The sequence below is a fragment of the Python bivittatus genome, unplaced genomic scaffold (assembly GCF_059951505.1).
Source record: "Python bivittatus isolate LINGU-HERP-01145 unplaced genomic scaffold, Pbiv_v1 ctg000850_np1212, whole genome shotgun sequence".
NCBI classification, from domain to species: domain Eukaryota; kingdom Metazoa; phylum Chordata; class Lepidosauria; order Squamata; family Pythonidae; genus Python; species Python bivittatus.
Genome location: NW_028277112.1, coordinates 30,953,682 through 31,085,028, shown reverse-complemented (window position 1 = coordinate 31,085,028; position 131,347 = coordinate 30,953,682). Strand labels below are relative to the sequence as shown.

At 39.4% G+C, this 131,347-nt stretch overlaps 3 protein-coding genes across 8 annotated transcripts in view; 2 read left to right on the top strand and 1 right to left on the bottom strand.

Moving 5' to 3' along the window:
* Positions 1-28,046: 28,046 nt before the first annotated feature.
* On the bottom strand, positions 28,047-50,584 carry LOC148213801 (uncharacterized). 6 transcript variants are annotated; one of them, XR_015793891.1, is made up of 5 exons: positions 50,304-50,573; positions 41,867-41,969; positions 40,928-41,014; positions 34,350-34,420; positions 28,047-30,290 (listed from the first exon to the last, which is right to left on the bottom strand). XR_015793891.1 is itself a non-coding variant. In XM_088130456.1 (5 exons), exons 2-5 carry the CDS (start codon positions 41,901-41,903, stop codon positions 30,122-30,124), a joined length of 384 nt encoding a protein of 127 aa, XP_087986582.1. In that variant the 5' UTR covers positions 41,904-41,969; positions 50,179-50,571; the 3' UTR covers positions 28,047-30,121. The 6 variants fall into 6 exon arrangements, 4 of the variants coding, with proteins under 4 accessions (XP_087986582.1, XP_087986583.1, XP_087986581.1 ...); XR_015793890.1 differs by having other exon boundaries at positions 50,379-50,569; XM_088130456.1 differs by having other exon boundaries at positions 41,847-41,969; positions 50,179-50,571.
* A 43-nt stretch (positions 50,585-50,627) lies between these two features.
* Positions 50,628-111,300, top strand: SPIN1 (spindlin 1). Its single transcript, XM_088130454.1, has 6 exons — positions 50,628-50,936; positions 85,196-85,397; positions 95,289-95,337; positions 96,498-96,751; positions 103,039-103,272; positions 107,768-111,300. Exons 2-6 carry the CDS (start codon positions 85,346-85,348, stop codon positions 107,965-107,967), a joined length of 789 nt encoding a protein of 262 aa, XP_087986580.1. The 5' UTR covers positions 50,628-50,936; positions 85,196-85,345; the 3' UTR covers positions 107,968-111,300.
* Positions 111,301-122,780: 11,480 nt separating this feature from the next.
* NXNL2 (nucleoredoxin like 2) overlaps positions 122,781-131,347 on the top strand; it is a 9,130-nt gene continuing 563 nt past the window's right edge. Inside the window, exon 1 of the mRNA XM_007436978.3 lies at positions 122,781-123,440. Coding sequence (XP_007437040.1) covers positions 123,139-123,440 — 302 coding nt within the window. The 5' untranslated portion in view covers positions 122,781-123,138. The remainder of the gene's footprint in view (positions 123,441-131,347) is intronic.

Sequence of the window (131,347 nt, the reverse complement as noted above, 5' to 3'; positions counted from 1 at the left end):
AATCACAGAAGGTTCACCCTTTATCCAGGCATTTTTTTCTCTTGGCTACAGACATTCCCAAAATGGCTGTGGAGGTCAGCAACCAGTTGTCAGAGGGGAAAGTGCCAGCAGCTCTATACAGTAGGGTTGCAGATGTTGACCAGGTCAAATTAAAGTGCAACAGAGAAACCACATAGCTGGCCTTGTTGCGGCACAGATAGGAAAGCACCACCTTTGAAGACTAAGAGGAAATCATCATTGCAGGCTACCTCACACTGGAATAGGAGTGAGCTGAGTGTGACACCATCTACTCAAGCTCTCTCAGTGCAACTGCTGAAGTGTTGCCCATCTGCAGTTAGCAGGTTGTGCAGAAGAGTCCTGAGGCTGAGTAGTGGCTGGCTGTCAGGACATACTGAATTGTTCTGGCACGCTTTCTAGTGTGCCCTTAGGCACAACAGCCAGCTGGGTGGCTCTGGGCCAGTCACTTTCTCTCAGCCCCCGAAAGAAAGTACTGGCAAACCATTTCAGAAATGTTGCCATGAAAACTGCCTGAACCTGTCCATGTAGTCACTGGGAGTTGGGATTGACTCAATGAACCTTAACAACAACTTTTGTGTCACCTCATGGACTGGAGGAAAGCACATTAAATTGGCTGCCTGGATGTACCCTTTCTTTATTGCTTTGAACTCTACTTTTTGGAATGGAAATTGTTGGCTAGCTGTTAACAGAAAATAGCTGCCATAAATAAAAGTATACATCAATATATTAATGAATTGCAGTTCATGTCTCATGCTAATAAAAACTATAGCACTAAAACACTTTTTAACTATTTTAATTTTTTATTAAAAAATTCAAATTTCAGTGAAGGTATATTGTCATAGTTAGGGATGATCATATTAAGATTACATAGTTTAAGTTCTGAATAAAGAGAAGACAACATCTCTTGACCATCAGCTATTATTAAGACTTCAGACCTTAACTGAAAGAATAACAGAATGGTTCTGAAGTCCTAGTCAGATTCAGCCAGTTATAATGGGCAGTAGCAATAACCTGAGCAACAGATGGAAGAGCTGCAACCAAGACAATGGTTGGACAAAAGAAATTTGAGTCTGAGGCAGAAATGTAATTTGAGGAAGTGTCTCAGACTTGGCCCTCCCTAGTTCCCTTGAAGATTAAGGGAAGGAGCGGGGAAGGGGGGTGGCACATTCAGATTTGCAAGATTCTGTTACAGTAACCTTATAATGAAAGTAGTTTTAGCATTCATAATTTTGTTTTCCTGGTCTGGTCTAACTCAAAGAGCTGACATCAACTGATTAAGGCTACCAGACTTGGGCTGCAAAATTTCTAACAATTGCTAGATGGCAGGAAAAAGCAAGGATTTTTTCTCCTTGTGGCCATCTATTGGTCTTCTGGATTTTTGGAGCCCAGATTTGGTAGTTCTACAGCTTACAAATGTATTATTGTTGCTGAGTTGTTCAATCACTTTTAACTCTTCATGACCCAATGAACTTTGTTTCACCAAGGTTGTAGCTGCTTCTCTGAGTTCTCACAAGCTTATGCTTCCCCATCAAGGGCAGTATCTAGCCACTTTGTTTTCTGACAAACTCTTTTTTGACTGCCTTTTGATTTTTCCAAGCATCAGGATCTTCTCCAGTAACTCTTAACTTTGAATTATGCAACAGATTTGTGAATTTACTAAACATTGCTTCAATGTTAATATTAATTGCTTCATTATAAGTATTAATTGGTTGCTCAGTAAGTTACAGCTTACAATCTATACTTTTTGTGAAACATGCTTCCATGAAATGAACTAACCTTCAAGTGCCTGTCTTTCAAGGTCTATAACTGGCTTAATCTTGAATCACATCTCTCAGAAGACAGTTCCTAGTTCAAAAGCTAAATGGTTTTATGTCAGGTTCTTCATGTTGATACCTTATGTAATATTTTCATTTGTTAATTGATAAACTTCAAGAATATGCTTGACCTTGAATAATACAGTTCTACATCTTTTGACTCTTGCATAGCTTTTTTCATCTTGTTCCAGCATTCTCTCTTTAAATAGTATCCAAGCAAGTCTGCTCATTAGTTTTTTACAACAATTGGCTGGAATTCATGAGAAGTTTCTTGTATTTTTCTGGGTCTTTCTTTGAATACAATAATGTATTTATTAGCTTCCTTCTGTATGGGGGTTCATTCACATAGAGGGTTAACAATGCTTTGCTATTATCCCGAAGTAAGGTAGAGATCATGTCAGCCTAAATTGTGCTATTCCCACAGCGTGCCCTTCACATGCATCTGGAACAGGTCTATACTATGGTGTTATCTGTATAGCTCCTCCATGAAATACTGTAAGGTCAGCAATTGGCATTTTTTCCTGGGTGAAATTCAAATGTGAGCAACCATAGGAACAGCAGCCACCAGTCATCTTACAAAATATGTGTTGGGATGGTACTGTACAGAATAAAGAGTATGGCCTTGAGGGAGAGAAGAAATGCATAAATTAAGTCCAAGACATATAGAAAATATGCACAAACATCTCAGAGAGACACCTCCCTAATTCACATAGTTATAAAAGAGAAAGGAGGGGAAGCACAGTCAGACTTATAAGATTATGTTACTATAGCCAATCTAAATAAAATTAGTGTTTGGTCTCCTGTGGAGTTAATTTCTTGTTCTGGTCTCCTTGTAGGGCTAACAGGTCTTTCTTTCTTTCTTTCTTTCTTTCTTTCTTTCTTTCTTTCTTTCTTTCTTTCTTTCTTTCTTTCTTTCTTTCTTTCTCTGTTCAATCATGTCTGATTCTCGGAGACTGCCTGGACCAGTCCCTGCAGTTTTCTTGGCAAAGTTTTCCAGAAGTGGTTTGACATTGCCTCCTTCCTAGGGCTGAGAGAGAGTGACTGGCTCAAGGTGCCTAAGGCAGGACTAGAACTCATGGTCTCTCAATTTCTAGGCTGATGCTTTAACTGCTACACCAAGCTAACAGGTACTTGTACTGGTCAATTTTTTTTCCTATTTTTTTCCCCAAAGGACTGTTCCTCTATCAATGTAACACTAGATGGCAGCAAAGGATTTGCCGCTCTTAATTTCATCGTGGTGGTCATCTGGATTTATGCTGGAGGTGTTCTTGGAGTAGAAACTTAAGAAAGGGTTTTTTATGAGAGAGGTGTTCTCTGTTAGGCACAGCAACATAATTTCTCCAAAATGATTATAGAACTGTCAACCAGTTGACTTATCAATCTATCTACCACTAGATGGCAACAAAGAGTCAGAGTTTTTCTCTTAGTTACCATCTTAAGGTGGTTTGAATTTACCCAGCTGAGATGCAGCTGATGGATACATGTTGCTGAAGAGCTGGGTGTTGAGAAATCACTTTACTTAGTCTTATGTCAAATTTCAGCCAACATGTCACTATGTTTATCCAAAAGGGTAGGAGAGGAAAAAATGTGTCTGTAAATTAAAGCTATAGTTGTGCCTTTTATAATGGAACAAACTGTTGAAAGGGCATCCAGTGAGACCTTCTCAGAACAGTGGTCAGGAGAAAGGAATTCCCATCAGCCAGGCTACAGAAGCCAATTCCAGTTACTCTTGCAATTGTATGTGCTAAGCCAGGGATGGGCTAGTCAATTTCAGAGCTGGGAACTCTCTAGGTCAGTGTTTCTCAACCTTAGTAACTTTAAGATGTGTGGACTTCAACTCCCAGAATCCCCCAGTCAGCCATGCTGGCTGGAGAATTCTGGGAGTTGAAGTCCACACATCGTAAAGTTGCCAAGGTTGAGAACACTGCTCTAGGTGTCTTGGCAACAGCGGACAGATGAGCCAAGATCTTCTTTTAGGATTCAGAGGCAATAACCTGGGAGTGCAGGCAATGCAACAAAAGTTTATCTGCTACAAGATTTAAAGTACAGAAACATAAAGGAAATGTTATCCAAATATATGCCCCTTCTGGTGCCAGAGGCTTCTTCAAGGCAACAGAAAACACCCCCAGCTAGTCCAAAGGAGCATCTCACTTTCTCAATGATCTACACCGAAGCCCACAAAGATATGAGTGTCCTCAACAGCCTTTAATATTTTAAAACTCACTTTTTTCATCAGTTTTGTCCTTGGGCCAAGTGCCAAGGACATCCTTATCTGGGTTTGTTTGGGTCTCTGCAGATGTGCTATTAGAGAGTATCCTGGTGCTAGGCAGAAAATTCATGTACATAGTTTTGTGTCAGTTTTCTACATTGGGAGAAATCCAAGAACAAACAGATAAGTGGGAAAAGACATAAACTACTTTTAACCTGTTCATGTGAGTGGAAAATCTGGCACCCCACTAAACCTCCTCACCCGATCTGCCAATATACTAGGTCAACCAGTTGACTGGTACACCAACTGGTTCAAAAAAGGTGCTCCTCCCCAAGGGAAGCAGCTGCTGAAGTTGCTGTTCCAGACTCCCTCCCAACCAAAACAGCACTGTAGAAAAGGCACCAAGGCCAGGGATCAGAAGGAAGGGAACAGTCCCATAGCAAACCTGCCAGGACAATTAGCAGGTTTTCCAATCCAAGCAAATTATTGCCCTGATCATGTCACCTCAAGCTTCCTACTCTATGTGCAGTGGATTAAGATGAGAGAACTTCCTTCATTTTCCCAAGGAGGTGGGGGGAATCTACTTTCAGAATATCTTGGACAGTGGGCTGCCTGTGAGACTAAGACTCTGTTGTGAGAACATGTCCTCAGCAAACAGTAAGTGAGGCATCTTCTTGCTGGTAAGCAGGCTGTGTGAATGAGTACCTGGTTTCTAGCAGCAAAAACTTTGAAAGAACCTTAAAAACTATCATTACATAAATTTTAATTAACCACAGTCCTTTCATCAAATGCACAGAACAAAGGAACATTATATATATATATATATATATATATATATATATATATATATATATATATAAGCTACTATTGGGACGGATGGAAGCTACAGAGGAAAGAAGTGGTGAAAGAAATGATGAAAGATACTAAGAATTGCCCACAGTGATCACAAAGAAATCATCAGGTTTGTTTCAGGCATTCTTACACTGAATTGCCAATTAATATAAGTATTATATGCGTAATCCATGGGAAATTGTATGGTATCTTATAATGAATTCTACATCTGAGTATTTTCTCAAGAATGACTACTTGTATTTTGTCATCAGTGGCAGAATGTCCAGGAAAACTGAAATGTTTCTCCCATGCTTTGGGTTATTACCAATTTAGATGTTATACTTGTGTCTTTTTATTCTTCTGGATAGATTGGCCAGGTTGTCCAATGCGAAGTATAGAGGGACATGGCTGACTGATGATGTCATACCTCACATTGGAGGATGAACAAGTGCATATTTCTTGACATTGTGGGAAAAGTTATTAGGTAGGTCAGTGTAGCTATGAGAGCAGAGTTGGCATCTTGATTTTTTTAAAATTTATTTTTATCGTCAAATAGTTAATTGCTTTTAATTAACTGTTTTCAGTTGATCTTCATCTAATATTATATTTAAAATAACTACGTTGATATGAGGGAACCCAGTTAGCAGACCAATAAAGTTAAATCAACATCTCTTTCTTAAATCATCATAATATATGATAACATAGTGGTCAACTGAGTAGTTAGTGGAAAAAGCTTCAAGTTCAGAAGCTCTTATAAAGATCTTTAAAAAAAAAATTGGAATGCCCAATTGTAACAATATTGTTATCCAATATTGTCTAAAGTATCATAAAGCTCCTGTTATTCCCCCCTTCAAATTTGCCTTCCAGCTGATACGCATTAGCTTCTTGCTTTACCAACTTGTCTCAACTTTGGGTAGTTCTAGTGGAATGCTTTGCATCACTTTGAGCTGTTCTCACTGTTCTCATGATGTCATCTGTTTTTAGAAGCTGAGCCAATATATCTCTGACTCTGCTCTAGTTTATTAGAAATTGCTGCAAAACTTTTTTCCAGTTCACTTTCCTTTTGAATTGCAAAGTTTCCAAGAAGCTCCTGCTGCGTTTCTGTTTCCCTTCTTGTTGCTTGTTTTCCAAGCAGAGAAAATTCTGGCCTCGCCCTGCCCTCTAGTTCCCAGGGCATTACACAGCGGCCCCCAAGGAAGCTTCCATTGTTCCAGTGAATTTCAGTATTCTGTTCCTGAAACTTAGGTTTTCATAGATATATGCTGTAGAACACATCCTCCTTCACTCTTGCACTAGTCACAACTATTGGAAAAGTGCCTGGCTGCAAAATCCCTGGCATACTATCATGCCACCCTCACAAGTTACAGGGATATTTTAATGTAGCAGTGAATGTAACTATGTGAGTGGGAAGCTTTGGGGAATTGTTAATGGATTAGTTAATTTTTTTTTTTAACTCTACTTTCCCCCACATAACTTCCCTCCTAGCAAGCTGTAGATATTTTGAAAATATCAGACAAATATAAGTACATGATTTTGCAATTAGGTAGAGAAAAATATGGTTTAGGCTAGGATTTCATTTCATTTTTGGTACTCCGCAGATGATGTTCTTTGCTCAGGGTTCTCTGAAAGAACTAACTTTGCAAATCTGTGTCAGTGGCAGGCTCCCACAGGGACACAGACAACAACAACCAAAAATTATATTGTATTCCAGAAAACTATAGCCATTAGGCACAATTGACAGCTTCTGCATGGCCAGGAATGGTAGTTCAGAATTTATAGCTAGTCTGATCTCATGCTGTCTTGCAGTGTTGCCCTCTTTGAAGGGGAGACTTAGAGTCCCTCTTATCTCTAGAGCTCATAGTGTCCAATGATGACAAATGCTTGTTTACATCCCCTGCATTCCTGCTCTCCCATTCAGATAAGTCCAGCAGGTTAAGCTGGAATCTTCCAGCCACTAACAGTTTTGACATTCAGCACATATCAATGTCAGCAGAGAGGTTCAAAAATGGAGAGCATCTCAGGTCATTTTCAAATGCTTTGTGAAGGATTACAAGGTAGAAATGTGGTGGTATGGAAGTGCCCTTTCTTTTGTTAATCACTCAGTGACTGGGTTCATATTGTCATATATGATCAGGAAAAAAACTGGTTGAAAATGCTGGGAATTGCCACTGATAAACTGATGTACATTAACTATTTGAACTAATAAAAATATTGTTTCAGTGAGTGGAATTCACAAAGTGTAATGGTATGTAGGAATGACCTTGGGAGACAGGAGGGAGAGCTGCAGACTAGACAACTGGCATGTAAAAGGTGTATCAGCCCACCAAAGGGAGGTGGTGTGAGAAGCATTTCAGAAGGGACCCTAGTTTTCCCGACAGTAAAAGAAAAGGAGGGGAAAAATACTTTTAGTTTTGCAAGATTCTGTTAATGTAACCTTACAATAAAGATAGTACTCATAGTTGTGCTTTTTGCCTGGATTATCTCAAAGGACTAACACAAAGAGATATAAGCTGCTTTGTGAATAATCTTGGGGAGTTATGGCAGAATCTAAGAGGGAACAGCAGAGAAATTCAGTATGTCATAGTAGCTAAGATGTGTCTTTTAGAGAACAGATCACTGGAAGGTGACAAAGAGAATTTAGAATGCAGTTGTAATAAAGGTGGAGCATCAAGGCAACATCCTTGAGGAAATATATATAAGAAAATTGATGCTGGTGAGAAGAAATGCTACAAATCGTGTCATAAATCTGGCTGTCCAACAGACAAGAGTGGAATAATGACACAGAACAGAAAGATAATGAGCTTAAATAAGCAGTTTGCAGATAAAAGCATAAGTATAGTTTTCTCTTAATGGTTAAAGGTGATATTTGGAGATCAAAATGAATAAAGCACTTTTTAAGTTTTTTTCCCTACAAATACAGCTTCAAGATAAATTACCAGGGGGAAATGATATTAATTGTGTGTTAAGAACTTTTGGCCCATTTAAAAAGGTTTTGTGGGACTGAGGTTAGCAATGAAATAATCTCTTTGAAAATGTAAACAAAAATCTAATATATCCATATCAGATCTTCTTGCTGGTTTGTTTCAGAAAAGGCAAACAAGAGAAGAGAAATCTTGGTACATTGGTGGATGGCAATTTTGAAAACCTATATAATGTTATGCTGGCCTATGAATCTAGGTACTAATATGATCTGACTGATCTTGGAATACCTTTGTCCTCAGTAAAATGTGTACAGAAACTTTCTTTTACTTCAGAGAAACATTTAAATTTATACTGTAGTTCAAATACTCCACAAGACACATGTCCCAGAGATTTATAATGAGATATTTTAAAAATAAAAAGTGTCCCATCACTGATAAATTCATGGCTTAGCTGAAACAGAACTACATTAAATCATTTTATTTATTTATTTGAATTGATATGGCCACCCATCTCACTTGCATGTGACTCAGGGCAACATACACAATTAAAACACAAACTAACAATCATAAAATTCAACCATTAAAACCAATTAAAAACAGTTAAAAATTATAATAACAAAAATACAAGGGAGAGTGAAGCCTAAACTTATATGCAGGGCAACTATTTAGTGTGCTCCACACTTCCATGGGATCCCCAAGCCTGACAGCAAAACCAAGTTTTGAGGCCAACAGGGTTGGGGTCAATCTCTATTTATCTTTAATATAGATAAATAGCTCACAATATTTTTGCTTAACCATGGTTGGTTTGACCATGGTTTACTGAATAAGCTACCAGACAAATTCACACAGAATTATAAACCAAGGTTTACAAACCACAGAGATCGTGTTCAGCCACATGCTAAAACTAAACAAACTGTATTATGGATTACCATGATGGGTTTATGTTCAACACATTTTACTAGTCAGGTGCTGGTAAGCAAAAGAAAAAAATGTAATGTCGTTCAAGTGATCAGTAGAATCCTCTGAAACTGACCAGCATCTTTTATTTAAAATTTAGCAATTCCAGCATCACATCACTGTGGTCAGATCTTATTGCATTAGGAGGAATTGTAGACTGATCATCTCCCAATTCAAGTGATTCTGCCACATTTTGTGAAGCTGCCAACAAGGCATTTCCACGGCTATCCTGGCACTAATAAACATAAACAATTGACCCATTCAGTGGATGACATGAGAAGATTGCAAGACCACAGAGAATCATGTCACGCTGCCCAAGGAAAGTTTGTATTAAGAAAACAAAAGGCCTGCAAAATTTCTAAATGTGTTGGAACAACTTTAGAGAAAGACCTTGAGATCTGGCCAGCTAATCCAGGCATGTAGGGAACTCCACAATGTACTTATGCTTAGAGGCAATATAACATTGCTATTATTTTATTCCTCCTCCTCCTCCTCCATCTGTAAACCTTTGCAATGCTTTTTCTGATATCTTTTTTTTTTCCATAAAAAAACAGACAAATAAACTTACTACACGATACCTCTGAATAGTAATGCTAGGAGACTTATGTTCAGAAGAATCCAGAATTTATCTACATCAAAATATATATTTTACTAATTAAATGGCATGCAGCTATCTACTTTTTATTTACTCAAAAATAAATATCTGGGGTCCCAATCCAGATCAGAACTACACTGAGATGGGAATTTTAAACTCTGGATACCACTGTTCAGGGTCCTTCAACCTAGGAATTAAAATTAAAAACAACAATAACAGCCTCTGATGCCAACAGAGTTGGTTGCTGTTTTTGTTTGTTTTTGATATTTAATCCCACATGAGAGAGCAAATCTCAGGAACAAAGTGACTGGGGGTGGGGGGCAAGTTTAAACTTCCCATCCTTGCTTTAGAATAAAGAGGATCATAAGGGAGAGTGGAACACAAAGTAGTTCATGTGAAGGCTGATCTTCCATTAACTCTGGAAAGCAGAGCGAGGCATATGCACTGATTTCCATCCAACTTAATCTTTCCATTTCGTTTTTAACTACAACTGAAAACTAATTGAATATGATTGAATGATAAAGGATGGCAAAGGAAATGACACACTCCAGACAGTTGAAATTAAGAGCATGTTGGTCTTTGGCTTTAAATCTCCACATTAGCTGGGCAGGGACTAGCAAAACCATGCCACTATCACGTTAATGAGTTTTCCTCTGAGAGCAATATATTCATTCCTTTCTCTCTCACTTTAAAAAAACAAAAGACAAAACAAAATTGAAGCCAAGTAAGCATATAATCCCCACCCCATCAATAAATAAATTCTTAAGTTATTAGCTACATATCTGTGCTAAAATGATTGTACAAACTGCCAGAATGCTTTCTTTGTATAATAAAAATTTAAATGCTTTTCCGTGAAAAAAAAATAAAGTGACTTACAAATATAATAATAGAAAAAACATTTCAAATGCTATTCATCTACTGCATGGAAATATGCTGACAAGTCTTCTAGACGTAGAAAAAGCCTTCAAAAATTAATAAGAGGCATGGCAAACTGAAGACGTCTCCAAAAAAGCAGAGCTGATGACCACGGCAAAGATTGAAGAACCGGTGAGCAGACCAGTTCTTCAGAACCTCTTTGGACAAGAAGACGAAAGGAGATTGCCCACATGTGCTCTGGACAGCTGCTCCTTGTAAGGAGACCACAGGACAGCAGTCTTCTGTAGGTTTGAGTGCCAAGAGAAGAAGGGACTAGCCATCTTGCTTGCAACCATGGTGGAGCCTTTTAAATGACACTAAGTTCGCAAGCCTTGCTTCTAATCATTTTTGGAAATTGCCTATTAACTATCTTAAAGCTATTAGAGATCTTCAGAATGACAAGTTTGAAAGGTTGTCGGGTGAGTTTAGCTTCAACTTTGAACAAAAGAAAAATGAATTATAAGCTTAAGAACTTAAAGAATTTGAAATAAACAGCTAAAAGCTAAATAAGATTTTAATCTAAGAAAGTTATAAATGGATTAAGGGTCCTTAACTTTTACTATAAGATTTTGGAATTAACTATAAAAAATAAATGGCTTCTCTTGAGAACCGGATTTATTTTGGCTATCTTGACTATTGTAAGTCATAAGAAAGATAAGCAACTTTATGATTTTAGAAACTGAACTCTAGAGGGAACTAAAGATTCTAAGCAGAAGGGGGAAAAAATACAAGCCTGTTCTTGATGTCAGTTAATACTGGGATTTATAAAATGACACAAAACGTCATAACACTGGAAATATTAAAGGAGGTCTGTGAAGAATGGAGCCAGAAATCAGTAGCTACAGTATCAACAGTGTCAATAATGATGTCTGACTGTATAGATAAACTATGTCCAAAAGATGTTAATGAGGGAATGACAGATGTGACACAAATTTTGTCTAACAAGACAGAGAAAATACTGAACATGGAACTACAAATGACAGGCCAAGAGAATGATTTAGAAAAGGATGCTTTATTGGATATACAAAAGAAACTGGCTGAAGTTTTAAAAATTAAAGGGGAAATACAAATGACAAATCAAGAGAATGACCTGGAAAATGTTTTTTTATTGGATCTACAAAAGAGGCTTGTTAAACCCTTGAAGAAGTCTGTGCAATGGGATAAAGAAGAATTGAAAAGAAATCAAATCCTAAGACAATATTTGATGAACTAAAGATTAAGATAGTTAGAAGTTAAAGGAAGGAATGTAAAGTTGGTTTATTTAATCAAAGTTAAAATAAGCTTTTTTTTTTCAGAGTTCTGGCAACCCTTTACAGACTTTTTGTTGACACCAGGATTGAAAAGTTGATGTTTTATGGATTTACTTATAGATAAGGATGCAATATGGGATGAAGAGATATGTGTTTGTAACCTTATATGAGGTAAAGAGTTACTAAATGTGTCTATACTTGTAATGAAGGTTGGAAGTCACTTCTTTACATATTTCTTTTTATTTTTTCTTTTCCCTTTCTTCTTTCTTTTCCTTTTTTCTTGCACTTTTTCTTCTTCCTTTTTTCTTTCTTAAAATTTAGTTTGTATTAGTTTTTACTACTGTAATCAAAATCCTTAATAAAAATTATATACACAAAATTAAATAATAATAATTCTATCTCCTAAGGCACTACTTTGATGTGGTTGTGGGGCTTGCATGCTCCGAGGAGGATGAGAGCTGTGCCAGAGGTTCAACCATACTGGACAGGTCTTATAAGAGGAGCCAGACGAAGAATGTCTCTCCCATAAACAATATGATGAGATGAAATTTAGAGAAACCTATACCAGATTGGGTGTCAGCAAGGATTGCACTAGGTGTTCTAGTTCCTGGATATCTGGTGACAAGTGGGCTACAGGACTCAGGACTGTTGGCTGAGCAACCAGGGCCAACAGCTGCAGGACCACTGGAAGAAAAGTTGTTTACCTGTCACAAATATACAAAGACTGAAAACAAAGAAATAATTATCTGATGGCTGGTGTGGGTCTTCCGGCCTGTGTGGCCATGTTCTTGAAGTTTTGTTTCCTAACATTTCACCAGCACCTGTGACTGGCATCTTCAGAGTGCAGGAGCACAGACAGGAGCAGTTCTCTCTGTGCCCAGGGTGATGTGACCCTTCTGTGGGTATTTATAGAGATCTGAGGGGAGGGGAAGGGGGGATTGGGGGTGTGTGGGGGGGGGTTGAGTTACTGAGTGGCTGCTTGTTTTGGTGTCAGCATCTGTGTGTATCTTCCTGGGGATTAGGCAGGGTTTTTTTCTTCTATTGATAATGATCTGCTATTACAAATCAAGTCCAACAAGAAGAGGATATCTGAAAAGAATGCACCAGTTCTGGAAAGAACAACATCCAGAATCAGAAATAACGGAACAGAAGCTAGCAGATCAATGTCGATTTATAATACAAAATAAAGTATTCACAGAAGTAGAACTGGCTTGGTTTGCTCAGAACATAAAGTTGAAAACAATCACAATTTTTTTTTTAAAAAGTCCAAGCTTAATTGTATAGTCAAGGACAATAGCTCCTATCATCTTCAACTAACTTACCCAACTGCCATGGTATTGGGCATTGTGGTTCAACACCTTTGAAAGGCACCAGCCTGGGAAAGATTGAGGTGCTCAGCTTGACTTTCCCAGATCTCAGACCGGAAAACCTCCTTATTATATACACAAGGATGGAGGAGTAAATTTTGAAGTGCAGGAAATCATGATATTTCCTTTGCAACGGAAAATATATCAAAAATATATTGTGAGTTTCTCCCTCTCCCCTCTGGAAAACATATATTCTCCTTTTCTACCATTTAGGAAATGACCACTTGGCTTAAGACTCTCTCATAAAACCCAGCAGCCCAATTAAAGAAGCTTGCAGAGGGGACTACAGTCATATGCATTGTTCCCTGGGAAGAAGCCCATTGAACTTTGTGGCTAGTTTCCTTCTTTCTTATCATCACATATTCTGTGAATTCAACTAAATATAACTTATTCGACAAGTCATGACTAAGTAAAGTAGGGATGGCTATGTTATGTGATACTTGCTTCTAAGTGCATAGGCTCAACTTGAAAACATTGAACATTAACCCCAAAGATCTTGAGCCTGCTAAAAAGCAGTTAGAACCTTTAGCTTATTGTTAGAAATATAAAGACTCTTGCTCAGAGTTAGAATTTATCCTGCTAGCTTGACATAACCAGAGAGATCCGTGGTACTCTACGGTAGCCAACGATCAGGAGTAGCACTTTTTCAGACTAACAAATTTTATTAAAAGTTTTGTTTTGTTTTTAATAAAATGGGTTAGTCTGGAAAGTCTGAGTTTTAACATGACATAGTAAAACTCTCCAGGCTCTATTTGGATTCACACATTGTGTAAAATCATGGTTGGTTTAATAAGCCATTGTGGCTGGGTCTATAACCTAGCTATTGTGCCCTATTCCACAGAGCATAGCTAAACCAAATCTTGGTTTATAGGGTATGAGAACACAATCTTTGACTTTGTCAAACAGGGCTACCAATTTAGGCTGCAGAAACCCCAATCTCCACTAGATGGGAGCAGAGATACAGAAAAGGCCAACTCTTTGCTATCAACTAATGGTCATCTGAATTTTTGCAGCCCAGATCTGGTGGCTCTATCTAACCAGGATCTCTTTCATGTACTAAAGAGGACCCAATGGCAAAAAACTGCCAAAAACAAAATCTAAAACTTTGGGAAAGGACAGGTAGAAGAAGGTGCTGCCTACAGTACATAAGGAATTCTTTTTTTAAAAAAAGTGATCTCATACTGAATAAGCTAACTTAAACAATGAATAACAATGAACCAATAACACACACACCATACTAAGGCAAATGTGCTTTGTCTGACTGTACTTTATTGTGTTGTATGAACCCACCAATTGTAGTTCATTCAACAATTTACAGTTAAGTAAATCATGGATTAGTATGATATAGGAACTCAGTCAAAATCTCCATGCCCTTTGAACCTTTTGCTTTCATCAGCCATGTTTTTTTCCTAGTTTGTGTTCCTTAGCTGCTGTGAACTTTCCATGCTATGCTACCCATGGTGCTGGGTATCCAAAAGTAGAAAGTGGTTTGTGACCCATGAGAGAAAACCACAGGCTGGTTAAACAAACCTGACAATTACTGTCTGGCTGTTAAGCATGCTGGGAAGCAAACAGCCTCTCCAGTGACACTGAAAGTTGCATTTTGTTTCTTTCCTTGTTTTAAAAATAAGTCTGGAGGGATTTGGAAATATAAATTGGTTTTGTTTCCACATTCTTGAGTATACCAGAAAAAGCAGTGTAAGTAGCTGATTAATCTTCTAATGTAGCATTTTAATGTTCTGGAAACAGAACATGCATTAGTGATAAATATAGTTTAAAAGGGGAGAAATTATGTGAGAGATAGAGGCTGCCATGGCAATTGAGGTGGGGGAAAGTGATTTAATTCTTGAATAGCAGGATATCATACTATAGAAATAGATTGCAACTGAATGAGTTAAAATCCTGTGCTTTCTCAGGCTACTATCTGTACATACCATCTCCATAATAATTGGAGGAAATTCAATCTGATTTTTACACTACTCCATTTCAGTGTCAGAACTTCATGATATAGATCCAGATTGAGTTCAGACATCTTTGTGTTTTCTTGAATGTACCACAATTGGCTATCTTCTCAGAACACACTGAACCATAAATCACAGTTTAGAGAATGTAGTTGCTGGATCAAATATTGAATTAACCCAAAACATTGCATGGGGCCACACAAACCATGTTGCAGCATGGTGGGCATGAACCCTCGGCTTCAAAGGTCCTGCACAAGAATTGAGGTTAGACTACAGGAGCTGACAACCTGCAGCTTGAAGCCATTTGTAGCCCTGGTCTCATTTTAGAGGACCTCAGCATAATTGAAGAAGCTCTTTGCAATTATTAATTTAGACCTCTTGCAAGAGATTCTTTCTAGTAGGCTGCAGAGCACAGAAAAAGATGAAGAGATTATAAGGGACAAAGAATATTAATAAACAAAACAACAAAACAAAACAAAACAAAACAAAATAAAATAAAATAAAATAAAATAAGATGCTCAAGAGCAAACAGGTAGCTGGGTTTTGAGAGTGTGTTAAACCATAAATCATGCTTTACAAACTGCAGTAGCTAGCTTCACTTACCCCACTAACCTCACATCAAATATCCTTACACCAGTATGTGAACAAAGCCCAAGTGTTGCAGTATTCTGGAGATAAGCAAATTGGGCTTGATCAGGTATAGAAATGGTGTGATGATGCACTAAAGCCTCTGCCTGCCCCCATCCCTGAAATCTTTGGAAAGGTGTGTGGCAGGGATGCTTGTAAACAGAGAGGTGGGGAGCTGACTAGTGAGCAACAGAGAGAAACCTGGGATTCTCCAAAGACATAGAAAATCTTCTGAAGTTTATTCTTCCCAGTCCCATGAGTATTCAGCAACAGGGGCTGAAAACAAAAACAGACTCTTTGGAGCTTCAGCAGTCCAAAGCAAGAACTCAAAATAATTTTCCAAATAAAATGCCTAACCAAGGAGGTAAACTGACTTGGAGGACAAGGAAGCACAAGTGTAGCATCTGCCTATGACTTTTCAAAGCAGCCACACCTTTTCCAGATATCATGCAGCTGTTCTCTGAATCTATCTCATTGTCACAGTGTGACCAGGTTCATTTTGAACTAGAGGTATATTTGGTTTTGAAAGGAAGACAATTGACAGAGAGAAACAAGGCAGTGGAGATCTTTATGTTTTTTTTAGTATGTACAGTGAAGCTATTTACAAAAGATATTTACAACAGGTATATACAACACAATCCCAGTGTCAGGTTTCCTCCTAAGTCTCTCTCCCAGAGATTTTTGTCCTCTAGCTCTTCTGCTACCTCTTTGCTTCTTCCCCCTTTCATTCCCACTCCCTCCCCTGTTGCTGAGCTTATCAATAGAGAGAATGAAAATAAAGGAATGTGCTGGATTTACTATCATGCTCAGCACAGCTTGACCTTCTCCTGGGTCTGCTCAGCTGAACACTTTCTGCTTCGCCACTGGGGAAGAACCTCTTTCAAGGTCTTCTGCCCAGTCCCCAGAGTCCAGGACTTCTCCACTGACAGCCAAGTTCCTCCTTCCCGTCTTGGGTGAAGATGTCACCCCTCTGAGACTTCACTTTTCTTCTTTCAAGGAAGCCACCTGTAGACCTTTCTTCTCCCTCTCTGACCAGGAACCAACAGCTACTCCGCACACTAATGTAAATCTACTCTCCAACTTTTCTCTCCAGCTACTCTATTTTGCAGTCTTTTTCTCTCCTCTCCTCTCTCTCCAATTTTGGGTCAGAACAGCCACAGGTCCCCCAGCAACTGAGGAGGTGGGTGTCCCACCAGGGCTCTAGTCCCCAACACCTATATACCAGGCTGGACCAATGGGGCTGCTACCTCTACATCTCCCCACAACAGCCCTGGCTAACAGCCAGGTCAGCTCATCAGCCTTCCTGACAGCACAGTTGCCTTTCAAGGCCAGAATTGAGCTGTTTCTCCCCTTCTCTCACTCTAGTTGCTGACTCATGAAAGCACAACTGCAGCCATACCGGGCCACCAAAAACTATATGCCACAGTCATGATTCTGGGAAAAGTCACATTTGATTCAAGGATTTGCAGATAGGTGCTGTGTGTGTACCCTAAGTGCTCCTAAACATCCTCTTGTCTTTATACCTGAAAGGTGCAGCACAGCCCTGCTGAACATACTTGCATAAAAGAAAAAGTCCATTCTGCTTTGAATCAAGTTGTTGTCTTGGGAATTTCATGAATACATCCATGCAGGGGTTTTTGGTAAGAAGATGGAAGTGGCTTGCAATTAACTCTTTCCAGGATTTTTTTTTTCAACCTTCCAGATTATCGTACACCCCTGTGATCAGTTGGACTGCATAGAAGTGCATTTTATAAAAACAAAGAAGTGCTTTCCAAGTAAATGCTGTAATTCAGTAGACTGAAAGCTCATAACTTTCACCTAGACTGGGCTGGTACACATCACACTGAACTATAAATTATGGTTTACAAACCAAAATGGTTAGGTTCACACAGCACATTAAGCCAGAATCAACACCACCGCATTATGGCTCAGCATTCTGTAAGAACTCAGCCATAATTTACTTTAGAAAAAAGATATCAAGTGAACATTTAAGTTTGTGTCTCTGAAACCATGATTTTCTAGACACTAAAACCAGTCTAGCAACAGACAGAGCACAAGTCTTTTGATAAATTCATCCACACTATCTCATCTTGATATAGACTAAGAAGCCGTTTTTTAAGGTAGACATATTCTTGTGATATTCTGATCAAAAGCTTTTGTACCAAATATAATTCTATAGTGATAAAATAATTCTACTGAGCTAGTAGAATACCAATGTCTGTGGCATATCTGAGATGATAGGCAGCAGTCATTATTTAAAAATCAAGTTGTCTTTCTCTGCATTGTCCTTTTTCAAGTGCTAAAATATGAAATGATCAAATTTTGCCTCCCATCAGACCGCGAGACTCCAAGAAGACTGGGGCAACAAACAAAGCTACTTTATTTCTAATGCACTTTAACACCATGGCAGGTGCACATTCTGTGAAAGCAGGGATGTATTTATTAAAGACACCTAGAGGCTCATTTTAACAGTACTCTGCAGTAACCAGTTCCTACATTTTGCATACCCTCTAGCATTCCAGGAAGAAGAATACAGTTGTTAAAGTGCTGATTTTAAAACGTTTCAGCATCTTCTGAAGTAGGTAGTATATTACCTTTAACTGCCTTTACCAATGCCATAATGACATCTCTCTATTTCCACTGAATTTTTGTTCACAAGACGTTGAGGAATCCCAAACCTTCTGCAAAACCTGATCAACTCTATTTCCAGTCCACTTGCTGGTATTAGATTGTGATGTGATTGCCCTGGGCTGAACATTAATTCAGGCTTAATGTTCCTTAAAGATTCAGCAGCCAAATATACTAGCCTTATCCTTTGCCGGGCAAATGTGACGCTTTGCCTGCCTATGTGACGCTTCTTTCTGAGTGTGGTGTGAAAAGACAGCCTATGCCATAACCAAACAATCCAACTATGACTGAGTTTGTGTCCAGATGCTTCTGGATGAGTAAAATGTAAAAAACTGACTTTAGCTACCATAATCCTTGGCTCTTGTCTTCACAAATCTTATATTCTGAACCAATTTTAATTAAATCCAGCTAACATAGATGGTAATACACTACACCAGCCTTACCGATATTTACTTTCATGGGCTACTTAAATGCAACCATGATATGTGTAGTCTCAGATTCGGTAAATAGATGGATCACTATTAAGAGACAGAAAGACAGATTGTCTATATTTGTTCAGCAGAATCAGTGAATAGGCTTGTAAATCTTACCAATAATCTATCAATATTTTATATATCTATCAATCTATATAGATACAATAGATGTTATATATCTATTGTATCTATATAGATTGATAGATACATAAAAACTAACATCAAAGGAGGTCTAAGTGCTATGTGTGAAGCTAGCCTCTCTTTCCTGCCTGAGATTTTCCCCTTATTCTCTTTCCATCCCACCTACTCTGAACCCTGTTTATTGCCAAAACTAATAATTAAGAATCCGTTCATCAGTTAGTTAAAAATGTCCAAAAGTGATTTATTGATTCACTAACTTTACTGAATTTTTAATCCCACTTTTCTGATCATTGGGAGAGGAGGAACAAGGAAAGGCCCTTCCCTAAACTAAGCTGACAAAATGCACAAGAAAAAGGTGTGGAAGAAAAAAGGAAGTGAGGGGATCAGTTCTTCAAGGCCAAAATAAAATGGTGAACTATAAGTTTATCCACAAGGATAAAAAGTCATGCTCTTCTCCAAATTAAAGTGGCTATTTGTCCCTGGAGAATACTGTCTCCTTCCTTCCTTCCAGAAACCAGATGCATCCAGGCATTTATTGACTTCATAGATTATATGGGTGATCTGAGAATAAATCACACAGGGATTATTTTTAACTATTACAGCTACAATTACTAGTATTATTTTGTTTCATATAATGAGGACTGACATCCCTCTGAATTCTGAATTTCTGGGTAAGAACTGTTTATGCAAGATGTTCATAAATTCTCAGTTGTTCCTCATCAGGCACAGCCTCCTTCATTCTTCACTGTTATTACTTCATTCCAATTTTCACAAACCTAAAAGGAGGAAAAAAGTAACCTAGTATTTTCCTGTGGTGATATAAGTTGCAAACATCTGAGATGTTGACTTCAAAATGTTGTAGAAGAAAATGCCAACATTATGAATCATGAAAGAACTTCTTTCAACAAGCAAATTATTTCATGGGAAGAAAATGTCTTAGTTACATAACCTTCCCTAATTTAAACTACGTTTGGAAGGATGCAATACAGACACAGGTCCTTTAAATTGTAGAACTTGTGTCTACAGGTCTACAGGTCCTTTAAATTGTAGAACTTGTGTCTGTCTATTGCATGGGGAAAGAGGAAAGCTGCAAATTTGGGACCAACTTTTTATTAAACAGATCATGTAACTAAGGCTTGAATCTAAAGAAGTTATAGTAGAAAAAATCTGCAGTGGTATGTTTCCAACTGCATCATAATAGCCTCCACAGCAATGTTCTTCTCATGTTATAAATGTCACATTTCACAGAATCATAGAATTGGAAGGAACCAGACAGGTGATTTGTGTAACCCCTTTAAGTTATGAAGGTTCTTTTAAGCCAACCTTCCCCAACTGGGGTTGTCTAGAGCCACAGGACTACATCTCCCATAATCCAGGGAATATTATCCCAAGTTGAAAATGTAGGGGGCTTTGGTCTGACATATTTGGATGGTATTAGCCTGAGGAAGGCTGCCTTACACAGATCCATCTCAATCCCAGCAGTGGGAGGAAGGGGGCTCTGTTTCTTTCTAAGATAACCATATGGCTTCTGTTGCAACAAATATGCCTGCAGGAGTCATCATCATGCCTACAAAACTATCACTGGCTGGGAATAATGGGCATTATTGGACAGCATCAGGATAGAGAAGGCAGCAATAGCTAGACAGAGCCACAATCCAATTTCCTTTGTTTGAAGCAAAAGGGATTGTTGCAATATCTTTATAGGATTGATTTTCACAAAATCCACTCTCTTTTTCTTCCTCTGCTCTGATCATTTGATGAGTTTCTCTAAATTTAGTGTTGCTTGCCTGCCAACAGCCATGTCAGATGGGAAGCTGATGAGAACTGTAGTCCAACACTTCTGAAAAGAACCAGATTGGGAAAGGCTCTGCTGCAAAGCAAAAGTGGAACCCTGTTTGTCACAATAAGGCCAGGTGTGCTCTAGACAAACAGTGGGTTATGTCTGCAATTACAGATCCCAGTGGAATCTTCCCTCTGATGCACTGCAGGGAGCTTTTGACACTGGAATTAATGCAGCGGTAATCAGTCAAGAATGAAGTCAACACAAGGTCATCTCATTTCACCTCACTCCATCTTAAAAGGCAACCACACACTCTGGCCCAAGAGAAATGCAACCATGTTGATCTTGCTTCAAATACAAAAAAAGTTTGCAAAAAACAGTTCCAAATTTTGAAAAAAAATAGGTATTTTTTCCCCAGTTCTATACAGAGTACTGGTTATATTACTACATCATAATAGCTTTATTCAGGCATTAAACTGTACATAAGTAACATATTGTAACACAAGTGAGATAAATTTAATGCTCTATTCCTACCCTTGCTCTTGCCGTCACCTTGCAGCTGTCATACCGGTTCCAAATCTTATATCTGGAAAGTGTGCATAGGTTATAATCAGATTCATTTTGGGCCCTTTTGAAAAGTTAAAAGCAGCTCTAAACTTCCAAGCTCCTGCAGTGTTTGAGAGCTGAGCTAATCTATTTTTTGCACATTTGGAACCTCAGTAAAACTAAACATTTCTTTGAAATACTACACTTTTGTGGAGCCACTGTTGTTCATTTTCAGGAACTCTTGCACTCCAGCTCCTAGTTTTCAGCTCATCTAGCAGGAAAGGTGGTTTGATGACTTCGCAGCTTCTTCATTTAGGAACTGTTTGGATTTTTCTTTTGTTTGTACAAAGAAATATACATTACAGGAAATAATGATGTGGGTGGGAAAGATGCAAGTATAGATTGGGGTGAGAAAATTTTTGTTTCTTCAGTATCTACAGCGGCTCAAGCTCAAGATGATAGTGATTCTCTGCTCCCTATCCTCAGCTGTGAGAGCTGTCTTCAAACTGCTTTTGAGGAATAGAAGGGATGAGGATAGAGTGGAAATGTCCTTGAATGTGAATTGTACCGTTGAGGTAATCTCCAATAAAGTAGGATTTCAAATGAATATGAATAGAAACGGTAGCAGATTTCTGCTTTCTACACAAGGAAGGTGGGAAGAGGTGTGAGAATGTTGGAAGTCAGCAAATAGATCTAGCTAATATTTGTTACTCTTGTTAACATATTTCAACAGTCACTAAAGTAACTGAATTAGAATTTAATCGCTAGGAGCTAATAGTTGGGACATCGCCTTTTGATAGTTGGGGTAAACTTGTCATATTCTTTAATGAGATTCCTATCAAGATGATGGTACTTCTGAAGCTCAGAAGAACAGGCCAAGGTATTTGAACCAGAATCTTACTTGTAGATTATGAAGAGAAAGAAATACAGAAAAAAAGTTGAGAGTTTTTAGGCAGAATTAGCTAAACCCAGAAAAGTATCTTGGGAGGCTGCATATCTTGTTTTTTGTAGAAATGTAAATTCTGCTTGTATATTTATAAATAATAAAATAATATAGAGATACAAGGTTCATGTTCTCATTAAAAGGGAAAATCTAGTAGAAATCCTATATACACTTATTTGGGAATAAGGCTGATGGAATTCAATAGGATTTCTTTTGAATGGATACATATAGGATTGCAGTGTAAACCAAGAAACATTGCTGCAGGAATTTCTCCCCAATTTGATAGCATGCAGCAAAACTCTTACTTTTTATCACATGTAAAAACAGGGAACTATCGAAATCAATTTGGGCTTTTTTAATTTTCTCCTTTAACCTCACTGGTTTGCTTGGCATCCTAACTCTGACAGCTACTCTCTAATTCTCCTGTCTAGTGTTATACTGAAGGGTCAGGATTGGGGGGTAATCTCCATGCAGGTTCATCTGTGGAACTGAGGCCATACCAATGCCATTTTGAAGAGGAGGTATGAGCCCAATCACCCACCGTTGGGACAGCTGGTAAGGATGGGGGGGGGGTAACATGCTGAAACACTTGCAAGAGGGCCCACAACTTAGAAAACAGGATGTGTGAAATTTAGCTATAGGCTTAAAGCAGCTTGCACCCATATAAAAAGGGGAAGAATGTAGATAGTTACGACAGGATACAGCCAGTTTAACCACAGACTGTAGCTATTTAAGAAACTACAGGAACACAGGAGCTTTCAAGATGACACGTAAGTAGAAGTCCCAAATACGGATAATTGTAAATAGGGGCAAGGGGGCTTTGGAGTAGAGTAGTGGGTGGGACATCCGGGAATTGTATTTGGCATGTCTGATAGGTTGTAAACTCCATAGTACCTGACCAATGAGGAACTGGGGAGGGAATTGGGGAAGTATAAAAATTGTAACCAAACTGTGTTCAGGGCTCTGGCCGCCTTACAGGCTGGAGTCCTTTTGTTCTGGTACCTTAATAAAAGCAACCCTTTATTCTGCACCTCGTGTTTGGATGTCTTTTGGCTTTGACACCAAGCTCAGACCCGTTTTGTGGCGCAACAATTTGGGGGCTCATCCGGGATCAGCCACTTGGATCCGCCATCGCCCGGGGTAGCCCTGAAGGGGGAGGCCTCCAAGTCAGGTGAGTGAGCGGTTGAGAGAAAGTTGGAGATGTGAGATTTGTTGGGAGAGTGCTTGAGATGTGTCAGGAGACTCTTGGGGCCTCTGGAAGCACGAGTGAGTGCAGAGTTTCGCCCTGTGGTTCCGTTTCCCCGCGAGGGGCACAGCCAGGAACAAACGAAGCAGCTGGGGTGAAAATGAGGAAAGTTGTGGTTTGAGTGAAATTGAGAGAACCACATACAGTAACTCTAAGACTTGGCCCCGGACTGCGTCTCCCCGGTTGGTGCTGGACTTAAAGGTCAAAGCCCCAAGAAAATCGAGGTGCAGATAATTTCCCTCCCCCTTGAAATTCACAGAGAAGAATATCGGAGTGGTCCAGGAGCCTTCCTCAGGTAAGGGGTCCGACCATGCAATGTTTGGCAACTCTGCCGGGGTGCTTGTTTCACAGAATCCAGGCTTTAAATGTGCAGCACCTGCTGGGAGACTGGAAGGATTCTACATAAGTCCAGTCTGAGGCTTTAAATTCTAATAGCACGGGCTGGGAGACAAGGACTGGACTGTAATCCCCAGTTAAGAGGGAAATAGAAAGACTCAGGTGGTAGGACCAAGGTAAAACTTCAAGGGAGGACAAGGAGGTCTAGTGATGGGTGTGGCTATTCAGAGGACGCTCTACAGGAGAGTGGGGGAGCGAGGTTCCATGCGGTTGGGGAAGTCCCACCGGAATAAGCCAGGCCAGATACTCTACCTGGTTGAAATAGTCTGCAAGGGGATGGGCAACAAAGCTTCCAGAAGGTCGAGACAGAAGCCCCAGGTGGACAGGACCCTGGGGTCAAGGGAGTCTGACAATTGCCCAAGGACACTCCAATAGGTTGTGTTTTGGCAAACTTTGAGGATTTGGGGGGAGCTGAAATTGGGACAAAGACAGCACTGGCCAATTATTGTATGTCGGTATGGCCTCATGAGAAATTAACCAAACCAGGTATGTTTTGGCCACCACAGAGGTCGGTGGATGTACGTGTAATCGGAGAATTACGAAACGTTTTGGAAAAAGGAAAGAGGACTACCAAGATACAATGGTTGGGATTGTTTTTGAAATTGGCCAGTAGCCCGATGTTGCTGGAGGAGTGTGACTGTGGGGTGAATGGAATTTTGTGTGTGAAAAACGTCAATGAAGTAGAAATCCTAGTGCCCCTCCATTGGTTCTTCCAGGGGATCCCGACAGTTCATCATCTCCTATTTATCCTTGGGAAGAAATGGAGAGTTAGAATGGACTGAAGGGAGCCTCTGGGGATAGGGGAGAGAGTAGAAAGACAGGAGGAGACCATCCATATGACACGGGATCTAAGGACCGAATGAAACTTGAAAAGTAACTTCCTTTAAGGGAAACCATCTAAGGATGGGAGCAGAGGACATCAGGAAAAAGCTGCAGAAACTGGATGGGGGCCCTAGGAAGTCCATTTCTGAGCTAGTGGAAATTGTATATATAAAATGTACACCAACCGAGGACAAGAGGAGGTCCGGAAAGTTAGGAGAAACACCAACTTCTTGGCCACCGCCCTAAGACAGGAGGAAGGGGGAGGCAGGGGGCATTGCACAAGAGCCGGGTGAGGAGGTGTAGTTCAAGGAATGAGTGGGGGGGGCCAGCAGGCCTGACCCAGGGAAGAGAGTGCAGCCTGATGCACAGGCCGATTGAGCTTGATCGGTGCCCCAAGTGCAGGGAGGTAGGACACTGGAAGAATGAGTGTCCCTGGGCCATCACCATGGCCCTGGAGGAAGAAGGTTGAAGGAGCCAAGGAAGGGGGAGGGATTTCTTCCCCAACCCCCGAATCCTTGGTGGAAGTTCAAATGGGGGAAAACCTTGTAAAATGTTGTTGGATACAGGAACAAGTTGGTCGGTAGTAAATAGGAAATTAGCTGATATAGGATCAGAACGTCTGGAAGTGGTGGGGGCATCCAGGGCGACTGTCCGTGTGCCTTTCCTGCGGCCCCTGGAATGTGAAGTTGGGGAAACCTACCTGACCCATTCATTTCTCTACATGCTAGACTGCCCTATTCCACTTCTGGGGTGAGACATCCTAACAAAACTGTGGGCCACCCTGACGTTTGGGGAAGGGAGGGTGGTCTTGAAGATGGTGCCGGAGGAATTGTGGCAGCTGATGGTACAGTTGGAAGTTGAGGGGGGGCATATACCGAGCCGGGCTGTAAATGCTATAAAACCGTGGGTCTGGGCAGATGAAGGCCAGGAAAGGCAGTGTTTGTGGAGCCTGTCATCGTCGCCTTGGAATCCACCAGGCAGATAGCAAACGTCAAACAGTATGAGATCAAAAGGGAGGCCAGATTGGGGTTCCAGCCGGTGGTAGAGAGATTCCTAGAATGGGGACTGATTCGGCCCATTTCTTCCCCATGGAATACTCCAGTTCTGCCAGTCAAAAAGGCGGATGGCTCTTTTGGATTTGTGCAGGATCTAAGGGGGGTGAATAAAAGTACCATCACCCTATATGCAGCCGTCCCTGACCCTTACACCTTAGTAGGCCAGATAAACCCCTTGGATGCATAGTTTATTGGTTTGGACCTGAAGGGTACTTTCTTTTGCATTACCTGGGCAGAAGGGTCTCAGCCATGTGCGACAACTCGCTGGGGTTGTGAATTCCCTTACTTGTTATATGCAGGAGAACAAACCCTTGGGCTTGGACCATCCTTTATATCCCTTCGAATCAGTAGACTGGGTGTTAGTGAAGTCATGAAGCTTGACTCCCCGCTCCAGGAGAAGTGGAAAGGCCGGTTCCAGGTCCTGCTAACCATGCACACTGCCCTGAAGGTGGAGGGCTTGTCCTTGTGGATCCATCATTCCTGAATGAAGAGGTGCCTAGCCGCAGAGGTGCTGGAGCAATGGACCGTGACTCTGGAAGCGCTGATGGACAGGACCTGGATTTGGGACTAAAGCTTCTTTTCAAGAAGAGAGCCTGAGGAGTGGATGGGAGGGGCGCTGCCCCTTATAATCCAAACCAAGTGTGTCATCGCTGAGTTTTGAGAAGACCGTTAGTATGGAGAGTGGGAGGACAGAATCCAGCCTCACCCCCTTTGAATATCGCCTGTTCTATAGAAACTGTCCTGGGAAAGAAGAAGGATTTAACTGATGAGAGAGCAAGGGCTGTGGGACCACTGGTGTTTGCCTTAGTGGGGGTGACTGGAACCATCATAGCCTGTGTATTTGGATGCCAATTTTTTGTGGGCAGCTGGTGCCGGAAAAAGAGAAGGTGGAATTGCAAACTAGAAGGAGTATGGGGGCGTAAAGGTCACCTTGGTGTTTGTTGTGTTTGCCCTACTACCATTGAGATTCCTGGGAAACTTGTTTGGGAAGGATGGGAGGATGAAAGAGAAAAATTGTGAGGTGGGCTCTCATCTTCTCGGGAATTGTTTTAGTGGTGAATGTGGGAATGCTGGGGATTTTGAGTGATATGGGGGAAAGGTGAAGATAAAGGTCCCTGGGATGTTTGGAGTCGGGCATCGGTACCTCACCACTGAGCCCATCTATCAGGATGTACCTTTGAGCCACTATGGTCCATTGATGGTGCAAGGGACTTGCAGGGGGCAAGCTGTGTACCAAGTCACTCTGAAAAATCAATGGGAATTGGAGCATGCTGGGTCCAAAATATACATACCAAGGCAACCAAATTTAAAGACCGAGGAGGGGATGCGCTTTCATGAGCGGTTTAATCAGGCCTGGGAGTTTAAGGAGTCACTGGCCAAATTCAAACCAACAGCCTGGCCCCGCTTTAAGCTTAAGCTGCCACCACGGCGAGACTTCATGCGGCAGCTAAGGGATGGGGACTACTTGACAAAAACCCTGGCAGTGACTCAGGACTTGTTGAACTAGAGCGCCCCTGAGCTGGCACAACACTGCTGGCTTTGTATGCCAATGTCCCCCTCCTCTCATCAGGCAATTCCAGTCGCCCCAGTAGCCTGGTTCGGAACCATGGCGAAGTTGGCTTCTAAGGCCAGCGATGGCTATGAGGACCAACGCGCCGACGCAAAGTTGTATAGGGACCTACATAACAAGATGAAAAGGCTGGGCTTGAGTGCCCTGCCCGTTCTTGGTCCAGTGGCTGTCAGGGTGCCCCTGCTGGGACAAGCCTCTCTGTGTGTGCGGAGAGCAAGTAGGAAAAGGAAATGGAAGTGGTCATAAATGCCTCACTGGGACATGAGGAACTTCAGGTAAACCAAGACCTTGCACCTTCTGTAGAAGAAATCATACAAGAAAAGGTTCTCTTCTCCGCCCGACCACAGGTGAACATAACGGAGGGTGCTGAAAGGGTGGTAAAGGGAACCTATGCAGGAAAACCCACAGTGACAGGACCCCGGTTTCCTCCTTGGCTAAAGTCCAATCAAAAGGTGGGAGCAGATTGTGTCCCACTCCCTAGAGGAAACGAAAGCTCAAGTTACTTCTTGGACATAGAGATCCCTATAGTTGTGGAGATAGCGCGGGTGCAGGGGAGACCACCGCTCCAGCCCTTGACCGGAATGTTCCTGGCTGGGATGTTAAGTGCCTGGTCTGGTGAATAGGGCCTGAAACATGCCTTCTCCATGGATATGGAGGTCTGCCTGGAAAAAGGAGGGGTCTTCTTTCTGTGTGGGGGAAATGCTTACCTATGCTTACCATCCAATTGGACAGGAACCTGCACATTGGTCCATCTCGTGCCCCGGATAGGGCTCATCCCAGAGGGAGAACCACTACCTGTTCCTCTCCTGGGACATGTACAAAAGAGGGTGCCCGTACTAATTCCTTTGCTGGTGGCACTCGGAATTGGAGCTGGGGTGGGAACCAGAATAGGAGAAATACCCCACTCCACAATTAAGTTCCAGGAGCTGTTATAGGAGTGTGGGATCAAAACACAGGACATAAATGCAGAATAATCAAGGCTTCCCTGCAGTGTTTATTGAGCAGTACGTTCTGGAGGGGGACCCCACCAGAAGTTAGTGGGAGGCACTCCCCTACAGGCAAAATGGATGTTCTAATATTTATACAGTTCTACAAGAAGGGGAAGGGAAAAAGAACGTATACGCATACATATTCATATGATGATGCAGGCATACTTAAACAGGCAATAGTTCTCAAGTTACTCTCTGCCCCTCTGTTATCTGTTAACTGTTAGTAAAACAATAGTGTCACAGAGAAGAAGACACAAATTAGTTCAAGGTGCCAAATGCCAGGAAGAAGCATCCTCCCTCAGGGCAGATGCCCAGGTTGCTATGGGAATGTTTGTGATAAGGAGTTTACATCCGGCCTGGTTCACATCAGCTTCAAGGATGCTTCCACGTGCCTTTATGTTTCAATCTTATTAAGGCGATCCCATTCATCTGAGGCCTCTAAAAACTCATCTTTTTCACCCAAAGATTCATTTTTCTTATAGTCTTCTCCCCCCTTTTGACCTTCAGAAAGGTCAAACTCCAGGTCAGACTGGAGAACTGGATTGAGCCTTACAGTCTTCTGGAGGCAATTGTTAAAAACCCATTAAACATTGTCCAGTACACAATAATAGGATTACTAGGGCCAGAAGAGCTAGGCATCTGAATGGTACATTTCTCAGCCACCCAGTTCCAGGCAACCAAGAGGTAAGCCAATTCTACAGATTACTGGGGGCTTGTTCAGTGATATGTTTTGCCAGATCCTTTAAATTTTGCACAGTGGCTTTCACATGCAAGGAATTGTCTGTCAGGTTAAAGCACTTGGAAATTCCTCGCACCCATAGGCCATTTTGAATAGCCCAAAGTCAATGGCCAATCTATTTTTTAAGATTGCTGTTCTTAATTGTTCCTGCTCTTCATTTAGGAGAGCTATAGCACTTGACTTGTTGATGCTTTTTATAACTAAACAGGCCAATTTTCTGAGATCCAGGTAAGCACGGGTTGCTAGACCTGGTGTTCCAATTATTGATACAGCAAGCCCATAAACATCTTTGGTATTCAACAGCCCTATGTGGTCATCACAGGTACTGTCAAGTAGGGGGCCCTCTATTTGATATCTGTGCGATCGCCTGGGCTTATGATGAGTGTAATTTTGAACAAGTGGTACTGCATGAAATGAAGTTAAATGCCCAACTGCGCAGGTGCTTCCCGAGGATTGTGCTGGGAAGTATAAAAAGGCATAGTTTCCACACAATAGATACCAGCCCTTTGATAAGTAGCAAGAAACTCTTACAGAGGTGAGGTGTATTACCCCTGAGCATTTTCCAAGAGCTGGTAGGGAAAGGCATGTCTTTTTTGTCTTCATAGCCAACTACCCACACAGAGTTGGTCCCTGGCAAATTGCCCTTGGTTTTTACCCTGTATAATGCTTGGTTGGTCCACTGGTGTTTGGTGGTTGTGGACTGATAGTACAGGAGAGTTTTCCCTATGTAATCAAGGGTAAGTGGGTTATATGTAGGGAGTGATGCAGCAATGGTATGGAGCACATTTAGAAACAGGTCAGGTACTCCTACAAAAGTTTTAAACACTCCTTCTGTTTTAAACACAGAATCCCAGTTGGTTCCCTTGAGAGCACAGAAGGGTTCACCAGGTGGGATTATTGAATAAACCAAAGTCAGATAGGAATTGATAGCAGGCAACCAATCTAGTGGGTATTGCATCTTATATCCTGGCATTTGCAGATAGGCTATAATAAACATAAAAGTAAACAGAGCCATAGTTTTGCTGTGAGGCAGAAAGTAAAGAAAGAGAAACACAGTAAACAGTAAACAATTTAAATGACTGCAGGAGCCCAAGTATTAATATTAAATTAGCAACAAGAGTCCATTTTAAAACTTATCTTCAGAGCTCTTTGGGGTTTCGTAGTCAAAACTTCACCCTTCTTCTTTCTTCTTTTAATCTGTTTGTTTCCCAGGAGCTTTGAACATAGTCCTTGGTATTGCTTGCTTCTGGGGCTGGGGCTGGAGCTGAAGCACGCCTGAGATGACTTAAGTGAACCCATGAGGTCAGACTTTGCACTGCTGTGAGCTACTAACAGCACTTGGTACAGGCCTTTCCATCTTGGAGAGAGACAGTCTTTCCTTTGATGTACTTTGCAATACACCCAGTCTCCTGCTTGCAACTGGTGAAATGGTTCAGTTTCAGGTAGCCCACTCTGATTACGATGTTGTCTGACTCGCTCTTGGGTTTGGCGCTGCTCCTGTTGAAAAGATTGTATAGCATGTAAGTAATTTGACCATAGGTTAGGGTGAACGCCTTCTGGAATGGGGATCGAGCCAAGGCCCAGAGGCATTGGTCGCCCACATACAATTTCATAGGGAAACAGTTTCAGTTCCTTTAGAAATGAGCTTTTGATGGCCAACAGTGCCATGGGGAGTACATCTACCCATCCCCAACCAATTGTTTCTACATAGTTACTGAAGGTGCATATTACAATCAATAGGTGCTTCTTCTGTTTACATGGAGGCATGTCAGCAAAGTCAATCTGTATCATCTGGAAAGGATACTGCCCTCTAGGCAGTTGGGAAGGACGTGGCCTCAGTCCTCTCCCCTTAGAATGGGCCAGGCAAACTGCACAGTTGCCAACTATCTTCTGTGCTTCTGCATTAATCCCTTCACCTCCCCAATGTTGCTTAAATCTCTGAGCTAACGCTTCTGCTCCTTCATGGCCTTGATCATGTAGCAACTTTAAAATGTGCTTAACTGCCATCCTGGGAATTATTACTTTCCCTTTTAATTTCCAGACTCCTTCTTCCTCCTTTGCTGCTTGGTTCTGTTTCCATTTCTTTTTCTCTTGGTTAGTGGCATATTCCTGCACCCAAGCTGCATCTGCAGGTACAGTGCAGGGTAACAAAAATTTCTGCTCTGGCTGTGGTTTGAGAGCGGCTTGCTTTGCTGTCCCATCAGCCAATTCATTGCCTTTAACTCTTGAATGTGTTTTAACCTTGACTATTGCTAAAGCTTTCGGGTTCTGGATGAATCTAAAATAGCACGAATTAATGGGCCATATTTAATCTCTGTCCAATGCTTGTCAGGAATCCCCCATTTTTCCACAGTTGACTGTAATCTTGAGCTATTCCCCATGCATATCTTGAATCAGTATAAATGTTAGCTGATTGTGTCCTTACATAAGACAAGGCTTGATGTAAGGCTACTAGTTCTGCTACTTGAGCTGAAACAGGGAGTCAATGCTGTCGGCTTCTATAACGGAATGTTCTGTGGTGACTGCATAGCCTGCCTTGCGCTCTCCCCCCTCTGTGATGAAACTAGTACCATCACAGTAAATTTCAAAGTCTGCTGGATTCTGGAGAGGAGCTTTAGAAACTGTTACACTTGGATTCTGCAAAAGTTGCATGCCATATGATGTGAGGCGGGATGCTGAAACAGGTAGCAGATGCCCATGGTTTAAAAGGGCCTGTACCTCATGAATCGTAGACAAGGTGGATATGCTTGGGCTACTGGATCCAACTTGTAAGACAAATAAGCTACTGGTCTTTTTGAGTCCCCATGTTGCTGAGTTAAAACGTGGGGGGATCACTTCCTGGTTTCTTTACAGGAAATATCGGCACATTACATGAGCTGGAGGTCTCTTTAAGTACCTGTTGCCTGAGCAATGAATCAATCACAGGCGCTATGCCCTGCTCTGCTTCTGGCTTTAGTGGATATTGGGGCAGACATGGCCCAGATTTCCCTGGAAGGAGCTCCAGTTTAAACAGACTGGCCCTTTTTATTAAACCACAATTCCCTTCTGCGGTTGCCCACACCCCCCTTTGCGCTGCTAGTAGATACGAAGGCGGGGCGGTGTGACAACTTTAGCAGATAAAAGCTGAAACACTGCTTCACGAACCTCTTGTACATTAACATCATCCTCCTCTGGAATTAACAATTCCAATTTACCATTAGGATGACAAGCAACCTGGCACTTCCATTTACACAAGAGGTCCCTTCCCAATAGGTTTGGGGATCCATCAGTGCCAATAAGAAAAGCATGTTCAGCAGTCAATGGGCCCAGTGAAAATAAAGCTGGCTCCGACCAAACATGTTTAACAGGAATGCCAGAAATTCCTGTGGCTACAACTCCTCTTTTTGTGTGCTGGAGTACAGTATTCCCTTAGCATCCTGGGCTCTTATCACCAACAAGTCTGCTCCAGTATCCACCAATGCCTTAATATTCTGAGACCCCAATTTAATATTCACTTCCCCATGACCAGTGGTTGTGACTCGAAGAGGAGCCACGATTGCCCTCCCGGGGCACTCCTAATCGAATAAATCCTCAGCAGGAACAGGAACAGTGAGTCCCGCAGGAGCTTGATTCTGGGGACACTCCTTTCGCTAGTAGCCTTGTGTGGAAGGAAACATCCTGAATTCCTTCCGTTATTTTGAAAACTTCCTCTTCCTCGCCTCATGCTTCCTCTCCATCCAGATCCTCTTCTCCTGTCATAGACATATTTATCTTGAGGATTTCTGGTGGGCCCTTGACCCATATGTAATTGCAAGGCAGCTATTCTGACTTTATGCTTTTCCTTTTTCTCCAGAAGTATTTGCCGACGACAGTGATGGGTGGCTTCATCCCTGATCTCACTGAGAGATCCACTTTCCCATCCTCAGAGATGGATTCTTAGAATCTGTTTCCTAGCCATGGGTCTAGCTGATTGACAAAGTGCTGACAAACAGCATTCAGCATTTCTGTTTCAGGGTCCTGAGTTCCCCCATATATCTTAAAGTCAGCTATCAGTCTCTCATAAAAATTACCAGGGCTTTCATCTGTTTTTTGTTTTACATCAGTGATTTTAGTCCAATCCATTACTGTTGGATAAATAACTGAAATAGCAACAGCAAAGGAATGTGCATTTGCAAATGATTGCTGAAAATTCTCTGCTCCATTAGCAAGTTTTGGAGCTTCTGTTGGCCAGTTGGATTCTAGGGGATTCCAAGGAACATGTACTTCTGTGACTTCCCTTATGTCACTTATGTCACTTGGTATACAATTTCATAGGATATAATTGAGTGTGAGATCTAGTGTGACTTGCCACGGGGCTGCTAATGGTGGAATCTGCTGGTCCAGGTGGGGAAAGGGGGCTGTAGCAGCTCTTTCCCCTACCCTTGCTTCAACCGCTGGTTGAGCAAATTGCCTGTCTTGCAAAGTTTCCCTTTTGTTGATTAAGAGGAGGGGCGGTTAGCATGTTTTCCAGGAGAGGGTCTTCCCATTGTAGTAAAGTTAACTCTCTCTCCTCAATTAATTTTGACAAATGGGGATAAAGTTGTGCTAAAGATTGAAATCTTTCCGTCTCTGTTGATGGTTTGCTAGCAGCTTCTTCATTTTCCCTGTTAACTTTTTCCTCTCCGTCTGCTTGTGTGTCTGACTGCAGCTTTTGAAAGATATTTTTCCAGCTGCTGGCTCTGCTTTCTGCTTTTCACCTATCAATTTCTGTATTCCAAATAGCAAATAGCTTTGATTGTTTTTGTCTTTGGGTGGGAGACTCAAAAAGTCTGTTTTTCTCCCAATTTCCCAAAGTGGCCACTGAGCACAGCTGTAACTCTTAGTACCATTATGCCATTGTTACATATATTTAATTACTTCTAAACCAAACTTTTGCTGCATAAATCTAACGGGAGCTCCTTTGGAGCTTCCTTCAAAGCATGCTTAGTATGCAAATTACCCATTTTTTTCTTTTTTCCTTCCCTTTCCTCCCAGAGACCCTTTTTAAACTTTAAATTTACTTATCTTTAATTTTCAATCTCTGCCCGCGTCCGGGATGTGGAGGTTCCTCTTTTCCCTTCCTGCGTTGATTATTCTGGTCCTTTGATTCACGTGTGCGGGCTGTTACAACCGGGGAGGATCAGCTTTTATGTGATCCTTAACACTTTCACTCAAAAACCTCTCACAGCCTGCCTGGACACCGTTAACACTTCCCTCCTTACCTATCAGCAGCTTAAAGCAACTTCATTCAAAGAGAAACAATAGGGAAAGGGAGTTTGAGGAGAGTCTCGGGGTCAGCCTCTGCTCGACACAAAAGGAATACACTCACTCTGCCAAGACCAAATTCTCCCTTGCTTTCTGGACACTCCCGGTCATCGCAATTAAGCTCGCAGGAAGCCAGGAGCGGCTAAGGATTTGGCATGGCCCGAATTTCCTGACAAACCTCCCTAGCCAAAATAGACTTTTAGACACAGACAGTTGCCTTACACACACACCTAAACGGTGCCCTTATCTGGCAGCGAGAAAGGGACATGGGATCAGGCTCACAACAACACTCACCCTGAAGGGCGCCCTGCTGTCGTCTCCTGTCGCAGCTCGAAAACTGTGAATCCCACTTCTGACACCAGTTTCTGTGGGATCAAAACACAGGACACAAATGCAGAATAATCAAGGCTTCACTGCAGTGTTTATTGAGCAGTACATACTGGAGGGGGACCCCACCAGAAGTTAGTGGGAGGCACTCCCCTACAGGCAAAATGGATGTTCTGATATTTATACAGTTCTACAAGAAGGGGAAGGGAAAAAGAACGTATACGCATACATATTCATATGATGATGCAGGCATACTTAAACAGGCAATAGTTCTCAAGTTACTCTCTGCCCCTCTGTTATCTGTTAACTGTTAGTAAAACAATAGTGTCACAGAGAAGAAGACACAAATTAGTTCAAGGTGCCAAATGCCAGGAAGAAGCATCCTCCCTCAGGGCAGATGCCCAGGTTGCTATGGGAATGTTTGTGATAAGGAGTTTACAACCGGCCTGGTTCACATCAGCTTCAAGGATGCTTCCACGTGCCTTTATGTTTCAATCTTATTAAGGCGATCCCATTCATCTGAGGCCTCTAAAAACTTGTCTTTTTCACCCAAAGATTCATTTTTCTCACAGGAGTTTCAAGAGAGCCTGGAGAAAATAGCTGATAGCCTGGTGGAAATCCAGGATCAGTTGGACTCTCTCGCAGTGGTGGTGCCCAAGAACAGGAGGGGGCTAGACCTACTAACAGCCAAAAAGGGGGGATTGTGTCTGTTCCTGGGAGAAGAGTGTTATTTTTATATGAATAAATCAGGGTTGGTTCGGGAAGCAGCCAGAGAGCTTCAAGAAAAGGCATCCCAAATAAGACAAAGGGTGACTGACTCAGATCAATGGTTCTTGTGGCTCCCAGGAATAGCATGGGTGAAACAAATGCTCTTCCTGCTGTTGTGTGGAATAGCGGGCCTGGTGTTCCTCCCTTGCATGATTCTCCTGGTAAAGCAATTGGTGGCTAAGTCGATAAAGGGAATGGGGCTAGGAAAGGAACTGATAATATTATGACTGGGTGGACCTACGGGGAGTATAACCCCCCTAGGTCCAAAGGGGGAATGAAGGGTCAGGATCGAGGGGGGTAATCTCCATGCAGGTTCATATGTGGAATTGAGGCCATACCAACGCCATTTTGAAGAGGAGGTATGAGCCCAATCACCCACCGTTGGGACAGCTGGTAAGGATGGGGGGGGGGGGGTAACATGCTGAAACGCTTGCAAGAGGGCCCACAACCTGGAAAACAGGATGTGTGGAATTTAGCTATAGGCTTAAAGCAGCTTGCACCCATATAAAGGGGGAAGAATGTAGATAGTTGCGACAGGGTACAGCCAGTTTAACCGTAGACTGTAGCTATTTAAGAAACTACAGGAACACAGGAGCTTTCAAGATGACATGTAAGTAGAAGTCCCAAATATGGATAATTGTAAATAGGGGCAAGGGGGCTTTGGAGTAGAGTAGTGGGAGATGTAAACTAAGGCGGGACATCCGGGAATTGTATTTGGCGTATCTGATAGGTTGTAAACTCCATAGTACCTGACCAATGAGGAACTGGGGAGGGAATTGGGGAAGTATAAAAATTGTAACCAAACTGTGTTCAGGGCTCTGGCCACCTTACAGGCTGGAGTCCTTTTGTTCTGGTACCTTAATAAAAGCAACCCTTTATTCTGCACCTCGTGTTTGGATGTCTTTTGGCTTTGACACCAAGCTCAGACCCGTTTTGTGGCGCAACAATACATTGTGCACTTATATCTTACTTAAAGACTCAAGAGCCAGTGTTTTTGACCCTGTCTGGATCTACATCTGTATTATATCTTATCACAAAACACACAGTAGATGCTCTGTCCTCTTGATAGTATTTTTCCTTAAAACCCGTGCTTCCCACCTGACTGCTTTCACATTGGGTGTTTTGTACAGAAGGTGTTTAAAAACTTGTGATAGTACCATTGTGGGTTGCTGTTAGGAGAAAGTGCACACTCTCTACATAAGCAGGGAAAACCAAACTAAGGAGTTTTCTATCAGTATTGTGAAATACTTTTAAAGTGGCTGGAAGTGACCGGCTTGGGCTGCTAGGATTAGCAGGTGAAATTTGCTACAGAACAAGCAGAGCTAAAGAAAAAAGTGGAAGATAGGCCATTCCCCATCTCTGCTGCTCCAAGGGCTTGGTGGATATGATTACCCATTGATTTTTTAAAAAAATACAACATACAGGAGCTATGGTTTGGTGCACATTTGTCAAACCATAAATGAATGTGGCTATAGCTGGAGCATACATAGACACCCAGGGCACATGGACTTTCCAGCACTACCTACTTCTCCTGTAGCTCTGAAGTGTTAGCCTCCAATAATGCAAGCTTTTCTGTACTGGGACATTTTGGGATTATTATTTTGTGCATGAACTCTGAGAAAAAAGTAAGTTTATCATAGTGGAGATTACAGACAAAAGATGGTTTAATAATTTAACCACTGGTCATTGTATCAACAAAGATATGGACAGCTGAGAGACCAGAGTTCATAACAATATTACAAAAAGGAGTGATTACTTAATTTTAAGTAACAGTTTTCTGGGTTGGATTTAATATGTGAAGTACAAATGCAGCTTCTTGAACAGAGATGGGGATTATCATAGTCCAAATTCTGACACACTGATGATTTCTAAGTTTGTTTTGTGAAGTCAACAATTTTGGGACAAGATGAATTACAGAGTAGTTAAGTGGTTCTGTACAGAACATGGTCTTATATTGTTTCCTTTTACAGCTCCTTCCTAGGTAGTTAGAGGGTTATTTTATAAGGTAGTTAAAAGCCTTTGGAAGTAAATCCCCATCCTTTTTGGTCCATAGAAAGATTTCAAATTTTACTGTATACTGTAAGCTTTTCTACACCTTTCTGGCATGGCGGCTTACCCATTTACAAAATGGCTGCTATTGTCAAACTTTGTACCAGGCATTGCAACAAACCTTGACACTTCAGATTCTCAACCTTGTATTCAGATAACGCAGAAGTTTCACAGACATAATATGGCTAGATAAATTTCTTTATTGCATACAAGAAAGAAGTCATATATGTGCAGAAGATCTGCCCATTGCAGAAGACAGAAATCAAACCCTATAATATGTCTAATACATCTAATATGTATTAATCCCACAATCAGGGACAGTGATCTGATGGATGCTAAGCAAAGAGTCCATATGTATTTTTGGTGCTTTAGATATTTTAGACTACAATATTTAATATTCCCAGTCAGTTTGTGAGTGATGGCCATTATAATCCAAGTGAGCTCAAGTACAGTATAAGGAAAGTATAATGATAAAATTTTGAGACAAACTTAATTTAAGGAAACTTTTAAAACTGAAACAATTTGTTCAGTAATACATTGTGATAGCTACCTTAGTTAATGCTTTTATAATGTTGAGGTTGAAAAAAATAAAATAGAAAGCAAAATTAACAGCCTTCAGCCCAGGAATCAGAACAACCTGCCTAAATTAATGGGGAAAATAAGTGATCTATGTTCTGAAATCGATAAAATTACCAAATATATGAATTTTCACAGAGAAATTTATTCTGTTCATCTGTATTAGGGAAAAATTAACCAATGTAATATATTTCATTATTTTTAATATAATTTTTACTGAAAAAAATTTAACAAGATAAAACCAACACAAATATTAGAAAAGAAACAAAGAAAATAAGGAAGAATAATGAATAAGAAAGAAAATAGGAAAAGAAAAGATTATAAAGAAGCAGCTTCTAATCTTTTTTGATAGTGGTTATAAATGCATTTATATTTACCCTCTCTCTTTAAGGTTACATCATAATTTCCTTTTTTCCATAAGCTACCCACCAATGTAATGTATTTTATGATATGGCTTATGAATTACCCTTTTTACATAGAAGCAGAAACTGAAAACATGTGGAATCTATACACACAGCTGGCTGAGGAATTCTGGGAGTTGAAGTCCACACATCTTCAAGCAGCCAAGGTTGAGAAACAGCCAAGGTTGGTCTAGAATCTTAGTTAGAGATATAATCTGTCTCTTGATTATTATCATGCTCTTTTTATTAGTAAAAAGCTAAACCTGGGATTCTCCCTATAGTTAGTGGCTTGGTTCACACATCTCATTAAAATATAGCTTGCTTAAGCTATGGGTTTATTGAAGAAAAAAGTGCTGAAGTTCTCACAACATTCTGTTCAATAACGTACAAGCTACAATGGCCAGTTCACACAGAGGCTAAGCCCAAACCATACCACATTATGCAGTTTATGAACCCAGCCAATAATTTTTAAAATTGTTGAACAATTATGTTATTCTACTTTAGAACAGGGCAATCATAGTAAAACGTTTTTGAATTAAAGACAGAAATTAACATAACTGCTGAAGAATTTTTTAGAAATCCTTCATTTAACTGTCCTTATTCTGTCAACAGGAGAGATATTCTGAGTTCATAGGTTAACTTCTTTTATTCATATGAAAACTGTTAAAATAATTAGGCCATTAAAAACTGCTTTTATAAGTGAACACTAGATGAGTCATAGATCATTGTGTCTTATCACTTCAGGGAATTTCTTTAAAAACAAAGCTAAGCCTGGTTTTGATAAATCTGTTATGGGTCAGTATGAACATTCATGCTGAAGCTTTCCTTTGAATGTGTGAATTGGCTATTGTGCTGTGATGAAAAGAACTTGACATCTAGGCTGTCCTCACACCTTCAGTGTTTACTGTGTTCTCATCATATTCAAATCCCAGTTAACAAATGTGGATGCAAGGCCATCTTACGTTCCCCACCCATCAGACACAGGACTTTAAACATGCTTATTGTGTTTTCTAAACACAATATATATTTTCACCTGAAACTTGCTTCTTTCTTCCTTCCAACCTTCATCTCTACCTTCTATTCCAGACATTTTCCTTGTCCCCTTTCCTTTGCTCCTCTGTTCAGCTTTCCAGACCTCACTCCTTTCAGTACCCAATAAGTATTTTGAAACCTTCCCTGCGGAATTGAATGCCATTTCAATTTAAACATATCTGCAGTGGAGATGAATATTGCTTAATGGGCAGAGCAGTAGAAGACCAGGAGCAAAGGGTTCCTCTCAGGCCCCTTACACCACTTTCTGAATCCTGCAGAAGATCTGAATAATTTTTTTCTCAATCTGAAGACAATGCATAAGGTAAGTATGTAATCCTTTCCAAAAGCTATCTATACTGACCTTGCAATTTACACAAGTATGTTAAGAATTTTTATTAAAGACATATTGGTTGGTTTCACTTGCAAAATATACTGCTGCTGCTGCAATAGTCCTCTTTTCTGTGTTTTACAGTCTAATACACATATATGTTCTTTTACATTAAGCCTAATTTCTCTCTCTCTTTTTTTTAAAGTAAGACCACTTAATTTTTTTTTTCCAGTATTGCCTTTGGGTTTAATCTTGTCCAGCTTTTCCAAAAGATGCAGAGAATAAAAGTAGGACACTTAGTCTAGCTTGTGTAAGTTCTAGATAAATCGTTTCATCAAGGTACTTCCAGTATTTTCTTTACACTAAAGAAAAGTTTCTACTTTACAGAGGAATGTTGGACAGTACCTGGACAATCGTCAGAGAAAATATGGAGCCTGACCAAACCTGAGAGACTGCCCATGTTTGAGCAGAAACTAATTTGCGAATATAAACAATGAGCATTTACTACATGATTAATAATCAGCTTAATGAGTCATGCTAAAATGATCCATTTGTTTGCAAACATCACTAATGAGAGGAATTATGCTGGAATGAACAGGAAGATATTCCATTCTAAATCAACGCCCTTGTATCAAAGATGGGCACAGAATGGTTGGGTGGACATAAGAAATTCAATCCAGTGATCGAAAGCTAAAACACTCATTCTGATGAGGATATTATAGAATATTGTTATCTGAAGATGACATTCCAAATATCAGAAGAAAACAATTTGTTTCAACATTTCCCTTCCAAACAGGGAGTAAAATTGTAGTAAGGTCTAGGTTTGGATTAACTGGAAATTGCTGTTCAGAGCCCAACACATTGTGCAGCTGATTAGTATAAGGGGCAGGAAAGGGGCTAATTAATTCAGTTCTTCACTCAGCTCATTCAACTTTCTTTCCAATGATATCCTAGCTTGTAACATCTTCCCATCAGCTTTCATTCTGATGGATGGGACCCTCACTGGATCATTTACTTTATACCAGTAAAGCACCTTATAGAATCTACCATTTTAAACCTCTTTGAGTAGGAGCTATTAGACAGGAAATTCAAAATTATAAATCTGTTTTTTGTTTAGGTATGTATCCTGTAACTGAACAATTGTCACAGAACAAAAGTAACTATCATGAGTTATGTGTTGCTGGTGTGACTGATGCTTGTGATCATGAGAGTAAATGTAATAGTGCATAATGGATCATGAGGAAAGTCCACATAATGGTGCATGAGGCAGAAGCTCTGGATGTTAGGATCCAATTAGATATTGGGCATAATAAAATGGTTTGGATTGGAGAAGATGTGCTTTGTGCCAGATGGTCTATTGCAATTCTCCTCAGATATCACTGGTAGCTTACCTGTCCCTGTTTTGCAGTGTAATGATCCAAGGGCAGGAGCAGTCTTATGGATCTTCCCTCCAGCGGCAAATTATGGTCACCCAAGCACTTATAAGAGTAAGAAAATGAGGACAGGGGCATGAATTGAAGAAGATTGTGATTCAGATTAAATAATTCTGTTCCATTTCTCATTCTGAGTTGACCTTCTCCTGTACTAACCTAAGCTGGTTTGAGCAGACAGCTTCCTTGGAATGGAAGGACAATAGGATGCATTCCTAATAGCCCCAATTAAGACAAAGATACCTTCCTGTTCATCCTACTAAGAAAGCAGCATAAACAACTATGGATATCTCCAGAAATTATGTGCTGGAATTGAAGAGTGTATTAAAGGAGCAATTGTTTGAAATTTTAAATCTATAAACCTATGCAATTGCTGCTGAAATGCACTCTGTTGTCTTCTGTGATTGGTGGGCCCACTGAGAACAGAGGTCCTAAATTGGCTTAAGGTTATCCAGTCCAATAAGGTGCACCATTCTCGTTGTTGCTCAGGCCTTTAGACAACTCGTGTCCTCAGAGTATTATACTATAGAACCATCAGCAGTCAAGCTACTAGTTGATATATAAGAATTGCCATAAATGCATGAGCGCAGAACAAATATTCCACTCTGCCCAAATTCATCTATTATACCCAATTAATCTCCTAAATATTTTGATTCCCAGGATCTACAGCTCATTTGTTGTCTCTAGCTCATAAATCCTTCTGATTCACTCTTTCCCAACACATTCATTCATGAAGGCATTCATTTTCAAATACTGTAGCAGTAAACAACTCTTCATAGAAAAAAAAAATCCAGGGTTAACACATTTAAATATCTTTAACTTAATAAAATTAAGTTTCATAACATTTTTGCAGAGACTACATAAAAAGCATAAGGCTTACAAGAAACAGAAATGCTATACTTAAGATGTAGGTGTAAGAGCTGGATAGCCAATCCATGCTTCAGATGATGACTTGTGGCCTTGGCTGGAAGGTGCAGAGATGCCAAAGGAAACTCAGGGCTGCCTGGAAAGTCAAGGAAAAAAGCTACAATCCAATGAAAGGCCAGACACAAGTCAGCAAAATCATTAGTACAATCCTTCTACCAAGCAAGTAAAACATAAATCTTTTATTTTCTCCAAGCCCCAGTTGCTTCAAAGATTCTCAGTTCCCTGATTCTCACCAGCTTGGTCTATTTCTGCTCTTGGTTCTCTGGCATGCTGGATTGGAACACTCAGTACTTAAGACTGGATTTTCTGGGGTGACTTTCAATTTCAGGTTCATCATGACTGGCAGAGCTAGTGCTGCATCTTCTTGACACTAGATGCATGGCATAAGGCAATGATTTGTGAAAGTCTATGCCACTCAGCATTAAATTATTGTCCCATTAGCATCTTGTTGACACTTTCCAGTCTCCAGCTCTTATCTCTTCTTACTTCCTGAGATGTAGCATTTCAATATGATTGGTTAACAGGCAATACAAGAAGGTCAAAGAATGTCAACAAAACAACAGCAACTCTAACCCAGTTCATTTCTCTAATAAGGCAGCTATTTCATGTAATCAAGGTGAACATTCAAATTTGAAGATAACAGATTGCTAATGTAAATGTAACAGTACTAAATGTCTACTAGATTTTGTGAATACAGCTGTTTTCAGTTACAGAAGATATGGTAGCAATAATTCTACAGTTTCTGTCAGTCAGAGTTACATACCAGTACCAGGCAAAGCAAAGCAACAAGAAGGTAAAAAGTTCAGGATGAAGTATATTTTGGGCATCTAAATTAAATGAAGGTCCAATCTCAAAAGAGTAGCTGATTGTACTCCAAAATATGAATTCTAATTGGAGATGCACCTGTCATCAAGAACAATTGGCCCTTTTAAAGGTGAGTTTAAATACTTAGTTAAGTATTGAAGGCTTGGAGGATGGACTATCTTGCTTGTGCTGCAGCTTGGAGGCTTGTCCTGACTTGTTTTGGAGGCTGGAAGCACTGGGGAAGCCAGAGGTGCCAGGGGAGCTGGAGGACGGGCTGTTTTTTGCCATTGGCTGGCCTGCTGCATTTTTTTGCTGTTGGCTACGCCTATTGACCTGGCACCAGTCCTGTTCGGGTGTGGAGGAGCAGACCGGGGATGAACCTGCCCTCTCCTATAATCCTGGAAACTAGAAGGGCCGAAAGAGCCAAAGGACTAGCTCCATTTCTTTCCAGCTACATTTGTTGCTGGCCACACCAGCCATGTTCACCCATGGCATTTACCATGCCTATAGACCTGGTGCCATTTGAGACTTGGATGTTGGAGGAGTTGGCCGCCTCTGTGAGCCTGGCACCAGGCGTGCTTGTCGCAACCTGTTGTGCTTATTGCACCAATAAGCCTGGTGTTGGCTGGAGGGGCGGACTGGAGGACAAGCTTGTGTTTGTGACCCTTTGCTCTACCTCTGGCTGCATGAGCCTGACGGTTGCTGCAAAAAAATGTGGGGATCCACATTTTTGGCAGCCTTTCATCAGAGAAGCCTACCTGGACTTTGGAACCTTGGAGGTTTTGGAGGTGGCTAGATGGTGGGGGAGGGGGTAGCAGTAGCATGGCAGGCTACTGGGGACCCTCCCCCCCACCGGTGTCCATTTTGGCCTTTCCTTTGGTTAGTTCCAGAGAGGGAGCAGATGTCCATTTAAGCATTATTCCATCCCTCGCCTAGATGTTTTGAACTGTGTTCAAATCCCACTGTGTACTGATTTCCCCTCTGGGTGAGAGCTAGAGAAGGAGATTGGTGGGCTGGGTGAATGGAAGGGAACCCTAAACAGCAGGGGAGAGTGGCAGGGGAGGGTTACTTGGAGTGTTTGTGTTTGGGGTTGTCTGTATGTGTGTTTGTGGGTGGACTGAGGGAGGAGATGCTGGGTACCCTGATGGTGCTGAGAGCCAATGAAGATGAAGTGCCTCCCCCTCCTTGGGATGGATGTGACTGAGTTTTATGGGAGGTCCCTGGCCATGGGACTTGGGGCAGCTGGACTGGGGGATGGTGCAGCTTTTGGGAGGATGTGAGTGGGTCAAAATATAAAGGTGGTGATGGGCATGGGGTGACATGATGGGAGACAAGGAGTGGGCTGCTCTCAGGGAATGCGGGACCAGCATTTCCTACTGGCTCTGTGTTCCAGCTCCTTGGTCTCAGACCCTGTACCCAACCAGCAGACCTTCAGAGGCCCCCGTTTCTGGCTGCTGCTTTTAAATGCCAGGTCAGCTGGTAATAAGGCCTCCCTCATCTCTGATTTAATCATTGATGAGGGCTGACCTGGCATGTATTACCAAGACTTGGCTGGGCCTTTTCTGAGTTATACCCAGCAGGGTTTCGGGTGTGGCATCAGCTGAGACCCTGGGGTAGGGGTGGAGGTATGGTGATTGTCATCCAGGAATTGCTTATGGCTTCAGGGGTGCTGTACCACAGGTCACCAGATGTGAGACCCTATTCAAGTTGGGCTGTAGGGATCAGTTGGGATTGTTGATGTTATACCAGTCTCCCTGATGCATAGCAACCTCCCTGCCTGAGCTCCTTAACTCCATCTCTGAGCTAGCAGTGGACTTCCCTAGACTTATGGTTTTGAGGGACTTCAATCTGTTTTCTCTGGGAGTGGGATCTGAGGCGGCTCAGGAGTTCATGACAGCTACGGGCCTATCCCAGGTCATCCAGAGCCTGACACGGGACAGTAGTCACACATCAGATCCGGTGTTCCTGTCGGAGTAATGGCTATGTGATCTGAAATTGGGGGAGCTTTTGGTGTCCCCCTTGTATGGTAATCAGACACACCCTGATTACCATGGGATTCTCTGGTGCCACCATCCAGTGCAGGGAGGCTGGACCCATTACAGCGGTCCAGCCTCGGCAACTGATGGACCTAGAGGGGTTTCAGAGGCAGCTGGGGGCTATTCCTGCTCTTCTGCTGCATGGTCCGTTTGAAGCCTTAGTCACCGCTTGGAATAAGGGGGTAGCTGAGGTCTTGGATCAGATCGCACCTATGTGACCTCTCCCCTCTCATGGAACCCAGCACTCCCTGTGGTTTATGGAGGAGCTAAGGAAGAGGAAACGAGAGAAGAGACACCTAGAATGTCACTGGCTTTCTACAGGGGACAAACTCAACCAGACACAGGTTAGAGCTGCTATTAAGGCCTACCTTGCAGCGGTAAGGGTGGCAAAGCATCAGTACTTCTCCACCCTTATTTTGTCTGTGGATAGCTGCCCTGTGACCCTGTTCCAGGTGACATTTGCCCTCTTGGGTAGGGGGGCTTGGAGAACCCACTGTAGGGGCACGCAGAAGTATTTTCTCACATTCGCTCGAATTTGCTCACAGTTGGATGCTAGCCTTGTTGCAGATCTGGTGCCTGGGGAGGAGTCTTGCCCAGTTATCTGGGAACAGTTTGATCCTGTTGGGCCTGAGGAAGTGGACAGAGTCCTTAGGACTGTGAACTCAGCCATGTGCTCTTTAAACCCATGGCCCTACTGGCTGGTTAAGGTGACCGGGGGGGGTGACATGTGAGTAGGTTCTAGTGGTGGTAAATTCTTCTTTGAGTGAGGGGGTTGTTCCATTACCTCTTAAAGAGACTTTGGTTTGCCCCTTCCTCAAGTAGCCATCACTGGACCCCACTATATTGGACAATTTTCATCCAGTATCAAACCTCCCCTTTTTGGGGAAGGTGATTGAGAAGGTGGCTGTGCAACAGCTTCAGAGGACCCTGGGTGAAGCAGATTGTCTAGATCCTTTTTTAGTTGGGATTCAGACCTGGGTATGGGACAGAAACAGCATTGGTCATGCTTTTGGATGATCTTTGGCATGGCCAGGATGGGGGTTGTGCATCCATCTTCATCCTACTTAACCTCTCGGCAGCTTTCAATACTATCAATATGGTATCCTTCTGGATTGACTCAGAGGATTGGGGGTTGGCAGCACAATGTTGTGCTGATTCGCCTCCTTTCTTAGGGGTTGATTCCAGCCAGTGGTGATTGGGAGGGAGAGATCCCACCCTTGGCCCCTACTGTGTGGGGTGCTGCAGGAGTCGGTGCTGTCTCCACTCCTATTTAACATCTACATGAGGCTGCTGAGTGTACTTATCTGTCACCATGGGGTAAGGTATCATCAGTATGCTGATGACACCCAATTATACATCTCTGCCCCTGGCCAACTAAGTGATGCTGTGGGCATCTTATCCTGGTGCCTGGAGGCTGTGAGGGTCTGGTTGGGGAACAACAGGCTTCAACTGAGCTCTGGCAAGACTGAGTGGCTTTGGGTTTTGGGGCTGCTGGTTCTAGGACTATGCCATCTTTAATAGTAGGTGGGATTGCACTCCCCCAAACATACCCCATGCACAATCTGGGAGTTCTCCTAGACTCACAACTCCTGCTCAAGGAGCAGAGGCTGGCTAGGAGGGCCTATGGTCAACTTCGTGTTGTGCATCAGTTGCACCCGTTCCTAAATCGAGAGGCTGTACTCACAGTCACTCATGCCCTAGTCACCTCCTGGTTAGACTACTATAATGTGCTCTACATGGGGCTACCCTTGAAGAACACCCGGAAGCTTTAGCTGGTGCAGAACACAGCAGTGTGGGCAGTTAAAAATATTCCAGAAGACCATGTGTTACCTCTCTGCTCTGCAAGCTGCATTGGTTACCAGTCTGTTTCTGGGTCCAATTCAAGATGCTGTTTTTGACCTTTAAAGCCCTACATGGCAAGGGGCCAGGTTATTTTAGGGACCACCTCTCTCTGATTAGTTCTGCCCATCCCACCAGATCCAGCAGACAGGGTATGCTGTGGGTCCTGTCCAATAGGGAGATTCATTTGGCGAGTCCTAGGTGGTGGACCTTTTCTGCTGTGGCCCCTGCTTTATGGAACATCTTTCCCCTTGAAGTGAGGCTGAACTCATCCCTTTTAGCTTTCCGGAGGTCCCTTAAAACTTGGTTGTGTCAGCAGGCCTGGGGACCCCAGGGGACTGGCGAAATATTGAGATGGCTCCTATGTAATTAACACTTCCTCTTTTGCCTAATCTCTTTTTATTGTTTTTAGTTTTGTGCCTTTTATAATTTTAAAGTTTTTAATATTAATATTAATTTGTATATTTTGTTTTTAACTTTGTTGTACGCCACCCAGAGTCACTTGATTGTAAGATGGGTGGCTATATAAATATGATAAATAAATAAGTGCATAATGATATTACTATTTATACCAGAGGGAAACACTGGTGATCTTTACTATTGCTAATAATTTCTGAACATCAACTTTGTCAGATTTTGAAAAGAAAAATGTTATCAATCTTTATCGAAAACTTTAGCTCAGCCAGTGGGTGACACATAATGGTGCTAATAAGTTGGAGAAAACTGTTTCACCTTTTCTGCATCAAACCCACTAATGTGGAGTAAGAGAAAGTAAGAACTTGATAATAGGAGCACACACTTGTTGGAAATTGGCAGTTACCACCTATTTATTTGCTACCCAATAAACACTCCAAGTTCATTGTGGATAAAAAGTCGGTTTACCCACAGCCAAACTAGTAGAATGCAGTGACTCAATGGGCCATTTGTATATTAAATCTACAGGTTAAGCAATAAGAATGATCATTGCTTTTGAAATCGGTATGTCAGGTTACAGGCTCAACAATAACCTCTTCTCAAAACCCACCTGAAGTGATCTCTGAGGATCAGGGCATCTCCTAGTAACATCTTACAGCAAACAATTACTTCATATTAGAAGCTTGACTATGGGTCTGACAGGTTTATTTCTACTTGCTTTAGTGTACGAAATAGTTAATGCCCATATTTAGAAAAGTCATGAGACAATATTCAGAGTCATTGAGAGTCAGATGGCATATAAGTTTAATAAATTATTATTATTATAAACTATTATTTGAAAGCAGAAATAACATTTCTTCTTTAATGAAAATTTGACAATAGAGATCAATAGCAAAATAAAGGAAGTATAATAATACTTAAAAGAGCAATTAGTAAGTTTTGATACTCCATACCAGTTTCTAAATTCTAAGTCTTATATACTTCAGCTTTAATGTTTAAACTCATTCTACTCTAATTGAATCCACAACAAAAATATGCACAGTCTTACCTGGTAAGAGCACAGCTATGAAGAAGAAGATACGAATGTTACATTCTCACTGTTAGGCCTCTTTTTCAGTGTGAATGTGAGCCTGTATATGTATGTATGTGTGTATGTGTATGTGTATACACACACACATACACACACACATATCTTTTAGTAAGGATTATCTACAAAAAATTCCTTTCAGGCTGTGCACAGAAATAATCACAGAAACACCTTTAGGGTGTTTAACCACAAACATACTTCAGAGGGCTATGCCCATGGAACTCCCGGTTTGAGCTATTAACAGGGAAACTTCCTATGAGGCTCCTGCCAAGCTGTTATCAAAGAAAACTCCCTACAGGACTCAGTGTCTAGGTTAGGAGTTTGCCATTAGCTGTTTCTTATCAGTTCCACAAGTGCAGTTAGCAATAGACACATATAAATTTGTTGTAGGTCGGTGTTTCTTAAAATGTGGTCCAAGAACCCCTGGGGGTCCCCCAAGACCCTCTCAGGGGCCTGCAAAATCAAAATTATTTGCCAGCCTATGTTGAAAAGTAATACAATATTAAAATCCCATCAAAGAATCATGAGAAGCGGTAGCAGCAGCAAATGTGTCAATTTGAATTTTTAATACAGTAAATATCAATAAATATAAACCATACAAACAAAAGCTCTTCTGGGGTCTTCCATAAAGTGGGAAGGGGTCCTGCAAGAAAAAAGTTTAAGAAACACTGTTCTAGGTAATTACATTATTATCCCTTTTCCTAGAAAGCTAGCATTTATAGCTGATGTAGTAATAATGGCTGAAACAATTGTCTTTCACAGTGATTTCCTGACAGATGGCCCAGTAAATAGAAATATGAGGAAACCCAAATACTAAAATAAGAGCCTTATAAAAGCATCATTCCATGTGATAAATTACTGACATACTTTAGATAAGGCAACAGCCTCCACAAGGGGGTGTGTGTGTGTCAAAACAGGAAAAATGCTAGTTGCAGCAATAGGGACTGAAGTCCCACCCTTTTTGACTCATATGCAAAAGGAAGAGTTTGGTTGTGCTACTCCAGCCACCATGTTGCCTGCTTTGACTTCCTCTGCAGATACTGATGGATAAAGAGTTGTTCAAATGTGGGGCCTGGGGCAATTGCCAACTTCTCTGAAACAGCTCCATGAATAAGGTGCAGTTAATTTAAGAGAAACTGAACCAATTATGGAGCAAAAACTGAATGAGATTTGGAAGCTAACTGGAATTGACCAATTCACCACCAAGGTGGATTTAAAAAAGGTGAAGTCCTCTTCATAGTTGTGTCTACACTGTTTTCTTAGGTGAACTATGCAAAATAGCTTGCTATTGCCTTCGTCAGTGATGTTTTATAACTTCCCAGACTAGCCAATTGCTTTAGTATTCTGTGGAAGTCTCCCATCCAAGGACTAAGCTGGCCAATCCTTTCCAAACCTTAATAAAGTTGGCCAGCTGCTGCCACCTGCTGAGAATATACCTTGTATCTGTATTTTTGAAGCTACATCTTGTTACAAAAGTTACCATTTTTAGATGGGTTGTGAAAGGAGTTTAACAAATAAAAAAGTAACAAGAGTCACTTTTCTTTTTTCCAGAGGAAGCTTTTTTTCTTCCGACACCTGTTCACAGTTATTGCCAATTAATTTTAGTTGAAGAGAGCACAGAGATAATCTGTTTGGGTGCGAATAAAATTTACTTAGTGTGATTTGGATGACAAATCATCTGGTTTTACCTTCTATGAAATTTAAATAATTCATAGCCATTATTTCTATGTTTCCATAGGCATTCACCTATGCAAAGTTTGTATGCATCCTACAGGCTTGTGTCCCAGATCTTTCAAGAGCTTAGCAACACACAGAAGGACATCCTGACTAAAAGAACAGTCTGGTTCTGTCCATCAAACAAAAAGCAGCAGCTGCAAAGGGCTTGCTTTGCTGCCAGAAATAAGAGTCGACCCTGGGACTCAGAGGAAGTGCATTCTTGCCACATCTATGGGCCAGAGCAGTTGTATATCAATACTAGCACTGAAGGCTTTACCTGCAACACTTTTCAGTCCCAAAGTAGGGAGTTGGAATAAATCTTAATGCATGAGGAAATACTGATGGAACATAGTGCTTCCATCAGTCCTCACACACCAACTTTTGCACACCTCACTCATTACGATCCCCGCACAAGCAGCTTTTCCATCTACGCCGAAAATGTGTTAGCCTGCAGAAACCATGATGCACTTCAGCCTTCTACAGGAAATTCAGAGCATCACCGAAACACAGGTACCTTGGATTGGGCTAACACGGATTTTCTTCGTCCCTGAACTGAGACCTAGAATAAGGGAAGCTAACACGAAGTTACCCGCGTGGATTCTGGGGTGCAAGAGGACCGTCTCCCACAGGGACACCGCCAGCGTAAGCCCACCGCCGCGAACGCCTTCCACCCCGGCAGCTTCCCCGCCAGAGCCAACGGAGCGCTGGGCTTCCCGTATCGGGGTAGGAGGGAGGTGAGCGGGCTCGAGACGCCGCTCTCCTGTCGCAGTTCAAGGGAGAAAGTGCGCCTGCGCGCCGCAAAACGGAGGAGGGCGGGGTCGCGTGTTTGGAGCGGCTCATTATTTGGCAGGAAGGTGCGGAGGCCTCTCTCCTGGCAGCGGCTCCCGCGCAGGCAGAGGGGAGGCTCCCAATGTGGCAAGAGAGAGGAGGGCTAAACAGCGGCGGAGAAGGAGGGGGCCAAGCGAGACAAGGGGAGCCGCAGCAGCCGCCGAGGAGCTGAGCGGCCTGGACGGGCAAACGGGGGTGGCGAAGCCTCTGCAGCTCTGGCCCCACCGCCGACGCCACCCCCCCGCCGGGCACCTCACGCCTGCCCGGGCGAAGGCGGAGGCGGCGGAGGAAGCCGCGAAGGACGAGGCGCCGGCAGCAGGTGAGAGAAGGCGAGCGCGGAGGAGAAGGGAGGGGGAAGCGGGAGTCGCCGCGCCGCCCTTGGCCCGGCCAGTCAGTACCGGCCACAACCGGAGGGAGTCGCTGTGGGGGAGTCGCCGCTCCCCTCCCCTCTCCTGGGGCTGGAGTTATTTATTATTCATTCGCGGCGGGCCTGGGCTGCTGCTCCTCCCTCCGCTGCTCCCTCGCTCCCTCCCTCCCGGAAGCTGCCTCCCTGAAGAAAGAGGGAACGAAGCCAGAGGGGAGCCCTCGGCAACCTGGTGGGGGAGCGGAGCAGACCCTCCGCCCCCTCCCCTCGCGCGGCGCTCTAATTGCTCCTCCTCTGGGGGGAGGTGCCAGCGCTGGCTTCAGTCTCCCCCCGTCGCCTCAACGTTCTGGTTCCACCCCGCTATTGTGTGCCAGGCCGGGGGCCCCTCAAGGGGCGCCCGGATTCCCCGCTTCTCTCCCCCCCCGCGGTCGCCCCCAAAGAGCCGCGGGAATTGTCTCCCTCTTGCCCGAGGGTAGGGGGCAGAAGGGGAAGGCTGCCTCGGGCGGGGTGGATCTGTTGGTCGTGGTGCCTGGGAGAATGTGCTTCCCCCTTTTTTTCCGCTCCCCGAGTAGGGAGCTGAATCCCCGTGTCAGGAAACAGCAGACATTTCCACAGTTCCTGACACTGCAGCTGTATGTGTGTGAGTGTGTCTGTCAGGCTTTGCTGCGTTCCTTTGTCTGCTGTGGCTGCCTGTCTCTCCTCCCTTCGCTCTTTTCTTTCTGTCTTTCTCCCTTCCTTCCTGGTCGCTCTTCCTCCCCCTCCTTTCTTCCCCTCCCTTCTTTTCCTTCACAGACTCCAAGAGCTGCCGCAGCTGCAGGTTTGTAAATACTGGGGATGGACAGGCACATACATGCTTATGCACACACAAGCAAAACATGGCTGACATGGCTCCCCCCCCCAACTCATTTTCCGTATCTGCATCTTAGTTTTGGTATCCTTTGCTTTTATCTTCTCCCTTTATTTCCCTTCCCCCTCCCTGTCAAAGAGGAAAGGAAAGCTGTTCATTCTCCCTGATGTGTGTATTTTTGTGTGGTTGCTTATCAGGCGTAAGGATTTTTCCGCTGAAGCTTTCTCCCTTTTGGTTGGTGTAAAAGTATGATGAACTGGAAGCCCATCAGATTCTGGGAGCTTAGAGAGGCCTGGTAGAGGGGGATGGGTGAGTGGGGCGACCTCTGCCGAGAAGCTGGGCTGGAATGTGTGTATCTGTCTTCCTAGGTATGGGGGAAGGGAGGCCGATGCACCAAAATGTTAGTGATGATTAAATAGGTGTTATGTTAGCAAAATGCTCAGGGCTATTCCCTTTCTTGCAGGTGGGAGGGATAGGCCTCATTACCTTATAAAAGGCAACACGGATAAAGCATTTTGTTAAAACAAGCCATACTTTTTTAAAAAACAGATTCACCTCCTAATGGTGTATGTAATAATATCTTAGCTGGCCATCGTGAAAAACAAAACTTTGAACTGCCATAACAGTAGCTAGTTTGTTATAAAATAATTTGCCACCCACTGGCTTTGGCCTAACTGAAATATGGGCCTGTAACAAAGAATTGTGCCAGGTCCACAGATCTAAGAGTCTTCACCATTCTGTATTGCATGCAGTACTGAAACTTTATCAAACTCTTTTGCCCCTATCTCCAGTCAAAAGCTTGGGCAGATACTAGCACCCCCTTCTGGCTTCCACAAAACTTCATAGAACAGTTTTGAGCCAAATCTTTAACAAATCTCCTCCTGTCTGCTCCTCTCCCCCCCCCGCACTTAATCAACTTTTTTTTTGTAATGAAATGACCTTGAGTATAATTACTGTTTAGTTTTAAAGGATGGCAATGTGCAAGGATTTATTTTGTTCTTCCTGTGGGAAATTTTGATTGATAAAAACTATTTTGCTGTTGTTCCGTATGGACCTCTCCGGATAATATTTACTGTAATAGAATCCAAGGTTTATGCCTCTTTTATTTAATGAATTTTGCATAAATCATCTATGAATTTTTTTTTTAAAATATAACTGTTAGGAACTTACTGTTTTATGTAGTGATTGATAAATTTCCTTCAAAATTACAAAACATATTTGTGGGACTTTTTAACCGTGTTTTAGGAGTTTAAGCTTTTGGATTAATTCTCATACCACTTAAGTGATACAAATTTTTAATCAGGAGCTTTTGTTAAGTAGAATATATTAGTTAATATTTATATGTGTTATAAAGTATTTTCAAAGTGGACAGACTATATAATGAATTTTCCTAAAATGAAGGGTTGTGTTCCCACTGAAATGAAGTGGGATTTTCAGTTCTTTTTTTTTTTTTCCTTTTTTTCCCCTTCAGTATTTTTGGTAGAACCATCAGCTAATTGTGAAGATCACAACTGATGCCTTGTGCTCCTTTTTTTTTGGAAAATTGTTTATCATACTTAAGAAAAATCCTCTTATGTCCTCTTCTAAATGATAGAATGAAGAATTAGAACAGAAGGTCTGTAAAATAAAACCCTGTTGTAAAATGTTGTGAATCTGTACAGATAAAGAAAAACAGAATTTCATCTGAAGTGGGTTGGAGTGCTACATGATTTGCAATATGTAATTTGATTTAAGGATTATTCTGTAATGGACTGCTTTCTGTTTCTATAAAGGCTGTATCTTTTGAGAAGCTGTGACCTATGGGTTGCTTATATAAATATTTACTATTTATGAGTTATGGGGGATAGCAGAAAAATGGATTTAAAATTATGAAGCTTAGGTGGGTGTGTGCTGGTTTTTTGGATAGGTTCAACAATTGGGATGAGAAGCAACTGAGAAGCTGAAGTATTTGCTCAGTAACTATTCTGATGTTTCTAGTAGCCTTTAGACCATTGTAAGAGATAAGACTAGTTAGAGGTTTGGGACCTAATAGCATTGTTGCTTTTGTGAATTTTGTTAGTGACTATATTCTTGTTTATAAGATCTGAGGTGCTGTGTAGAAGTTGCATTTGACACAATAATATGGAGAAAGGTGAATATGAATATGCAGCAATATGCACTTTATTAAGACTACACATTGGGCTGGTTTGGGAGTGCAGTCTTGAACAGTACATTGTGTTTCTGCAAGTTCTGTTAAAACTGCCTTTTAGACATCACTATATTATAAATGTCCTACCATCTTAAGTCAACATTTTACTTCAATAAGTTAGCCCAATGATGTTTCATTGTCCTGTTTCTATTAACTATGCTATTTAAATGAATAACTTAAAAATGAAATAATTTCCAAATTTACAGTGTTTAATATAATTCTTAGGCAAGCTTTAAGTCTCTGCAATGGAAAGCACTCTTTGTGTCTTCTATTCTTTATTTGCATTTATTTAAAATAAAAGCAATGAGAGTGTTCGTTCTTGTTCTGCTGCCTGACTATAGCCTAAAATGACCAAATCTGCACCTGTTACATATCTATGTCTATTACATACTCACTTGAAGCCTGTGCCCAATGGTGCTGATAGGGCAGAGCCAAGAGTGGCATAATACCTAGGAGGAGCCCTTTCATGGAAGGGCATACTGAAGGAGCAGACATATTTGCTTACAAAGAAAGCAGATACACATTTTTTTAAAGGAACAGGTCTCAGATCACCACAGAGTCACAAGAGTTTACTTTTCACATTGCTTTGCTCCAGTAATAACTTTTTATGTTTATTAATATTGTTTCACGCAATCATGAACCAACTTGTTCTCTTCACTAGGCCTCAAAACTTATCTAAATGACTAAGAAGCAGTAGTGTCCTTGAAAGAAGTAGTTGGCATGGCACAGATTTTTGTTTCCTATGAATGATATGAGTCAGCTCTGCGTGCGTCTGTCTGGGATATTTCATATTTATATATTTTACATACATCATATGTAAAGTGTAAAGGATTCAGTCTCTTGTCCTTGAATAAAAGACTGCATCTTTTAGGAATTTTGGAGGTTAGCTTAATGCTTTATTCATGGTGCTTCAGGCAGTATTTTTAACTGTGTTTATTATTACCCTGGTCTATATTGCTCTCATAGTTTCCTACTACCTTATTTTCACACTTATCTTTATTTGCATGCTAGACAAAACTAGCTTTGAAGAATGTTAAATAAAAGCATTGAGTGAGTTGAAACATTTTACAGTGTGTTCCTTTTGTTCTCAGTCCATCCTGATAAGTTGCTAACAGCATTGTAATTGTCAGATTTAATGGCTCCCAGTAAAAAGTGTCTCAGTCACTCTCAGTAAGCTCACCTCTTGGGTGTTCTTCTTTCCCTCAATGAGATAATGGGGACAGGGTATAATCAGAGCTAGAGGAAGATGAGGGCTTAAGGGCTCTTGACAAAAGGAACACAAAGCAATTTCTAGATCCTGAGTATAGAGCAGAGGTTGACTACACCCCTGAAACTAGATGTAATGGGCTGTGAGAATAGCCTTGGAGACAGGAGGAATAGCTGCAACCTAGACAATGGTCTTATAAGAGAAATCTGAGCCCAAAGGAGGGATGGGGATGGAGAAAGTGTCTCTGAAAGGACTTTCCCTAGTTCTCTAAAAAGTAAAGGCAGGGAGGGGGGAAGTGTTTTCAGACTTGCAAGATTGTTACTTACGGTAAACATAGTATTAGTACTCATGGTTTTGGTTTGCATTTTTTGCTTCAGCAGCACACATTTTTCCTCTTTTTAATAAACCCAAATTCTTGATAAACCTTCTTAATAAACCCAAATTCTTATGGTCTTATAAGAGAAATCTGAGTCCAAAGGAGGGATGGGGATGGAGAAAGTGTCTCTGAAGGGACCTTCCCTAGTTCTCTGAAAAGTAAAGGCAGGGAGGGGGCAAGTGTTTTCAGACTTGCAAGATTGTTACTTACAGTAAACATAGTATTAGTACATAAGAATAAGATAAATTTTTGTCACTGAGTAATGAAAACAGGTGAGAACAATTTACAGACAAGCTCAAAAATCACTACTCTTTGTATAGAAGGGAAGAGTGGACCTCTAGACTGCCAAGAGGGGAATTGCCTCTTTATTAATATAGGATTATCAGACTGCATGAGCTACTCCCATAATGTGATCCCTGATGGGTTGAAAATGTTAATGATTGCTAATTTTCCTGATAATTGATTACCATCATTGATAACATCTATTTATAATTTATTATTCACGAGGGAGGGATTCAAACTAGATTGGAATCTAAATTTTCTCTTATTTTAAAATATAAGAAAAATTAAGCAAAGCAAGAGAAAGATGCAGAAGCATCTTAGCATTTCTTCTTTTTCTAGAAAAGCATAAAATTATTTTGATCTTTTAATTTTTGTTTTTTCTTACAACTCCAGAACTCTCCCCCTCCAATTCCATGCATATTTAGATTCCTTTATTATGCTAAATTGCTTTTTGAAAAAAGGATGATAAAATTTTAAAGTGCTTTGCCTAGATCAAGTACTTGAGCTGCTGAAAAGTAGACAAAAAGGTTCTCCTTGAACAGCATCAAAATATAGATGGTTTTTCATTTTTATTTTGGGTCATCCATCCCTATTACAGGGGAGGTTGTGTTGAAGTATTTATGTATGCATGCCTTTAGCAAGCGGTGGTATAGTATATACCAACAATTGAGCTTGTAACACAAACGTTAGTACCTGCGCTTGTCTCCCTGCCACACTGCTGGAGGTCAGATCCCCAAAGCTATTTTTTTCCACTTTTTTCACAATGAATTGTTATCTGTAGGTGGCAGTTTGCTACATAATAGTCAATCTGACTTTTAAAAATATATATCAGATTGTTGTGTTAAGACGTTTAAAGGAAGAAGAGAGGGACATAATTTGGCCACCCATTCTTCTGTAATGACAATTTTTGGGTCTTGATTGATTTGCAGTCTGTGGCATGGGGATCAGATTAAACAAATACTTGATAATCCAAGAGTGGTTTTCCTGGAGCATGCTAATACTAATACTCTTTCAGGGCTGAAGTAACATTTGCATTTGCTTATAAGACAGGACAAGAGACCTCAAGGGTGCTTTTCTGAAAGAGCATGTTCAGTAACTATTTTTTGTCCCAATACCACCTGGATAACTTGAGGAACTGATACAATTCTACAAATCCTTTCTAGATTTGCAGAATATTTTTCAAGATGAGGGCTTGACCTTGGGAATATGCCTTATTTTGTCAGTGCTCCTGGCAAAAAGTACGTTTAATTTCATTTTGTAAATAAATATTAAAATACATAAAAGTATTATGGTTGTTGCACACATATTCAGTCATTTTTATCACATGAAGCATAAATATTACTGGCAAGTTTGGAAGGGACCCTGGGAATGTAGAAGGATGAGTAACATTAACAAGGAATTTGATAATTTCCTTCATGTAAGTAGTCATGTAAACTTTTCAGTAACATTTAGACCAAGATAATTTCTCACCTAATAATATTTTCTAAACAACAGAAAAAAGGAGCATCAAGTTGGCCCATTTGATCAGACAGGTTGATTGATCTAATGGCATTCACATATAATAACATTAGGGTTTAACCAGAGATATTTTCACTTGTAGGTCAAAAAAAGCGGGGGGGGGGGAATCCCAGGCTGTCCATCTAATGGGGGTCAATAAGTAAAGCCTGTTTTTTAAAGTAATATGTTATTACTCATTACTTTCTTAATTGATATGCTTTAAAATATGGAAAACTTGTACATTCTAACCTAAGTGTGGTGGTTCTGCTTTGGCTGTGAATGGATAAGGAAAGCTGGTCTCAAGCTACACACCAAGATGACATGAAATTTTGGTGCTTTACAGTGATTGAACAGCCACAGTATCAGATTTCAGTGATACTCTTAATAACTGCTGTCATCCTATAAATTCAGATTTATAAATCACAGTATGACATTCCTTACTCAAAGTATGTGAACAGTGGTAGTAGGTACCTCCCTGAGGCAAATTCTGCTTAGAGAGTATTCCTTCTGTTAGAAAGGAAGTAGGTGGATAAAAAGTCTGGTTTTGCTCATTTCTTTTTCTCTAACAACTTTGCCGGTATTGGCTTCCGGGTGTGAGTCATGGCTGACTGAAGACATCTTCGCAAACAGAGACAACCACTGTGAAGAATGAAAGACCAGCAAGTAGATCGGTCCTTCGAATCTCTCCAGAGAAAGAGGGATTGGGAGATCGCCCATGAGTGCTCTGAATGGCAGCTCCTCACAAGGAGACCACAAAACAGAGGTCTCCTGCGGATTTGAGTGCCAGGAACTGAGGGAGATGACATGTTTGCTTTCAGCAGTGGCAGAGCCTTTCATAAGGATACTAACCCAGCCAAACTAACTTTTTAATCACATTCAGAAATGTTCAATTTAACCACTTTATGGATATTAGAGACCTTCAAAACAACGAGCTTAATTTGATACCTGGTGAGTTTTTCCTTCTTCAGATTTAAGAAATTTTAAACAGAGACTTAAAAATTTAGAATAATATACAGTTGGCAAAAAGCAAAAAAAAAGGGGGGGGGATTTTGATTTAAGAAAGTTTTAAATGGATTGGAAGACCAGAGAGATTTGGAATAATAGTTATTTTTGCTGTAAGATTTGAAAAATAAGTATATAATTAAATAATATACTCATGGGAAATGACTGAAACAGAACTAACCCCATATTAGGAGGCTTAATGAAGATTGCAAATGGACGCTAGAGGGAACTAAAAGACCAGGCAGAAGAGAGTTAAAATGGCTAAGCCAGCTATAACTTTTTCTCAAAGAGTTTTTAAAAACATGGATTTATTCCCAGATTAATTTATATTCTGAGAGGAATTCCAGTTTTTATATCTGGAAAATATTTTCGGAAAATAAATTCTTTGTTTAGAAAAGTTCTATGGGGTTCTTCAATTCCGAGAATATCTTTATAGAAAATGTAATTATCAATTAACGAGGGAGGATTTGGTTTTCCAAATCTGGAGTTATATCATCATACTTACCTAATTGTCAAGTATTAAATACTGGAAGCCAACAATTGCTGTTAATTTTTCGATTTAGGCAATGTTGGAATATACATATATAGCACCTTGGTTGGATGGACAGTGTTAGGATCTAAATATGCTAAAACTCTAGTATCTCTGGAAACAATTTCATCAGTTACAAAGCCATGGAATGTAATGCCTAATAAAAAAAAAGATTTGGCCCTTTTTCCCCTGGCAAATTGACTTTATGGGAAAACCCAATTTTAAAAATTGGGGAAAAGATGTTGATATGGAAAAATTGGATGGAAGCGGGGATATTGACTTTGGACCAATCTTCATATGATAAAGATTTTTAACATATTCTGTGTTGAGATAAATATCATCTACCAGATGTAAACGAATGGCAATACTTACAGCTACAACATTTGTTAATAACATTGTTTGGACCAGCAGCGTTTTCAACTTCTGAGATACCTGAGATAATAGAACAACTTGTTAAATCCTTTAAAACTAAAAAAAAACCCCTATTATTAGTTTTTATAGATATTTGGTATCAGTAAATCAATTTGATATGCAGATGTTAAGAAATGAATGGAATAAAGAATTAGAGGTTCCTGTATTTTCTAGAGGAAAAGTGAGATAGACTTTAATTTATATAGCAAGAGTGTCAATGGACCTCAAATTACAACTTATAGAACAAAAAAATAATATTTACAATTTATCAGACTCCATTATGTTTGCATAGAAAAGGATTGTCAAAAAGAAGCATTTTGTTGGAGATATTATAAGGACAATGCTTCTTTAAAACATATGTTTCTACAATATCTTATACTTACCAAGTTTTGGGAGAAAGTAATAGATTATATAAATATGATTGTGTGACAAAAGCTAAAATTTTCAGAGGATAATATTGTTTTGAACTATATACCTCATACATGGAACCTGACAACCAGCCAATGTAAATGGAACATTGCCCTCCATGCCCTTGTTATGATCAAAAGACTGATATTGCTGCATTGGAAAGATAAATGTACGACCCCATTTATTCAATGGATTGAAGACCTGATTGCACTTGCTACTTACAGGTGGGTTGCCTATAGATGTAGACTTTGTATGGACAAATATAATGAAATATGGGACTCATTTATACAAAATACAGAAGGTTAAAAAAAAGATATAAATGTCATATAAATGTATTAGAAATCAATACGTTCCTAAATAATATTTGCATTAGATAAATATATATATAGAATTATAATTGTTTACTGTTAAAATGAGATATTAACATTTTTTCTTTATTGTATTTCACTTTTTTGTTAAACCACTTTCTGTGTGTTTTTTTTTCTTAATAATAAAAGATAAATTAAAAAACATGGACTGAAATATTAATAACTAGTATCTCAAAAGGGTACAGATTTCAATGGATAAACTTTTAGAAGATTATGGAAAAAACTTTTTAAAACTTTTACCTGAAATAGACATTATAGAGTTTGAAGTCATGGAAGACAACAAAATTGAGATTACCAAAATGGGAATTCAAAAGACAAATCAAGAAAAGGATATGGACATGGACCAGCTGCGAAAAGAAATCCTGGATGATGCCTTTTTATGGGAAGAAAATCTGGACATGGAACCACTGCGACAAGGAATCCTGGACGATGCCTCTTTATGGGATTTACAAAGTAGGCTGGTGAAAGCTTTGAAGACTCCTTTTAAATGCCAAAGAGTAGTGAAAGATCAAATCCTGTGATGCCATAGGAATGATTCAAAAGTCAAGATTGTGCAGAGCAAAAAGGAATATAAAGTTGAGTTGTTTGACCAGGGATAAACTATTTGTTTGATATTTCTGGTAACTCCTAAAGGACTTTTTGCTGAACTAGGATTGAAAAGATGATGATTTCCAGATTAAAATCCAGAAATAAAACTTAGGCTATGGGGAGAAGAGTTTTTTTATTTGTAACTTTAAAAGAGGGTGAAAAGTTAGTATATTAACTTATGCTTGGTGTGATGAAAGTTGGAAGCCACTTCTTTATTATTGCCTTTTTCTTTTCTTTTCCTTTTCTCTTCTACTTTTTTCTTTTTCTGCACCCTCTGAACTTTTATTTTTCTTTTTTCTTCTAGTTTAACTTGTACTAGTTTTTACTGTTTATTAAAAACTTCAATAAAATTATTAAAGAAAAAAAACTTTGCCAGAGTGGTATAACGGTGAAGTTGCTAGACTGGTACTGGGAAGACCCAGGTTCTAGTCCACCCTCAGCCACAGAAGCTCACTGGGTTACTTGGGACCGGTCACTTTCTCTCAGCCCAGTCTATCTCACAGGGAAGTTGTTGGGAAAAATAGGAGGACGAAGCATTATGTATACTGCTTTGAGCTCCTCAGCTAAAGGTGGCTTACAAATTTAACAAATACGGTTTTGGATGTTCCAAATTCTCTGCACAAGATTTTAGAAACTTGAGGAAAATCAATAAATGTTGTCCTACTTCCAATATTGAGAAGAAGAAAAAAAGCATTACTGCTCCTGTAGTATCATGCTTGCATCATGTATTTTGCTTTAGGGAAGGAAGAAGCTGAAAAGAGTGGGAATCTCAAAATTAAAACAGTAAGAATTGAGGATGCTGAAATGCTCTAGATTGGTATAAGAGAAAACAATACCAGATGGAAGAGTAAATCAAATGGATTGTCCTGGAGGACTTGACTGGCTCACTGAAATAATAAACTTTCTCAACTCTACAACAGGGAGCAGAGCTCTTGTCCAGTAATTCTCTTGAGCCTGAAAGTTTGAAATTGCTCAGCAGCTTTCTGTATGAGTATAGAAACTTGAGACTATTCTTTTCTGGTTTTGACAGGCCTGCTGGTCACATGCATGTATGTTGTTGAAATAAGAATGTGTAACTTACATGCATGAGTGGGTGAATGAAGTATGCAGTTAGTCCAGTTCATATGCAGAAGTGTCTCTCTCTTAGATAAAAGCTGGGTGATGGTGATATTTGCCAGCAATAGTTTTTTAACAGTTCCAGTAAGAACTGTGGTTTCTACCTGCTTCATACTTTGCACCAATTCTGCTTAGTTTCCTAAGGGAGGCTAAGCAGCAGTGAAGGTTCTACATAATGGTCTATGTGATTCACACATGAGTTCTATTCTTATACAAAGTCTGTTGGGAAACTTCCTAGAAATTGTATAATAATTTAGTATTAGCTCTGCCTCACACGCAAACCCTGCTGAATCAGTTTGTTTTCAACTGTGACAATATTAACATGTTTGTATTTGAGCTCATCCTTCTTCTGTTATGAATTTTTTTCCTGTTATTTTTTTTTTCAATTCTTCAAAGCACCTTATCTTCCTGTCACAGGTATCTGTCCTTCAGTCTTACGGCCTTAACAGCCTCCTTCCCCAAGTACCAACATTGTAGGATCAAACTGCCACATTTAATATGCATAAATTATGTCTTTGTCAGCCTCTTGAGGTATGTCAGGTTAGGAAAGAAACTCCACAAGGATTATTATAACTCCGTTGTTAAAGGGTAGAATACCAGAATCATGAAAGCCTGACGTATATTCACCTTCCGCACACATCTCCCTTTATACCAGAGAGAATCAATCTTTAGTTTCTTTCCCAGTCTCTTCCCTCTTCCAGGGCTAAGCAGATGTTTATGTAATGGCTGCTGATTTCCTTTTTTAAAGCCATCTCATACTCCTCTGCTTTCTTGTCTTGGTCAAAATCACATAGTTGACATTTGTGGCCACTATGAGACATTTATATAATTGTTTATGTACCTAGGCTTCATGTGCCACTATAGTCCAAAAGGACTATTGCTGAACTGGCTGGTTTTGATCACCTTTGCTTTCCACTTTCTCCCCTTGTCTTCCTCTAAGCTTTCTACTATGTTTTGGAAATTGTTTGGAAGCTCCTTCCTTTCTTTGAGAGACTGATTTAATTCACTGGTTGTGGATGATCCTTTGATCTCATCTCTGGTATTATTGGCACTGAGGAAATCACCCATTAAGAGTTCAAAGCCTCCCAAGAGGCTGCCCTACCTGATTCCAAGAGGGGCAAGAAGAAAATGCAAGCAGCTGCAGGTTTCCTCCCACAGTCATATTCTTCAGCACTACTACTACTGGTTCCAGCATGTGAGTTTTTGTAATTACCCTAGGACTCAACACTCATACAAGATGCTCCTTCAAAGGAGATCTTACATTTGAGTTCCAGTCAAAATATTACCATCTACCCCTCAGTAAGTTATTCTGTATCAGCTGAGGCCACTCAGTTTCAGAATTTGCCTATTGACATTGAACCACAGGATCCATTCTGTCCAGTTCTTAGCAGAGCTTTTACTGATTTCTCTGTACCTGATGCCTCTTCAGTCTCTTCAACATTTCATTTGATACTCAGATTATGTCAGGGTTCTGTTAGTGCAGGAGTTCTTAACTATTTTGTGACATGAACCCTTTGAAGGTCTGGTGAAACTTATGGACCCCTTCTCAAAAAACTGTATTTAAATGCATAAAATAAAATACATATAAATTGTATTATAAAGAAAACCAATTATGGTCAAATGGTAAAATATTAAAAAATAAATATGTAATATAGTAATACATGTGTTTTACTAATCCATTAAATCAGTAGCAAGACAAATACCCTCTTTTAGGGTATAATAATTTTAGAGAGTGAGATTTATTGACGTTAACAAACATTTTTGCAGTCTAGAAGCCCTACATTACTTTGTTGCCTACATACATTACTGAATGAAAAGCTAAATTTCAGTTAGTGCTTAATAAAAATAAAGGTGTACTATTTCTTCCATTCAAGTTGATGGACAACCTCCATCAACTTGAATGGAAAATATCTGTCCATAGACCCCAGGATAAAAATAGTGGCCTGATATATTCAGAGCAGGAATATAAGAGAATATATGACTGATTATCCATTTGCTAGTAAGAGGTTTTTTCCTAAACACAGGGTGCATGTTAATTTACTTCTGCCTCCAGTGTCAGGTTAAAAAGGATTAACAACATTCCTCTTCTTAATCTCCACCTTTTTGGGGTGATTATTTATTAGATATTTGTAAAAATACATATTTCAATACAATGATATTTGACAGTTTTAGTTAAAATTATTGACATATTTTTATTTAATAATGTAATAATTTATTCAATTATTCAATTATTTAGTCAATAATTATTAATAAATTATACTTAAATTTATTAATTTAACAAAATTATGTATTATGTTTATTAATGGTTAATTATAGACATTCTATTGTTTAGATAACTGAAATTAAAAAAAGATATATTCTATCAGTATCAATTACAATTTAGGATATTGATACTACAAAGATAAAATTATTTGACTTTTACATACAAAATTGAGTATAACCACACACAAAAAAAACTGCTGCAGATTACATCAAAGTATTTGTTGTACAATAAAAGTTTCAATCTGGTGCTAGTTACTTAGTATTGAAGTCTGTATAATTGCTTTGTGTGTGTGTGTGTATAGTGTTAATAAAACTGAAAAATACAAGCAAAACCAATTTAACAAGAACTAAAATACCAAAAAATAATTAAAACAAAAAGGAAAACTATTGGGTTTTAACTTCCCCCTTTTTGTACATCTGCTAATTTACCAAATTGTAGACATTTAAGCCCCCTTAGAAGCCAGACTGTGATTATATTTGCCATGCTTTGTGATATATTGTATGTATGGAAACCATTCTTGCTTGAAATTCAAATATACTGCCATTGCTGTATATTTTCCAAGTTGAAATTCCCAATCAGATATTGTTAGAATTGTATCTTCCTTCCAGTGTTGAGCAAAATTTATTCTTGCTGCTGTAAGCATGTATCTCATTAAGTTATTACGTTTCTTAATTTTTTTTTCTGAGATTATACTAGTAAAGAGAGCTGTGTTTTCATTTCAAATTTAAATTCTCAAGTTTTCTGCATTGTACTATGTATATCTTTCCAGTATTTTGGGGTTTTTTCTATGTCTGCCACATATGATAAAATGTTCCTTCTGTTTCATGGCATTTCCAACATTTATTACTATATGATTTGTCTATCTCAGATATTATTGATGGACTTGTATACCATCTGTAGAATATATTGTACCAAATTTCCTTTAAGTTATAATTTGGTATAAATTTAGTCCATAATTCTTCCCATTGTTGTGTTATAACTGTTTCTTTAAAATTTTGCATCCATTTTGTCATACAGGTTTTTGTTTTTTCTGTCTCTGTGTCATATATCAAAGCAAAAGTTTAAATACACACTCTAACAGATGGTGTTGGTTTTCACATTCTGTCTTTTTTCTTAATATTCCTCCATCCTTCCTGAGATCCGTTTTTATCCTTCCCGCAGTTTGTAAGTGCATCAACCATGGTATCTTCCGGCCTTCGCTGAGTAGTTTTTGCTGTGTTTTTAATCTGTTTATAGAGTCTGAGTGAACCATATCTGCATATGTAACTTCTACCTGGGTTGTTATCTAAGCATGGTCTGCTAGACTTCATAACTAAGTCAGTGTGCTGTGTTTTCACATCTTTTTTATCAGACAGCTCTACAGAAATGTGCCTGCTTTTCATGAAAACCAAGAACTCAGCCTAACTGGTGCTTTAGAAAATGGTTAGAGAAGTTGTGCTTTTGTAAAATATACATCACTTTTTTCCCAAACTAGATAACTCATTCCCAGCTGCATATTTCTGTGCCGAGGTAGTTCAACATGTAGAACAAGTTCTTCTGTTCCTGTGGTGCCTGTGGTGTGTTATGGAAAGTCGTCTTTTGAAGGTTATCCAATTCATTGGAGTGACACGATGAGGAAATACCATGAGGAGCTGTTTTCCTGCTGTTGATGTGATTCCATAAATTTCAAGCTTTGTACACAAGACCTCCTTAATTTAGTATCAGGGCCATCCTCATTCTCTAAATACTGAGCTATATTATGATTGTTATTTCATTGTTTGTGTCATGTATCTTAACATGCCATTCCACTGTATCCATCATAGTAACTGAAGAAGTTCAGTGGGAGCCATGAATTCCCAGAAGGCTCCTCCAAGAACCATGGATAAATAACCAGTTCTTCTGGACCACTATGTAGGAGTTAATTTAAGAAGTTTGTCCTATTAATTTCCCATTAATAGGAAATTAATGTGTGGCCTTTGCCAGAATCCCCACATTAGGAGCTAACTGTACATAATTTGCTGAATGTTGATATTCTCAACAAGAGATATGTGATAGCAAATTGACTGATTACAGCTATAAAATATAAACTATTGATTATAGCTATAAATAGGTATATCATTATATTGTTGTTCTTATAAAACTTATTCAGTTTATAAAATCAAGCTTGACACTGCTACATTATGCTTTCCTATGGCAAAGAAGCTCAGAAGAACAGCAACACATCTTGGATATGATCCCTCTAGTCAAGGTACAAGTCTGAAAGGGATGCTTATGCACCCAATAATAGCCCATTCAAAATAAATTTCCCCAAGAGTGCATAACCATAGAACATGTACTGATAAGGGTGTTTCTGAGTGTACCCCTCTCCCCTTTGTCACACACAAACATGCAGTGGTCATGCTGTGCTCAATTTAAAAACAATAATGGTTTTTGACTAGCATTACACATGCACAAGAAACATGATTCCTCTTTCTGGTGAGCAGAACTTGTTGCTGAAAAAGAATACTGGAAAGTTCTGTTTTCCATCCAGTTAACTGCCAGCACAGATAACACAGAAGTACACATATATTCTGATGCTGAAATTAGTAGAAAGAATTAACATGTAAAAAGACTAGGTAAGAGATTAAAATTACCTTAGTTGGATAAAAGGTAGCCTAGCGTGGATATTTTTATGATATTAATAAAACTAAAAACTTAACAGACATCTAGATACTATAAAGAAATTGGAAAGGATGACATGTTAAAAATGGCACAAGCACAAACAGGATATGCTTAGAATGTAAACCTTCACCACAGAGAAGTAGGAAAGGATTATATGTTATGTGTATTTTAACCATCAGTCCTTTGGGCAGCCAAGTACAAGGCAAACAAAAATAAAACTTTTACAGATCCAAATGAAAATACCCCAAGAGTAAGAAAATGAACACAGATAAAACCACGAAAAACTAAAAGATGAAATCTTAACCAGGACAGAAGAAAGCCAAGAACAAAGAATTGAGCAGTGGAGAAGTTGAATAATATCAAATTGGGCCCAAATTGAATCCTGATATATTTGAAATATAGCTTATTTATTAAATATGGCATTTCAAAAAGTTCTTGAGTTTCTGTGTACTTGAACTTTATTCTGTGATCAGTAACTTGAGTTATTAGGCAGTATTTTGCTGTCTACAGAATTTACTTCTTTTTCCAAAGAATAAACATAAGGGAAATTACTATACTGTACAGCATATTGACTCAAGTTTTTCTCTTGACAAGAATGCAGCATTGTCTAGAACTAAAATGACAGCTGTCATGGTATAACATCACAATCTTGTTTTACCTAAGTCTATTGTAGTCTTCTCCAATCTGGTTAAGTGTCTTTTTAAAGTCGTCTTATGTGGTTTGTCCTCTGTGTATTAGTATTCTCAGACTTGTTTTGTCTGTGAAATAACTGGTCTCTAATTTGCTTGAAGACTCAGGAAGATTTATTCCTAGAATGTTTCAGTCCTGAACTAACATGCCTCTTTGACAGAGTTCTAGGGCCAAGTTGTCAGTAACTTTGAAATGTAGTTAACAATAGAATAGGTTAAGTATAGGCATCTGACATATGAAGTTAAAAGTTATATATGAAATGAAGGGATTTTCTCTTGTAGAGAAGTGCTTCAGTTTTGCATATCTGAATAGCAACCTAAATTTTAATGTTGCTATCTGAAAATTAAGACAATGTCTTCAAAAAGGTTTCATCTGTGGGCTCCAGTGGGGACAATGGTGGGTTAATCATCTCTCCATGAGAGGGGAGACGGCACCGCAGCTGGATTGGTGGCTGGCAGCAAGCGCTGGCCACCCAGCTTGCTCTGGATTAAGGAGGAAGTGAGGAAATCGACTCATATAGTCTCCAAATGTCTGTTCCTCGAAAGATAATCATGGAGATGGAAGCTTCTGCAAACAGTTTTTGAGTAGAGTGGCTAGGTGACAGGGGATCCATCTTTGTTTGAAGCTGTAGTGAAGTCTTTTTTATGGACACTAGAGCTGACCGAACCATTTCTAAGCACAGTGGAGTATAACCTCCTTGCAACTTAAGAGAGACCTTCTTCGCAACAGATAAGTAATTCTCTTGGGGCTTGCCCTTATTTTTGGGATTAGACTTTTAAAAGAAGAATTAGAGCTTTAATTTGAATCTGATTCATTTGCAAAACGCTGGATGACAAGCAGAATTTAAAAGACACTTAAAAGTTATTTACAGTGAAAAGGGAAGATTTATTTATTAGAAGTTTTTGTTTTGTTTTGTTTTGTTTTTTTACAAAACTCCATTTGTAGTGACAAGGTTTGATTTTTCCATGGGAAAGTGTTTTTTGTTTTGTGGATTATGTCTGATAATTGGCTGGGTTTCTAACACAGAAGAAGACTGCAACTCGATTCCTGTATGTTTTTTTTTTTTTTTTTATGCATGCCTGCAGTTCCAGCTTGAAAGACACTAGAGGACATGAATTGTCAGTTTACTTTCACTTGTAATTAATTCTATCTGGCCATACGTTTTACTTGTGTAAACGGAAAAAAAAATAATAAGACGAGATTTGCTTTGGGCAAAAGAAAATGGCTAGAAGAGGTCCTTTGGAGCAGTCATCAGAAGATAAAATAACTCCTTTAAGTTTACTCCAGTCAATGTTTGATGAACTAGGAGCTAAATTCAAGTCCCTTGGAAAAAAGAGAGGAAAGAGTGGATAAGATGATTAACTTTGAAAAAGAGGTGGAGATTGACTTGAATATGGAATTGGAGTTCAGAAAAATGTTGGACTATGAAGGTGATGTGAATAAAGAAATTGTGGATTCAAACATGGATTTAAGACAGCCAAAAGATAAGTGATATGGGAAAAGATGCTATAGAATGGAATTACAAATGGAATCACTTGATGTTACAATGTTTAAAGAGGACATACAAATAATGGAGAAGAGTGACTTGGAAAGATTTTTTATCTTGGATTTGCAAAAGAAATGTGTTAAATCAATTAGGCTGTTCCTGGGAAGAGACAAATTACCGGGAATGTTTTTGGGAGAAGACAAGAAAACAATGGGGAATCAACTTGTGGGACATTATTTGAAAGGATTAAAATTTAAGCTTTTCAAAAGTAAACAGGTGGTTTACAAAGTGAACTTATTGGACTATGGTTAACATGTATGCTGAGACTTTCAGTAGTTATTCATGGGAATTTTTTTGTGACAATGACAATGCTTTAAGGATCTGTGTCTAAAGCCTACGAAGGTTAACATTAAATTTATGGGATTTTTGTTACTGTATATGATAACAGTAGTGAGGTTTTTAAGGTATAAAGGTAGAAGGATATGACATTATCTATAACTTTATTTTTATATATGATAGCAACAAGGTTTTTAAAGGCACAGAGGTGGAAAGATAGGACATTATCTACAGTGGAAAAATGGATGGCAAAGTCAATGGAGTTGGCTGAGATGGTGAAATTGACAGCTTTGATTCAAGATAAGATACTGTAATTTTAGCTAACTGGAAATCTTTTTTGGACTTTTTGTGGGAAATAGAAAAAAATGAAATTGTGTTGTATGGGTTTGATGATTAGAAATAATAAGGGTTAATAGAAATAATGGAAGTTATGCTGTAAATTTAGAACAAGAATTTGATATATATTTTTATTTATATCTATTGCAGAGTGGGGTGGAAGTCAGTTTTTTCTTTTTGCTCTTTTTTTCCTTTTCTTCACCTTTGATCTTTACGATTTTCTCTTTTTTACAGTTCTTTCTTTTTTCTTACTCTCTTTTTTAATATTAGTTTTCATTAGTTTTTATTCTTTCTAAAAAAAATAATAAAGTTATTATAAAAAAAGGTTCATCTGCCTCCTTTAACATATAAGATAGAATAATGAATCTGTGAAAATTGAATTAGGCTTTTTATTTCTGTATATCCTCACATATTTTTTCTTGCTTCAAAATCATCCTTTTTCCTTGTCTTCTTCTTTAGCCAAGCTCATGTAAGCCTCAACCATTGTTGTTCTAAAAACTCAAATTGGAAAGCCCTTGTGGTAAAAATAACATCTGTATATTTGTTTAAATTCTATTTTGCTAGATATCTTTATGTAGTACAATTCAACAGTTAGTAGCATCCCTAGCAGTATCTCAACTACTTCTGGGATGCAGTAAAGAATCTCTCTTGTAGATCTTAATGAGTTAGGAAAATATTAGTTTTTAAGGTAGCCTGGACCATATTATGAGAGCTTGGAAGTTACAATTTTTTTTTTTAATGTCTAGAAATAGATAGAAAACCAGTTGTGATAGGAAGAATCTTCTGATTTGGAAGATTAATCAAATACAAATTATCTCCAAAGATACGGCATTTGGTTATATAGGCCACATGAAGTCCAGAAAATGAATCTTACAAAGAATGACAATAAACTTGAGAGAAAACCTCCTGTGATGCCTGGTTTCAATGAACATAGAGCTAGAAAGGAAAGGCAATAAAATGAAGGATGCAAAAGTTATTAATTCATTGTGTCTTTCTTAGATAGCAGATTCCCAGAAAGATCTGGGGATACAAAACTGTGTACACAGATTTCAGAAATTAAGAGAAAGATTGCTCAAAAATATATACCATGATAGTGTTTGGCACAAGAATATTTTACAATTGGGAAAATTAGATAGTACTATCTCAGGCTATCTTTATCCATGAATACCCGCCAAGCATGAGAAACAAGTAAATAATTAGATTAGAAAAATATAAAAGGATTATATGGAAGCCATTTTGACTAATGGAAAAAGAAAATTCATTCCTTTTCTTTGTATCTCAGAACTGATAATTATTTTGTCAAGCCTTGTTGTAGAAATATGTTAGTAATTTGGTTAGGTAAGTTTTACGCTAGTCTAATCTACCATTGTAAACTCAATACTATTTAGACTGTTTTAATCTGCAATAAATACATCCTACTTGCTATGGTACAAAGATACTTTATTAACTGTTTTTTTTATTAACATGTCACCTCCATCTCCTCCACAGCCAGTTGCTGAAGCAGCCTGGAGCTGTGTTTAGCTGTTCAATTTCAAAGTGGTGTTTTCCTTTTCCTGACCCAAAACGTCTTCTGTGGATAATCTAGGATGCCTCTGGATTGAGTTTGGGAATGACTCCATCAGAGAGAGCTGTCTGCTGAATTCTGGTGGCCCAGCAAATCTGCAGAAATGCTCCTTCACTTGTGGTTGTTGGGCTTAGAAAGATCAGACACCTTGTCTTTTTTTCTTTTTGCATTGGACTATCAGAATCCCAGGAGATCAGTAGATCTGCCAGTCAAAAATCCTGCGGTTTGGGGTGTGTGTGTTGTGGGGAGATGATAAAGAGGGAAAAGCACATTGCATACAAACAGAGAGAGAGAGAATTACATGGAATGTGGGTTGGGAAGAGAAAAGAGGTTGTTTGCCCGACTAAAAATGATTCATGGGAGAAATTGGTTTCAAGAAGGAGAAACAAAAGATTCAGAGGCAAAATTGCACTTTTTCAGTCTTTCTGTTTTGTGTTTCAAATCATTCTTCTGAATGCTCAGGCACACTTCTTTGGGTGGTATGTGTTTGTGTTTTCAGATGACTATATTGATCTTCTATTTCTGATAGGAATATTCTTTGAAACAATTTATTGGCAAATAAAGTGTTTTTGAGGGTGTGATGAGCTGTCCAGTATTGGACATCAGTACCTACCCAAAGAGTTTTATTGCCTGTCAGAGCAATTAGAAGAGAGCTGCTGTGCTGTTTATATCTCACTTTTCTACCATAATTTGTCTAGGTAAATTTGCTTGTGGGGAAAAAAAGAGGAATAGAAACTCGGATTTATTCGGCTAGTTCTTTGTCATTGTGGCTTGTTCTTTCTGTGTGATCCTCTGTAATTTCCTCCAAATTGATACCCATGTATTTTTACCGTACTATAAACTGATTTTTAGAGAACCAGTTTGGTGTAGTGGTTAAGGCACCAGGTGAAAAACCAGGAGACCGTGAGTTAGGCACAAAACCAGCTTGATGACTTTGGGCCAGTCACTCTCAGCCATGGGAAGAAGGCAATGGCAAACCATTTCCAAACAATTTTACCAGGGAAGCTGTAGGGACTAATCCAGGCAGTCTCCAGGAGTGAAAACCATCAAAACTCCCTTCAAAATACCTGATTTTTAATTTTTTAAAAGATTTTATTTGCAAAAAGAGAAAAAAAGAAATATTCATATGACTGCTCACTAATTTAATAATTTAATTAGTTTGAAATAACCCTATTAATTACATAATTAATTGGTTTATATTTAATTTTCCTAGCTTCAAAGGAAATTGTAGATCAAACACAACCAGAACAAATTTTTATGGAGTATTTCAGTTGAAATTCTCAGTGATAGAATGCATGTTCAGATACAGAAAGAGAAGTTCATTCTTTGGACCATTGTATGACTAATGAAGAATGAGTAAACTTCTAGCCTTGTAATACCAACATTTTGCAATCATAAGATGGTGACATATCCATAATCTTTGTCCTATGATTAATTCCCATGCCATTGTTACATAAGCTGTTTTTTAAAGTTTGTTTTTTTTTAAGAACAAATTAATATGCAAGATAGCATCATGCCAAAAGGGATCCTTTGTGGCAGGCGAGTACAACATATGAGCTATGTTGCATTTCAAGCACCATACCTCCAGCAATTTTCCCTAGAAAGTCTTGGAATTCTATGTTGATAGAACTTATTAATTTAAAATGTTTTTGATTGGCATGGATGAAAAATATTTATGGTAGACCTGTAGTACACTCTCTGTTAGTCTTTGAGTTAACTTTGTGTAATTTTTTTCAATTCTTCTATTTCCTTTTTATTCTTTCCAGTCCTGTCCAAAATTAGGATAAAAAAAATTACTGTTCCTTTTCTGCTATGCCTCTCAATTCTATTGTGATTTTTTTTCAGTGCATAAGTGGGTCTGAATTAGTGCTATTAGACTAGTGTGTGTGTGAGAGAGAGAGACTGTTGTATATGCTATAATGATAAAGCATACACTTCTAGACTTTAAAAAAAAGTTGTAGAAATAGCATAAACAGGTGATTCTCAGAAAGTCTAATCTTGCTAATGAACTACACTAGCAAACCTGTCAACTCATTAAAACATCCCAAAGGATAGAGAACTCTGCTTTCTTTAGTAAGAGTTTACTTTTTAAATAAGCTTCTTTTAAAGTACTTAATTTTTAAGTGAAAGAGGACACTTTCTGCATTAGTTCAGTCAATTACTCTGTAGCTCTTTGCTGGAGAATTTGGCGGCTGTACACTGTCTTCTCTTCATTCCTGTGATCTCTAACAAAACAGTTGTAAGGGAATATTTCAAAAAATTATTGCATTGAAACTACCTAGCTGATATTTTTTCAAGATTAATGTTCTAGAAAGGGTCTACCATTCCTGTTATTTTAATCCCATTTTGTCATTTAGAGCAGCTGTGTTTTTATGCTTTCCCAATGATTAAATTAGAATTGAATCTCAGTTTATTAATCCTATTATATTACCTGAGAACCTTGAATTTGAATAGAATTTTGGCTTCCAAACTTCAATTGTATCAAATGTTGAATAACATGAAACAGTAACAGTTATCAACTTCAATATTTCTCGATAGTTTCATATTGAGAATGTTGGCCCTGATAGTTCACAATTTTGTTTACACATTTACATCAGAATAGGCTAGTTCTTGATACTTGATTACAAGCACTCCATTGATGTGTCCCAGTACTTATTTTGTGGAAGAGTTAATAGGTTTCCTCTGCTTTCTTAAAAGCAATTGCAAAGTAGTTTCTGTGAAATTGTGTTGTAATGTGTACTACATTCGCCTTTGTTTCTGGGACACTGAAATCTTTTGCTAGGAGTTTGAATATTTCTTGTATGTGTTCTCCAATAATTTCCCTGCATTATATGTTGTGTTCAGTGGACTGTATCTTGAGCCATAGTAATGAAGTATGACAAAGCAATATTGATGTTTATGTTCTTAGCCCTATGGAAAGGAGAGTTTGTTGCATAAATAGAATGATTTTTACATCAATTCCATCTTGCTAGAATTTATATTTTTATTACAGAGCTTTCTATGCCTATTTCAGCTATCTTTCTGACATGCATGATGTGACTGAAACGCTGCTGTGAGGTAATTCTGAAATAGTGACTAATGATGACATTGAAGTTGGTACAAATACAGTCATCAAATCTTGTAGTATAGTAGGTACGTTAATTTAGTGCAGTTTGCATATCTGTTGTAGTACCCAGTATGCATAATTAAAAATACAACAATAAGTGTTATTACTATTATTTAATAACATTAATAGCTATATTTGTATTTAAATAATTGCTTGACAGCATTAAACCACTATACTTTAATAACAGCTACAGTTTTTAGTTAAGCATGAGAATTCTAGCAGCACTTTGAGAAACTGGGTTGAGCTGTGAGGGTGTTTGGTCTGGCACCTGGGGGGAAGGGTACCTTTGTTTTTAATTATGTTTTATGGATTTTTGTGAGCTGCCTAGAGTCACTGTATGAGATAGGCAGCCATGTAAGTCCTGTAAATAAAACAAACAAACCCAGTCAAAACTATGATCAGAGGAGATGATCCTTAAGAAAAAAAATGATGATGATGACGACATAACAATACTAATTAACCTGAAGATCCTGCATATTCACACATGTTCTTTTCAGCAGCTTCTGAGTAGGAGAAGTTCACACAATGATACTTTACTTGGCACTAGGCCTTTCGTTGTTTTACCTCGTTATTTGCATTTTGTGGTTTTGTCTTTTACAGAAGTTCGCCCTGCAAACAGTCACTCATGCCCTTGTTATCTCCCAGATAGACTACTGCAATGCACTCTACATGGGGCTACCCTTGAAGAGTATCCGGAAGCTTCAGCTGGTCCAGAATGCGGCCGCGCGAGCAATTTTTGGGGCCCGAAGAAGGACCCATATAACACCTTTGCTCCGTGAGCTGCATTGGGTACCAGTTTGCTTCCGGGTCCAATTCAAGGTGTTGGTTATCACCTTTAAAGCCCTACATGGCATGGGACCAGGTTACCTGAAGGACCGCCTCGCCCCCATGATTTCAACCCGTCCCACCCGATCTCACAGAGAGGGCATGCTCTGGATCCCCGCGGTAAAAGAACTTCGATTAGCGGGGTCCAGAAGGCACGCCTTCTCTGCTGTAGCCCCCGCCCTTTGGAACATCTTGCCCCCGGGGGTGAGACAGATCCCCCTCACTCCAGGCCTTTCGGAGGGATTTGAAGACCTGGCTCTGCCATCTGGCCTGGGGTGGGGAGGGAGGATATCAAACATGGGGTTGGCTGGCCTCTTAGCAGCCTGGTGTGGCCTCTATTGGCCTCTTGGATTTTTAAGCCTTTTTATCTTTCTCTTTGTACTTTGGTTTTATAATCTTTTAATTATGTATTGTTGTAAGCCGCCCAGAGTCCCCCATTGTGGGGAGATGGGCGGGGACAAGTCAAATAAATAATAAAATAAATAATAATAAGTATATAAGCATTAAAGTATTCCCAAATGTGCTCTTTTTAGGGCCTGCTACCATTATTAAATTTTAATTAACAGAATAAAACTTTAGATCCAGAAATGTAGTTCTAAAATCCTTAGGATTGCAGGAACGTGTTCTGCTCACTTTTCACATGTATTCTTGAACTTGCATCAACACTTCTCCATTTTGCCCGTATCTACTCCATGACTTCAAATTATCTATTTGTTGACCTTTGGCTTTTGCATTTTTGGAGAGTTACCCAGAATTAGCTGTTCATGATTGTATGTTTGGGCTACATTCATATTTATATCAGGCATTTTAAGAAACCTTTAGAACCTAGTCTAAATTTTAAAAATCTGAGTTTAATTAAAACAATTTAAGGAGTCATTTTAACCACCCTATAATTAATATTTTCCAGATGTTTATTATAATGGTCAGAAGCTTTTCTGTACATAAGAGTGGTGGTGCATTTGTACCTGTTTTTGTATACACATTTTCAGTTGCTTGTTTGGACTATTTTAGTTGATTCTGTATGGTTCTTTTGCTGGTTCAGAATGCTGCTTTGATTATGGGGAACAGATGACCCTCCTGTTACAGCAGTTTCATCAGCTACTGGTTTGTTCTTGGTCACATTTTGAAAATCTGTTCCCATAAGCTAAATTGTAAATATATTGTCATTAATTTTAGCTGATTAGGATTTTTTGTTTTGTTTGGTTTTGGTTTACCTATTCTGAATTGCATGGTACTGTACATCATTTATTTTATTATTATTCACTAGTTTGGGTATTGTTTAGCAGAAAGGGAGAATACAAAGATAACAAATTAATCAAATACAGCATAAAGACATCGGCATTTCTGTCCAGGATAGTTGACTTATCTATATCTTCTGCAGCTTATATTTAGTCTGAGAGATAACTTTTTAGAAATAACTTATAATTTGATTTGAACTATATGTTTAAAGAAACCTGTGTCTGTCTTAAAAAAAATCAGATAAATTTGCTCTGTAAACTTAAAAGACTTGAGATGATGCTTGAGAGAGTTATTGATCAAAGATGTTGACTTATGTGTGCAAATAGGCCTTCAAAGGCAAATGAACAGATTGCTGCATCACCACATAATTTTCCTTGACATCCAGTCCTCTTCATATGAAAAGGAATATGAAATTAGTACTGCATTTTCAAGTAAATTCATTCTGAAGTAAATTCAGCCTTCATACTAGATTTAAATTTGAAAATGCTTGGTTGCCTATTTATGTGGTCAGGAACAGGCAAATTATTAAGATTTTGGAGTCAAGCTAAATTATATTCTAGGCATATAAAATTGTTTTTTCCACCCTACCTATTTATCTCTGTTCTACTGATGGTCCATAGAGCCCCAAACTAGATATTAAACATTCTGTCATTTTTCACAATTCCAGTCTTCAAAATCCATGGTATGCTTGTGAATCTTCCAGTCCTGGAAAAGATACTAATGTGTACCCATTATTACAAAAAAAAAGAAAGTTTTACATATAAATGAAAAACATAACCTTTCTCAGTACTGAAGATTTTTTAAAGCATTCATGAAATTGAGATCTAATGCAAATGGATTGCAGTAGCCGGAAATACACTGTACTTTTGAGTCTGCTTCATGATTGTTGAAGTGCAGTTCCTATTAGATAGCATATCACTAATATAGAGGCCAGAAAGAATGTTAGTCCATATGGAGCTGCAAACATACATTCACATGCGTACTGTTGTATAGTAGCCATAGTTCATGGAGTGAAATATAACTGCCGTTTGCTAAAATAACTTTTAAGATTTGTGCTTGGGGAACAGCTGGTTTTTATGTCTAGTTCTGATTATGCCACAAGAAGCAAATGTGGCTATGTGGTAATGGCTTAGATGCATAAGAAATAAACGCTGTTTCTTATTTGTAATCAGTTATGTAACTTTTGAGGAATACAGTACTTTTCAAATTCAGTGCGAATTGAGTAGGGGAGATTTGAAATGGGCAACGCACAAACTTTTTTTACTATTTACAGTACTGTGTAGAGGCTATTTGAAAAGACCACAGGAAATGCAAACATGTGGAAGATCTGAGTGACTGTATTTGGAGCTGAAATCTTATTGCTGTTCGCCTACGCTGTTCTGTAAAAAAGAGAACAATTATTGACTCCAAAAGTAGGCTCTTTAATAGTCTGCATGTAATTCTTGAATCATGTAAGAAAGTGTATTTATTTATATTTTATTTTACACATTTATATATAGCATGCCAGATTATGCACTTTAGGCAGTATATAACATTAAAGTATAATTTATAGAATTTAAAATATAACAAAACATAAAATGAGAAATTTAAAATATGTAAAATGTGGCCATGATTAGTAGAAATTCAAGAAACATTGAAAATCACACATAGAGGCCAGAAGCCACACACCCTGTCAACCATAAAATCTCTAGGGACACAGAGACCATGAAATACTAGGAGGATCATTGTCTAAGGAGTGCTAGGAGATTCCCCATATGGGAAAGATTAGCTGACATAGCTGTAGAAAGTTGCCACAAGAGGGTGCCCAAATGCTTTCTTTTAAAAGTATAGCTTGAGTCAAGCATATTGTTCTTATGTACAGCCTATGACTATGAAATGTTAGATATCCTCAGAAGATGCATATAATTGTATGCTGTCTACTGGCTGTCTGCCATGTTCATAGAAATTATTAGTCCAGAGTTAACTGTAGAGTTGAGCAAAGTATACCTACTTTTTTTTCTCAATAATTTTATTAAGAATTACATCAAACAGATAATACGAGTACAAAAACCTAATATAAAAATACATTAAAAAAAATTAAAAAGTACAGAAAAAATTCCCCCAAAAAAGAAAAAAAAAGGGGGGGGGAGGAAAGAATAAAGAAACTTCCAACTTCATCCCCAGCAGATATATTCAACATTAACAACTTATCACTGTCTCTTAAAATACGACCAAGTACATCTTCATTCCATACCTCACCCTGTTTTCTATAAACACATTCTAAATCTTCAGCTCTCCTTACTAGTCAGCAAAGGTCCAGTAAAAGTTAAAAGAAATACCTAACAATGTAAGTATATCGTCCTCCTTTCCATTGAATCAAAATCCCCCTAATCCCTCTCTTTTATAATCAAAATCTAATCCCAATTAACAGTTAAATGTTACAAAAAATTAAAAACTATTAAACATTATCAGAAATAGTAACCCCTTATTTACATATCAAAAGTAGTAATGTAGATATTGCAAATTAATCCATTACAGCCAGTTGAACATTTCCAAAAATAACTATCCAGTCAAAATAACCATGAACATCACCAGAGATAGCAACTTGTTATTTAACCAGAATCAAATAAACCAAATTTTGTATTTTTTTCTTCTTCCTCACAGAAATCCTTAAGACCCATAAATAAAGTTCTAATTTCTGCTTTCTTCTACATCTTTGTCTCTTCTCTCAGAATTCTTCTCATCTTTGTAATTTCAGTGTAGTAACTTCAGTAGATCTCTTACGTTCCAATTTAAAAAGGTAATCCACATCACTTTTGATACATTATTTGTATATCTTTTTAAATTTTTAAATGATCATCCAATTCCATTTGTAAATCCTGTGTTTCCATCTCTTTCTTATAGGTTATAATTTTTAAGTCCACCTTAAAGTCCATTTTGGTTCTTCAAAGGGACTTGTTCCTCTTCAGTAATAACTTTGGTTCCAATATAGAGTTAAATAATTCAAGCACTTCTTGGGCCAACATATCAAGCATTTCCTTTAAAGTAGCCATCTGGTGCCCTCTAGTGATCAACCTTCAAAGTCTTGTTATAAGTTTGGAATGTAAGCAAGGAAAATATTTCCCACGCGAGAGTATCTTTCTAATTAACTTCAAAGTCTTTCTTTAAATCAATTTTATTCAGATCCTTAGTTTTTAAAAACTTTCCAAAACAACACTATAATCACCCTTTTGCTGCAAATTGCAACAAATAAAGAACTTAGAAAGCTGGAAAGACATAATTTTCATTCTTTTTAAACAGATTGAAGAGAGACTCACACAGCAAATACTAAACTTGTGGTTTGAAAGGGTTTTCAATCTTAAAAAAACAGTAAAAAAAAATTAAGCTCCAAAGTGATTAAAAAGATGAGGTTTGATCGAACCTTCAGTCCATAGAAGGCTGCATTAGCAGCTCAGAGCATGATGGAACCCGCAACTCCCAGCTGATCACAAATGACTGCAAAAACATCAGTTTCTGCCATCTACTCACAAAAAAACAGCTGTCCAGAGTACATATGGGTAATCTCAAGTTCTCTCTTTCATCCAGAGAGAATTTTGGCAGTTCCGATCCTGCATCCGGCTGTCTTTTGGCTGTAATGCCCCTCACAATCTGTGGAGCAGAGAAAATGTGGGGCATTAATCCACCATTCCTCATCGGAAACCCAAAAGTATACCTACTTTTCCATCCCTATTGAATTAAGTGGTTTCACATAAATATTAAAGGCCGTAGGATATAGACTGCAATTAAGGCACTCAAGACGTGGCTTCCCATTGCCACCTTCTTAACTTATTTCCAGCCATCTAATATTCTGCCTTCAAGTTCTACCTTGGCTCAGAAGGAATCTATGTTCAGTTTCATCAAAAGTCACTGACTGCAAGTTGCCATTACTGTCCAGCTTCCAGATCAGTACTACTTTTACTTTCCAGTAAAAGTAGTAACTCTGTTAACAAGCTAGGAGCTGGTCTAGAAAAGATTTAATAGTAAACTAAGTCTTCCATATGTTCTATAACATATTTTATATGTACTCTCTCACACACACACACACATACATACATAGATACACACTCCATAATAGATCCGTGATTGACATGCAGTCTATGAAATCTCAAATATTCTTGGTATTGATATTAAATGTGTCACAGTACCAGCCCTGAGAACACTTAGGAAGACTATTGCTATATGGTAGTTAATAATCTGGCAGGATTCTCTTTTGAGTAGATCAAATGCCATATTTAGCAGTCTTCTAACATTAAGTACTTGGATTCTTATGAACTCCCCTTTGGCATAGTTTACCTAATTGCTTTTAATTAATATGTTACCAAGTAACGTGGAATAAACAATCAGGCCCTCAATTTCTTTAACAGTGTGAATGAATATATTTTAGCTGTTGCTCTTCCCTTGTGTTTTCATAACCTGCCAGTTGCCACTGTTGTTTTATGCCACAGACTAATTTCTTCTTCCCTTCCATGCCACTTCTTAACCACCACTGCCTAAAAGTTGTGTGATGCTTCAACTATAGCACTAATAAATGTAAATTCTTCCTCAAGGTCGTTGAGATTCACAAATTCTTAGAATATTGGTCTCTAAACTGTAGCTTCTTTGTGTTCCTCCAAAGTTCTTATATTCAGAAATTGCTGAAGGATTCTCTCTCCTCTTCTTGATCTCAAATTCCCCACATATGCACAGTGCCATTGGAACCAGGGAAATTAATTGATACATGGCCAAAATTTTCTAAAAGTTCTGTCCCATCTGATTCTAATCAGGGCAAGAAGAAGAAGACATGTAACTTCTCCTATAGCATTGTTTTCACATATCCAAGTTATTCCTGAACTTCATGATTGGCCCTTGTTAGATCTCACTTCTGAGCTCTAGCCCAACATAGTGCCTCACTCAGAGATTGCTGTATTCTCTTCAGTTAGGGGTAAGCACGTATCATACCCAACAATGGAAGATACAGAACAGTGCAGCTGCTATTGATTCAGGAGATCTGTTCTAGTCACCATTCTGTAAGATTCAGGTTAATCTTTCAGATGGTGATGGTTAGGTTTCTGATGCCTCTTTGATCCAATGGGCTTTTCCATCGAATTCATCCTCTGATACTCAGTTTGGAGATCAGTTACTTAGTTCTCCCTCTAAAGGGATCCATTCTTGTTGCAAAAAGATTTGTCAGATCTCTTGACTGGAAGTTCCAGAATCACCACACTTTGGAGTAACTGGCTTATCAGTTGTTACATGAAAACAATGTTTCTCCAGTCCTAATTCCCATGCTCCTCAGCTAAGCTGCCACTATGACATTAATCTGTTAGTTTTTTCAGTATTCATCTCCCAGTTGCATTATTGTGGAAGTATCACAATCAGCCTCCCAGTGTTGGAAACAAACTGTATGCTCTTGGTTCAGGGACTGCTTGGTTCACTTTGAAGGCATGTGGGTCTCTATAACTAATGATTTATAGGACTGGTCTTTTCTTTCCCAAGGTTATCAAAGTGAATTCTGGGCTCTTCCCATACCAAATAACCTTTTGAGTTTAAAAGTACCTCTAGAATGATACCAGGAAGTCTCCTACCTTCTATAAAAAGGGCTGACTGAAAGTGTCCCTTTGAGAGGCTGCACACACATTTTAAGAATGTAAGAGTGGGCCTGATTTAGTCTAGTATTTTGCTTTTCACAGTGACCAACTAGCTTTTGGGATGCTTGCAAACTAGAAAGGAAACATACCCTCCTGCATTTGGTATTTGGAGCCATGCTGCTTCCAACGTAGAGTTTACATTTAGCTTTCAAGACTATTAGCTCTGAACAGGTCTGTCATCCATGAATTTATCCAATCCTCTTTTAAAGATGTTCAAATTAGTAGCCATTGCCACATCTTAAAGTAATGAATTCCATACATTAATTATGTGTAGTAAAGGGGTGGGGTGGGGGTTTTATGGTCTGTTTCTGAACTCCTAATCACCTTAGATGAATTATCCCTTATCCTGGTGCTCTGAGAGAGACCTGGTTTCCATGTCTACTTTCTGCATTGTGTGCATGATTTTGTATACTTTAATAATTTTCCTCCTTGCCTTTTTCTAAGGTAAAGAGATCCCCAAATTCTAGCCATTCTCACGAGGAAGGAATTCAACCCCCCTGATCATTTTGGTTGATTTTGACTGCATTTTTCCAGTTGTTACATCTTTTTTCAAATAGCCAGAACTACATGGTATTCCAGATGTGCTCACACCATCTGTTTCATCATTTCCAAGGAGGACAGCAACTTTAAACTTGTTCTTGATTTTTGTCATGTTAATATATCTTAAAACTCTCCCATTTCAGGATGATCTTGGTTGCTGCCTTTCTTCCCTTCCTACATGTGGTTTTGATTTATTAATTTACCACCTCCCTTTGTTATGATTCTGTTTATTATTTTTCATGACCAGAGTCAGATTAGAGGTGTGCATCCATCCTTGTGCCCCTTTGAGCCAGTTACTCTCCCACCCCAAGCCACCTCACAGCATTGTTGATGTGGGAAAATAGGAGGCAGAAGTATTAGGTATGTTCGCTGCCTTAAGTTGACATACATACTGTACATTCATGTTATTTATTTATTTATCGTATTTCTATAGCCGACCACTTCACACAAAGTGACTCTGGGCAGCATACAACAATTAAAAAGAATAAATACATTAAAAAAATACAAATACACATACATACACACACACAAACATACAAATACACATACATACATACAGGTAGTCCTTGCTTAATGACCATTCGTTCAGCAACCATTCGAAATTATGACACTGCAGAAAAAATAGACTATGACCTGTGCCCAAAGTTATGGCTGTTGCAGCACCTCCATGGTCACATGATCAAAAATTCAGGCACTTAGCAGCCCGCCCACATTTATGACTGCAAGGGCGCTGCAACTCCCCCCACCCTCCTATCTCCCCCCCTCCAATCTATGCCCTTTCTCTTGCATGGTGCTCTGGAAGACCATTCTCCAAGTCATGCACCCCATTCCTTCTCCAAATAACGCACCCATTCTCTCGAGACCTGGGGAAGACCAGAAGGTTTCTGAAGGATCGCAAGAATGGGGCATGCGATTTGCAGAAGGAATGCCACACGCAATTTGGAGAAGTAATGGCATGAGCGGCTTGGGGAACAGCACAAGCAGCCTGGGGAAGAAGGTCTGGCACAGCCAGCGGCTGCCTCGTATACAGTAGGGTCAGGCTGTGCGTGCCTCTTCAGCAGCAGGAGTAAAACAGTGAGGGTCAGCTAGGCACAGCAGAGCATGTGGAGTGCAGGGTGGCAGAGGCAACTGGGGCTTTGCACAATGGTGCTGGGATGGCTGGCTACAGTGTGGGCCTTCAGGCGGCATTTCTAAGTGGCAATGGTGGCACTGGGGCTGAAGTAGAGGCCTAGGGGTGGTGGCAACTGGCTGAGATTGTGGCACCGTTTTACAGTGGTTCTTTTCCTTTCACTGGGCCAGTTCCAGTCAGTGTTGGTTCATGGGGAGAGATAGTTCCCTAGGCCGCTCCTTTGTGGGGCCTCTCGCTTCCTTTTCAACATCTACATGAAACCACTGTAAGTGGAAGGTCATCCACCAGTTTGGGGTTCGGTATCATCAGTACACTGATGATAGCCAGTTATATTTTTGACTCCAGGCTGGCCAAGTGAGGCTATTGAGGTTCTATCCCAGTGCCTAGAGGCTGTGCAGATTTGGATGTGTAGGAACCATGTCTGACTCATTCCTACCAAAACCAAGTGGCTGTGGGTGTTTAGGCTGCCCAAATCTGGGAATATTCCAACTTTGACCTTGGGTGAGGTGGCTCTTCCCCATTTATTTATTTATTTATTTAATTAAATGGCTCAACAAAAAATCAGAAGAAGCATGGTACCTTTTTCGACTAACAAGTGTTTATTAAAAGGCTTTTGTGAGCTGCAGTCCAGTTCATCAGATGTAACTGGAGTTTTTCAGTGGTCTTCTGAATTCACACAACCCAATCTCCTACTTGCTTGCTGCTCAGTTTCACTATGTCATTCTTAAAATCTAAGGGGAGTCAGCATGACCTTCAGGTAATCACCCATGGTACAAATGGAGGTGGGAGGCAAGACTCCCACCAAGAATTCTGTAAACTATAAAAGATATTTAATGGACTGTGTGCAGGTACATGACCTGTACGCTTTCACTCAAACAACTCTGTCGCTCTGCAGTGAGATGGGTGGTGACAAATTTGAAATATAAATAAATTAAAAAAAAAAAACTCCAGTCATAGATGAGTAACAAGGCCTTTTGGAGAATCTCTGTTCTCTTTCCATACAGGTCAGAGAAAACTTGATTGCTTGTATTTTAAGAATTACCTGATTTTGAAACAATTGGGTGTGTAGGAGGTACACAGCCAGGTGAGGGGAATAAAGAAATTACATTTTTGCTGGTCTAAACATCAAGGAAAGTAAGAAATTCTACTGTTTTTTCAATCAGATTAATGAGAACTGATTACTTTGTTCAGTGCAAAGAAAAATCAGTAAGAATGACAGCCTTGCTGTACCACAAATAACTCTGCTTAGTGATTCTACAACATGATGTTGGAAAGAAAGAGGTTGCTCTGCCTAACAGGGACAGGACAGGGAGGTCCTTCATCAGTGGAGTCTGAGGGAAGGAGCAAGGAAGCCAAGTGAAGAAACATGCACCATGATGTCACAACGCAAACTCTGCAACTTATATCTTTGTGTCAGACATCAGAATGTAAGTGCATAAGGGTGGAGTTTGCGTTGTGAAGACACACATATATTGTTCTGTCATTGTGACTTAATGTGGATCTCTGTGCCTTTCATTGGTCCAGTTAGATGCATAGAATCTCTGTCCATTATTCTACAGACTCTTTACTAATGATCTTTATGTCTCTCTTTTGCAGAATATAATAACTGAAGATCATCAAGGGAAAATAATCCTGTTTTGGAGTTTGGTATTATTATTCCAAGACTGAGAGAAACTTTGCAACTCCACACAGAACTGGATTTTCACCCTAGTTTAGCAGCTTTGCTGCTCACTTAAATACTGATGAATGAAGACCCCATTTGGAAAGGCACCAGGTCAGCGATCCAGAGCTGATGCAGGTAGGTAATACCATCCTACATCCCATCAGCGGATAGCAAACATTGATCGCTGCAGATCCATATCTTGCATTGTGGTGCTTCTAGGTGTTGGAGGCCAGATGCCTGTACCTGAGAGTTCTGCTAGTTTCTTGCATTTGTCACACTAAACATCCACTGTAGACTGGCACATTCATACTGGAGTGCTCAACATGGCAAGAGGGACATAAGAGGGTAGGTGATGTTCCTGCTGTTCCTTTAGAATTGTTGGCTGCTAAACAGGAAATCTATATCAGTTTCTCAGGAAGTCTCTTTGAAAATTTTAATCAGTTTAAAACTGACCATTAATTGTCCTTACCCTTTTCTTCTTTGTATGTTCTCTTGCTTGTTATCTATGGTTCAGTTGTGTCCTAAACTTGCTTCATTCTGATAAGACTTTGGCTCTTTTTAATCAAATAAGATGTGCAGAAATATTTAGGCAGGCTTTGCTTACAGGGTCTCTGTATGCAGGGTCTCTGTATGTAATATTAAGCATGTTGAAGGAGGGAGGCCAGCTGGCACAATTGTAATCCATTCTTCCATCTCTATGTACAGTTAAGAATGTTTCCATATAGTTAAAGAGAATTTAGTTTTAGTTTTTCTGCTGTCCTCATATTCACATAATTTGGCTGTGCGTGTTCTGTTATTTATATCATCCCTTAAATCTTTAGGCAGGCTTTGCTTACAAGATCTCTGCATTTTATATATAGGATCTCTGTATTTCATATATATACAGTACTATGCAAAAGTTTTAGGCAGGTGTGAAAAAATGCTGTAAAGTAAGAATGCTTTCAAAAATATATATTGTAATTGTTTATGTTTATCAATTTACAAAATGCATAGTGAGCAAACAGAAGAAAAATTTAAATCAAATCAATATTTGGTGTGACTACCCTTTGGCTTCAAACCAGCATCAATTCTTACACTTGCACACTTTGTACACTTGCACAAAGTTAGGGATCTTGTAGGGTTAGGGTCAGGTGTATGATTAACCAATTATACCAAGCAGGTGCTAATGATCATCCATTTCATATGTAGGTTGAAACACAGTCATTAACTGAAACAAAAACAGCTGTGTAGGAGGCTTAAAACTGGGTGAGGAGCAGCCAAACTCTGCTCCTAAGGTGAGGTTGTGGAAGACAGTTTCATGTCACAGGTCATACACCATGGCAAGACTGAGCACAGCAACAAGACACAAGGTAGTTACACTGCATCAGCAAGGTCTCTCCCAGGCAAAAATGTCAAAGCAGACTGGGGTTTCAAGATGTGCTGTTCAAAGCTCTTTTGAAGAAGCACAAAGAAACGGGCAACACTGAGGACTGTAGATGCAGTGGTCGGCCAAGGAAACTTAATGCAGCAGATGGAAGACACGTCATGCTTACTTCCCTTTGACATCGGAAGATGTCCAGCAGTGCCATCAGCACAGAACTGGTGGAAACCAGTGGGACCCAGGTACACCCATCTGGAGAAGTCTGGCCAGAAGTGGTCTTCTTGGAAGAATTGCAGCCAAAAAGCCATACCTCCAATGTGGAAACAAGGCTAAGTGACTCAACTATGTACGAAAGCATAGGAACTGGGGTGCAGAAAAATGGCAGCAGGTGCTCTGGACTGATGAGTCAAAATTTGAAATCTTTGGCTGTAGAAGGAGGCAGTTTGTTTGCTGGAGAGTGGTACAATAATGAGTGGATGCAGGCAACAGTGAAGCATGGTGGAGGTTCCTTGCAAGTTTGGGGCTGCATTTCTGCAAATGGAGTTGGAGATTTGGTCAGGATCAATGGTGTCCTCAATGCTGAGAAATACAGGCAGATACTTATCCATCATGCCATACCATCAGGGAGGTGTGTGATTGGCCCCAAATTTATTCTGCAGCAGGACAGCGACCCCAAACATACAGCCAATGTCATTAAGAACTATCTTCAGTGTAAAGAAGAACAAGGAATCCTGGAAGTGATGGTTTGGCCCCCACAGAGCCCTGATCTCAACATCATCGAGTCTGTCTGGGATTACATGAAGAGCCAGAAGGATTTGAGGCAGCCTACATCCACAGGAGATCTGTGGTTAGTTCTCCAAAACGTTTGGAGCAACCTACCTGCCGAGTTCCTTCAAAAACTGTGTGCAAACGTACCTAGAAGAATTGATGGTGTTTTGAAGGCAGAGGGGTGGTCACACCAAATGATTTGGATTTCTCTTCTGTTTGCTCACTTTGCATTTTGTAAATTGATAAACATAAACCATTACAATAAATATTTTTGAAACCATTCTTACTTTACAGCATTTTTTCACACCTGCCTAAAACTTTTGCACAGTACTGTATATGTGTTTGTGTGTGTGTGTGAAAGAGAGAGAGACGTTCGTGATGAATGCATGTGGCTATGGCTTCATATACCTTAGTTTCATTTAGGTTTGATTATTGCAGTGTTTTGTCCTACAACAGGTTTAAAATATAGGGCCAGGAAAGGTGTGCTGGATATTTTTGACATCACTACATAAGTGATTCTGCAGTTACACTGCAGAAGGGCTACACTGATCAGATTGTTTCCAGGTACAATTCAAAGTGTTGGTGATAATCTTTAAGCCATTTCACCCCATAGACAGTATAAATTTTGCCTGAGGTTATTATCTGTTTCTTTGCCTATTCTTATTAGCTAATTCTTACTAGAAAGGTTTATAAATACTTTTTAGTCTTTTTTTCATTTTTAATTTGTATGGTTTTTAATTGTTGTAAGCCATTCAAAGCATATATGCTTTAGAAGCATGGGATATAAATGTTAATATAAATATTCCTTATTGGTGAAGATTACTCAAGCATTAAGTTATCAAGATGGCCAAATTATTTTTGTAACCTAGATTGATTGTAAGTGATGTAAGTTAAAAAAAAAAAATCACTATTAGTAAGCAATTATATCAGAGCAGATCCTTTTAAAAAGGCATTGACATTTTAAAATGAGGGAAACATTTATCATTATCATGAATATTTATTTTGGTCATAGACTGCAACATACATCAATATAAAAACAAGCACATAAAATACAAAATTATAATAAACCTTATAAAAATAAAAGAAAATTTTATCTTATGTCCAGAGTTTAAATCTTAGTATTAGGGTTGTATCTGTCTTCCCAGATCCAATGAACAAATGCACAGAATTTAACTGCTTCCGTACTATCTCATCATCTTGGCTAAAAAGTAAAAAAGTGAGTGATGGTTCAGATTAATTTTAAAAAGATTCAGAGTGAGGCAATAAAGATACAGCAAATAATTTTTACGAAGAGCACAGTTTAAGAGAATTTGGTCTACTGATTTTCCTGCTTTAGAACCACAAGAGAGTTTCTGATGTAAAAGAAAAAATGCAGTAGGTTTGTCTAATTTTTCATGAATGACAATATAAAAATACTTCTGCTATAGTTCGGTGGTGGTTGTTTTTTATTGTCAGAGCACAATATATGTATATATCTGGCTTGAATAAAGTATGGAATAGGAGTTAGGAGTTATTATTCAGATTCAACAGTGGAAAATGAAATATAATTCTATTCTGCTAGATTGGCAATTAATAGCTGATAGAATAAAAATAAGTTAAATATTAGAATGTTATGTTGGAGACTTGATCTGTGCAGAAGCTTTGTATACTGTTTTTATCATTGTCTGTGTAAACATACTTACATGTCATTGCTTACATCCATTCATAGAGTTTTGTGAATGAGGATGGAATGCCCATTTCTAATAAATAATAGTCAGAACACACATTGCATTAACTTTGTTTCCTCTATTTAGAAGTTCTAAATACTATGAGTCTTTCAAAACAGTGACAAGCCCTCTTCCATACCCATCCCACAAGTTTTATTGCAGTGCTGGATATAGCTCCATAAGTGGCTTTCCTTGTAGTTATATAATCTATTGCTTTGTTGTTTAATTCAGTTAGTCATCCTTATTCTAATAACAGTGCCATTCTCAAAGATGGAAGTCTGAGTTGATCAATCTTTTATCTAATGTCTTTGGTGACCACTTTAGCCTGAAACCAATGATGATTGAATAGTATCTGTTAAAACACTAGACAACTGTGATAGCATCATATATATATTACTAACATGAAAATATCTGGCTTCCCCCCGCCCCCCAAATTGCATAGGCAAGATTTATTCTTCATATGGAATAATGAGAGAACCTACTAACGTCTTCCATGGAATTATATGATAAGCTTCTTTTATAATAGGATCTCCCTTAGTGTGTTGTTGCTACTAAATCTCTCTAAGCTATTTCTATTCTAAAGGAATATTAATAATGTTTTCAGTCACATGGTGCACCTTAAACATCCAAGTATCCATATATTACTCACCTAAGCTAGATTTTGGGCCATAGATATCAGGTTTGCTATGAGAAGTTTACATTTCCCACTTAACTGCAATATTAGCTGTTCAGCAATATGTCTGGCACTATTTTAATAATAGTGGTTTTATTAATAACGATTAAGATGGCAGAAGTTAGAAGCTGCTTGTTTGTCCCCCTGTGGGCAGTCTGGTTGGATTAATTTTTATTTTAATATCCTTGGGACCTACCTGGACTGAACAGGATTGGATTTGAAATTGATCTTTGGATTCGGTGTTTGGCTGGTTGGGACTGTGTTGCTGCCAGCCACTCTAGTTGTGTTGTTGTATTGTCACACCGACCCGAGCAAGTCAGAGCTGTTGGGAGCTGGCCATGCTGGGCAGTTTTTTTGAGACTGAGCTGGGCAGTTCTGAGTTTGGAAAAGCAGGCTGGACTGGGCTAGAGACCGAAGGAGTGGGTTGGAGTAAGTAGCAAGCAAGCAAGTAACCTGCTGCATTTTGGACTGGGCATCGGTTGTGCTGGGATGCCGAGAAAACTAGTTGGAGGACGGGCCAGAGGAACAGGCCGGAGGAGGAGGAGGCATTGGCCGCTTTCTGGACCTGGTGCAGGTTGCTCCTATTGTGCTGTGGGCTCAGTGCTGTCTAGAGGAGTGGTCTGGAGCCGCATCTCCATGTTTTCCACTCCCGTCTTCTGCTGCCAGCGTCCTTTATTTTGTGGACTGCTGCCGACATGGGATTTTCCAGCCAGAGAGACCGAGCAAGACTTGGACTTTTGGGGTATTGGTGGTGGCCGGGTTTGGGGGGGAATATAGCAGCAGAGTGGCAATCTTCTGTGGTCCCTTCCCCCCACAGAGCTTATCCTTTTGTCATCCCTTACATTCCAATCCTGGCTGCCAGTTAGGCACCTCTGTTTGTTTGTCTGTGTTCCCCATTGGAGTGAGAGCCTGAGGTGGGGGTTGGGTTGAGTTGGGTGGATGGCAAGGGAAGGGAACTCTAACCAGCTGGTGAGAGTGGCTGGGAGGGGCTCCCTGTGGATGTTTGTGTGGGTTTGTATGCCTGGGTTTGTGTTTGTGAGGTGAGTGGAGGAGGTAGGGTGCTGGATACCCTAATGGCGCTGAGAGCCAATGGAACTGAAGTGCCTCAGGGTGCCTGGTTTTCCCTCCCTGGGATGGATGTAAATGACTGCTATGGGAGGTCCTGGGCCTTGGGAATTGGGGCCTGGAGGGGATGATGATGCGGCCTTTGGGAGAAAGGGGATGGGCCACAGTATTAGTGATGGGCATAGAGAGATTTGATGGGAGATGAGGAGTGGGCTGCTCTTGGGGAAGACCAGACTGATGCTTTATATAGGTCTCAGTTTCCAGTTCCTTGGTCTCAGCCCCTGTCCCTGGACAGCAGATCCTCAGAGGCCCTGGCAGATTCTGGTTGCTGCTTTTAAATGCCAGATCTGTGCAATCTGATCATGGATGAGAGGGCTGACAGGGCATATCGAGATCTGGCTTGGCCCAGAAGGGGGGGGGTGCCCCTTTCAGAGATGTACCCAGCCAGGTTTTGGGTGTTGTACTAGCCGAGAACCCGGGGCAGGGGTGGTGGTGTGGTGATTGTCATCTGACAGTAGCTTATGGCTTTCAGGTGCGCTGCCCCATAGGTCACCAGATGTAAGACCCTATTCATTAAGTTGGGCTCTACATAGCAGCCTCCCTGCCTGAGCTCCTTGATTCCATCTCCAGGTTGGTGGTGGAATTTCCAGACTTATGGTCTTGGGTGACTTCAGTCTGCCTTCCCTGGGAATGGGGTCTGAAGTGGCTCAGGAGTTCATGGCCACCATAATGACCATGGGCCTATCCCAGGTCATCCAGAGCCCAACATGGGACAGTGGTCACACACCGGATCTGGTATTCCTGTCGGAGCAGTGGCTATGTGATCTGAATTGGGGGAGCTTTCAGTGTCCCCCTTATCATGGTCAGATCACGCCCTGATTGCCTTGGGATTCTCTGGTGCTGCTATCCACTATAGGGAGGCTGGACCCATTAGATTGGTCCACCCCCTGTGACTGATGGACCCTGAGGGATTTCAGAGGAACCTGGGGAATGCCCCTGTTGGTCTGCTGCATGGTCCATTCGAAGCTTTGGTTGCCACACAGAGTAAAGGGGTGACTGAAGCATTGGATTGGATCGCGCCTGGTATACAGAGGAGCTGAGGGAGATTAAAGAAGAGCAGAGACATCTAGAGCACTACTGGTGCTCAATCAAGGATGAACTCATCTGAACTTGGGTTAGTGACACTATTAGGGCCTACATTGTGGCGGTAAGGGCAGTGAAGCGACAGTACTTCTTTACCCTTACTGCGTTCTGCAGATTGCTGCCTCGCAGCTCTGTTTCAGGTGACACGACCCTTGGGTAAAGGGGGCCTGGGGAACCTTTTGCAGGGATGTGCAGAGAAATTTGTTCAGCATCTGTCAGACAAAATCTCTCAGATCCACTCGCAGTTGGACACTGGTTTTGCTACAGATCCGAAGGAGGTGCCTAGGGTGGAGCCTTGCCTGCTTATCTCTTGATGTTATTTCCATAGGGCATCTTGATTCCTTCAGTTTTCATTATTTTCCCCCTGTTGATGGTAAGGGTGGCACATCAGTCCAAACTCCATTGCAATATCTTGGCTGTATATTGGAACAGTGTTGAGCAGCGATTCTATTTCAGATGGTGTTTTTCCATATAGCTTCAAATCATCGGTGTAAAGGAGGTGGGATAGCCTGACAGATGTTTCTGATGTTTGACAGCCATGGCCTGACTTGTTCAGTATTGTTGACAGAGGAATAAATGCAGTGATAAACAGCAGTGGTGATAGTGAGTCTTGTTGAAAGATTCCCCTCTTGATATTAACCTCTCTCTGTCTCTCATCATTGACCACCAACTGTGTCTTCCTTTGTGCCACTGATCTTTGTACAAAGCTTCTGATGTTTCTACTGACTCCTGTTATTTCTAGGCACTTGATTATCCAATCATGTGGCAGGGAGTCGAATGCCTTCTTGTAATCAATCCAAGCTACATTCAAGTTGGTCTTCCTTCTCTTACAGATTTCCAAAATCCTCTTGTCAATTAGGAGCTGATCTTTTGTTCTTCTGCTGTTTGGGCGGTCTCCTTTCTGCTCAGATAGAAAGAGCTTGTTTTCAACTAGATGCTGTTGGACTTGCATCAGCTACCACACCAGTTAGCAATCTTAAAGTTGTTAGCAAGCAGGTAATTGGTCTGTAGTTGCCCAGTGCTGCCCTTTTTGTTGGATCTTTCATTATCAGTTAGGTTTTGCCAGATGTTAAGCAATGTTCAATTTTACCTCCTTGCAGTTTGTTGTTGAACTGCTTGAGAATTTTCCAACCTGATCTTCCATTTTGGTGGTGCGCTGCTTGGCTTTTTTTCTTGTTTATTGATTTTGCATCCAAGATCTTCAGTTATAACTGCAGCCGTGCTGTACATTAGTTGGTTTGTTTCTTGCAGTGAGTTGGTGCTTATATTTGATGTTACAGTATTGGCATCTTTTAATGTGCTGGCTGTTTCCTTGTAACAAGTTTCAGTGCAGGCAACCTTATTCTGTTGTGTTTGTGCTCAGTTCCTCTTGATTTTTAGTTAGAAGACTTTGTTCTTTCCGAGGAGAAGGCACAGGAGAAGATGCCTGGTTTGGGAATGAAAATGATTCAGTAGCTATGCTGGCTTCCTCTACTGCCAACTCCCCCAGGTTTGCCTCTGCAGTCTGAGTTACTTCTGGCAAGATTTCAAATTCTTTGCCCTGGGTAGACCTTTGCAGTTCTTCCAATTCTACTTCTGTGAATACTTTATTTCGTATTATAAATCGACATTGATCTGCTAGCCTCTGTTTTGTTACTTCTGATTCTGGATGTTGTTCTTTCCAGAACTGGTGCATTCTTTTCGGATATCATTTTCTTGTTGGACTTGATTTGTAATAGCATATAATTTTTTCTTTGTTTTCTGTGTTCATATATTTGCGATGGGTAAACAGCTTTTCTTTCAGTAGTCCTGCAGTTGCTGGCCCTCATTGCTCAGCCAAGAGTCCTGAGTCCTGTAGCCCACTTGTCACCAGATGTCCAGGAACTGGAACACCTAGAGCAGTCCTTGTTGACCCAGGTGACAACCGATCCTATATCGGTTTCTGTAAATTACATCTCACCTTACTGTTTATGGGAGAGACACTCTTCACCTGGCTGTTCTGATGAGACCTGTCTTGTATGGTTGAACCTCTGGCATAGGTCTCATCCTCCTTGGAGCATGCAAGCCCCACAACCACATCAAGGTAGTGCCTCACTGGGGGTTGAATTATTATTATTGTTATTATCAAGCTTGGACATTTTGTGCTAAAAAAAAAAATTGAAATACTAGATTATTAGTAGTGCACTCAGAAGTATGTATGAACTGTAGAACTATTTTACATTTTTAGCACCTGTCTAAAGTGCTACAAATTTGTAAACACAGATCAAAACATTAATGAATTCTAACAATTCTGGAATAATAGCCAAACAGTAAAACTGATAGGATTGCATGGAAAAAAAAATCTCATTTGGTATAAAGACTAGGTTACTTTTAGCAACCACATACAGGTTGCAAAAACACAGTATCTGTCTAAAATCGACATTGTCTGGCTCTTTTCAAATAAGAAAAGATTTCAAAAGGATAAATGCTTATCTATGGTTGGCTTGTTCTTTTATAGGTCAAACTTATGTTATGTTTGCAGAGATGATATGTAGGAACCAGGTTCATAGGGTACATAACAGTCCATAACAGATTTCCTAGAACATGACTAATCATCACTATATACAAGGCAGTTGTGGGATATGTTTTATAAATAATCTTCTATAATTTCTGGCTTTATCTTATATTTTTATTGTGACCATGGAGGTAACCCGAAATATTCTTGATCTGTAAAAATTGATACTTCTTTTACCTTTGCTAGTTAGAACTTTAGCAGTATGAGAACCAAAACTGAGAAGTCTTTTAAAAACAGCTATGTAAGAAAGTTGTCTTACCAGAATATTTGTCTTAACTGAGAATATAATTCAAGTTTAAAATCCCAATAATATCCTTGAAATATTTTTTTCTGTTAGAGGATCTAAGCAAGACCAGATATAGATTCTGTCTCCTGTCATTGGAGACTGACAACATTAAGGGAGAGAAAAATAACAAATATTAACACTACCTGGCAACATGAATGTTAAAGCACCACGCTTTATTTACTACAATTTCATCTGATAACTCTACAGTTTATAAAAGAGGAAAGGTCATTCATAACATTGGGATAGAAAACACCTGATGTGTTGCTATATTCAGGCAAGCCTAGTTTTGAATCTTGAGCACCAAGATATCTTTGGGGAGAGGAGTAACAGTTTAATTCACTGAGGTTGGTTTAAATTAGGATAAATTGGATTTGAGTGATGTGCTCTGTGTATAACCACAGCAAATGCTCTGCAAAATAAGAATAAAGTCTAAACTTGCCCATCGTGCAGCTTTGCCTCATGTCTTAGTTCTTTTTTGCTTTTTTCTTGTAGGGCATGCAGGTGTCTCTGCCAGCATGATGAAGAAAAGAGCTTCCCACAAGTAAGTAGTGTTGTCATTTTAATTCCACACTTTCCATTTTTATGAAGGAGCTGCAGTTATAGAGCTTTGGGAAGAGGAACTGTTCGTTGCATGATCTGCAAATGTTCTGCTCTTCGAGAACTGGTTATCTGGACATTTGAAGACCTTATTCTTTATCTAACATTGTATTTCAAAAGGGAAATTTGGAGAGGTCAGCCCACTTGTGGAACATTCTTTGGGCATTATGAGAAGATGTTATCTCCTCTTGTGTTCTCTTCTGTAGTATATCAGCTTTATCGTGTGGTCCTTGCACAAAAGAATGTAAGGAACGTGGAATATGGGCTGTTTAAGATGAATGATAAGGTTATAGAGTTGGAAAATATTTTTTATCCCATCCCAAACTGTTGCTTTATGATAATTTTAGCAAGAGATGAACCAAACTGAATTTAAGTTAACAGACATCAGTTATTCAGGGTAAGAGTTGAAAAGTTTTTCTACGCCTTTAAAATCAAGTCCCATAGGCTCAAGATATTTCAGCACAGGAACACAAGGCTGTTAGGTTTTCCAAAGCCTTGGCTGCAATTCCTCATATACACAAAGTTGCCTAGAGTGTTTCCCAGCCCTGGGAGTTTTTTTAGTGAGAATACAAGCCTCCTTTCAAGTTGCAGGGTGGTAATAGGGGAAAAAAAATGTTTTTTTAAATGAATACAAGAAATGTTATGCTTTTGGAGCCCAAGGCTCAGTAGAATCTATATTTTTGAAACCAGATAGGTAAGATAAGTTTATGTATGTTACAAAACATATATTTCTAAGGAAGGACTAATGTTTCCTTGGTCCAGGTCAGAGCTCTACATTGAAGTGGAAATTTTCTGGAGTTCAGTCAGAATCTACTTCTGGGATAATTCTAGAATTATGAAATAGCTACCGAATGATCCAAGACATCATCTCTCAAATGAGGATATACTTCGAAGGAGACAGAGTCACAGTATCATTTACTGAATGTGTTGCAAATCTACTGTGTACTTGTCTCATTCTTGAAAATTGTGTGTGTGTGTGTGTATTAAATAACTAAATTTCTTAATAGGAAAGACTAGTCAAGTATGAGATGCTTCATATTATACAACATAATAAAAATTTTCAACATTACATTTACATCTTAATGGCTTTATATATAAATACAGAAAGCATCGAAACAACGTGGGACCAAGCAAACCTATTTCTCAACCACGAAGAAATATTGTAGGCTGCAGAATACAACATGGATGGAAAGAAGGGAGTGGGCCTGTGACACAGTGGAAAGGCACAGTCCTGGACCAGGTTCCTGTAAACCCTTCTCTCTTCCTTATTAAATATGATGGATTTGATTGTGTCTATGGACTAGAACTGCACAAAGATGAGAGGGTTTCAGCACTTGAAGTCCTTCCAGACCGAGTTGGTAAGTATTTTGATGAAGAGGTTGGGTATTAATCATCAAGGGTGGTTGTACTGCCATAGGCTATAAAAGTGAATGAATAAAGATTTTCTGCAATATGAAATACTGGATAGAAAAGTTTGCTAATTTAAAAATTATCCCCACATGGCTTTCATGGCAGCTGTCAACTCTACAAAGTACCTGTTTAAAATGCAAAAATAAATATTTTCATACCCCCCACAGAGCAGCAAATTAAAATATAAAAAATTGTCTGGCAAATTACAGAAAAACTGAAAACGCAAACCAGTTTATTAAGAATCGAAGCCTATCCCTTCTGCTCAGTTCTCATTGAAATAAATGTTTACCAAGTTCTCCTAGTGGACCTTTTCAAAGATGGGCTTTACACAATCAAGAAGTCCAGTTTTTGTCAGTAAGCTAGCTTCTGTGAAAAGCACTTCCAAGTAATATTGATTTAAAAGTTGAGTGGTTGTGGTAGAATTGAACAAGCTTGAGAAAAGCCATTTGTTTTATTTATTAATTTATTATAAATTCTGTTCTTGCTTAATATAATGCTTAAGGGGACTAGAAATACAAAAATTAAAGCAAAAACATTTTAATCTATCAAACATATCACACTTCTGAGTCTTTATCTGCATGCAGATACAAGTGGACGGCATATGTATATTTCTTAGACCACTTTAACATAGTCTCAACAAGACTCTCAAGTTAATAAGCAGACTGTATTGTCGAAGGCTTTCACAGCCGGAATACGATGGCTGGTGTTGGTCTTCCGGGCTGTGTGGCCATGTTCTGGAATTTTTGTTTCCTAACGTTTCGCCAGCATCTGTGACCAGCATCTTCAGAGAGCAGGAGCACAGACAGGAGCAGTTCTCTCCTGGGCACAGACCAACACCAGCCATAATAAGCAGACTGTTGCATTTTAAATTAATTTTCAAGTAGTCTTTGAAAGTAGGTATATATAGAACACATAAAAGTTTTCATCCTGGAAACTCTAAGAGTCCTATTAATGTTTTTATTTTTGCTATTACCATCCTTTTAAAAAAAAAAAAAAATCTGTAAGCCAGCCTGCCTTTATCCACAAACTGTACATTGTAAGAGCAAATACTATACAGTGCATTCGGAAAGTATTCAGACCCCCTTCACTTTTTTCAATTTTGTTATGTTGCAGCCTGATACTACAATCGTTCAAATTCATTTTTTTTCTCATTAATCTACACTCAGTATCCCATAATGACAAAGTGAAAACAGAATTTTAGAAATGTCTGTAAATTTATTAAAAAGAAAAAACTGAAATATCACATTGGCATAAGTATTCAGACCCTTTGCAACAATGCTTGAAATTTAGCTCAGGTGCCTCCCATTCCTCTTGATCATTGCTGAGCTATTTCTACACCTTGATTGGAGTCCATCAATAATCAAATTAAATTGATTGGACATGATTTGGAAAGGCACACACCTCTCTATAGAAGGCCTCACAGCTGACAGTGCCTACTGTACCAGAGCAAAAGCCATGAGGTCAAAGGAACTGCCTGCAGAGCTCAGAGACAGGATTATTACAAGGCACAGATCTGGGGAAGGCTACAAAAAAATTTCTGCTGCACTGAAGATTCCCAAGAGCACAGTGGCCTCCATAATTCTCAAATGGAAGAAGCTTGGCACAACCAGGACTTTTCCAGGAGCTGGTCGCCTGGCCAAACTGAGCAACTGGGGGAGAAGAACCTCAGTAAGAGAGGTGACCAAGAACCCAATGGTCACTCTGACTGAGCTCCAGAGATCCTGTGTGGAGATGGGACAAAGTTCAGAAGGACAACCATCACTGCAGCCCTCCACCGATCTGGGCTTTATGGCAGAGTGGCTAGACGGAAGCCTCTCCTCAGTGCAAAACACATGAACGCCCGCTTGGAGTTTGCAAAAAAGCACCAGAAGAATTCTCAGACTGTGAAGAACAAGATTCTCTGGTCTGATGAAACCAAGATTGAACTGTTTGGCCTCAATTCTAAACGTTATGTCTGGAGAAAACCAGGCACTGCTCATCATCTGCCCAATACCATCCCAACAGTGAAGCATGGTGGTGGCAGCATCATGCTGTGGGGCTGTTTTTCAGCAGCAGGGACTGGGAGACTGGTCAGGGTTGAGGGAAAGCTGAATGGAGCAAAGTACAGAGATATCCTCAATGAAAACCTGTTCCACAGCACTCAGGACCTCAGACTGGGCCAAAGGTTCACCTTCCAACATGACAATGATCCTAAGCACACACCCAAGAGAACACAGGAATAGCTTAGGGACAACTCTGTGAATGTCCTAGAGTGGCCCAGCCAGAGCCCTGACTTGAACCCTATTGAACATCTCTGGAGAGACCTGAAAATGGCTGTCCACCGACGGTCCCCATCCAACCTGATTGAGCTTGAGAGGATTTGCAAAGAAGAATGGCAGAAAATCCCCCAATTCAGGTGTGCAAAGCTTGTTGTGTCATACCGAAAAAGACTCAAGGCTGTAATTGCTGCCGAAGGTGCTTCAACAAAGTACTGAGTAAAGGGTCTGAATACTTATGCCAATGTGATATTTCTTTTTAATAAATTTGCAGACATTTCTAAAATTCTGTTTTCACTTTGTCATTATGAGGTACTGAGTGTAGATTAATGAGAAAAAAAATGAATTTGAACGATTGTAGTATCAGACTGCAACATAACAAAATTGAAAAAAGTTAAGGGGGTCTGAATACTTTCCGAATGCACTGTATATATTAAAAAAAAACTAAAAAATGAAGCATAAAAATTTAATCAGGAAGCAATTTAAAAGAAAAAAAAAAAGAGCCACTTTGGTGAAGTGGTACAGGTGCTGGCCTAGAATCCAGAAGACTCTGAGTTCTAGGCCTCCCTTAGGCATGAAAGCCAGCTGTGTGACTTTGGGCCAGTCACTCTTTCTCAACCCAAACCACCTCACAGGATTGTTGTGGGGAAAACAGGAGAGGAGGCAGGAGTATTAGGTATGTTCACCACCTTGAGTTATATATAAAAAGGGTGGGATGATATTATTATTATTATTATTATTATTATTATTATTATTATTATTATTATTATTACAATCAGCCAGATGTTTAGACTGGATTTCACATTTTTGTCCACTTATCAAGTCCTTCCCAAGGACCTGGGATAGGCAGATGTTGTTTAATAATATTAAAGGTATCATCACAGGATGTAAGCTGTTCCAAGTAAAGCTGCCTTTTGCAATTAACTGATGGTGATTTTGTCAATGCCAGTGGTGTTCAAGTGGTGCTCCAGATGTTTTGGAATTGCACCCAAGGCACCTATTTTGTTGTTGTTGTTGTTATTTTGAAAAAAAAAACATTTTTTTCTCCATTTCATTGTTCAGTTGTTAAGTCGTGTCTGACTCTTCGTGACCCCATGAACCATATCGCGCCAGGCCTTCCTGTCCTTCACTGCCTCCCTGAGTTTGCTCAGTTTCATGCTCATTGCTTCAATGATGCTATCTAACCATCTCATCCTCTGCCGTCCCCTTCTCCTTTTGCCTTCCATCTTTCCCAGCATCAGGGTCTTTTCCAAAGAGTCCTCTCTTCGCATTAGGTGACCAAAGTATCTGAGCTTGAGTTTCATTATCAATCCTTCCAATGAGCAGACAGGCTTGATTTCCTTTAAGATTGACTGGTTTGACCTCCAAGCAGTCCAGGGGACTCTTAAGAGTCTTCTCCTGCACAGTTCAAAGGCATCAGTTCTTTGGCGCTCAGCCTTCTTTATGGTCCACCTCTCACAGCCATACATTACTACTGGAAGAACCATAGCTTTGATTATGTGGATCTTTGTTGGAAAGGTAACGTCTCTGCTTTTTAATATCCTGTCTAGGTTTGCCATGGCTTTCCTCCCAAGGAGCAAGCGTCTTTTAATTTCATGGCTGCAGTCTCTGTCTGCAGTGATCTTGGAGCCCAAATAAATGAAGTCTGTTACTGCTTCCATTTCTACCCCTTGTATTTGCCAGGAATTGATGGGTCCAGATGCCATGATCTTAGTTTTTTTAATGTTGAGTTTCAAGCCAGCTTTCGCACTCTCCTCTTTCACCCTCACCAAGAGGCTCTTTAGTTCTTCTTCACTTTCTGCCATTAGGGTGGCATTGTCCGTGTATCTGAGGTTGTTGATGTTTCTCCCTGCAATCTTAATTCCAGCTTGTGATTCTTCCAGCCTGGCATTTCTCATGATGTACTCTGCATATAAGTTAAATAAGCAGGGTGACAGTATACAGCCTTGTCATACTCCTTTCGCTATTTTGAACCAATCGGTTGTTCCATGACTGGTTCTAACTGTTGCTTCTTGGCCCGCATACAGATTTCTCAGGAAACAGGTAAGGTGGTCTGGTACCCCCATCTCTTTAAGAATTTGCCACGGTTTGTTGTGAGCCACACAATCTAAGGCTTTTGCATAGTCAATGAAGCAGAAGTAGATGTTTTTCTGGAACTCTCCGTGATCCAGCGAATGTTGGCAATTTGATCTCTAGTTCCTCTGCCTCTTGGAAACCCAGCTTGTACATCCAGTAGTTCTCGGTTCATGTATTGCTGAAGCCTAGCTTGTAGGATTTGAGCATAACCTTGCTAGCATGTGAAATGAGCGCAATCGTGCGATAGTTTGAGCATTCTTTGGTATTGCCCTTCTTTGGAATTGGAACGTAAACTGACCTTTTCCAATCCCATGGCCACTGTTGCGTTTTCCAAACTTCCTGGCATATTGAGTGCAGCACTTTAACAGCATCATCTTTTAGTATTTTAAATAACTCAGCTGGAATACTATCATCTCAGCTAGCTTTGTAATGCTTCCTAAGGCCCACTTCACTTCACTCTCTAGGATGTCTGGCTCAAGGTCAGTGATCACACGAGCATGGACATCAGGGACATTAAGATCTTTCTTGTACAGTTCTTCTGTGTATTCTTGCCACAACTTCTTAATCTCTTTTAACCCGTTTCATTACAGCCATGTAATTCCTTGAAAGTGTATATCACTTTGACAAATGTTCAGTGAAGCACTCTATGAAAGCTGTTTCACAAAGAGTATGGCCTCCCATCCCTAAGAGCAAAGTGAAACAACTATAAATAGCCACAGTTCCCAACTTCCCCCCTACCCCTACTTAATCTGAATTCTCAGTGTTCTTGGCATTCTGTACAGTGCAAATATAATTGAACTTTTGGTGGAGCGGTGGCTACAACCACAAATGACCAAATCAGAAATTGGAATTTGTAAGTTATGTATCTGGACATCATATTATGATCATACAGCTTCGTTTGATGAGCTACTTTGAAGCCCTCCATGATGGATATGATTCTCCATATTTCTAGATTTCTCTCTGTGTATGATTACCCATATATAAGTTCTTCAGTGGATCTCTGATAGCAACCTGCCTTACCTCAGGCAATATAGATACCCATGGCAAGAACTGTATATAGTCCCAGTAGTCTAGTATAATGCAGAACAACAGAGTATGATTTACTGAAGGCAGCCTATCTTCGTTTATGGGAAATCACTGTAAGATTTAAGGATGGCACCTCCATAGATACCTATAAATAAAGACTTACTGGTAAACCATTACTTAATAAGAAGCAGGATGGAGATCCCTCCTGATCTGATTAGATGTGCTGGTATATTCATTGGACCATTCAATCCAATTTACATGCTCCCTTTGCAGTTCAGAGTCCGTAATGACTGTTTCTAATGAAATACCTCAAATTACAATCACATTCATTAAGCCTTACTGAATCCTAAATACTGATAATATAATTCAGTAAGATGCTTTAGAATGTTACCTAAGACTTTTGCACAGTCTTGGTCACTTTATTTGAATTTCAGACCACTTTGCTCCATCTCTAGTATTTACCTTTTTCACTCAGCAATGAGTCTTAATAGGCCTGGACTAAACTGTTCTAGACAACGAGGTCAATATTTCCCAACAATAAAATTCAATAAAGATTTCATGGCCTCTTCTTTGTTATTGAAGTCATCTCTAAAATTGAAGCTTATTGAGCACTTAATACAAATTTTTACTTTAGTTAATCTAATTAGAATTGTTTTCTTCGGCTTTTAAATGTGATTGCTGAACACCTTTCTTGCCTAAATCTCATACAGATAATTTTTTAGTAAGTTAATCTTGAATAGAATCTTGAATAAAATAAAATATCTAGCTTTGAAGTCAAGAAAATGCTCAATTGCTACATTCATATTATTTTTCTGGCATCTTAAAATAGAGTGGGCATGGTTTATAACATTAACCAAGCATTGAACTGTATCTTTCAGCTTCGTCTCGGATCAGTGATGCCCACCTGGCAGACATAATGATTGGCAAAGCAGTAGAGCATATGTTTGAGACAGAAGACGGCTCAAAGGATGAATGGAGGGGAATGGTCTTGGCTCAAGCACCTATAATGAAGACATGGTTTTATATTACCTATGAAAAGGATCCTGTCTTGTACATGTACCAGCTCTTAGATGACTATAAAGAAGGTGATCTCCGTATTATGCCTGATTCTAGTAAGTTGATCCATATTTGATCCTCTATAAAAAATCAATTTAAAATTCTTGAAGTTTGGTAGAATATGGGGGTTTGTGGATAAATTTGAAGAATTTATTCTTGTGAATTGACCTCAGAGCTAGACAAAGCAGAGAAGAACAGAAAGCATTCTTCAGCATAACTAAGACTTGTTGCATGTTTTGAATGTTCTGAGGGCAAAATGAATCTCCAGGTTTCCATGACAAATACTTAATTGGAAGGGAAGGCAAGAGAGAATTGACTTGTACAGTTGGCAGTATGGCATGTGAATAGTTATCTAGATTGTGTTTAAAGTTCTTCAATTTGTATTCATTTTCCTTTACAGAATATAATTTTATCACCTGTGTTCTATAGATCTTACATCCAGTTATAGGAAAACTCAAATCGCACTATTTGGGAACATGGGAAGATGAGACCTACAAAAAAAATATTATGTAAAGGAATGTAGCACTGATCTTGGGGAAGGTATAAGAGAACCATTAAGGGGGGAAGAAAGGAGGAAGTCATTAATGGGGACTTGTAGAAAACCTTACACAGTCCTATGCTAGAAGGAAGAGTGAGAAAGAAACTCAAAATAGTCTTGTCTTAATTTTGTTTAGTACAAGATGGGACAAACTTGGACACGCTTTGAAGATTCTATTATTTGAACTTACTACGATAAAGAGCTTTCCTGGAATCCTTGTCATGTCTATTTTGTGACCTGCCCTACCTTAAAGGGCTAACAACAAAACAAGAATAGTAGTGAGGACATGAATAGCCGAACCAGGGGAGGGGGCAGTAAAGGAAGAAGGGGACTCTGTTGAAAATAAATGAAGTATGGCAGCACTGTTACTGCAGTTAGCACCATCTAGCTTAGTGTTTCTCAACCTTGGCAACTTTAAGATGTGTGGACTTCAACTCCCAGAATTCCCCAGTCAGCCATGCCAGCTGGGGAATTCTGGGAGTTGAAGTCCACACATCTTAAAGTTGCCAAGGTTGAGAAACCCTGATCTAGCTGAACTTGGCTGATCTTCAAAAAGCAAAGCAGAGTTAGACATAGTACTTCGATGGAAGATCATCAGATGTTCTAGGGCTATCAACACAATTGGAAAGATGAAAAGTAGTGCTAGAAGGTAATGACAAACCATTTTTGCATTATTGCCAAGAAACAATGTAGACATGCCCATTAAGTCACCAAGTGTTGAGCTTAACTCATAGCAGACTTTATTCAGAGAATAATACAGTGTGACCTTACCCAGAATGGGAGAGAGAAAGCAGGAAAGATGTAAGCATTCTTTGCAAAAATGACTATGTACTTTGTGTAATGGGAGCATGTTAGAGGTGTTCTCCTGAAAGAGAAACATTATAAATTTGAAAGAGTAATAGGGACCAGGAGTCACTTCGATCTTGCGTTCAGGTTCGCCTTGAAGCATCACCAGTTTGCCTTTGTTGATGCAGATGTTTTATGTCTTATTGTAATGCAATCATTTGTAACAGTATCAGCAACACTTCCTCAAATTCCCACAGTTCTCAAAAAATTAGCCACCTTTTTGTTGCATTTTTGTTGTTGTTCAGTCGTTAAATAATTTTGATACTTTCTTCACAGTATAAGCATTATAATTGCAAAGTGAATGGTTTTCTTTAGTCAGTGACTTCATCTTTTATGATTTCTTAAAGCTATATTTGTCATGCTTTAGGATTATCCATGAGGTGTTGGGCTTGACTCCCAGTGTACTTTCAAAGATAAGTCCGCTAGCATTTAACATTCTGTGTTTGCCATCAACTTCTGTGGCTTAATTTCTAGTGGGATATTTCAGCTTGAAGATCATGGTGGAAAGACATCCCATTATTGCACTCTCTTTCAGCTGCATACAAATTGGCCTCCTTTATTGCAAAGTTTCCTATGGCTAAAAAAAGATTACTATTCAAAGACTTCACTGTTTATTGGGTCAGTTTGAAGCTTAAAGGGAGAGAGGGAAATATTAGACCTACTGCCATGACTTTTTAGAGGCGTACTACATTTGATTAGAGTATTTGTTATGTTAAGAAATTACTGTTTGGGAGTTGCTGAATCTTTCCAGTTCAGTTTAGCTCAATTTCTTTTTTTTCCAGTGTTCCATTTTTACATCAGCCTTCAGTCTTTCCTGGAAATTTACATACATACATACACACATACATATGCATTTTTGTGTGCATTTTTATTTGTGAATTGCATTGCAAAATAAAGAAAAATGTGAGAATCCAGTTCAGGTATGTATGGATGTGTGTGTGTGTGTGTGTGAGAGAGAGAGAGAGAGAGAGAGAGAGAGAGAGAGAGAATGTTCACATATATGCAGAGATTTACCTACCATCCCTGCTTGGAGAGTAAGGGAATCTTGTGCTCATTGTTTTAAGCAGAAGCATCTGCAAAGGGGCAAATGATGAAAGCAGCAGCACAAGGGAACAAGGTTTTTTTTAATCATAGTCTGTACTTAAAGCATCCAGAATTGTTACAGCAACAGTAATTTTTTATGGATATCTTCTTACATAGTTATTATATATAATTCATAATATTGAACTGGCAGCTTAATTTGTTTTGGTTTTCTTTTTTACTAAATTAGAATATTTTTTTTTAAATGTAGATGACAAAAGGGAACAAACATACAGACTGCACACTTTTTAACCATCAAAATAATACATTCTATTTACAAATAGGCCTATCTAACTCTTTGTCAAAGACAATTATGGTCTTACAATTGTTGGTTATGTTTGGGAGATTAAGCACTTTTCATTTGGGTATGGATGAAATAACTTCATGTCCAAGAGGGGGAAGTTTTCATTACTGAGGCTGAATACAATTCTGTGACTAAGAACAATAATTTGGTGGTTGTATATTTTGGAGAGGCATTAAAGCAAAAAATAGAAAGTATTGTAAGCATATACTTTCTTAGGACATGAAAATTGCCTTTGCTTTGATTACTTTAACAATAATAAATAATCTTATGTTAGTGGAATGGTTATTACTCCAAAAACATAATGTTATATAATTTTAATTTTAAAAAAATACAATTTGGAAACAATAAATTCCTGTGTGTTCTATTATACTAAATGCACGTTTATTGTAATATAGTTACCTATATTATCCAGGTTTTAATAAATTGATTCTTTGTCCATTAATGCTTCATTTTTATTAGCATTTCAGACTCTTTGGCCAATGACATAGCTAAGGCACAGGTTAAACATACATGATCTTCAATATCTTTTTGTACAATACCAACATAGTTTACAGCATTTTAATGTGTTATATATCTTATCAAGAACAAACTTTGAATATGAAGTTATTAGTTTTTCTAAAAAAACATTGAATTATATTATGAACATTTTGTATGCTATATACAGCTAACAAGAAAAATCAGCTTAGGATCACTTTCTATTTATTTTCTAACCTAGACATTATTTTAACCCATGTTAAATATTGAATTTGTTGAACTATTCACTCAGCTGATCAAGCTTAATCCATAGTTTGTTTCTATCAATAGAATCAAAAGCTGCAGGAAAATCCACAAAGGCAACATATAGTTTCCTGTGGGTGTGTTTTACATACTTATTTATCAGATGATCCAATACAAAACTCTGATCAGTTGTTGAATATCCTGCTCTAAACCCTGCCTGTTCCTCTGCAAGGACATTGTTATCGATGACCCAGCCCTCTAATTTATTAGCTAGATGTTTTGCATAAATTTTAGCTGTGATATTAATTAGACTAATTGGTCTATCGTTCTCTGGGTGGCTGTGATCACTTTTTTGGTATATTGAGATCACTATGCTTATATTCCAACCGTGGGGAAGTTGGCCAGAAGAATTGCTAGGGTTAGGGTTCACTCTGGGTTTAAAGGAGGCATTCATTCATTCATTCATTCATTCATTCATTCATTTATATTTTAAATTTAGATACTGCCCATCTCACAAAAAGTTACTGTGGGCGGATCACAATAAAGCTGCAATAAATATTAAAATACAATAAAAACAATATAAAATACAATAAAAATAGAATAAAAACCAAACACATACACAAATAATATTTTGGCTACACTGTGCTGCATGAAGTAGAATATATTTACCAAGGCTGCATAGTTATTCATTTGAACAAATGTTTAAAGACATTAGCCATTCAATCCATCTAATTAGCTATTTGATGAAATTCTAGGAACATCCATTCAGTCTACGTGTGCCATAAATATAGCTTTTTTCCCCCCCAAGGTGCTTGAAATGGATCTCTAAGATAGAGATAAATTGGGTAAAAGGGGCACTATTTCAATAATACATTGCTAGTGTTTTATTTTCACTTTGTAAAGAGGCAATTTCTGTTTTGGTCAAAAATATTTTGCCCTCTGCTCACCAATAAATAAGTCAATAAATTGTTACTGGTAACATAGATAATTGCCATGAAGAAATGGACTTACAAGGGAGTATTGTGTTAAATACTGTTGTGTCTTAACATAAATTTTGTCTTTTCAGATGATTCACCTCCAGCAGAGCGGGAACCTGGAGAAGTTGTGGACAGCCTAGTTGGAAAACAAGTGGAATATGCCAAAGAAGATGGCTCAAAAAGGACTGGCATGGTCATTCATCAAGTTGAAGCCAAACCCTCTGTCTATTTCATAAAGTTTGATGATGATTTCCATATTTATGTCTATGATTTGGTGAAGACATCCTAGACGCCACCATGCAAACTTTTGCCAAACTTGTGGAACTTTCAGTGTAAAATTTGTAGACACAGAAGACTTAACTGCTTTCCAGTTTATTTGAAAGCTTAAATGTCCCTGCGAGCCCACAATCTGTGCCAGGAAAATTATTCCATTGTGAACTATACAAATAGACTTTGATGTGAACATGACACATTTTATGTAGGGGAATTCCTTTTCTTAAAGGAAGTCTTGTGGGGGGGAGGGTATCTGGAAGAAGTTAGGACAAAAAAACAGCAGCTGCAAATTCAAGCTGTGTAAGAGAACCTAGCAATGAAATCATTAATCTGATTTTCCCCCCAATTATAACTTTCCCTTGGCTTTTCACTTAACTTTTCAACTGCCACATGCAAGTGTAGCTTGATATTAAATTGCTTTCCTGTATGTAACATTATGTTTTCTTGTATTAAACATATTACGTCCTTGTTTTGGGGGTTTGGGCAGAGATGATTAAAACTATTTTAAGCAGTGTTAAGGAGTGCCTAAACCAATTAATATCAGTGTCCTATGTTCCAGATACTATTAAGCTTCTATTAAATGAGAATGCTGTACATTTTAATTGCAGGAAAATAGAACATGGTATACATGTGATGCAGTTGATGAGACAAATGCAGAGCGAATGTTTATTCAAATCTAGGACCTGGATAAAATTAAAGCAAGGATGCCTTCAGTTCTCAATATTGTTGTTGTAGGAATTTTTGTTAACTTTTAGCAGAACCCAGGTGCTTGGTGCCGTAGCAGCTTAGTCATTCATGTTAACATTAAAGAATACTACACAGCAACTATTGGGTGTCTATCAAAACTAGCAACTTAGATTCTTGTATGTGGACTAAAATCTGTTACATATAACGACAAACCTCACGAAAGAGTCCTCATACATTAAAGGCTTGTCTTACAGAGAAAGAAAGTCATTTGTTGCCTTCTATTTTGATATACTGCATTCCTTCTTGTTTCATTATGTTCTGTTAAAGAAGGCTTCTACCTTTTTTTCTCCTGGCCTTTCTTCTTGGGGTGAGTCCAGGCAAGACGTACAATTCCAACCTGTTGTCGCCTTTTGTGCTGTACATTGTATTTGCTTGAGGTATGCTGTTTAATGTGAACTTCATTAAAAGAACACTAAGGTTCTGCATGCTAATGGTGCACTATCTAACGAAAGCTAGGCAGTCTCCATGGTTCAGTCATCTGCAGCCGATGATGGATGTAAATAAGCAGCCCGCAGCTACAGACTTCATTCTTGGATCATTTTTTTGTAAAGTGGTAGATTGGTGTGGCAGCTTTTTAAACTAATCAGTGGAAAAATATAACAGCAACAAAATTGAGGCAGGGCATTGCAGTTACTGAAGAACTGCTTTGCACAAGTAAATGAGAACCAAACTTTCTTGTTTAACTACAAGGTTGAAGAATTTTAAAAAGTGTTGCTGATCAGCTTTCTGAGGTTACGATTACCTCTGGTGTGAGTATGCATATTAAATTCCATGCGGTTTAAACTTTTTTTAGTTTTGCCTGAATTCATATTGTAGCCTTAAGGCTTGTGCCTCTTTATGCTCTTTAATGGTAATACTCACCGTATAAATACAGTATCTTAAAATCTCTTGACCATTGCTACTGTTGCTTTATGTCCAGTATTTCATCATGGGCAACCAAAGGCAAGCTGTTGTCTTTTCCATGAAGAGCTTTTCCAATGCAGTCTTTAAGCCCTAAGTACCTGAGTCATGATGTTCCTGTGTTCTTGAACAAAGTGAGCAGATTTGCAACCCAGTGTTTTTCATCCAGCAGATCTGTATGTTTTCTATTGACTCTTTAGAGTCCTGCATGTAAATCTCAAAGCTGAGCCTGGCTCCATGAGCCCAAGTTGATATTTGTGGCACAAGAATGAGTGAGTGTATTAAACATACACAAGAGAAAAAAGTAAATGTAGTACTTCGAATTGTGGGCTACATAAACAATAAATCCAAAGTATGTCTCAAGATACTTGCTAAGGATTAAGTAGAACGAAAATGTCACGTTCAAAGAGCTTGTAACGAGATGATTTCTGCAAGTCTCTTAATAATACACCACATTCTGCCAGTTTAGAGTAATCTATATTCTGTATAAATTTTATGGTTTTTTAAGTGTCCACATTGTCTGCTTTTTTGATAGCTTAGACCACCTTTTTCTGTTTTTGAGCTAGAGACTAATTTTACACCCTGCCCATCTGTTTTGGGCTTTGTTTTAGGCTCATGTTTCAGATCTGCATGCAGTGCTTGTCACCGTGGTAACTAAATGTTGGTTCCTTGTTCTAGGAATTCAACATTGGTTTCCAAGTTATTACAAGCTTGTGGTGGCACAAGCTATGGATCTGTGTATAAAAGTTACTGGCCTTTCTCCATTTACCTGCTGTAGTATTGTATATTGTGTGTTTTATGTGATGTCAGGCTGCCCTGTAAAATTTTAAGACAAAACTTAAATGCAGACCATCCCTTTTTTGCATGCTTAGAAGGTAGAATGTTCAATGTAAGAAAGTTAAAGTTGCATGTTAAAAAAATGTTTAGGTTTTTAGGTTTTTTTATTTTGTGTTTTTTGTGAATTTGCTTATTGTGCTGTTTTAATGGTGGTAGTAGGATTAAATGCACTGGTGAGGCAAACATAGTGCCAACAGGAGGTAACTTTCCAGTTGTATGTGTCATGCAGCGTTTGAAGGGACCATGTACTTTGCTCAAAAAGAAAAATTAGCTCAATTTAGTACTCTGCTTTTTTGTGCCAAATCCTAAATTATAATGAAGTGGAATCATATTAAAAACCCAGACAATAGTGGAAAAAGCTATTTTTGCTGGATAATTTTTAACTTCCTTAAATTGGTATGTTTTAAAAATTAAGACTTCTCCATGGATACATTAATTGCAACCATTTCAGAGAATCGAAAAAGAAAAAAAATCAACAGTTTGTGGTTCCTTGGAAATGCTGTGCTTTTTATATTTTTCATCATTAGTGCAATTTGGATGGTTCTTGCTATGTGTATAGTTCAAAGGTCTTCGTGTTCACATTTTAAAATTAGGTAAATGACTTCATCTCTAGAGCTTGGTTTCTTTTTTTATTTTTTAATGATGTAGACAGTTCCCTGTTCTCTGCATTTAGAAGTATAAACACTTTAAATCTTTAAATCTGTTACTTAATTCTGTAAGTAATTTTTATAATTATGATGTAACTCTATCCTTAAAACATTTAAAATAAACCCTTTATGTGCAACTTATGACTGTAAATCTTGTTCTCATAAGACAAATGTGATGTGTTCAAATTGAAGAGAAATTTCTTCCATTTTATAATTAAAATGAAATTTTAAAAAATCATTCCATTTTGTAATTAAAGCTATTTTAACAATGAACAATTATTATGCTGATAAATATTATTAGGCAATAATTTTTTAAGGATCCATCCATGGTGCAAAAAAAAAAAAAAAAAAGCATTTAAGTTAGATGCAAAGCTTCAGCAGTTGTGCTGCATTATTTAAATTGCCAAAACCAAACATCTGAAAAAGTAACCTGATAAGTGTTTCACTATTTTGTCCCTGCTTTGCAATTAAGCAACATAAAGTTGTATGCAAACATTTAGGCACCCCTAATCAAATTGTATGTTCAAATGAATCCCTAAGTGAACAGAAGTTGATATGTCTGGATGTAGAAAGTTAAACACGTCTTTCTGCAAATTTCAATGAATGGTTATTTATGTGCAGATTCAAAATTTAAAAAAACAAACAGCAACCATGGCAGTTTGGAAACCATTTCAATGACAACTGCTTTGTAACATCTCCTTTGGCAGAAATAAAGGCTCCCAAATGTTTCCTGTAGCCAGTCAATCTTCCTATTCTTTGGGGGGGGGGGGAACCCCTTGCAAAACACTTCTAATTTTGAATTATTTTTGGGACTGCTTGCATGTACATGTTTCAGATTGCCCCTCAATAATATTCAAGCCTGGGGGCTGTGAAGACGAATCCAAAACCTTTCTCTCTTTTCCTGTAAGTACTTCATGATTTGGAAGTATTTATTTATGAAATTTGCCTATTGCTAAAAACTCTAGACAGCTTACAGAACATACATAATAAAAGTGCAGTATGAAATCAACAAGAATTCATATGTAACTTCCAAACCAATGCTCATTTAAATTAATAAAGATATGTCTTAGTTTATTGTTTTGTTGAAACATCCAATCTCTTCTCAGCTTCAGATTTTTCACTGATTGTGAGACATTAGCTTCTAGGATATTTTGATACATAACTGAATCCAACACTTTAATGATTGGCAAGGTATTCTTTTCTTCAGATACTTTACTCTTTTTTGGTAAATGAATGTTAGGCAATGAAGTTGGAGAAAAGTATTTCTCCGACAACTCTCTCATGCAGATTATTGTTTTATAAGTATTGTGGACCTGTAGACGACTACTCCAGTATTATCTAAACTTTCCAGTTGGTCATTTGCTGTGATCTGGGAGTTCTGTTCTACAGATATGGCCAGTTTTCAGACAATTTCAGACAATTTTTCTTGGGCTTCAAGCTAATGTCCTACATGTTTAACACATCTTCTCTGTGGTGTTTCCCATTTTATGGAACACATTTGCCATGGAGGTACATGCAACCCCAACTCAACTTACATTAAACAAGCAAGTAAAATTGGCATTATTCCAGCATGCCTTCAGCCCTAATTTATTACAAGCATTCATTATAAGTATTTGATTTGCTTTGTGCTGTCTTAAAAAAATTCTCTCTTGTGTTGTATTGTTCACCACCCAGAATCTACTAAGATTGGGGCATCTTAAAAATATTGGCAGATTAATTTGAACAAATATGTTTAACTTTTTACCAGATTTTATTTGGGGATTCACTGAAACATACTATTTAACCAGGGTGCCTATATTTTTGCATACAACTATGTGATAATGATCTAGAAAGTATTTTTTATTTAGTGCTTGTATTGAGTCCATGATCAAAGTACAAATATGAGAACTGCTGGATGAATGACAATTGAATGTATTTTTAAGAGTAGCTTTTCAAAGTTATTAAGACTTAGAAATATCTTACATTGCTAATGAACAATACATATTGAAAGGGAGAGTAGAACAGGGATATGAAATGAATGCTTGAAAGTTCAGTTGATTGGAATAGAGTAGAAATAGGAAACATTTGGATGGTCAGCAGGCACATTTAACGGGGGGGTGGGGGGCAGTAGGCACAGTGATGATGCAAAGTGGATGCAACCAGGATTTATTTTGGGGGAGACAGAGATTTTATGTTTTAAATTATGCTCAACCTATTTCAGGACTACAGTTTTGAAGTGTTTCTGACCTCAAAATAGCAGGAAAGAATGTCATTGGTGTTCAGCCTCTGTGACCAAAGTTGACTCTGGGGGCCACCAAAAAGGGACTTGAGGGCCACATTAGGCCATGAAACCTTGGCTTGCTCACTCCTGGAACTTTCTGTCATTGGCCAAAAGTTTCCTTTCTTTGAAATAGAATGTACTTTAATGTGTTTGATACCGGGCTGTGCAGTGAAGCTGAAAAAATTGATAATCTTACATTTCCTTGCACGTGCACGCACGTGCGCTCTCTCTCTCTCTCTCTCTCTCTCTCTCAAAAAAAAAAAAAAACTGGAGCTTTACTATTGACTTGTGTTATGGAGAATTCAAAAATTAATCTTATATGTAGGCTGGTTTTCAGTAATTACATTTTCCTACCACTTTATTCTAAATACTTCTCTCTAGCCTGTCAGCACTGCTCAAAATTACTCATGAAAGAAAACTGCAATCTCCCTTTAGCTGGCAGGAGCCAGCAAAGTTAAACTTCGTCATAAAACAGCACTAATAGCCAGACAGTAAGGCAGACTAAAAACATGAGTAAGTAAGGTCTCCCAAACAAATTTTTGGTTTAGATACAGAACAAGAGAAGTAAAGTGAGGGTTTAGGGGAGCAGTCCAAAGCCTGGGTATGGGAACCTAAAGGCTTTTTACTGTTTCCAGATCAAGCACGGTTCTGATGGAGCTATGCAGTGGTTCTGTATGCAGTATTATTAAATCCCCTTTTCCAAGCTGTTAAGAATTAGGAAGGAAGCTTAAAGTACTATGAGGATTCTTAAACAGACTGCTACATATTGACTGGAAGAAGGCAATGATAAATGGCTTCTATGCTTTGAAGCAAGATATAACAAAGAAATCTGGTAGCCTGTTCTAGGTTGGAGATGCAACCTTCCCCCTGCTTATGGTTGTAAAGTAGGGTTTGAACTGAGGCCTAGATCAAGGGCTTGGTAAAAAGATCATTTTATTTCAGCTATTTGTTAACAGGAGAATAAGACATTGTCCATATAATTATCAGGAATCAAACTCAACTCAATATATTTAGAAATTCCTTTATATTTATATTATAATTATATATTATATAAAATATTATATAATATATATATATTTATATATATAAAATATATAAAATATTTATTTATATTTAGAAACTTAGAAATTCCTTGTCTGCCTACTGTGTATCCAAAAGAAAAAAAAGTAGGGAGGGGGGCTTGTTGCAAAGTAACTAAATCCCCCTCACTAAGTATTTCCCAATGACTTGCATCTTTGGAAAGAGACAAATGATTGTCAGCAACAAATTTCCCTAACCTAGTCTCTGTTGGGCATAGAACTGAGAAAAGGCTGATATGTTAGGTACAAATTTGGTGTAATTTTACAGATGGGTTACAGTTTTGAAAAACATTTGCATATGGCACAGAAACCCATCTGTAAATTTTTACAGTAAATAAAGTACCCCTTTATCAGCCCTTTCCCTGTAAAACTGTAACAGAATGAGAAAAACTGTAACCCTTGGATCAACAATATTCTAAACCAGTGATTTGCAATCTTGGCAACCTTGGCAACTTTAAGATGTGTGGGCTTCAACTCCCAGAACTTCTGGTTGGCTGGGGAATTCTGGGAGTTGAAGTCCACGTATCTTAAAGTTGCCAAGGTTGAAAAACAGTGTTCTAAACTGCCTCAGAGTGATTGACTTTTAAAGAAGGAAGAAATCATTGAAAGGTTTGAAGGGAATAACAGTTGTTATATTTAGAGAAAGGGGGAAGAACAAGGGCATTATAGTTGTTTGGAACTGTACTAAGTAGCAGGATGATGGAATTAATTGTTTGGGATCAGATAAGTGAAAGACTGTGCGTTGGCTTTAAATAAAAGGTAGTGGCTGACTATGGGAGATGTGGACCACTTTGGACAGAAATAAAAGAAGCAAGACAGGAATTCACAAATTTCATTTCCAGTGAGGGTAGCTGAGTCATGGTCCAGATTTCAAACTTTGCTGGACCCCAACTCCCTAAAATGAAAAATGAATTTATATAAATCTGGAGTCATGAATAATTATCACACTGACATTAGGTTGGGCAAGAAATGAATATACCACTTTTAATAATTATATTTTAAATTATGTATCATAGAAGTTTTTAAAGTCCCAGAGGTAGAGCTTGCACAGGCAAAACGCCCAGACTTGTTTCGGGTTTGCTTAGAAGCCTAGCCTAAAACCAATTTCCATTAGCAAAATGGCAACAAAGCTTGGACAATGTTCCCACTTTCCCTCCACAAAAATTTCTCATATGACACAGACAGATTCACAATTCTTAAGGAAACGTGTATGTTTTTTAATCTAATGGCAAATTATTACACTTGGGTATTCTTCCAGTAAGTTAATTTTTGTAAACAGGGAACTTTTAAAGCAAAAAATAATTTTGGCTTTTGGAAAACATATCTTAGATGGCAATCCAGTGAACACTTAGTTGAAAGTAAGTCTAGATTGAGGCTGTAGATTTATCTCGTAAATATAAGTCCTTCTGAATTCAAGTGAGAATTTTAAGTAGAAATGTGTTAATATTTCAGCGGACTTTTGGAATCCTTATAACTGTTCCTACTGATTTTGTTGTCAGCCAATAATAGTATTATGCTAATATATTTTTTACATTATTTAATCAAGGGAAATTCCAGAACACTATAGAGATGAAAAGTGGTTGGTCTTGCTTGCTTTTTAAAGGGAATGTTGGAAGAATTTCTACTTTCTAACAGGATCTTATAACCAAAGGAATGTGGGGTTTACCTCTTCTGAATATGCCAATCAATTTTATCTCCTGCCCACCAGGTATTTAGAAATATATTTCAAAATACATTTAAAATACAGCAGAGAAATAACAAATTGTCAGTACTTCTATTATTAGCATTTTTCAAACATGAATATTTGGAAAGACTTCAGTGTTATATTGGTTCATTATGCCACAAAAGCTGTTCACCAAACCACACAGAAAAAGAGCAGAATTTTGGAAATGTAATAAACTCTTTTCCATTCTTTCAGCAATCCTTTGGGCTTGATGTAAATTATCCACATTTTGGTAAAACCAATGATGTATTGGTGTTAACAATTATAGTGAGAACACAGGATCTGTTCCCCTATCAAAAGTCTATTTTTGAGTTCAAAATAATTCTTTGTTTATTTGGAACACCTGTTTTGTAGGAGCCAAGTTATGTTTACCAGTTTTACAATAAGGAGCAGAGAATGTTTTCTCAGTCTCAGACTAAAGCTAATTTGCTCCCTTGAGAGACTATTAGGAACTCAGGGTAAACAGAGGTCTGATAATAAAACTTGGAGAGGTTTACTAAACCAGCACCAGATGAAATAAATATTTAAAAATGCATTGTTAGGGCTGAATAAAATAACAATTCCATTAAGCTCTACTAACTATTTGTATAAGATCCTGCAAATGTCTTAAATTATTGTTTCAATTTGTAGCTCACCTATCTGCCTAAAGGATACTCAAGGTGACTAATAATAAAAAGCATGACAAGTAAACAGATATTTTAACTGTTAATCAGATTTTAAAGTGGGGGCTGAGTGCAATTCCCATAGTGTATTCTGTATCTTCAAGTAACACAAAAAAAGGCCCTCTCCCATGGGGCCAACAAATATACTTTGGAAAATGAAAGCATCTCTAAGACACTTGCTTCTTTTGATCTTAACATCCAAAGAGATTCATACTGATACATCAGATGCATCTGTTCTCCTTAAGGTGAAAAAAGGCAGTACAGGTAGTCCTCACTTAACAATGGTAATTGGAACAGGAATTTCCATTGCTAAGCAATGTGGGTGTAAAGTGCAATGTGATGTCACCAAATCACTTAGCAACGGCAATCCTGGCAGTCCCTATTGCTGTTGTTAAGCAAGGATCATGGGTCATTAAATGAGGACCTCATGTGACTGCAACTTATGACTTCCTGCTGGCTTTCCACAAGCAAAGTCAATGGGGAAGCTGGCAGAAAGTCACAAGTCCTGGGAGGCTCTCAATCAGGCTAGGGGGCAGGTGAGTGCCATGGAGTATAGCCAGGTAGTGGGGGGTGAGTGCTCCAGAGTGCAGGAGGGTGCACAGGTGGTTGCTGCAGCCTTGCACGAGCGCAGCTAGATGCAGGGTGGGTGCTCCAGAGGGTGTGTAGTAAAGTAGCAAGAGCAGGAGCAACTTACAGGACTTGCAACCTTCCCTGCCAGCTTCCCCATTGACTTTGCTTGTGGGAAGCTGGCAGGGAAGGTCACAAATGGTGATCATGTGACCTTGGAACACTGCAACCTTGGTAAGCGCAAGCTGGTTGACAAACACCCAGATCACAATCACATGACCACAGGGGTACTAGGAAGGCTGGAACTTTGAGGATTGGTCTTAAGTACCACTCGTTCACCACCGTCATAACTTCAAAAAGTCGCCAAACAAGTGGTGATTAACTGAGGACTTGTCAGGCCCAATCTAAGAACAGCGAGGAAACAGTTCATCCAAATTCAGTTCCTTTATTGATTACACCATATAGACACAACCTTGCCAGACTAAATCTATACTACACAACTAGCGGATATACCCTGGGAGATTCTAGGGAGTGGCTATCCTGAACCTCTTATGCTTCCCATGCTCCACCTCTGGACTGTGTTGTCTTTTGTCTCCTTGCCCTTCCTGGAATGTGCCCCCTCCTTCCTGAAAGCCTTGCTCTCTCCTGCAATCCACCACATCACTACCTGCAGAGGTAATAAGCTTTCAAGGCAGCTAAAGCATTGCAGGGAATTTTGCATAATAATGTTTACAAAGCAGTATTATTTGAGATTCTCTTTCCCTCTGAACTCTCACTGACCAGCTGTGCATGTATGTGCGTGCTCTAGGGATATATACATCCAGAGATGATAATCAGTGGAAAGATGACTTAAAATACAGTGCAATATTGGCTCAAGCTCTTTATGTGAGAAGCTCCTGAAGCACACAATTATTTTAGAATGAAATAAATTAAACATGGCATCATCATGACACAAACTATCCAAAGGACAATATCTGGTTTGTTAACTACATTACCAAGTTCTAAACAGATTCTGAAGACAGAGCTCTATAGCTGACTCAAGGCAGCTGCTCCAGAGTTTTCAGCAACATCTAATTTTAAATTCAGCAGCCTCAATCTTCATAAATTATCCATGTTTGGGCAAACAACCAAATATGCATTACAGTTTACAATACTGATCCAATCATTTCTGTGTTCTAAAGACAGTATCATGGGAAAAAATATCTTATGTGGTCACTAAGAGTCAGCACCAAGTTGATGGCATATAATCAACCAAAGACAGTGCCTAAGATTTGTTAGATGTTAATAAGATTTTGGCATATTTCTGCTACAGCTTTAAACCAAAGGTCAGCAACCACCAGACATTTCCCTTGGTGCCCATCAGACTTCCTGCCCATCTGACTTTTTAATAAAAATTAGATAGGAAAATGAATAGTGCAAAGCACCAGCCTCCAGCTTCATATTTCTTTTCAGGAATCTCTTTGAACCCCCAAAAGTCCCAGTTGGGATGGTAGAAAGCCTCCTAGTTCATTTTCTGGCGAATGGGTGTTTTGTGACTGGCCATGTTTACTGTAGCAGCCATTTTGTGAATAGACAGATCTGCGGTGGCAGCCATTTTGGGAGTACATCTATTGCACATGCTCAAAATTCCAAAAATACTTTAGGTCCAAAAACACTGTTTAGCCTCAACCTAAACCCTAATGGGTAAATAGCCTGCTGCTATGCCTGGTGGGCCATATGTGATCCAAAGCTGTAAGATCCACAGCTCTTAGATAGTTGCATTAATATACACTCCCCTAGTCCCTGAAACTGCTGGTGAAAAATATGCTGGTATAATTTTGAAGCCCTGAAAAGCAAGTTCTAATCTATCTCAATGCATAAAGTTGCAAGTATTCCTGTTTGTTCAGTTTTATGCAGACAATTTAGGGGAAATAATTTGTAGATTCCCCTGGCTTTGTTTCCCTTCACAGCCAATGTCAACTGTATATGGAAAAAAAAACATTACCAGTTATTCTCCTCAGTTTTGTGAGATTTGTGCAGTTATTGATGGGTCTGTGGTTGGATGCTTTAACCACTTTTCAAGTTACTTGAGTGACAGGTCAAGAGTACAGATGTGCTGTGTGCTGATAACCTGTCACTTGGGCTGTTTTTGAATGTAGACCTACCAATCTTCTGGAAGCCCAAATGATGAGAAGAATGGAAAACATTTCTCCCAGTCTATCAGACTTCTAGAAGACTGCTAAATCTCTATCCAAAAAAACTCCAGCTGACATACAGTGGTGCAGAGAAGGGCTCTGAGGTGAAGCTCCCCACCATCTCCAGCCCACTGTACGTCTGCTGGGTTACTTTGGACAAAAGTTTATCAATGTTCCAGATGACCTGTTGACAGTTTTACTATTCTTCTGTCACTTGGGCTAGAAGGAGAAATGGGGCAGAACTCTTCAGTTTCCCTGCAGATCCTAAATATCTCAAATTTCAACAAGGGAACATGAGGGCTGGCAGTGACTGGCTGCATGCAACAGGGCATTTGAGTGGGCAAAATGCTATTACCTTTCTCCATGTAATTCACTGATTTGAGGTAAAACCAGCAATACTTTTGTTTTCCAACTTAAATCACTCAGCAGCCCACAGATAGGCCTACCAATCTTTTGAAAGACCACTGAATATGTTTTTAATAATATGTCCCATATTATTAAAATAAGTATACCCATGGACATAAGAAGTTACAAAGACAGGTATCTCCTCACAAAACAGCTATTTGGTTTTTCCGGTAGGCCGAGCCTAAATGGCCATGAAGGGGCTGGAGCCAATGATAATCTGCAGCTGGAGGGCTGCAGGTTGTGACTCCTGACATAAAACAGCATTTAATTTACAATAACTCCATGTAAGTCTTTACAAGATATACCAGGATACACATGTCCAGAGCTTGTGTGTAGATCACTGAATCCTTCATTTCAAACAAAAAGCCTTTTACAGGTTTGCTGCATTCCAATACTTCCCAGCCATATGAACTGGGAATTATGGGTGCTGATGTCTAATGCTTACAAAAATGTCTAACAGAAGAATGCTTACAAAATGATGCATTATTTACCAGTTGTTCCTACAACAAAAATGACTACATTTTATTAAACATCTGCAGCATATCAAAATTAGTCTTTTCATCAAATAATCAAGTAAAAACATGTATTTGTTATTTAATAGTTCTCAAGGGAACAACTGTAATCATGTTATAATTATTTAATTGCCAAAGGGTAACTTATAAACAAGCAAAAACTATTTTGTGGAAATCTGCTGTACATTTTTTTTAGATTTTTTTTTATCCCGTCTTTATTAATTTATAAATAACTCAAGGCGGCAAGTATATCTAATACTCCTTCCTCCTCCTGTTTTCTCCACAACAACAACCCTGTGAGGTGAGTTGGGCAGAGAGAGAGTGACTGGCCCAAAGTCACCCAGCCGGCTTTTCTTGCCTAAGGCCAGACTAGAACTCAGAGTCTTCTGTTTTCTAGCCTGGTGTCTTAACCTCTAGACCAAACTGGCTATTTACAGTTAACATCATCCTTATAGTCATAAATATTTTAGTCCTATAAGATGCTTTTGTTAACAATGTCCCCACACACTTTTGTTGCAAAGAGTACAGTAATCCACACTTTCTCTTAGAATCATGTTGGATGATTTGGTTTTGTTTTCCTACAGAGAAAACAGGATAGATTTCACTCTCTAGGGTCATCTTCTCTAAGTCCCTAGATGATATTAGCTTTGCACCGTACATAAATAAACTGCATTGCATACAATTACCAGACTGTTATAAAATACAAGATGCAGAAGCTCCTATAGCCACACATTATTTCTTTCTTATGCATATGTTCTGTATGTAGGGTGGGCTGAGAGATAATGATTGGCCTAAAATTACACATGGTGATGTGGGGACTTGAACCTGCTCTGTTTCCAGACTAACATTCAGCCTTTTCTCATCTGGCACCTGCCAGATGTTCAGGGACTGTAATTTCAAAATTCCCAGCTGCCAACCTCCCCATGACTTTACTATAGAAACAGGAACCCACATCTGTAGGTCCTTCCACCTGAATGTGTCTGCCTCTACTCTGTGCCATTCTCAAAGGGGCACTTGCTGTGCAACCAAAGCAAAGCTTGGCATTTTCAGCTGCAGCCTTTTGGCCACAGCAAATGGAGGGGCTTCCCTTGAGGGATTGTAAAATGGGAAGATTAAGACAATAGGTTATCTGGAGAAATATATATCTTTAGTAAGGTCTGTAATCAGTTTAGGAAATCAAGGGATTTGAACAATTATATTGGGAGTATATGGCTGTGTTTTTTCTTAAGACTCCCTTATTGACCATCATAGATGGGGCTTCCTAGGGTTGTGGTCAAAAACACTGGAAGGATACAAGGTCATATACCTTGGTTTCATCCAATTAAGGCAGTGCTCAATTACCTGGGCATACTGGTACACTTTCTATCTGCAAATGCTTTTGTGCCTATGTAGTGGGCAGCAGTTGGCCCTTTAAATAACAAACCAGCCTTATGAGCCCAGAGGTAGTCATTTGAACCCTGAGAGCCAGAAGTGGAAGTGAGAAACTGGTTGGGAAGCAAGGAGTGGTGGCAGCAAGGGGACCTGTTTTCCAGTCACTGTTCGCCCCTAGGCACAGGCTAGGGTTACCTCAGAACCGGAGTACCTGGAGGGAGGGGCTGGTTTGACCCTGGGGCACCTCATTCCAGGCCAAAATCTCCTCTGCTAATACAAATCTGAAGGGGGGGAGGGGAACATTGTTCCATTCAGCCGAACCTCCAGGTTGGCATGATTTTGCAAATTCTTTCACTGCTCTGTGCCAGCCCCTAGCCCCAGCCCCAGCCCCAGCCCTTCCCATTCTTCTCAATTCTCATCCAATGTGGTTATGCTGGTTGAGAATGATGGGGTTTGCATTCCAATATACTAGAGCACCTGGCTGAAGAAAACTTCAGGTTATTGAATTATGTGTACTTGAGGCAGGGAGGTGCTAGCAAAATACAACGGAAAAAGAGAAAGGTTTCCTGTTCACTAAGAGGATACAGAGTTTAGCTCCCTTCTTGCCTTCCAACACTTTATTGGACTGAGTGTCTGAGTCGACCTTGTGCTCGCCTGTCAATGTGGGGTCCTGAATCTGAAGGACGACCATCAGTTTGGTAACGCTTGTCGCTCCGTCTTCTCAACCCAGACACGCCCCGTCGTGGTGCAATCGGATCTAGGGAATATTACTGAAAAGAAGCAAGCCTTCCCAACGCTCCTCTAAGTCTGGCTTTCGGGGTCTATTTTTAGAGGCGTTCACTCCATTTATAACTCCGACAAACAAATTCGGTGGTAACTTCACAATCCTTTAATCCCGCTCATCGGATTTCATAATCTTGTGAGCCCGACGTTCATTTTCTTTCCCTGCAGTGCTTCTCCTGCCTGCGTGTCCGCCCTCCAGACGTCGAGTTTTTTCCCAGGGCGGTTCTGGGCAGCGATTGGATCCGAGGACCCCCATTGCTGACTTCGCCCCACGCCTCGAGTCGCCTCCCAAGGCGCTCTTCTGAGGGAAAAGCCGCCTTGCGGAGCCCGCGGGAGCGAAAAAAGGACGGTGCCGATTTTTTCCCGCTCCTCCGGAAAAGCCGTCGGGGAAGGTTGTCCTGTGGATGTTCTGCGAGGGTCGGCGCAGCAATTTAAAGGCCGGCCGTCCTGCGGGTGCCTCCTTCCTTCCTTCCTACGTAGCTCCTCCGGCCGCCCGCCCGGCCGCCCGCTCGCTGGCAGGATGGTGGACTTGTTCAGCGGGCGGATCCTCGTGAACCTGGAGGGCAGCCCCGTGGACCCAGAGCAAGCTTTGGAGAACAAAATCGTGGGCTTGTACTTTTCGGCCGCCTGGTGCTCCCTCTGCAGGGACTTCACCCCCACTCTGTGCGATTTCTACAGCGAACTGGTGGAGGTCGTCCCTCATCCGGCCCCTTTCCAGATCGTGTTCATCTCGTCCGACCGCAGCCGCGAAGAAATGGCAAGCTATATGTACAAGATGCACCCGGGCTGGCTGGCCTTGCCCTTCCAGGACCCCTTTAAGCAGTGAGTATGATGAGAATGGCCGGTGCCTGCAAGCTGGAGAAAAGGGTTCTTCTTTCCTTCCTTCCTTCCCCGCCACCCCTTCCCTCTTCAGTCATTTGCTAGAACGAAACGGGCAACTTGTCAGTCAGCTCCCCCGGTTTGGCGCCCTCCAGATGACTCTACAAGTCCCATAATTTGACTGTTTTGGTGGGGAGTTATGGGAGTTGAAGTCCAGCCCATTCGAAGGGCACAAGAATAGGCAGTTTGATTAAAAACCCATGAGATGCATTCAAGGAAGGGAGTGAGGAGCTCTGGTCAAAGTGCTTTGAATGGCTGGCTGCTCTTCAGAAGCTGGGGTCCACCATTTAACTGATCACACCAACTCTTCATGTATCCATTCTATTCATGTACCCCTTCCTTCCTCTGCCTGTGGGCTTATAACCCTCAGGGCTTTCCAATTAAAGAAAAAGAAAGAGACCATACCAGGGCATGTTTCTGTCTCTGCTGGCGTAGCATCATTATTCAGAAACAAATAGGTGTGTTGTGGGGTACTCATTTTATAACTCTTCTTTTAAACACCTAAACATTTGCACACCTATGTATTTGTGATGAATGGCTCCCCAAAGTGTGTGGCAGTGCTGAAGGGGAAGAGAAGAAGAAGGTATGTGGCTATTGGCCAGAGTTTAGCTATTTCCTCTTTAGATTTAACTCTTCTGTTGGAATGGTACAGGAAAATAATAGAAAAAGGTTACAAATAGGCACTGTAGAAAGAAGCCAGGATGCCCTAGACACTTTAACCAGTAAGCACCCATTACTTTCAGGCAATCATATAACTCTCCCGGTTGGACAAGTCATTAACATCCACCCAAAGATTTTACATTGCTATGTGGAGAGCTATTTTGCTGGCAGGTAGGACAGAGAGCTTGCAATCAGAATGATTAATTTTACCCTTGTGCAAAGTCTTATCAGAGATAATAGCTGCTGAACTCCTTTTAGCCTCCAGATTTTCCTACAGCCTGGGATACATTTTGAAGCTGCAGCAAGTTCACAGCATGGAGATCAACCCTGAAGTGCCTTTATTTGGCTCACTGTTCATTTGGAAATAAATGGGCATGTAAACAACAGCATGGAATATTCTCCCTGGATACAATTCACCATTCCACGTGGCCTGATTTCCCTGTTCACTTGCAATGTACTTAATTCTTTGTGAGATTACATTTACCGGATTAATAGTTCTCCTCACCTTATAATAGTACACTGAAGTTCATCTTGACTGCTTTTAAAAGTGGTACCCAGGCTTTTCTTTCCCCCACCAGTATGGATACAGTCAGATGAAGGAGGTTGCCTGAGAAGTGATAAGCCCAAACAGAGAACAACTGACTGATGAACTGATGAATTTGGCTGAGGGCTCATTTAAATCCAGAACCAGGTATCATCCTTAGGTGGAAAGCTCATATCCCAATCTAACTGACAGCCATGTGTTGGCTATGGTAAGGCAGGACAGTCAAAAGTCACCCAGGTGGATTTATCTTCTTTTTCTCTTTGTTTTTCTCTGTTCTGCCTTTTTTTTTTCTCCCCACCTCATCACTGCCCAGCATGTTGCTTGCAGAAACAGAGATTTGCTCACATCAGGTGGTTGAATCAATTGCATGCAGGGTTAAGACTAGGTGAAATTCAAATGAAGGCTACAGACTGCCTGCCTCTGATCTAGAGGACGGAGGATGCCTTGCAATGGCCAACTGCTTCAGCCACGTGCAACCTCAGTTGTTTCTGTGTATACTACCTGCTCAGGTAACAATACAGAAGTAGGCCTGATTTGCTACTCCCTGCTTCTAATCCATTTACCTTATTCCCCTTCTTTTATCTCTATTTGTTTATCCCTCTCTCAACCTTCTCAGCTTGAGTGTGGCTCCTGAAAACACCAAGGATAAAATGAAAGTTGATTTTAAAAAATCAATTGCCTTAGATATAAATTTATAACTTTAAAAGTTATATAACTGGGCTGTTATATAACTTTTCTCACATCGCCAGAGAAAGTTCCAGTATGGAGTTCAGCAGAGGTACAAGTCTAGCACAGGGAGATTTTAAAAGAACTGTGCTTAAGCTATGTCATTTAAACAAGATGAAAATAAATTCATTTTTTTTCACTGTTGATATGTTGCCCTCTACTGTGTGGTACAAAAGAAAGCATCTTCTACAGCCAACCTGACTTGTTCATATGAACATCCCAGGTATAATTAACGAAGTATCCATTCAGCTGTGGTGACCCATTTATAGATTTTGGTTAAATTATCTTTATTTCTAACTTTCTTCCAAAGAACTATAGACAGTTTCAAAGATTATCCTCATTAAGTGTATCATGACAATAACCAATTAGAAAGCCTAGGTTATTTTTTATTTAACAATTTTGATAGGTTGCCCCAATCAATATGGATTCTGGGTGGTATACTAAAATATAAATATAAAAGTAAAATATAATAAATAAAAATAACATTCAACTAATTAGGTTAGAGATAGTAATAACCTGAAGTTACTAAGTAGTTATTATGATTTAGCTGGGATTTGAATTCATTGTTTTCTCAAACTTCAACACTTGAATTCTTACCCTAAACTAGCTGCTTCCTCAAAGAAGCTCACCTGGCACTGAATTTAATTATCTTTAATCATTGGTCGAAAACATTTTTATATATTCAGACATTTTTTTTAGAGTTTAGATTTTGCCTCTTGTGATAAAAGATTTTTTTTAATTGTTTGAATGAAATTTTAATGTTAACATTGTTCGAAATTTCTCTATGTAGTCAGTTAATTTTATTTTTTGATGATTGAGTATGTAGAAATGTAAAGGAAAAAAGGATATGAAACAAGAAAAAAAAATCAAGCAAACAGAAAAAGGGGAGGGGGAAAGGCCAAATACATATTATAATACATATAGAAAAAAGTTCAGTTTTAAAACAGCATTAAAACTTGGAGTAATATTCATCATTCTTTAGTTAACATCAATAGAGAGCCAGTTCCTAGGAAGATCCAATTCATAACATTAATCCAAGATTGTAAATCTGTCTCTCCATTTGAAAAGAGCAATCTTTTTTGTTATGACCGTTACTCAATAAATCCATACTTCTTCATATAAAAAGGGATATTAGTAGAGCAAACCCATATCATATGCATAAATGATTGTGACATTATTTTAGACTACCAGCATAATGAACTGAACAGCCAATCCCTTTAAAACATTTTCTGAGGTGCCTAATAAGGATGAAAAAACTTTCAGATGAATTAATCTCATTTTAAGATCATAAGAAAAATACTTAATATACTTTAAGACCCTTAACCATTGATTTGCTGCTACAGGTCTTCCAACTTTTTTTATAAGGTTCTTATATTCACTTTAACAGTATTGTAAAAAAATCTAAAAATTAAGAGTTGTTCACAACACATTTTAGTGCTGATAGTAACTCAGTAGTTCTAGATACTGTTAATGCATTTAGACCAAATTGTGAAGTCAAAAGATGCTTTAATTGAATATATTATCAATTCCTTTTGCAGTTACTTAGATCTGATGGGCAATTGCTAATCTAAATTGACAGCATTTCTATTAATTGATGATTTAAAAAAGATTAACTTGCAATTTTCAGACTGGTGTTGTCCCCAAATATAAATGTATTGTGTAAATAAGGGTCAGAATAATATTTCCTTCCCAACATCTTCCAAATATGTCATGCATATTTAATACCAGAAATAAGTAATATCCTGATTAAAAAAGGAACAAGCCTGCTGTCATAATGTCAAACAGATCCCACAATAACTTTCTAATTGTGCTCAGAATGGCTTTTGGACAGATTGCATGGAGTCCATAGAGAAACAGAAGACAAAATATATGCTGAAAGCTTATTTTGAAAGTTAAAATCCCTGAGATCATATGGTAATTGTCAGCTCAAGTCATCGGCCAAGTCTCGAATAAATATTGAATGGTGTGAGTTTTTATAAGGAAGAGAGAGTATGACTTCAGACAATTGTGAGCTTTCAGAGGGATCAGATGACTATTCTTGCAACCGACTGGAAGAGGCCTTGTGGGGGTGAACAGATTTTGTTAGTGATGAGAAGGAAGGGAAGATGGGAAGATATGGCAAAAAGATGGCCTGATATGGAGGAGTTTCAGTAAATCTCTAAGCGAACAAAAGCTTACATAATTTCTACATGATGCATAATTAAACATGAGGACATTTTGCAAAAATGGAATGCATGATTACTATTTATAGTTTTTTATGGATTCAGAACAAGAAAACAGTGGATATGAAAATTTGGAAACCCTTTCAGTCAGTACTTTGTAACACCACCTTTGGCAGAAATAACAGCTTCCAAATATTTCCCGTAGCCAACTAAGAATCTTTCTGTTATTGCTTTTGGATGTCTTCTCTTACCACTCAGAAATATTCTTAAGTCTTCTTGCATATACTGCATGATTAAAATCTCCCTGCAGATTTTCAGTAATATCTGGGGACTGGGAAGGCCATTCTGAAATCTTTATTTTTTTTTTCTTTCCAGGAAGTACTCATGGTAGATTTGGAAGTACAATTCAGATCATTATCTTGCTGAGATATTTAATCCCTTTCAGGTATCATTTCTTTAATGACTATGGGACATTAGCTTGAAGACCAAGATAAATTTCTGCTGGAACTAACCCCAAATTGGTCAGATCTGCTAAATAGAACCAACAGTTCACTGCAAATAAGCTGTTGAAAAGTTTAGCTGACAATAGGGTAGATATTCACAGATCCACAGTACAGTATTTCTTACAGTTGTCCACAGAACTCGTTTCTCCAACTTAATTACAACATTCATTGTATCAATAGAACAGTTTGTACCAACCAAAATTCATTGTTTCAAGTATGTACAAGAAAACCTTGATGAGAATGAAACATTTTGGAACAAACTGCTTTGGATTGATTAAATAAAGATTGAACTATTTGTGTACAACCTTTCAAGACATATTTGGAGAAACAAAAGTGAATCATTTGAAGAAAATAATATGTTGCTAATCATTAAGCACTGGGGTGGTTTGATTATGCTTTGGGTTGTGCATAATCCCATGTGCTTTGGGTTGTGCATTCAACTAAATATCATTTCATCCTACAAAGTAATGTCCCATCGTAAGAGAAAAAAAAATGAAGCTGAAAAGAAATTTGATATTTCAGCAAAATATACATCCAAATCAACCATGAACTATTGACAGGAAGTAGTACTATATGTAATCATTAAGACAAATATGGGATGGAAATCATATAGTGCTTATAAGGCTGAAACACAATGGGAAGACAGACACACAAACTACTGCATTATTTTAAATGTTATACAATGAAAAGAAAACTATTTATTTTATTTATTTTAACCATTTATATGCCCCCCCCCCCACCAGTCACAATGACTCTGGGTGACTTACAAATTGCTTTGCAGGGAGTATAAAGAAACAAGAGAACTAGGTAAAACTAGTATAATTGAAAAAAATATTTAAACTAGTGTTGTCCAAACTTGGCCACTTTAAGATGAGTGGACTTCAACTCCCAGAATTCCCCAGCCAGCCATTCTGGGAGTTGAAGTCCACTCATCTTAAAGTGGCCAAGTTTGGACAACACTGGTTTAAACAGTGGCAACAAAAGAGGGACTATAATATAGAAGGAAGGAGTGGAAAAGAAGAAAGGAAACCAAATGAACAAATAACTGAGGGAGGATCAGAAATAAATAGTTTACAGGAGGGAACGCTGTAACATGCAGAGCCTGGACGATGGTTAGCTGAGCCTGCATATAGACATCAATTAATCTTTCCATGGTCTTGTACAGTGTTGTCCAAACTTGGCCACTTTAAGACGAGTGGACTTCAACTCCCAGAATGGCTGGCTGGGGAATTCTGGGAGTTGAAGTCCACTCGTCTTAAAGTGGCCAAGTTTGGACAACACTGGTCTTGTACCTATCCAAACGATTGCCAATGGGATGGTCAATAAAAAGAGACACTTTGACTTGGGAAAAGATTTTTTTTTTCTGAATCCAGATCTTGTTGAAAAGATACCAACATATATAAATTTAATTATTTCCTTTTTTTTTTTTTTTTTTTGGACAAAGCATATTTTCCAGGATACCGTGTTCCTGAATTAGTTATTAGAGAAGGAATTCCACAGAAGATTCTGAATTGGAGATACAGAATTAAGAAATAACCATCTCAGTTCAAGTGACTTAAAATGACCACAGATTATCCTATTCTAATACTTGGTTCTGGTTTTGCACTAAAAGCCTTTTGCTGCTCCTGAGTTGAAGTAGTCCTCACCAATCCTTGAGTTGGCTAGAAACTTACAGGTAGTCCTTGACTTACAATCACAATTGGGACTGGAATTTCTGTTGCTAAGCGATGTGGACATAAAGTGAGACATCATGTGACCGTATTGCTTAGTGACTACAATCCTGGCAATTCCCTTTGTTGTTAAGCGAATTTCACCAGTCGTTAGCTGGGGACCTACCCCAATCCAAGCCATTCCGAGCTTGGGCCCCCCCAGCCCTGAGCCTCAGTAAGGTAAGGGACTGCCTCCAACATTCCCCATCTGCTTATCTCCCTCCCATCTCGATCTTTTTGGCCACCCTACACCCAACCAGAACTGCATGGCTCTGGGGCTGCAAAAAGCCCCTGAGCCTCAGCACAGCATTAATTGCAGCTTTCCCAGCCAAGCCACGTGAAGCCACCCCGGGAAGCATTTGTTTGCCAAGCTGCCTTCTTTCCCAGTTCTCCCCACCGACCACATGCCTTTTGTGCCCAGCCCCCATGGCCCAAGCAGAAATGCCTATGCTACCTTTACTGTCTCCTTTTCAGACCCAGCTTCTCCGGCGACCTTTTCCTACATGCGGCTCCCTGAGCTTTCAGAAAGGGGCTTGCTTTTGCTGGCTTCGTGCAAAGGGGTTGTTGTTATTGCCCCTTTGTGCAAAGCCAGCAAAAGCAAGCCCCTTTGCAAGCAGTTTCTCCAGAGAACAATTCCTACATGTGACTCCCTGAACCAACCCCTGGCCATTTCCCCAGCTCTTTCCCAGGAAGCGGTTTCACCCAATGGGAAAGGGCAGGGGGTTGGTTCAGGAAGCCATGTGTAGGAATCATTCTCTGGAGAAATTCCTTGCAAAGGGGCTTGCTTTTGCTGGCTTCATGCAAAGGGGCTTGTTGGTGCAAAGGGCCAGGCCGGGCCCACCTCATCAGCAGCAGGAGCAAGCTGACAGCAAGGTGTGCTGGGGCAGCACCACATAGGGCGGCAGGGGTCTTAGAGTGCAGGGTGGCAAGAGCAATTGGGACTGGGCTGAGGTGGCTGCAGCTTCCTGGAGTGTGGCAAGCAGCCCCAGAGCCACACAGTTTTGAGTCTGCTTGCCACCCTACAAGGCAGAGTGCAGGGCAGAGATGGGAGGGGAGATGGGCAGGTGGGGGGAGTTGAAGTGCCCCTGTGGGTGGGCTGCCAAGCACCCAAAATGGATCACATGACCATGGGGGCACTGCAACAGCTCATAAGTCACTTTTTTTTAGCATCATAATTTTGATCAGACGCTGAATGAATGGTTGTTAAGCAAGGACTACCTGTTATATTAGTATAAAATTTGCTGTCTTCATTTCCAATCCTAATCATGCCTCTGTTGTCTCTGTTTCAAATCCAACCTAAGTTCCCTTCAAAATAATGGGTGACAAAGCTTAATAGATTTTAGATATTTTGAGTTTGCCCTTGTAATGTTGCAGAATAAGGAAGAAGATGCTACTTTAACACTGACTCTTATTCATGGGCTAGGAGCTAGATGAAGACAATGTCATGGGGACAGAGCAGAAAAAAGGATCTTTCTGCCACAGTTATGGACAAATGATGAAAAGCCTGATTGATCATCTACTGATATGCCCATAGAATAGTCAGTTT

Bases quoted from the DNA above. Each gene is read 5' to 3' on its own strand.
- LOC148213801 (XM_088130456.1), bottom strand. From the start codon at position 41,903: ATGGATTGGCTATCCAGCTCTTACACCTACATCTTAAGTATAGCATTT. The intron at 41,015-41,846 runs GTAAGCCTTATG...TACTCTTATAAG, and splicing joins GTATAGCATTTCTGTTTCTT to TGCTTGGGTGACCATAATTT. The intron at 30,291-34,349 runs GTGAGTGTTGTT...TCTTTTCAACAG, and splicing joins ACAGCAGGGCGCCCTTCAGG to GAGCAGCGCCAAACCCAAGA.
- SPIN1 (XM_088130454.1), top strand. From the start codon at position 85,346: ATGAAGACCCCATTTGGAAAGGCACCAGGTCAGCGATCCAGAGCTGAT. The intron at 85,398-95,288 runs GTAGGTAATACC...TTTTTCTTGTAG, and splicing joins GCGATCCAGAGCTGATGCAG to GGCATGCAGGTGTCTCTGCC. The intron at 96,752-103,038 runs GTAAGTATTTTG...TGTATCTTTCAG, and splicing joins AGTCCTTCCAGACCGAGTTG to CTTCGTCTCGGATCAGTGAT.